Below are 142,445 nucleotides of genomic sequence, written 5' to 3'. Positions count from 1 at the left end.
AAGGTCTTCTGCCGGGCTTCCATCTCTTCCACTTTCTGCTTCACGGGGAGACCGGTCACCAGCCTCTCCCACAGCTTGTCCAATGGGAAGTCCAAACCTGCCACCCGCTGCAGTGCCTCAAGCTGGTGGGGATGCTGAGATGCCCCATTTTCTTCTAGCGTCCCACCAAGCGTTGGCTGATAGTGAAGGCTCACCTGCAACACAGTCCCATCCTGGAGTAAGGGGGTGTTTCTGTCTAGCTCCTGGCAGCATTAGCACCACAGGGCATTCATGCTCAGGCACTGCCAGGGGTTAAGAAAGAGGGTATTGTCTTACAATGGAGTGGCACTCTTGTGCCATTCTCTTGCAGAACTTTTGCATCTTCCAGGGACCCCCTCACAGGGGAGGTGTGAGACCAGGAGGGGTGGAAGGAAAAGGGACAGGGTTAACTATGAGCAAAGGTTCTGGGAAGCTGAATTTGTGGTTGCCTCTGCAGAACAGCCATGAAATATACAGCCTTCTGCACCATAATTCTGTGGATTTGTAAACAGTTTGGTGTAGTGGTTAAGTGTGCAGACTCTTAACTGGGAGAACTGGGTTTGATTCCCCGCTCCTCCAACTGCAGCTGCTGGAATGGCCTTGGGTCAGCCATAGCTCTGGCAGAGTTGTCCTTGAAAGGGCAGCTGCTGTGAGAGCTGTCTCAGTCCCACCCACCTCACAGGGTGTCTGTTGTGAGAGAGGAAGGTAAAGGAGATAGTAAGCCACTCTGAGACTCTGATGAGATTCAGAGTGAAGGTTGGGGTATAAATCCAATAACACCATTTTCTTCTTCTAATACCTTGGCCCAAGCCTGTTTGGAAGCCAAGGAGGGCTGACTAGTCCATAGAAGAAAAATCACCAAGGAAGACTGTGCAGAGGGTGGCAATGGCAAATCACCTCTGCTTCTCATTTGCCTTGAAAGCTGGGGGCACCAGAAGTCGGCTGCAACTTGATGGCACTTTAGACAGACATACAAGCTCTTCCTTGGAACCCACCTTGTCAAATTGGTTGAAAGGCTGCATTCTGTTCTCCTTCAGACATTCAGGAGTGGATAGTGGCATGTTACTGCAGCTGCAAGTCAGAGGGAAAAAAGAACAGATTGACCATTAGAGACACTGGGGGGTTTTTTTCCCGGGAGGGGGGGATGAATAAGAATGGTCCTGGTTAGCCGGATCTCAGATCTTGGAAGCTAAGCAGAGTTGGCCTGGGTTGGCATCAGAGGCAAGTAATGGCAAACCACCTCTGTTCATCTCTTGCCTTGAAATCCCTTTAGGACAGTGGTCCCCAACCTTTTTGGCACCAGGGACCAGATTTGTGGAAGACATTTTTTCCGTAGACTGGGGGAAGGGGTGATGGTTTTGGGATGATACAATTGTACACTTTATTTCTATTATTATATTATAATATATAATGAAATCATTATACAGCTCATGGACCAGTACTGGTCCATGGCCTGGGGGTTTGGGACCCCTGCTTTAAGACTTGCCATAAAGTCAGCTGAGACTTGATGGCACTTTACACACACACAATTAACAAACCTATTGCATATCCTCTGTAAAATTGAAAGCCAACTCTTGGTGGTGATGTTTGATGAACAAATGATGAGGGCGTTATAGTAATTGGTATAGTGTTGCAATAATGTGCAAGGTATTGCACATTATTGCAACACTCAGGACCATGGAACCCCCAGGGCTTAACAGAGATATTGGGTTCTTCTCTCACTAACACATGCTAATTCACTTAGTTCTGCTTATACCCAGAATTAAACTTTGTTGGTCTTAGAAGTGCCACTGGACTCAAACTTAGTTCTCACATCTGCTTGTTAACTCTTTTATTTGTATGCAAATTTGCTGCTGTTCACAGGATTTACCAACTGCTTCAATCCAGTCTTAAGCTACACTTATTGCTAAATTACTTATACATCTTGATAACTATACATCTGGCAACTAACCCCACCCCACATCTATACGTAATGCCTGAGGAAGTCTGTTTCAATGTATCTGAACAAGTTTGCATGCACACAAAAGCTTATAATACCCAGAATTAAACTTTGTTGATCTTAATGTTGCCACTGGACTCAAACTTTGTTCAAAGTGGCAAGTAATACTGTTTAATACTGGAAGCACCGAGTGGCTGTAATGGGGCTGCATCCCCTTCTTTAGTGGATTGGACCTGGCCAGGGAAGGGGGTTGTTCCGGGAGATGTATATAATCGGGGACCTGGCCCCACCATGTTGTCTTTGTGATGTACTCGTCAATAAATAGGGTTGCCAATCCCCAGGTGGGGCCAGGGGATCCCCCGGTTTGGAGGCCCTGCCCCTGCTTCAGGGTCATCAGAAAGCAGGGGGAGGGGAGGGAAATGTCTTCTGGGAACTCTGTTATTCCCTGTGGAGATTTATTCCCCTAGAAAATCATGGAGAATTGATCCGCAGGTATCTGGGGCTCTGGGGGGGCTGTTTTTTGGGGTAGAGGCACCGAATTTTCAGTATAGCATCTAGTGCCTCTCCCCAAAATACCCCCCCAAGTTTCAAAAAGATTGGACCAGGGGGTCCAATTCTGTGGGCCCCAAAAGAAGGTGCTCCTATCCATTATTTCGTATGGAAGGAAGGCATTGAAAAGGTGTGCCGTCCCTTTAAATGTGATGGCCAGAACTCCCTTTGGAGTTCAATTATGCTTGCCACAGCCTTGATCTTGGCTCCACCCCAAAGTCTCCTGGCTCCACCCCCAAAGTCCCCAGATATTTCTTGAATTGGACTTGGCAACCCTACCAATAAAGCATGTTGCCTTCTAAACGTCTTGGAACTCAGTACATTAGACTTTCTCAGTTCCCCATTGTTAAAATGAGAAGACCTTCCCTCACAAGTATTGATTTGAATGGGGGAAAAATGCATGGTCCACCAGATGTGCTTATGTAAAAGCAACTGCCTCTGCACTTCCTCTTGTTCACTGGTGCCCTCCCCTTTAGGGTTGCCAAGTCACAATTCAGAACATCCCCTCTCTTCTGTGCAACTGTTTGAGGGTTGCCAGCTCCAAGGTTATCTGACAGCAATGCTGATTCTGTGGATTTAGGCAGATCATGGGAAGAAGGGCAGGAAGGGTTGCATCGTGATCCTTCTTATACATCGAGGGAAATGCTGATGGCCACTTTGGAAGCAATTTTTCTCAGGCCAATTTGGCCAGGGATCCTGGAGAATTCTTTGCCATCTTCTGGCATGGAACAGGGGTCATTGGGGGTGTGTAGGAAGGGGGTATTTGTGAATTGTTATGCTTGTTTTTATGATACTATTTTAACTCTGTCTGATTTTACTGTTGTAAGCTGCCCTGAGCCCTCTCGCGGGATATGGTGGGATATAAATCCAAAATTTAAATTAAATTAAATTTCCTGAATTGTGCAGGGGGTTGGACTAGATGACCCTGGAGATCCCTTCCAACTCTATGGATTTGTGATTCTCTATATTGGAAAATTCCTGGGAATTTGAGGATAGAGCCCAGAATGTGTGGTTTTTAGGGAGAGGAGGAAGCACAGCAAAGATATCCATCCTCTGAAGCTGCTGTTTTCTCCAGGGGAACTGACCTCTGCCATCTGATGATCAGTTGTCAGTCTGGGAGAATTCCAGGAGGTTGGTAACCCCAGAAACACCAGCCCCTGTCTGCATCTCTAGACCCAAAGACTCCTGTCTTGCACACAAACCCTAGCTTTCTAAAAAAAAAAACCCTTTTCCCACTTTCTGACCCCTCAAGCATGAAAGTTCCTGGCTCAGCCCTCTTTTCTTCTTTCTTGCCCCTGCTGTTTCCTCAGATCCCTTTCAGTCCTTGGCTTCACCATATACACCTTGACTCCCCTTTGCCATCCTGCCTGGGCCAGCCACCACCACTCCTGGTGACTCTGCCTCCCCCCAACTGGTGTATAGCCCCTTTTGGTCTTAGACTATGTTAAATTTAGGGTTTGTAGAATCTTTCGGGATCAAGTGCCGTGTTCTACTGGAGAAAGTTTTCCTTCCAGAAAATTGTTAAATATGTTCAATTTCTTTAGCACTCCTCTTCTAATTAACCTTTTTTTTCTGTCTCAGTTCTCACCTCTGCCCTTTTCCTTAAGCCTTCTTTTCCCTCAGGCTTCCATTTTTCAAGTCATTAAATCCTTTCTTCAGCCTGCCACCTTGTTTCTAAGCACTGTAACTATTAGCTTTCATACTCCCTAGGACCTCTCTCCAGTCTTCATTTTACCCCATAATGCTACCCTTGTCCCTGCGGCCACCATGACACTTAAATCCCAAGCAAACGGGCAACTTCACCTTACAGATTCTCCCCTCCCCCGTTTACTATCTCCCTCATGGGGACCCAAAGCGACTTACATAGTTGTCCTCTCTTCCACTGAACAAGGAAGGTGCACGTAATCTCATGGCCTATTTTTAAATCCCAGTTTCAATTTTTAATCTACATCACACCAAAATGTTCTATATTTAAGGTTTATCCGTAATAACACCCAGGTAACGGGCTCCAAAGTCGTGAATTGGCAAATTATCCTTGCTCAGCTATAAATAATTACGCTATAAGAGGCTTAGGTAACTAGCAAATCCTCAAAGTTAGAAATAAAAATGCAAGTCTTGTGCTTCTTCACAATTTTGCTTCAGAGAAATTTAAAGTGAGCAATCACAAATAAATGCATTTTGCTTTCTAAATGCCCAACAATATAGCTGCTAAAGACACTTTCCCGGCTTAGTTCCCTGGGCAACTGGAATGCTATGAACATTCTAGAATCTAGATCTATACCATCACGCCTGGTACAGTACAGTTGCTCTGTTAAAAATCATTCAGAAAAACATTCCAGACACCACCCCCTAGTGATGTTTTGGGGATTTTCAACCTGGGATCCCCCTTCTTGTAGTTCCTCCCTTGGCTCAAAGCCTGTTAGGTTTTCCTCAACATTTCCTTTAAACAATGAGACACCAGCCTTTTCCTCTCCAGACACGGAACACATTCATTCCACTCACTTTATCACCAGATGACACTGATAGATTACACGGGGACATTTTTGTGCTGTCAAACAGATACTGAAAGAGAGAGAGATTCCCCAGGGGAAGCCCATTTCTTAGATGGGGAGGAGAGAACAGATGTGTGACTGGTTGGTTATTTGACAGCAATAGTAAAGGTGAAGGGAAGATGTGGCAGGCAAAAGGATTTTCAGTGAAGCTACTGGGAGACGGTCTAGACATCCCTAATTCATTATATGTTTCAAGTCTGCTGTGCATGCAGATGATCCCTGACCATCTGCACATTAAAAGAATCCCATGGGAAAGACAGTTCTCAGCTTAAGACGCTGGAAGGCAGCTACCTGTGAGAATGGTCAATAGAGCTACATGACTCAGCTGGTGTAGGTTTCATACATTTATTACCTCAGGATTACCTAGCTCTCTGACCAGATCACTGTCTGTCTACATACTGAGTAGCATTTCTTATTTAAAAAGTTCTATATACGGACCTAAATGCTTTTTTTCCTTTCACGTTAACAGCAGTTTTATTACACTCTGGAAATGGTAAAGAAGAAGAAGAGGAAGAAGAGGAAGAAGATGAAGATGATGATGATGATGATGATGTTGGATTTATATCCCACCCTCCACTCCGAAGAGTCTCAGAGCGGCTCACAATAGCAAGTAGTAATGTGGTGCCAGTTGAGTTTGGTGGACCTTTCAGTATGCCTTTTGTGAGGTCTCAGAACTTCAGTCATTCGGGGCTTGGGCCTTCCTTATCACAAGGGTGGCAGGGAATATCAGGCATGTTTCCATTATCTCCAACTGGCACTAGATGTACGTACGGCATAGCCTTATTGATCATGGCACTGTACTTAGTGTAGGAGCTGACAAGGGGCATTGCCAAAGCTAGAATGCCAATGGCGAAAGAGACTACAATAACAGGTTCCTTGGCCCAGGCATTCTTCAGGTATGCACCGATTTTGCTAAAGGCGGACATTTTCCACTGGTCCCGACCTAAGTGCTTTTAAGCGATGACTGACTCACAGCAACCCCAGCATGGGTCTTTCAAGGCAAGTGAGAAGCAGAAACGGTTTGCCATTGCCTTCCTCTGCAGAGTCTTCCTCAGCAGTGCCCTTTCTAAGCACTGACCCTTCCTAGCTCCCAAGATCTGATGAGACTGGGCAATGCCATGTCACCTTCTCTCCATAAGCAATTCTAGTTTGGCATTAAACAGGCAATAATCCCTTGCTTTTTTATTTTTTAAAAAACCATTATTTAAATGGTGCTGATAACCTGTAGTATGAGGAGTAAACAAAATATAATCTTTTTTGAGGGGAGGAGTTGATTTCATCTTGAATATAATCCAAAGTGGGCCTTTGAATTTAGCTGTGAATCTCCCTTTCCTCAGTGGAAATCTTTTCCATTCACTCTATTAAAATTTGGGGTGATGCCTTGGCTTTCTTGTTTTCAGTGTGATCCATGGCCCAACGGCATTTCTTTACTAACCCCCATTTTTCACTTAGCCTGCTTCATACAGAACTTTGTATGCAGGTTTGACTTCCGGGGAGGAAAATGGCGAGCTGAGTTGTCTCTCGTAACGGGAGCAAGCTGAAGGTCTTGTTCGGGGTAGTGGAGGGCAAACCAAAGCCCACTGCCTACCTTTCTCAGTGAGAGAAAGGTCCAAGACTTGCACTAAAAACTTTAGAAGAGATTTACCTTGGCTGAAAAGGAGCTTTGGAGAAGGGTCCTTTGAGGCTTTGAGGAGTCTCAGAAGTTTGCAAAATTATCGTCTGCAAGATCTCTCAGAGCCATGGATTTGGCATAAGCTCGTCACGATCCTAACCTTCTGGGACATTTTTAAACAACTAAAGTCTTGGAAGACCAGTGGAACTTGGATAAACAGAGGAAAAAAGGTACAGAAACTCTTCTTTCACTCCGGAGCTATTTACAGACTAAAGAGACGTTTTAAAGGTGGAAATAAGGGGAAAATATAAAACTTGCAAGTAGAAGAAGGGAAGGGTGAAGTTTGGACTATTTTGACATAAAAGACAGTGTTAAAAACTGCTAAAAATTGAAGAGAAATCATTGTTGTGTCTACTTACGATTTGTGGAATGTAAACAACCATACTGCGCAGGAATATACTGGAACAGTCCTCTAACTCTACTGAGCAAGACAGGAAGTGCGTCAAGCAATCTATAAGGTTGAAGGTGACAGAGACAGGAAGCAGTAAAGAAAAAAGCCTACTCTACATCATAGAGAAACATCGGCAGCCATTGCTGGGAGGTCCAATTTAAAACATCGTTTTAAAAAGATTTGGGACTTTAAAAAGTGACAGAAACGACAGGGAAAAGGGTAAGAAGATAAGAACTATTGACTACATTATTGGTGGGCTCCTGGGGTGATTTTAAAAGGGGAAAAAAAATCTTTAAAAGGAGAAAAAATCGCGGCCGCCATTTTGGATTTTTTAAAGACTTTTTTGTTAAATATCTTTGCTTTGGGGGCTCAGAAACCAGCGAAATTGGGCTTGCTGGAAAGGGCAAGCCCTGCTCTATTGAACCTGACTGTCAGATTTTAAATTGGTGAGGTCAAAAATTTCGTCATTTTTTTAAAGGGGAAAAATTCTTCAAAAATTTATATCTGGGCCTGGGAAGCTCAGAAGAAAACAGAACAAAGTTTAATTGAGAGAGAAAATTTAGACCTTCTGAACTTGGTAGTCAAACTTGCAAATTGTGCGACGGAAATTTTTGGTATTTTAATTGCATCCCCCTTGCTCTTTGCTTAAATGTCAGAGCCCAGGCAGCTCCGAACAAGAGCCCTTTCATTAGAAAAAATGCAAGACCAAATGGAGGCTATGGAAGCCAGGATTATGAAAGGAGTTAAGAAAATGATGGAAGAGTTGAAGGAAGAACTTACTACAGTGATTAAAAAAGAAGTGGATGACCTCAAAAACCAAATTGGGAAATAGACAAGAAAGTACAGGAGGTGGAGGAGAAAGTTAAAACACATGATACCACCTTGCTGAAAGTACAAGAAAAAGTGACGATTCACGACTGCAAATTAATGGAAAATCAGCTACGTTTGAGAGGAGTACCTGAGGAAGAGAATGATGATTTGAAAGGATATATAACAAACATAATCGCAGAATTCTTAGAAGAAGACCCTGATAAGACTAAAAGCATGTATGATCACATGTATAGAGTCAACTCGTTATATGCCAAAAAAAATAACTTACCAAGAGATGTGGTTGTAAGATTCATGACAAAGGAAATGGTGGGAAGGATTATGAAGAGAAACTTTGAACAATCATTGATAGTAAGAGGTAGCAGAGTGAGAATTATGAAGGAGCTACCGAAAGAAGTGATAAATGACAGGAGAACATATAAAAAGTTGACAGAAAAATTGAAAGACAATGGCACAAGGTATAGATGGATAATCCCCGAGGGTGTGAGCTTTGAACTTCAGGGGAAGAGAGTCACGATCACAAATGCCCGAGAACTGAGGAGATTTTTTGAAGAAAATAAAGAATTTGCACCATGATGGATTACAAACTATTGTCTTGGAATGTTAATGGACTAAATTCACCACAAAAAAGAAGGGCAACTTTTCATTGGATTAAAAAGCAAAATTGTAATATAATTTGTTTGCAAGAAGTCCACATTAAACAAAAGGATTATAAATTTTTATGGAACAAACAATTGGGAAGGGAATTTTTTTCGTTAGCTGACCAGAAAAAAAGGGGAGTAGTTTTTTATATTAAACAAGACCTGGAGCCAAAATTGGTATTTAAAGATAAGGATGGAAGATTTGTAGCAGTGGAAATAACATCAAATGGGAAAAAAACGCTGTTATTGGGACTATATGCACCTAATGGTGCAAAAGATGTTTTTTTTAAAGACATTACACAACAACTAGATGAGTTGACCTACGATCAAATACTCTTAATGGGAGATTTTAATGGAACAGTTGAGAACTCATTGGATAGATCCGGAGGGAAAAAAAATAGTGGAAAAGAAGGAAAATTGCCAAAGTCTTTTTTTGAATTAGTAAAACAGGAAAATTTGGAGGACATATGGAGAAAGTTTAACCCTGAAGTGCGGGACTATACTTTTTTTTCTGCAAGACATAAGACATTTTCTAGAATTGACATGCTATGGGGAACCAGAGATTTAGGCCTCATAACAAGAAAGATAGAGATTTTGCCTAAAATTGGCACTGACCATAACCCAATAATGTGGATTACAAAACTGTCCAAAAGATTGAGAAGATGGAGATTGAATGAAGACTTGCTACAGAACAAAGAAACAGTGACTTTCCTAGGAAAAGAAACTAAAGAATTTTTCCAAGTGAATGATAAAGAAGATATCGATTTTCAGACGGTCTGGGATGCTTATAAAGCAGTAATGAGAGGGTTGCTGATTACTTTGAACAATAAAGATAAAAGGGAAAAAGAAAAACAACTACTGGATATTCAAAATGAAATAAAGAAAAAAGAAAGAGAGCTGAGGAAAAGACCAGGGAAAAAGAAAATTCTAAGGGAAATTTCAATATTGCAAACTCAACTAAGACATTTATTAAACAAAGAAGTAGAATGGAATTTGAAAAGGCTCCAGCAAAAATCGTTTGAAGGAGCAAATAAGACGGGGAAATACTTGGCGTGGCAGCTGAAAAAAAAGAGGGAAAATAAAATAATTAATAGAATTGTGATAGATGAAAGAGACGTAGTTACTCAAGAGGGAATAAAAAGAGAATTTTTTAAGTATTATGCCAAGCTGTTTAAAGGTGCTGAAGTAAAGAGAAAAAAGATAGATGAATATCTACAGAAAATAAAAATTGAGCCATTAACTGAGAATATGAGAAAAATTTTGAATGACCCAATTGAAAAAATAGAAATTGAGGCAGCAATCAACGTGATGAAAAATGATAAAGCTCCCGGGCCAGACGGTTATACAGCCAAGTATTTTAAAATGTTTAAAGATGAATTAATACCAAAATTACAGAAGCTGATGAATGCAATAAGAGTCAAAGGGAAGGTACCAAATACATGGAAAGAAGCTGTTATTTCTTTGATACCTAAAGAAGAAAGAGATGTTACAAATGTGAAAAATTACAGACCAATTTCACTTTTGAACAATGATTATAAAATATTTACAAGAATTCTGGCAGAACGTCTTAAGCAATATTTGATAAATTTTATAAAAGAGGACCAAGCCGGTTTTCTTCCCAAAAGACAAATAAGAGACAATATTAGAACTTTGTATGCAGGCTTGCCAACTGCCTGAGGGGGGAGGGAGTCCCAGCTTTTTAATAAATGCTTGATAGGATGTTATTTATCTCCATTTGAAAAAGCTGCAGCTACCTGTTTCTGCGCATTCAGCCTCTATAAAAGAGGTAGCACATTTTTCTCCAGGCCTACTGGCAACCCTATTTATACATCTGTCAAGCTGTCAATGCATTTCCTCCTTTTCTTCTTTCAGGATCCTCCTTCTGCCCCCACAATTTTGCTCAGGACTCCTCCTGGTCTAATCCCAAATCCCTGTTTCAGTTCCTGTGACGAATGAAATAACAATAGGGAATTATTTTCCTTCTTGAGCAAGTGTTGATTGTTCCCCTGTAACTACTACAGCTAGCCTCCTCCAACCTGCATATCCTGGATTAGGCAAAAGGGCTTTCGAGCAGAGTTGCCAACAGGCTTATGGGGGGAGGGGAATTTCCCGCTCCTTTAATAGAAGCTTAATGTGTGGAAAGCCTTTCAAGGCATGGAGGTGAATAATATCCAACTACGCCTCTTTTAAAGGTACAGGGCATTTTTCTCCAGTCCAGTTGGCAACTTTGTTTCCAGGGTAGAATTGAACTGGCAGTTTCTCATTTTGGAAATTAAGCATGAAATCAACATCATCACACTACTTCATTTTTCTCTACAGGTTAACAGATGCCAGCCTCCAAATGAGGCCTGGGGATTCCCCAGAATTACAGCTCATAGCCAGAGAAAAGAGATCGGTCCCTCTTGAGAAAATGGATGCTTTGGAGGGTGGACTCTATGGCATTGTACACACACACACACACACACACACACACACACACGAGGTCCACATTCTTCCCAGACTCCTCCCTCAAATCTCCAGGAGTTTTCCAACCTGGAGCTGCCAATTCTACCCATCTCCTGCCACTGCCAGTGGACAGGGGGGACCTGGCACCACCCTAATGACAACATTTTACAGCACACATATCCTAGGACCTATGTGGACATTTGCTGGATCATATCAAAGGTCCAGCTGATCCGGTATCCCACAGCTAAATATCTTCAAGGAGCCACAAACAAGGTACAAAGGAAGTAGCATCTCACCATCTGATATTCAGAGGTACACTGCCTCTGATTGTGGAAGTTCCATTTAGGCATCATGACATAGCTCAGACTTCTATGATCCACCCCCCCTCCGCAGTCCTCTTTTAAAGCAGTGGTCCCCAACTTTTTTGGCATCAGGGACCAGTTTTGTGGAAGACAATTTTTCCACAGACTCTGTGTGTGTGGGGGGGCGGGGGGGGGCTATGGTTTCGGGATGATACAATTGTGCACTTTATTTCTATTAGTTTAGTGTGGTGGTTAAGTGTGCAGACTCTTATCCAGGGGAACCGGGTTTGGTTTCCTACTCCTCCTACTGGAATGGTCTTGGGTTAGTCATAGCTCTCATAGAGCTGTCCTTGAAAGGGAGGCTTCTGGGGAGAGTTCTCTCAGCCCCACCCACCTCACAGGGTGTCTGTTGCGGGGGAAGAAAGTAAAGGCGAATGTGAGCCGCTCTGAGACTCTGAAATTCGGAGTGGAGGGCAGGATATAAATCCAATGTCATCGTCTTCTTCTTATGACTACATTGTAATATATAATGAAATAATTATACAACTCATGGCCCAGTTGCTAATAGGCCACGGACCGGTACCGGTCCATGGACCTGGGGTTGGGGACCCCTGTTTTAAAGCCATCAATGCTAATGGGTCATCACTATTTCTTGGGGCAGCAGCACATTTCAGGAGTTTATACAATCTTTACTTGGGGCCCTGTCTCAATAAAGTGGAGCCATTTTACTGCACGCTTCTTGGCATGTGGCTGAGAATAATGACATTGGGTATTCTTAGGTCATTTTCACATAAGAGTCATAGACTGCCCTAGAGCACATTTTATGTGCTATTTAGATAAATGTTTAATTTATCCAGTACATTTTATCACCACCCTTCCTCAAGAATTTAATAACCAAAATTCAGCAGTGCACATGGTTCTCCCCTCGACCTTTTTATTCTTTCAACCACTCAACAAGAGCCATTCAGATGGGCAGCCAGGTTGGTCTGAAGAAATAGAACATATTTTGAGTCCAGTGATACCTTTAAGACCAAGCTCATATCTTGGATAAACTTTTGTTGGTCTTAAAGGTGCCACTTGACTCAAAATTTGTTCCACAAGAGCCAGTGTGGTTTCAAGGTTAGAGTACTACTGAACTAGTACCTGGGAGACCAGGGTTAGAACGTCCTCTCTAACATGGAAGCTCACTGCGCAACCTTGGGCCAATCATACACTCTCACCCTCCCCTCCCTCCATAGGGTTGCTATGAGGATAAAATGGAGAACTGGAGAATGGCGTAAAGCAGGGCTTTTTTTGTAGCAGGAACTCCTTTGCATATTAAGCCACACACCCCTGATGTAGCCAATCCTTCTGGAGCTTACAGTAGGCCCTCTAATAAGAGATCTGTAAGCTTCAGGAGGATTGGCTACATCAGGGGTGCATGGCCTAATATGTAAAGGAATTCCTGCTACAAAAAAGCCCTGGGAGTAAGGCACGTTGGATCCCCGCTGGGGTAAAAGTGGGGTATAAATGTAGTAAGTAAATACATGATGGAGGTAGACAGAGAGAGAATGACTGGCCCCAGCTCACCCAGACTGGGGATTCAAACCTGGGTCTCCTGGATCTTAGTGCTTAATGCTTCAATAGGGTTGCCAAGTCCAATTAAAGAAAAATCTGGGGACTTTGGGGGTGGAGTCAGGAACAAGGGTGTGACAAGCATAATTGAACTCCAAGGGAGTTCTGGCCATCACATTTAAAGGGACAGCACACCTTTTTAAATGCCTTTCTTCCATAGGAAATAATTAAGGATAGGGGCACCATCTTTTGGGGCTCATAGAATTGGACCCTCTCGTCCAATCGTTTTGAAACTTGGGGGGTATTTTGGGGAGAGGCATTAGATGCTATACTAAAAATTTGGTGCATCTACTTCAAAAAATAGCCCCCCCAGAGCCCTCAATACCCACAGATCAATTCCCTATTGTTCCCTATGGGAATCGTTCTCCATAGAGAATAATAGAGTGCCCAGTAGACATTTCCCTCCCCCCACACTTTCTAAAGGGGGGAGGGCCTCCAAACCAGGGAATCCCCTGCCCCCTCCCTCTCTCACACACACAAATAGTTACTAGATCTTCCTGCAGAACTCTACTTGCTGTGAAAAGGAAAGCAAAAGAAAGGGAGGGGCCGTTCTCCATGGAAACTATTACTGACCCTTTCCAATGAAGCCCTTCCTGTTTCCTGTGCAAACGGATCAGGAGCTCTACAACTACATGATGCTTACACGCATGTTCTCTCTCCCACCCCTGCTTCCGGATTTTTGGAGAGCGGGGAAGAGGCTGCAAATTTGGGGTGTCCCCCACCAGGGCGGGGGGGGGGCGGGTTGGGAAGCCTATGCTTTAACCACTCTGCAATGCTGGCTGTCAAGTATGTTGTCTGTGCAGAAAAGAAGCATGGGAGAGCTATTTATAATGTGAATAAACATTCTGGCTAATATAATAATAATACATTTTAACGAGGGATTGTGTGGCAAGAATGATCTCCAGCCTCATGGGTGAAAATAACCTTCAACCACTGTCTGTGTCACTCATTCCAATCCTCCTACCCACGCCATGTGCGGTTTCTAAAGCAGAGAGAAAGAGATGAGAAGGCTCCAATCTGATTTCAAAGTCATATCCTCTAACCAAGGGCCAGAGCAGTGCCCATGAATTTGATTGGTTCTCTGGCTCACTGATAAAGTTGCCAACTAGTGGGGGGGGGGGGGGGTCCTGTCCATTTAGCAGTTATTTAACGAGTAGAAGTGGGCATCCAATACTTTTCAGGGCGTGAAGTTAAATAACATAACCAGCTTACAGATCAAACTGAAGTTAAAGAGACAGCTGGCTTGACTAGTTTGAAAGCAGAGAGAAATGGTTTCAAGAAAAAGGTCTCAAGCAGTGTTCCCTTTAAGCTAAGTTAGTGAGAGCTAGCTCACAGTTTTTTAGCCTCTGGCTCACACATTTTTACCTTAGCTCAGGAAAAATGGCCCGCAAACAAACGAATGTATGCAGTAGCTCACAACGTTAATGCCAGTAGCTCCTGAAGTAGAATTTTTGCTCCACAGCTGAGAAAGAGTATTGATCCCAAGCACGCCAAAACAATATTATAATCCAATGTCCTTCTATTATAAATAATATTATAATATTGTTTTTGAGTGCAATATTGTAATTGTAATATTAATTATAATAGAGGGACATTGGATTATAATATTGTTTTGGAGTGCTTGGAACTTATTTCTTGAGACCATTTCTTTCTACCTGTGGGATGGTGAGGTGTTGCTGCATTATGTAATATTCCTATGTGTAGGCATTAAGTGTTCATTATATATGTTGTAATTGTTAACATTTCTTCTACTTTATAAACGTTGCATTGCTTCTAGAGGAGTAGTCTTTTTGTCACAGTCTGGTTTCCAACTGGCTTTGTGCTGCACAGGCTGTGTTCCCTGCTATTGGTGTGCTTTGCTTTCAAAGCAGGCAGTCCTACTCATTGGACAGAGCAAGAGACAAAAGGACTCTGCACATGCTCAGATGCCCTCTATAATAACTTCATACAGCCAAGTTTGGGCTGCACCACTGAAAACAGGGTTTGGGACCTCAGCCCTCCCTAGTCAGCCCTGCCTTTTGTCTTCCAAACCACCCCCCTCCTCCATATCCCTCCATCTGCCTTCCCTACAACACAGGCTCCCACCCTTTCACCTCCCCGCCGCTAACATACCTCATTGTTGCTCAGCTTCTTTAACTGCCCAGCATGCGGACCTCTTTCCTAAAGCTTTATGAGCTTCTCCATGTGAAAGTGGCACTAATATTTTCCTCTCTGCTGATATGCTCAGTCAGGTTTAGGGTGTGTGAGACAGGCTATTGGTTGGCTGTGAAGGTGGCTGGGTGGGGGAATCCCTGAGCTGAAGAGGAAGCCAGTGAAGGTAAGCGCCCAGATCAGAAATGAAAGGAAAACTTTGGTCAAATATAACTTTTGTCCAAGAGCATTGAGTGCACTTGTTGTTCAGTCACACAGTCGAGTCCGACTCTTTGCGACCCCATGGACAAAGTCACGCCAAGCCCTCCTGTCTTCCACCGTCCTCTGAAGTCAGCTCAAATTCATGTTAGTTAGTTAGTTAGTTAGCCGCCCTGAGCCTGCTTTAGCGGGGAGGGCGGGGTATAAATAAAAAAATTATTATTATTATTATCAGTAACGCAGTCCAGCCATCTCATCTTTTGCTGTCCCCTTCTTCTTTTGCCTTCTGTTTTTCTCAGCATCAGAATCTGCTCCAGTGAGTGCTCCCTTCTCATTTGGTGGCTCTTTACATATTGTGTGGCTCTTGAAGCCCCCACTGCTGGCTAGGAGAAGGCATTTCTCTGCTTATATACCTTCTCCAAGCCAAGCCAGCTGGCATTTAAAGTTAAAGTTGCTTTCTTTCCACATCTTTCTTCTTTCCTTCCTTCCTTCCTTCTCTTATGACTCTCAAACATCTGACGTTCCTGTCTTGCAGCTCTCAAACATCTGATCTTTATTCTGTGTGGCTCTTACATTAAGCAAGTTTGGCCACCCCTGGTCTGAACTATTCTGAAAGAACTATTGATAGCTATTGCAGATAACAGGCAGGATTCATCAACCTCCAGGTGGGGCCTAGAGTTCTCCTGGTCTTACAAAGTACTCCAGGCTACAGAGATCAGATCCCCTGAAGAAAATGAGAGTTTTGGAGGGCAGACAGCATGGTATACTATAGGTTCCAGGTGAAATCCCTTCCCAAATCCCCTGCCTCTACAGGCACTGCACACAGGGTTGACAGGTCTCCCTTGGCCACTAGTGGGGGATAGTGGGGTAGGGTTGCCAAATCCAGGTTGGGCAAATTCCTGGAGGTTTGGGGCTAGGAGGACATGAACCTCAGTGGGGTACAATGACACAGAGTCCACTTTCCAAAACACTTCTTTTCTCTAGGGGAATTGATCTCCATAGGCTATAATTCCAGGGGATCCCCAGGTCCAATCTGGAGTAGGGTTGCCAGCCTCCAGGTGGGACCTGGAGATCTCCTGCTTTTACATCATCTCCAGCTGGCAGAGATTAGCTCATCTGGAGAAAATGGTTGCTTTGGAGGGTAGATTCTATGGCATTGACCCTTCCCCTCCCCAAACACCACCCTCTTCTGGCTCCACCACCAAAGTCTCCAGGTATTTTCCAACACAGACCTGACAACCCTAATCTGAAGGCTGCAAACAAATCTCCAGGAATTTTCCAGACAAGAGTTGGTAGGCGAGAATTGGTTGGTCAGCTTTTAAACTGGGCCCTATAACTGTGCTTTTAATACCACCACCCACAGGTGTCAAAGGCTGATTTTCATGTTACAGAAAGCACCACTTTCTAACTTGTGACTATCAAGCAGCCCTTGAAACCACAACAGGAAGTCAAGCTAGCTTCTTCCTCATCCTTTGACAGCATGACTGGAGTTTCCTCCACCCTCCCCACACCTTCCAAGGTGGCAACCTGGATAAAAATATGCATTAAACACCTGAAGGACCGTTTTGTGTGTGTTTTCAAGCTTGAGGTTGGAAAAGCAGATTGAGGAAGTCACGGTGGTAAATTTCAGAAGCTGTCTCATTTTCTGCTGCCGTACTGTGATGTCATCTAAACCAGCGGGACTCCCCAAACTGGCTAACTGCAAATTTCCAGTCATTACTAAAAACTTGTGTGTTTTCTGACAAACTGTGGAGGTGCTCTTGACTACACGGTGGTGGTGGGCATTTCAACTCTGTAGTCACAGCTCACTGGAGCATCAGAGTTATTTGTCCCACTTTCAAATTATGGATTTCAGATTATGCTTCATATTGCAGAACTGAACTCATAATAGTTCCTATGTGCAGTGGCAGGTATTCCCAGGGTCTCTCAGAGGTTTAGAGAGGCCTGGGCCACTTCCATTTTTTAGATTCCCTTTTTTTTTTTTTTTTTTAAAAACCCCACTAAATGAGAATATTTTTCGTTATAAACAATTTTATAACATATGGTAGCAGAGCTATATCTACAACTTATAAAAGCTTAAAGTAAAAGTAAGATCTTTCTACCCCATATCTTACTTTCCCCCCACCCCTCCCTCCGTTACTTGACCCCCACCAGTGTTATTTTCTTTAAAAAAGCAAATATTAAAGGTACCCTTAACTATTAAGAAAAAACAAAAAAACCCCCCAAAAGTTATATTCTTATTTTAAAAATCTTAATCATCATCAAAGATTGTCCAATGTCCTTTTATTTTCCACTCTTTTTCTACATATCTTCTAAATTTCTTCCACTCCAACTTAAAAAGTTCCAAATCATAGTCTCTTAGTTTTCTTGTTAATTTGTCCATTTCACTCCATGTCATAACTTTTGTAATCCAATCCCATTTCTCTGGTATTTTTTCTTGCTTCCACAGCTGCGCATACAATGTCCTAGCAGCTGAGAGCAAGTACCATATTAAAGTTCTATCTTCTTTTGGAAATTTTTCCATTTGTAATCCCAGCAGAAAAGTCTCTGCCACTTTGTTGAATTCATATCCCGAAATCTTAGAAATCTCTTGCTGAATCATCTGCCAAAACATTTTAGCCCTTTCACAAGTCCACCACATATGGTAGAAAGAGCCTTCATGCTTTTTACATTTCCAACACCTATCTGGCATCTTGTTGTTCATCTTTGCTAATTTTTTTGGAGTCATATACCATCTATACATCATCTTAAAACAGTTTTCTTTAATACTATGACATGTTGCGAGTTTCATAGAATTCTTCCACAGATATTCCCAAGATTCCATCTTTATTTCTTTGTTTACATTAATTGCCCATTTTATCATTTGAGATTTCACTACTTCATCTTCTGTAGACCATTGTAAAAGTAATTTATATACTTTTGAAATTAATTTCTCATTATCTCCAAGCAGAACTCTTTCCATTTCTGTTTGCTCTTTCCTTATTCCTTCAGTTTTAATATCATTCTCCACCAAACTTTTTATTTGTTGCATTTGAAACCAATCATATTTATAACTCAGTTCTTCTGCAGTTTTCAGTTCTATTTTCCCACTTTGTATTTTTAGTAACTGGTTGTATGATAGCCGTTTTTCTTTGGCTGTTTTAGCCGTTATCTTTATCACTTCAGCTGGCACTATCCACAAAGGTCTCCTCTCATTACCATATTTCTTATACTTTATCCATACATTTAGTAGATTACTTCTTATATAATGGTGAGAGAAAAGGCCATCCATCTTCTTTTTTCCGTAATACAAGTATGCATGCCAGCCGAATTTTTTTCCATGGCCTTCCAGCACTAAAAGTTTTTTATTTAACGTTATCCATTCTTTCATCCATACTAAACAAACTGCTTCATGATACAGTTTCAAATCTGGTAATTGGAATCCACCTCTCTCTTTTGCATCTGTCAAAATTTTCATTTTAATTCTTGGTTTCTTCCCGGCCCACACAAATTCTGAAATTTTCCTTCGCCATTTATCAAACTGTTTAGCATCTTTCACAGTAGGAATAGTTTGAAACAGATACATAATCCTTGGTAGAATATTCATTTTTATTGCAGCTATTCTGCCCAACAATGACAAATTGAGCTTGTTCCACTTTAGCATATCTTCCTCTATTCTACGCCATAGCTTCTCATAAATATTCTTGAACAAATCAATATTTTTCATTATCTCTATCCCTAGGTATTTTACCTTAGAGGTAACTTCACAACCTGTTAGTCTTTGTAATTATTGTTGTCTATTTACCTGCATATTCTTGCACAAAATTTTTGATTTTTCTTTATTTATATAAAGTTCCGCCAACTCCCCAAACTCTTGTATTCTCATTAATAACAAAGGTGTAACTTGTATGGGATTTTCATTTATAAACATATCATCAGCAAATGCTCTGTACTTATAGGTATATCCTTTTATTTGTAACCCTTCTAAATCTTTTTCTTCTTGGATCTGCATCAATAAAATTTCAAGAGTCATTATGAACAACAATGGTGAAAGCTGGCAACCTTGTCTAGTACCTTTGCTGATTTTCATTTCATCTGTAAGATCTGCATTAACACACAACCTTGCCCTTTGTTCAGAATATATTGCCTTTATCATTCTTATAAAACTTTCTCCAAGCTCCATTTTTTCCATCACTGCAAACATAAAGTCCCAGTTTAAATTGTCAAATGCTTTCTCCGCATCCGCAAAGAATAATGCTACTTCTTTTTCTGGATGTCTTTCATAATATTTTACAATATTTACAACAGTTCTAATATTGTCTCTTATTTGTCTTTTGGGAAGAAAACCAGCTTGATTTTCCTTTATAAAATTTATCAAATGTTGCTTAAGTCGTTCTGCCAGAATTCTTGTAAATATTTTATAAACATTATTCAAAAGCGAAATTGGTCTGTAATTTGTGGCATCTCTATCTTCTTTAGGTATCGAAGAAATAACGGCTTCTTTCCATGTATTTGGTACATTCCCTTTGGTTCTTATTACATTCATCAGCTTCTGCAATTTTGGTATTAATTCATCCTTAAAAGTTTTAAGGTATTTAGCTGTATATCCGTCTGGCCCGGGAGCTTTGTCATTTTTCATCACGTTGATTGCTGCTTCAATTTCTATTTTTTCAATTGGATCATTCAAAACTTTTCTCATATTTTCAGTTAGGGGCTCAATTTTTTATTTTTTGTAGATATTCATCTATCTTTTCTCTCTTTACTTCAGCACCTTTAAACAGCTTGGCATAGTACTTAAAAAATTCTCTTTTTATTCCCTCTTGAGTAACTACTTCTCTTCCATTTATCACAATTCTACTAATTATTTTGTTTTCTCTCTTTTTCTTCAATTGCCACGCCAAATACTTCCCCGTCTTATTTGCCCCTTCAAACGATTTCTGCTGAAGCCTTTTCAGGTTCCATTCCACTTCTTTGTTTAACAGATGTCTTAATTGAGTTTGTAATATTTAAATTTCCCTTAGAATTTTCTTTTTCCCTGGTCTTTTCCTCAGCTCCCCTTCTTTTTTCTTTATTTCATTTTGAATGTCCGATAATTGTTTTTCTTTTTTCCTTTTGTCTTTATTGTTCAGAGTAATCAACAACCCTCTCATTACTGCTTTATAAGCATCCCAGACCATCTGAAAGTCAATATCTTCTTTGTCATTCCCTTGGAAAAGTTCCTTAGTTTCTTTTCCTAGAAATGTCACTGTTTCTTTGCTCTGTAGCAAATCTTCATTCAGTCTCCATCTTCTCAATCTTTTGGACAATTTTGTAATCCACATTATTGGGTTATGATCAGCCCCAATTTTAGGTAGAATCTCTATCTTCCTTGTTATGAGGCCTAAGTCTCTAGTTCCCCACAGCATGTCAATTCTGGAAAAAGTCTTATGTCTTGCAGAAAAAAAAGTATAGTCCCGCACTTCAGGATTGAACTTCCTCCATATATCTTCTAAATTTTCTTGTTTAACTAATTCAAAGAAAGACTTTGGCAGTTTCCCTTCTTTCCCATCATTTTTTTCCCCTCCAGATCTATCCAATGAGTTCTCGACTGTTCCATTAAAATCTCCCATTAAGAGTATTTGATCGTAAGTCAACTCATCTAATTGTTGTATAATGTCTTTAAAAAAAGCATCCTTTGCACCATTAGGTGCATATAGTCCCAATAACAAATTTTTTCCCACTTAATATTATCTCAACTGCTACAAATCTTCCATCTTTATCTTTAAATACTAACTTTGGCTCCAATTCTTGTTTAATATAGAAAATTACTCCCCTTTTCTTCTGTTCAGCTAATGAAAAAAATTCCATTCCCAATTGTTTGTTCCATAGAAATTTATAATCCTTTTGTTTAATGTGTACTTCTTGCAAACAAATTATGTTACAATTTTGCTTCTTGATCCAATGAAATGTTGCCCTTTTTTGTGGTGAATTTAGACCATTAACGTTCCAAGACAGTAATTTGTAATCCATCATGGTGCAAATTCTTTATTTTCTTCAAAAAATCTACTCAACTCCCGAGCATTTGTAATTGTAACTCTCTTCCCCTGAAGTTCAAAGCTCAAACCTTCGGGTATTATCCATCTGAACCTTGTGCCATTGTCTTTCAGTTTTTCTGTCAACTTTTTGTAAGTTCTCCTGTCGTTTATCATTTGTCTTGGCAGCTCCTTCATGATTCTCACTTTACTGCCTCCTTCTGTCAGTGACTTTTCAAAATTTTTGTTCATGATCCTTCCTACCATTTCCTTTGTCATATATCTTATAACAACATCTCTTGGTAAATTGTTTTTCTTGGCATAGAGTGAATTAACCCTATACATGTAATCATACATGTTTTTGGTCTCATCAGGGTCTTCATCTAAAAATTCTGCAATTATTTTTATTATATATCCTTTCAAATCTCCCTTCTCTGTCCACTAAATGAGAATATTAATTCACAGTGGCCCAGTAATGGGACATGAGTTTAAACTTGTACAATGCATGTTGTCTGCTTTTGATCCTGTCAGTGTTACCTCTGCAAGTTGCAACTCTTACGCATAGCGTTATTTGGAGATAAAGTCAAAAGTCAGAACAGTTAGATTCAAGTCCAGTAGCATTATAGTAGAAAGCTCCCTTTGTCAGACCTGACAAAGAGAAATTGAACTCTCAAAAGCTCACGCCCCTCAAAATCTTGTGGGTCAGATCTTAAGAATGGGAGCTGTGACTCTCAAAAGCTCATTACGCCACCCCCCACCCCAAGTTGTTGGTCTCCTCCACCGTACTAGTGGACTTGAATCTACTGTTGAATGACATGGCTATTCCACCCCCCGCCCCCAAACCATCAAAGATCTAAATTGGAGGCCCTTGTGAATGTGAGGCCTGGGCCAAATGGCTCTCACAGCCTCTCTGCTGATTGGCCCTGGGTATTCCAAAAATCTGTTTTAAGGTTGCCAATCCTCAGTTGCGGACAGGGGATCCCCCAGTTTGGAAGCCCTCACCCACTTTAGGGTTATCAGAAAGTGGAGGGAGAGGAAGAGAGAGATAAATGTCTTCTGGGCACTCCATTATTCCCATAGGGTATAATGGAGAATTGATCTGTGGGTATCTGGGGCTCTGGGTTGGCTGTTTTTTGAGGCAGAGGCACCAAATTTTTAGCATATTATTCAGTGCCTCTTCTCAACCCCCCTCCCAAGTTTCAAAAAGCTTGGACCAGGGAGTCCAATTCTATGAGCCCCAAAAGAAGATGCCCCTATCCTTCATTATTTCCAAATGGAGGGAATGTATTTAAAAGGAGCGTGGGTCCTTTAAATGTGATAGCCAGAACTCCCTTTGGAGTTCATGTTTGTCACACTTTTGCTTCTGGCTCCACCTCCAAAGTCCCCAGATGTTTCTTGAGTCGGACCTGGCGACCTAAGCTGTCTCTACCTGCCAGTCAGAGCAGACAATGCTGTCCTAGATGGACCAGTGGCAGTTTCATATGTTCCTGCAAGGAAAAAATATACATTCATCAGTAAGGTTGCCAAGTCCAATTTAAGAAATATCTGGGGACTTTGGGGGTGGAGCCAGGAGACATTAGGGGTGGAGCCAAGATCAAGGCTGTGACAAGCATAATTGAACTCCAAAGGGAGTTCTGGCCGTCACATTTAAAGGGACAGCGCACCTTTTCAATGCCTTCCTTCCATAGGAAATAATGAAGGATAGGGGCACCTTCTTTTGGGGCTCATAGAATTTGACCCCCTGGTCCAATCTTTTTGAAACTTGGGAGGTATTTTGGAGAGAGGCACTAGATGCTATACTGAAAATTTAGTGCATCTACCTCAAAAAACAGCCCCCCCAGAGCCCCAGATACCCGCAGATCAATTCTCTATTATTTTCTATGGGAATAAATCTCCCTAGGGAATAAAAGAACCCCAGCAGACATTTCCCTCCCCTCCCCCTGCTTTCTGACGACCCTGAACTGGGGGGAGGGTCTCCAAACCGGGGGATCCCCTGCCCCCACCTGGGGACTGGCAGCCCTACTCATCAGGCATGACCACCGACACGCTTCCTCTTTCCCCAGCTCAATGCTATACAATGCTGTGGTTTCCCCATTTCCTGTAATTTGTCACAGTTCCTCTTAAAGAACAAACGGAATTTACCTTAACCAGGAAAGACACAGAAAGAAGCAATCCCACCTTTGTTCTATCCCGTACTACTGGATCCTCAACTTCCTTTCCCCTCACAAGTCCTTTTCTTTCTTAATTCTGGCTGCAAGAGCAGATTCTCAAGAACTTAAGCAGTAAACCCTTTTCAGAAATGGGCATTTCCTGTTTCATAGAAAATCTGTGAGATGGAATAATTTGGTCAATTCATTGCAAGAGCTTATTTAAGTCAGAAGTAGGGTTGGCAATTAAAAACATCTGGACCTGGTGACCAGTGTTCCATCTAAACTGTTAGTGTGGGCTAGCTCAGTTTTTTAGCCTCTGGCTCACACATTTTTGTCTTAGCTCAGGAAGGATGGCCCCAGAGCAAACTAATTTATGCTGCAGCTCACAACTTTATTGGCAGTAGCTCACAAAGTAGAATTTTTGCTCACAAGACTCCACATCTTAGAGGGAACATTAGGTGACCTGTTCTTTCAAAGGCGCCTTAATGTGCACATGATGTTTATCTCTGTGCTGTGAAAAAGCTAGTAACCATTTTCTTCAGGGGAACTGTCATAGCAGAAGACATCCAGGTGCTAGCTGGAGGTTGGCAACCTTATAAAAGACATTGAATTGGCTCTTATCTTGCCTCCAGAAGATGCTCAGGTTTTGAAAGCACACACACGCCTATACAAACTTCAAAACTGCAACCAAGAACACCTCTTAACATTATTTATTTAACTCAAGCTATATAGACATATGAGCAAATATACTTGATTGACTTTTGTGAGGACAGGATTGGGGAAAGGCCAAGGATCAATGGCAGAACATTGGCTTTGTGTGTGGAAGGTCTTAGGTTTGATCTCTGACTCTCCAGTTTAAAATAATCCAATAGCAGGTAAGGCTGCCAGCTCTGGAGGATGGGAATTACAATGGAGATTTTGGGGGTGGAGCCTGGGGAGGGTGAAGTAAATAAACAAACAAATACTTTTTAAAAAATGTGGGTAAATTGTTCTAAAGAAATATAACACACGTTGTTGCATTTCTTGTCCGTTGTGAATTGGGAAGCCAGCCTCCAGGTGGGATCTGGGGACCCTGAAATTACAGCTCATCTCCAACCAGACTACAGAGGTAGTTCCCTTGGAGAAAATGGCTGCTTTGAAGGGTGGACTCTGTGGCATTGTACCCTGCTGAGGCCCCTCCCCTCCTCAGTCTCAATCCCCAAATCTCCAGGAGCTTCCCAACCCGGATCTGGCAACTCTACCCTCCCAACCCCCATGGCCAGGTGGGACCCGGGGACCCTAGCCACACACTTTTATTTATTTATTTATTTATTTTATTTAGAATTTATATCCCGCCCTTCCCACGAATGGCTCAGGGCGGGATATAAATCCTTCCCACTTGTTTTGACACACAGAAGTGATGAAATGCTGACTGGCTCTGAGTGACCAAATTGGAATGACTTCCCAAGAACTTTCTTGTGGCAACATGAAGCTCTTTTGAGCTGCAGGAAGTGTTCTTACTGCTGAATTTAGGAAGGACTGAGAGGAAACTGTTAGGCTCATACAATTGGCCGCTGCCCATACATTTCCTGTACTTCTCCTTTAGAAAAAGCTGGTGTACTGTCTGGGACTTTTCAGTCTCAGTTAGTGACAGGTATACCATGAGTGAGTAAAAAGGAAGTGACTGGGTCCAGCTGAAAGGGTTGCCAACCTCCAGGTGGCTACTGGAGATCTCCTGCTATTACAGGCTCCGCCCCATAATCACCAGATATTCCCAACCTAAACTGTTTTCGCACACAGCTCACCTCGCAGTCACAATCCTGTTCCCTCCGCAGCGTCTGGTCGGATTTTCCACCATCTGCGCCGAAGTTACAGGAAGTGCCGCAGCTTTTGCGTAGCAAACGTAAACCACTAAAACCCAGTTGACATTTGCTACGCAAAAGCCGCGGCACTTCCTGTAACTCTGGCGCAGATGGTGGGAAATCCGACAGATGCTGCGGAGGGAACAGGATTGTGACTGCGAGGTAAACTGTGTGCGAAAACGGTCCTAGTATGGGTAACCCTACCTATTAGCAGGACTTTTTTTGAGCAGGAAAGCACAGGAATGCAGTTCTGGCTGGCTTGGCATCAGGGGATGTGGCCTAATATGCAAATTAGTTCCTGATGGGCTTTCCTTACAAATTAGCTCCATGTGAAACAATTGTGACACCAGGGGTGTGGCCTAATATGCAAATGAGTTCCTGCTGGGTTGGGGTTTTTTTTTTGCCAGAGAAGGCAAGCAAGGAAAGGAGGTCCAAAAGGAAATGGACGCATCAAAAGTTCAGAAGAATGCAAAATATAGAATCAACATTTGTGAGGCACAGAATTTTTATATGCTCCACAACAACTCTGTTCAGGTCAGCAGGGGCCTCTGCTGGTGCCAACCTGCAAATGGACAAAATTGATGACTGCCCATCCATGTGGCCACCTTGTGACATGGCCTGCCTGAGGAGCTGAGGAAGGCTCCCAGTCTCCTGGCTTTCTGCAAAGTATGCAAAACTGAACTAAGCCGCCCTGAGCCACTTGTGGGAAGGGCGGGATACAAATCCCAAATAAATAAAAAATAAATAAATATGCAAGAGGGCTCTTCTGCACAGGCAATAAGGTAGCACTGTACAATATTTTTCACAAACTTACTTGGATAAGTGATTAAGGACTGTGTTCTATGTTGCTGTGTACAGCTTCTTGTAAGTAGGATTCTCTTATTTATTTATTTATTTATTTATTTATTTTAGTATATTTCTATTCTGCCCATTCCCCGTAGGGCTCAGGGTGGAGTACAACATATGATAAAACAATACAATACAATAAAAACATTTTATAAACGAACAACTCAACAGCACTCAGAAAATGTTCCATATCATCACATATTGCCCAGCCTGGCTGTCTCACATCGTGATAAGATGTTAACCCATGGAGATGGCAAATATTATTCCATTTTATAGCGCAGATGACAGTGCCGCAGGAGAGGCCAACCAGATCAAGAATAGATGCCTGCAGCCTCAACTAAAAGTCTGGCAGAACAGCTCAGTTTTACAGGCCCTCTCTCTCTCTCGGCTTGGCTTCGCGTACGAAGATTTAAGAAGGGTGCAATAGTCCATGGAAGGCTAATAAGCCAGGTAGGGCCTGGATCTCTGTAGGGAGCTGATTCCACCAGGTCGGGGCCAGGACTGAAAAAGGCCTGGCCCTAATTGAGACAAGGTGGTCATCTCTTGGGCAGGGGACGGCTAACAGATGTTGGGAGGCCGAACATAGCAACCTCCCAGGCATATATGGGAGGAGACGGTCCTGCAGGTACAGTATGTTGGTCCCAGGCTGCATAAACTAAAACCTTGAAGCGGATCCGGTACTCAATGGGCAGTCAGTGCAGACTGTGGAGCACCAGCCAAATGCCCACCCATAGAGGTGGTGCAGTCAGCAGGGGAACCGCCGCATTCTGCACCTGCTGCAGTTTCCGGATCAGTCTCAAGGGCAAGTCAGCATACAGTGAGTTACAGTAGTCTAGTCTGGAAGTGACCATTGCATGGATCACTGTAGCCACGTCCTGGGGGGATAGATATGGTGCTAGCTGCCTGATCTGCTGAAGATAACAAAAGGCAGACCTGGCAACCATTGTGATCTGGGCCTCCATGGAAAGGGAGGCATCCAAGGTCACTCCCAAGCTCCTCACATGTCAGGCTGGCACCAATGTGGCACTGTCCAAAGCTGGGAGATGGATGCTTATACCCACCCCACCCCGACCCAGGTACAGGACCTCCATCTTAGCTGGATTCAGCTTCAGCCAGCTCTGTTGTAACCACCTAGCCATGGTTCCCAGTGCCTCAGACAGCTGGTCAGGGGTGGCGACTGGCCAGCCGCTCATCAACAGATAGAGCTGGGTGTCATCAGCATACTGATGGCATCCCAGCCCAAAACTTCAGACAATCTGGGGAAGGGGGTGCATATAGATGTTAAATAATATTGGCAAGAGAATAGCTCCCTGCGGCACTCCATATATGTGAATGCCACAAGGAAGCCTGCTCGCCAAGCACCACCCTCCCCCCCATCCATGGAGAAAGTAGGAAAATCATTGTAAGGCCCCCCCCCCCCCCCCCGCCCAAACTCCGGTGACAGTGAGGCGGTGGGTTATAAGGTCGTAATCAACCGTGTCAAATGCTGCCAACAGATTGAGAAGTATCGGCAGTGTTTACCCACCTTGATCCAGATGCCATCTTAGGTCAACTGTGAGAGCGACTAGGACAGTCTCTGTTCATAAGAACATAAGAGAAGCCATGTTGGATCAGGCCAACGGCCCATCAAGTCCAACACTCTGTGTCACACAGTGGCAAAAAATGTTATATACACACATACACTGTGGCTAATAGCCACTGATGGACCTGTGCTCCATATTTTTATCTAAACCCCTCTTGAAGGTGGCTATACTTGTGGCCGCCACCACCTCCTGTGGCAGTGAATTCCACATGTTAATCACCCTTTGGGTGAAGAAGTACTTCCTTTTATCCGTTTTAACCTGTCTGCTCAGCAATTTCATCGAATGCCCACGAGTTCTTGTATTGTGAGAAAGGGACTGTTCCATGCTCCAGCTGAAAGCCGGATTGGAATGAGTCCAAGGCAGATGTTTCATCCAGGAAAAACTGTAACTGCTCCATCACCACTTTCTCAACTACCTGACCCAGAAACGGTAAATTCGAAACTGGGCGGAAGTTGCCAAGACCCCAGGATCTAATGATGGTTTTTTCAGAAGTGGATGAACCACTGCCTCCTTCAGTTTCTCTGGGAAGGTCCCTGTTGAAAGGGACAAGTTGACAATATCACCCAGAGAGTCCCTGATACCATCCTGGCAGGCTTTCACCAGCCAGGATGGACAGGAATCCAGTGGGCAAGAGGTAGGTTTCACTACAGCCAGGATCCTGTCCACATCCTCCAGCAAGAGCCTGCTGAAGCAGTCCAATATAGGACCAGAAGATGGCCAAGGAGCTTCCAGTTCTCGTACTGTATCAATTGTGGTGGGTGGGTCCTGGCGAAGAGTCAAGATTTTATCTGCAAAATATGTCACAAGGGCCTCAGAACCACTATCCAGTTCCCTACCATTTGGATTGCCTGATGGCAAAACTGTTAATGACTGAATTGCTCTAAATAATTAGGCTGGGCGTGACTTCGCAGACTCTATGGAGGCTGCATAGAACTCTTTCTTAGCGGACTTCATAGCCCCTTCATAGACCTTCATAAACGTTCTATAAAAGGTTCTTGACTCTTTGTCACGAGCATGTCTCCACACTCGTTCTAACCATCTAAGTTGCTGTTTCATCTTCAGCAGCTCCACAGTATACCAAGGGGCTGCTTTGGTACGGCAATGAAGAGGGCACCAGGGAGCGATGTCATTGATGGCAGTGGAGAACTGAGAGTACCAGTCCTCCACTAACTCATTCAATGACCTGCCAGGGGGCATCAGATCCTGCAGAGCCTCCTGAAGCCACTCTGGGTCCATGGGCAAGCATAAATCAGCTCAACGCCTAAACAGGAGGGAAGTTTCAGGCCTAACAGAGCTTTCAGGTCATAATGATCTGACCATGGAACTGGCTCTGCAGTTACCAGATCTTGTAATATACCTTGCCCCAGAGATCAAGTCCAGTGTATGACCGGCTTGATGTGTGAGGGCCAATATAAATTGACTGAGTCTAGTGCCTCCATGGACGACATCAGGTCCTGTGCCTGCTGAGATGCTGCATCATCAATATGGACATTGAAATTCCCCTGAACTAACAGCCTGGGGAATTCCAATGCCCAGGTGAACACACCCTCCAGCAGGGCAGGCAGGCTTTCTGGTGGTGCAATAGGCAGACAGTACACCACCCAGATTGCCAAACTCTCCTCGGCTTCTCACACTAGGCCGACACACTCAATGCCAGATATTTGGGACAGGAAGCACCTGAACGAAAAAGAATCCCGGACAAACACAGCAACTCCCCACCCCCGCCCATTTGTCCAAGACTGGTGGAGGACAGAGAACCTGGGTGGGGTAAGTTGGTTCAAGGCAACAGTGTTGCCTTCCCGCACCCAGGTCTCCGTCATACATGCCAGGTCCATCTGCTGCTCCACGGGAAAATCTCGTAGATTAGCGATCTTATTATTGATGGACCTGGCATTAATCAACACCAGTGGTGGAGATGGAATCTTCCTAGCCCCACAACCAACATGCCTCAGGTTGGGACATAGGTGGGAAAGGGTCCGAGTATTTCCATATCTCCAGCCCTTTCCTTGTCTTTGCACTCTATGCCCACCACCATACCTTCCTTGCCCCTCAATGACCAATATCCCCGATGCTAACATGGCCTCCCCAGCATTCAGTTATCGGGCCAGGCAATGACCCTGCTAGCATTTGCTGGTGGGCCAAAATGTGGGCCTCCAATATCCCAGCCTATTTCTCTCCTGTACCCACTCCCCACTGACCCCCTAACAGTCACAGTTTACCCTCCTCATTCTCCCAACAAATTCACTGCACGAGCTAGCAAAAACCACTTTAGGATCTATACCTAGAAATCCTAATGTGATCCCATCAATAATATATACAATAATTAATTAATTAATCAATTTCCACAGCCAAATTTCCCTAATTGTAATCTATTTTATCAATTAACTAACTAACCACTAAAATCTCAATTTAGTCAATTAATAATGATAAATTCTAGAACAATCAATGAATAATCACAATCTGTAGAACTAACAAAAACTTACAGTAATGGCCACAATAAAAATACATTTCATTAGCATAGATAAAACTAACACCTTACATAGCTTAGCAGCAGTAAATTTGTTCCTATATGGCTATAGCAGCAAGTTTGAGGTAGATAGTTATGAAGTACTAGTTATCAAGCACTAGATATTAAGTGCTAAGTCTAAAGTGCTGTATGCTGGTGAGATTTAATAATTCACTTAAATTAAAGGTGGTCATAACAGTCCCAGGAACATAAAAGGCTTCTTCATTGGTCATAAAAACAGTTCACAGCAAGAATCTCCCAAACCGATCTCATCTTCTCTTCTTTGATGGTTAAAGTTGTGATGTTAGCTCCCTTCCAAAACAGACCAACAGACCCTGAATTCTCTTGGAGGAGTGACCAAATATATGTAATTTTTGTTCCACTTAATGTGTCATGTTAATATTTATGATAGGCCTCCGTTTCTTTCTGGTAATTCCAGATTTCTACAATCCTAATGCATTGGTTATTGGATGTCCCCTTTTGCTGACTGTACTGACTCATTATGTGTAATCCACCTTGAGTCCCTATTTATTAATTTATATTTAGTTAGTAAATTTATATTTCACCCTTTCCCGTGAACAGGCTCAGGGCAGAGTACAACATATAAAACCATTACAACAATTCAACAATAAATAATTAAAACCATTAGAACTATAAATCAGTCAACAGAGGCACTTAAATTCCAATGGGAGGTGACCCAGTAGTAGGCCAGACAGATGTCATAACAACTCTACAGCAGCACACAGCAAGGGAGGCCAGTTTAGATTTATCATGATACCTGCTGCCTCAACCAAAGGGCTGGTGGAACAGCTCTGTCTTACAGGCCCTACGAAAAGATAACAATTTGGGTAGGGCCTGAATCTCTACTGGGAGCTGATACCTCCAGGCCAGGAACAGGGCAGAAAAGGTTCTGGCCCTGGTCAAGGTGAGACAGATGTCCTTTGGGCCAGGGGCGGTCAATGGATGTTGTGAAGTTGAACATAAAGCTGTTTGGGGCTCATATGGGGAGAGGTGGTCCTGTAGGTAAGTCAGTCCCAGGCCACAAAGCGTTTTTAACATCAGTACCAAAACCTTGAAGAAAAGTGGTCTATAGGTAAAGGTAGTCCCCTGTGCAAGCACCAGTCATTTCAGAATCTGGGGTAACGTCGCATCATGATGTTTTCATGGCAGACTTTTTATGGGGTGGTTTCCCATTGGCTTCCCCAGTCATCTACACTTTCCCCCCAGCAAGCTGGGTACTCATTTTACTGACCTCGGAAGGATGGAAGGTTGAGTCACCCTTGAGCCGGCTACCTGAACCCAGCTTCTGCTGGGATCAAACTCAGGTCATGAGCACAGAGTTTGGACTGCAATACTGCAGCTTTATCACTCTGTGCCATGGGACTATAAATAACGTTAATATAAATAATGTTAATAAATATGAAGTAACATATGCATAATCAAAATACTACCAAAACAAAAACCACATAAATAATAAGGAACAACAAAACCCAAGCTATGGATACTTTGGATTTATTATAATATTGTGTCTACATTTTCCTCAGTACTCATGGCACGTTATAGCATAAGGGGAGGGAGGAGAGAAATAAAAGAAAGAGCCACAGGAGAGATGGATATGGATAATGCTACTAAAACATGCCCAGGCCTAGTTGTGGTTCAGGATGTGGACTTAAGGGGTGCCTTCGAGGAAGGCAAGATGAAGGTCAGACAGAGACAACATGAGGACTTATTATTTCACAATGTCTGTAGATAGTACAGTTGAAGAAGCTGAAGGGACAGGTCAACTAGAGAAGCATGGTGTGTGTGTGTGATGAAAGCAGGAACAGAAGATTTCATCAGTGAATTGAGAAATGCTTGCTGGATCTTTGCGCCTAGGTGGGAGACAGAAGCCGCATCAGACAACTGCTGCATAAATGGTGGTGCTGTCTGGAGTGCTCATGGAGAGGGATTTTCCTGGAGGAAGCTGCAGCTGAGCATAATGAAGGGATGCAGTTGTCTAGAAGAAGAAGGCAACATGAATGGGGTTAAAAACACACATACACACACAAAGGAGATTCTCCTTCACATTTGCCATGATCTTTCTCACCCCGGGAATGATTCACTCTCTCTTTACCTCCTCCAAACTCTCCCTTTCTGGTAGCTTCTCAATCTGTTGCAGGAGAACTCCAGCCGGATTTCTCAGGGAAGCATGATCTTGGGGTCACAGGATCGTGATGTGTGGAAATTAAAAACAGCAAGTTAAAAGACGGTATGGTGATCTAGGAACAAAGTGACATGGCAGGCAGCGGTACGGAATTTCAAAAACACTGAGAGACGGTAGGGTAGTGGGACTGCTCTGAAAGCATCCTCAGCATGGTCAGTGCCAAATTAATCTTCTCTTTTGCAAGATCAAGCTCTGAACTATCTAGATCTGCAGCAAACTTGAGGATGTTGATTGGCTAGTACCAGTAACGTCACCAAGACACCCTGCTCCTTCAAATCCTGAAACAGTTTTGCAGCAACATTAAAAAAAAAAAATTAAGGTTTGAAAGGATGAAAGATCAGCCTATAAACATCCCCGTAGTCCTTACCAATAAAATAAAATAAAATAAAAAGCAGGCAACATGCCTGAAACTTGGGGGTGAGAGTGTAGGCCTCTATTTGCCTTGATAAAATATATGCATGACAAGTTGTCAAAGAAATGCTTTCTGTAGGGTCAATCAAAATTATACAAAACCAGGGCTTTTTTGTAGCAGGAACTCCTTTGCATATTAGGCCACACACCCTTAATGTAGCTAATCCTTCTGGAGGTTACAGTAGGCCCTGTACTAAGACCCCTATAAGCTCTTGGAAGATTGGTTACATAAGAGGGGTGTGTGGCCTAATATGAAAAGGTGTTCCTGCTACAAAAAAAGCCCTGCACAAAACACTGTGCAAGCATTTGAACTCATAAGAGCTCTTCATCATGCAAGATGCTACAAACCTTAAGAAATTAAAGAGGGGGGGAAAGCAGATTTTCCAGGTCAAGATCTTCAGACGCAGTCTTGCCAGCCTTTGGGGCATAGAGATATCTGATCTCAATGTCAGATTATAGGCAGGGGACAGGAAGGACATGTACTGGCTTCACACCAATCACTCCTGTCACTTTCAATAAAAACTTTTGAGACACAGTTGGAACTTCCTGCCACATGACTTTCAAAAGAGATATGAGTTCTGTGGTGCCATGAAGCCTTAGTGAAAGGGCAACAAGGAGATGTTTTCATTCATTCATTCCTTACCTGTTTCCTTCTTTCTTCTATTGTTTTTCCTACAAAGACATTGCAATATTGTCTTAGGGTGGAACTATAAATTTCCATTGACTACACTCTATATTAAATTATCCCTATCTCTCCCATGTATTGTGATCATTGTGATGCATATTTCCCTACCCCCTAGTGGCAACCAGTGATGTAAGGCAAGAAAAAGCACATGATGACATCATGACATGGGCACCATTTTCAGTGTAGCAGTGCCAGGGATCCCACTTAGGTAAGGAAGGAAATGTCTGCTGGGCACTCCATTATTCCCTATGGAGACCAATTCCCATTGCTTGATCCAAGTAAGTGAAGAATTGATCCATGGGTATCCGGGGCTCTGAGGGGACTACGTTTTGAGGTAGAGGTACCAAATTTTCAGCATAGCATCCAGTGCCTCTCCTCAAAACACCCTCCAAGTTTCAAAAAGATTGGACTGAGGGGTCCAATTCTATGAGCCCCAAAAGAAGGTGCCCCTATCCTTCATTATTTCCAATTGAGTGAAGGCATTTAAAAGGTATGCTGTCCCTTTAAATGTGATGGCCAGAACTCCCTTTGGAGTTCAATTATGCTTGTCACAACCTTGCTCCTGGCTCCACCCCCAATGTCTCCTGGCTCCACTCCCAAAGTCCCCAGATATTTCTTGAGTTGGATTTGGCAACCCTACCAATGTGCCTGCTTTTTCAAAAGCTTTTGGAAATGTTCTTCCTTTCCACCCAGGTCAGATATCAAAAGTGATCATGGCAGGAAGAAAGAGACTTAAGTCAACCAAGTAAAGCAAGAAAAAAAAGAAGAGCAGGATTTTGCTCTCCTCATCCGTATCCTTTCTTTTCTCTCAAAAATTAGAACCTGCAGTCCCTGTTTCAAATGCAAATGTGCAGACTCATGCATCCCTCCTGTTTTGTCTAATATGGCTTTCAGTTCTATATGAATGATAAAAAGGTAAAGGTAGTCCCCTGGGCAAGCACCAGTCGATTTCGACTCTGGGGTGACGTTGCTTCCACAAAGTTTTCACAGCAGACTTTTTATGGGGTGGTTTGCCATTGCCTTCCCCAGTCATCTACACTTCCCCCCCAGCAAGCTGGGTACTCTTTTTACCGACTTCGGAAGGATGGAAGGCTGAGTCAGCCTGGAGCTGGCTACTGGAACCAGCTTCCTCTGGGATTGAACTCAGGTCGTGAGCAGAGGGCTCTGACTGCATTACTGCAGCTTTACCACTCTGCATCATGGGGCTGTTATATTAATGATAGGAGACAGTAATAAAGGAGAAAGGCCTTTGAACGTGTGCAGAGAGCATTTCCTTCATATACATCACAGCCAGGGTGATGCAGTGGTTAACATCTTGGGCTGGGATCTGGGAGACCCAGGTCGAAATCCCCACTCTGCCACTAGAAGTTGCTGGCTGACCTTGGCTCAGTCACCCCGCCCCCCTCCTTAGCATAACCTACCTCACAGGGTTGTTGTTTTGAGGATATAAGGGAGGTGAGGAGAAAGGTATATGTCTCCCTGGGACCCCACTGGGGAGAATGGCAGGATAGATGAAGAAAATGAATAAATATTGCCTCACAGGGCTTTTTGTGTAGAAAAAGCCCAGCAGGAACTCATTTGCATATTAGACCACACCCCTGATGTCACAATTGCCTCACCAGATAACATCTGGGTGGCAAATAGGTCACTAGCTAAAATGACCTGATGGAAAAAAAATGTTGTTATGAGGTAGAGGGGCTGTGTGGCTCATGGTTAGAGCATCTCTTTGGTATACAGAAGCTCTCATGTTCAATCCCTGGCATCTCCAGTAAGGATCAAGTCATAGGTGATGTGAAAGTCCTCTGCCTAACACCCTGGAGGACCACCGGCAGCCTGAGTAGGTAATACTGACTTTGATGCACCAGTGGTCTGATTCAGTATTAGGAAGCTTCATGAGCTCCCCCCTCTTTCACTCTCCCTGAATCCCACCACTGAAACCACCTTGACTCACCTGCCTGCTAACTTTCTCTTCCAGAAGCACACAACTATCCCAAGGACGGGTAGCAGAGCCAGCCCAGCCAAGAGTGTTGCCCACATCCAGACTTCAGTCCCTTTCACTGCAGACTCTCCAGGTGCAGCTGCTGGAGTCCAAGGGGTGGAAAGAGGGAACCACCAGAGAGAGGCTAAAGGGGTAGAATTAGCAGAGACAAATCTTCATGAAGGATTTGGAAGCTGCCTTGGAAACTAGAAATACATAGGGTTTCACTATCCAGTGCCCCTCTGGGCAAGGAAACCTAAAAATCCTGTAAGCAATGGTGGTATTGTGGTTGTTGTCACCACCACCACCACCACCACCATCGTAGTATAGCCAGGAGATCCTAAGATTGTCTGGCAGGTGAAAGATCTAGCTCTTTTAGGGTTATGCACCAGTAGGTGGCGAGCTATACTTGTTTTTTGGGTCGAGAGCTCTGAGAGAGCTGTGACTGACCCAAGGTTGCCCAGCAGGCAGGAAGAGTGTGGAATCATACTCAGTTCTCTTGATCACAGTCTGCTGTTCTTAACCTCTACACTCTTGGCATGGTGGTGAGAGTGCCAGACTAGGTTCTGGGTGATCCGGTTTTGAATGCCCACTCTGCCATGGAAACTCACTGGGTGACCTTGGGCCAGTCACTCTCTCTTGGCCTCACTTCCCACACAGGGTGGTTCTGGGAGGATAAAATGGAAGAGAGGAGAATGATGTAAGCCACTTCTCCTCCCCAGTGGAGAAAGGAGGTGTATAAATGAAGTAAAATAAGCAATTAAATCTGTATCTTCCCATCCAGAAAATGGTGAAACCTGCTTTGAGGACAGTTCTCCCAGAAAGATTGTACATACCAAAGTAGGTATACGGCAGAACTCTATGAGGGAGGGCCCCTCCTGCAGGGGGGAACCTGGAAGGTGGAGGATTGCATGAGGAAGTTGTGTGGAAGCTAAAGAAAAAAACAAACTTCACTGTACTTTGGGGGGAATGTGGAGCTAAAGATTCATGTGGAAGCCAGCATGGTTATTTTGTTGGTCACCAGTGGCTTGCAAGCCTCTGTTTTGTTCCACTCTTTATTACTCACTTGTTTGCCTTGCCATGAACTCTCTCTTCAGCTCTGGAGTTCTTTAGTATTAATCCCACAGAGTCAAATACCAACCCTGAAGTACACCTTGGAGCTTAAATTTCATAGCATGGGATACTCCAATGAACTCCATCTTCATTTATTAATGTTCAGGCCCAAGAGCTGTGCCCCAGATACAGTTCCGCCTGGCAAATCTTCTCCTATCATTTACATACCGGGTGGGGAAAAGTTATTACTATTTGCTGCCAAATCACAGCTAATTTATGATGACCCCATTTGGTTTTCACTGCAAGAGACATCCAGAGGTGGTTTGCTATTGCCGACCTCCAGGGCTTTTTTTTTGTAGCAGGAACTCCTTTGCATATTAGGCCACACCCCCCTAATATAGCCAATCTTCTAAGAGCTTACAGGGCTCTTAGTACAGGGCCTACTGTAAACTCCAGAAGGATTGGCTACATCAGGGGTGTGTGGCCTAATATGCAAAGGAGTTCTTGCTACAAAAAAAGCCCTGCATATGAATGGGGCTGTGGCTCAGTGGTAGAGCATCTGCTTGGGAAGCAGAGGGTCCCAGGTTCAATCCCTGGCATCTCCAAAAAAGGGTCCAGGCAAATAGGCGTGAAAAAAAGCCCTGCATGGCCTCCATGTCCACAACCCTGGTATTCCTTGGGAGTAGGGTTGCCAAGTCCAATTTAAGAACTATCTGGGAACTTTGGGGGTGGAGCCAGGAGACATTAGGGGTGGAGCCAAGATCAAGGCTGTGACAAGCATAATTGAACTCCAAAGGGAATTCTGGCCATCACATTTAAAGGGCCATCAATGCCTTTTCAATGCCTTCCTTCCATAGGAAATAATGGACGGGGCACCTTCTTTTGGGGCTCATAGAATTGGACCCCCTGATCCAATCGTTTTGAAACTTGGGGCTATTTTGGGGAGATGTACTGTACTGAAAATTTGGTGCCTCTACCTCAACAAACAGCCCCCCCAGAGCCCCAGATACCTGTGGATCAATTATCCATTATTTTCTATGGGAATAAATCTCCATAGGGAATAATAGAGTTCCCAGCAGACATTTCCCTCCCCTCCCCCTGCTTTCTGACGACCCTGAAGCAGGGGGAGGGCCTCCAAACCGGAGGATCCCCTGCCCCCACCTGGAGATTGGCAACCCTACTTGGAAGTCTCCCATCCAGCTACTAAGCCAGAGCTGAGCTTAGCTTAGTTTAGCTACGAAGCTTAGCTTCCAAGATCAGATGAGACTGGGCTAGCCTTGGCCATCCAGGTACAGGTAGGAAAAGGCAGACCTTCCACAATCTTCTGTGCAACTTTTAAAAATACAGGAATCTGATCTACAGTTACCGGCATCTTGCATTGTGTGTTGCTTCAAGCAAATTTCAGAGACCCAGGTGGGATTGTCAATGGAACGGCACTCCCATTGTCCCCAAATGACTGGTCGGATGGGATTCAAAGTGACGTAAGAGCCGGAGTGACTCTTCTGAGCCCAGCGTCGCCTGCCCAGTCGCTCCGAGTTCAGTGTCCAATAAAAGCGACCCACCACCTTCGCTGACTGGCAGGGATGGCAGCTGAGTCGTAAAGAGGACTGGTTGAGCCACTGTGAGGAAACAGTGAGATTGTTGTGGCATCCTGAAGAGTGAAGGAGAAAGGGGATTGTTAATAGGACTGCTTGGCTGTGAGAGTAGTTTTGTCAGAAACAGCAGTTTCCTCCTTGTCTTGGCCTGCATCATCTAATGCTGTTTGTGAGAAACCTGTAATGCAATGTCAGCCATATGGGTAGACCATTGGGTTAGGATCTGGGAGACCTCAGTCTGAGCCCCACCCCACAAAGGAATCTTGCTGGGTAACCTTGATCAAATTAATTAATTATCATATGGCATTGTGTGCAGCATAGCCAGGAGATCCTAAGATTGTCTTGCAGACAGAAGTTCTAGCACTTTTAGTGTTATCTACCACTAGATGGCGAGCTAGACTAGTTTTCAAGGCACGAGACGATTCAGATGTGATGTGCTATAGCCTGCCTCTGTGTCACACAACCCTAGTATTCCTTGGAAGTTGCTCTTCCAAATACTAGCCAAGGCTGACCCTGTTAAGCTTTCAAACTCTGATGAGATTAGGGCAGCCAAGCTCCTGGGCAGGGCAGGGGTTCTCTCGCTTTTGAGGTCCCTAACCCTCTGGCCCACAATGGGCTGATGGGGAGACCTCCCTCCTGATGTTACTGGTGCAATAATATCACTTGCTGCTCTAGGAGCTTCCAGGGAAACTCTGGTTTTCCTGGACGCTCTAGTAATTTGGGAGGAAAACTATGGTACCATAGAATTTCCCTCCCAAATTTCCAGAGTGTCCGGGAAACCATAGAGTTTTCCTGGAAGCTCCTAGAGTGGCCGGCGCACGATGTCGCTGGTGCTATGGCATCACTTTTGAGTGATGTCATCACGCTGCACGTGTATTACGCACATGCGAAAAAATCCCCCGCCAGAGGCTGCAGGGGACTTGTCAACCCTAGATGAGATTGGGCTAGCCTGGGCTACCCAGGTCAGCGCACAACCTTGGCCAGTCTCTCTCAGACTAATCAATCTCACAGGGTTGTCATTGTGAAGATAAAATGGAGGAGAATTGTGTTGGCAAGATGTTTTGGGTCCCCACTGCGGATAGAAGTAGGGCATAAATATCTAAAATAATTATAACTATCTCTTATACATACCTGTTGTCACCTCCAGGATGATGCGAGTTTCTGAGCCATTGGGGAGACGACAGACATAGGTGCCCTCATCACTCATGACCAGATTCCTGAGGAGCAATGAGCCTGGAGACTGGTATATCAGGCGCTGGTTGAAACGAATAGGAGTCACATTGGATTTGGTAGGGCCCCAGGTTATTTCCACACTCCCCCCACTGATGTTGGCACATCTGGAAGTCAGAGGGAACCAAAACCAACGTGTATAAGGGCTGTCTTTCCCACAGGGAAGTAGGACTTTCTCCCCAGAAGCACGAATTATCCTCTGTTGATGGGCAGCTGATGGAGAAGAGAAACAAAAATTAATAGGTCCTTAACCCAACCTCTGTTGAGCCCTGCTAACTTAGTGCTCTATCATGACCAATTCTTCCTGAGAGCCATCATTTTTGATGCCTCATATGACACAAGGCCTTGTTTTCACCTTACTTAGCACTGGATTCTTCCAGGCTAATAACCTTCAACTTCCTCAGGTCCAGCGCTGTATTTATCTTCAATCTCTAGCATGAGACCCATTTTAAGTATATTTATTTGTGTCTCTCTACTCTCACATCTTTCTCAAAGAAACAGAACAAAATAAAACCAAACCAAACCCAAGTTCACACACAGAAAAAGAACATAGTGACAGTTGGAGCGTTGGTTGGTCTGCTCCACTTAATGGCTTCTCATCCATGAAGCGAAATTCAGAGTTCTGGGTCCACTAACATTTTCTTGATCTCTCAGCCCCCAATCATTCCAGTTTTTCATCTCCTCCGCCTGAGTTCATAAAGAGCATTACCAGCATATGCTTTCTTCAGGGCAAATAAGTCTATCAGAATGCCAAGCAGACAAAGCTCCATATTGCTTCACTTCCTTATGGTTCCTCAGTGTTCATTTTTCAAGAAATGACACTGCTCCTAGAAGAGCCACATTTTGAACATTGAGCCAGAATGATTCATGAGGAAATTTCTTGTTACAATTTTTAAAGTCTCTCCCACAGAGTTTTTTTTTTTTTAAAAAGGAAAGAGCAGTTTCTAATCACTTCTCACCAGACAGAGAGGAATGGGATGTGGGATGTCAGGGGAAGACGCAGAGCTGGCTCACAGACCACAGGATTATTTTTGTCTACAGACTCCCTCACTTTTAGGGACTATTAGAAAACAATGCTCCCTTCCCCATGTATTCAAGGGAGGACCAGGAAAGGACTCTTGCCGAAAACTTCAACACAGGTTTAAAATTTGTGTCCAATCTGAAGGTGCCTGTCACAACAGCTACAGAATAACCTCCTCCCCAATAAACTATAAGGTTTACAGGTCTTTGGCTCCAAGTCAGGTTTTGGGGCTCATTCTCAATTTTACAGGTTGAAATCTCAGTTGCCATAAAGCTAATTTTTGAGCAGGGAACCAACTTCATGCACATTTCAAAGATAAACTGAGGGTAGGGTTGCAGACCTCCCTCCCACTGAAAGTGGGGGATCTTCTGCTACCTAGCCCCAATGCTCTGCTGATCAGATGGCTGGTGGAGGGGACTTACCCCCCCAAAAAAGTGAGACCCAGCTTTCATTGCAACGATGTGGCTACATCCCAACATGCTCTGGAAGAGACATCATCACACTGGTGCTGTCAGAGAGAAACTCTGGTACTTGGGCAAAAACTCTACGATGGAAGCCAAATTTACCATAGAATTTTTGCCCAAATACCAGTGCTGCCCTGACATTGCTGCATGATGACATCACTTCTGGGTCACATTGAAAGTGACATAGACAAATTGCTGGGCCTCCCTCTTGCTCCGGTACATCCTCTCCCATCCCCTGCTGATTGCCAGGAAGGGCCGAACTACAGGTTACAAATTATACGTTCCCCATGAGGCCTTGTATAGCTGCAAGTTCCATCTGGCAAATTTAAATATAACCAGCACAGGAGACCAATTTTGATCAGGACTGTGGTGCAGATGAAGGAGAGCCAGTTTGGTGTGGAGAGCCAGTTTGGTGTAGTGGTTAAGTGTGCAGACTCTTATCTGGGAGAACCGGGTTTGATTCCCCACTCCTCCACTGCACCTGCTGGAATGGCCTTGGGTCAGCCATAGCTCTGGCAGAGGTTGTCCTTGAAAGGGCAGCAGCTGTGAGAGCCCTCTCCAGCCCCACCCACCTCACAGGGTGTTTGTTGTGGGGGAGGAAGGTAAAGGAGATTGTGAGCCGCTCTGAGACTCTTAGGAGTGGAGGGCGGGATATAAATCCAATATCTTCTTCTTCTTCTTCTTCTTCTTCTACTCACCTGTGGTGCCCTTTTGGGCTTAGAAAAACAAGGTAGGGGGGAGGCAGGAGCCCCTCCTTCTCTGCTGTGGGTCTCTGCAGAGCTTCTAAATGGAGTAGCCACCAGGAAATTGACGCTACAGAACAGGTGAGAGGGCTTGCAAGAAGAAGGAATGTACAGGCAGGTGGGAGCATGTAGGTGTAAGAGAGGAAGGGAGGCGCCCCCCCTCCCAAAAAACCTGGGCCTGGCTGGCAGAATGGGTCAGCAGACAGTAGTGCTGCACTCACTGTTAAAGAACACTACTCCAAACTTGGGAGAAGTCAGTAACTACGGTTCAGTCTTAAATGCTTCATTTTTGAGCAAGGTGATTGAGTGCTCAGGGTGATGAGAACCAGGGAGGATTGTGAGGCACTCCAAAGGGATCTGTTGAGGCTGGGTGAGTAGGCGTCAGCGTGGCAGATGAGGTTCAATGTGGCCAAGTGCAAAGTAATGCACATTGGGGCCAAGAATCCCAGCTACAAATACAAGTTGATGGGTTGTGAACTGGCAGAGACTGACCAAGAGAGAGATCTTGGGGTCATGGTAGATAACTCACTGAAAATGTCCAGACAGTGTGCGATTGCAATAAAAAAGGCCAATGTCATGCTGGGAATTATTAGGAAGGGAATTGAAAACAAATCAGCCAGTATCATAATGCCCCTGTATAAATCGATGGTGCAATCTCATTTGGAATACTGTGTACAATTCTGGTCACCGCACCTCAAAAAAGGATATTATAGCATTGGAAAAAGTCCAGAAAAGGGCAATTAGAATGATTAAAGGTTTGGAACACTTTCCCTATGAAGAAAGGTTAAAACGCTTGGGGGTGTTTAGCTTGGAGAAACATCAACTGCGGGGTGACATAATAGAGGTTTACAAGATTATGCATGGGATGGAGAGAGTAGAGAGAGAAGTACTTTTCTCCCTTTCTCGCAATACAAGAACTCGTGCGCATTCAATGAAATTGCTGAGCAGTCAGGTTAAAACAGATAAAAGGAAGTACTTCTTCACCCAAAGGGTGATTAACATGTGGAATTCACTGCCACAGGAGGTGGCGACGGCTACAAGCATAGCCAGCTTCAAGAGGGGATTGGATAAAAATATGGAGCAGAGGTCCATCAGTGGCTATTAGCCACAGTGTGTGTGTGTGTGTGTGTATGTATATGTATATACACACACACACACACACACACATATATATATATATATATATAAAATTTTTTTTGGGCCGCTGTGTGACACAGAGTGTTGGACTTGATGGGCCATTGGCCTGATCCAACATGGCTTCTCTTATGTTCTTTGAATCTGTTCCAATCTGCTTTCAGGCCTGGTCATAAGACTGAAATGGCTTTGGTCACCCCTGTGGATGACTGTGGAGGAGTGTAACCCTGTTAATTCTCCTGGACTTCTTGGCAGTTTTTGATACCAGCCAGCATGGTATCCTTCTGGACCACCTTTTGGGGATTGGATTGGGAGGCACTGTGCTGCGGCAGTTTCAGGTAGGTTTCAGATTGTGGTGCTGGAGAACTGCTGTTCCAACCCTTAGCCTCTGACCCATGGAGTCACACTTTTTAACATTTCCATAAAAGTCACTGGGAGAGGTCATCCAAAACTTTGAACCAAGTTGCCACCAATATGCAGATTAAACACAGCTCTATGTTGACTACAGGGGGTCATTGCTCCAGTTTTGTTCCATCTTCTACACTAATTCCCAATTTGCTTCTGGGCTCAATTAAAAATACTGTTACTATAATATTGAGGGGAAAAAAAATACTGGTATTGACCTTTAAAACCCTTCATGGCTTGGGGCCAGCATACCTTGAGGGCTGCCTTCTTCCATATAAACTTACCTGTTCCCTCAGGTCATCTTCAGAGACCTTGTGTCTGGTACCCCTGACATCTGGGGCTAGATAGGTTGTAAGCGTAGAAATGGCCTTCTAAATCATGGTGCCAAAACTTTGGAATTCCCTCCCAAGAGAGATTGGTCTGTCTCCCTCTAGCATTGTCTTCTGCCAGTGGGTGAAGACTTTGGTTTAGCAAACCCTCACTAACTCCCATTGGCCCTTTTCATTGTTGTGGTGTTATACGTGTTCATGTTTCCATACTTAGTTATATAGCTTGTGATGCTTTAATGTTCGCTACCACCTCGGACACCATATTTCGGTGGAAAGGTAGCATAGAAATGTTTTAGATAGTCCAGAGTAGAGGTGTCAAATGTCCAGTCCATGGGGCAGAACTCGCCTGCCCAGGACTTTAATCAGGTGCTGAAGTGCCTGGCTCCTTCTACCTTGTCTTTGCTGGCTTCATCAGGAAGCTCTTCTGGGCTTGCGAAGAAAATGCAGAATGAACTTTCCATTAAAGTCTCTGTGCTCCGATAGACAGTCTATCTGGGACCTGAGACCTTAATGGAAAATACATTCCACATTTTCCTTGCAACTTTGTGCTGCAATGTTTCAGTGAAGTGGAGCTCAGTTTCATCTTCCAGTATTCCTATGGCCAGCTGAAGCTGTTGCTTCCTGGGAACCCACAGCCAAAGCGATATTTTACTGGAAAACCATTGCCAATCTGAGTAGACTTTGGGGTGGGGGGAGAGAAGCTTGCAGTGCCAGCTATGTCATGTTTTCCCTTGACTCAGAGCATTTTATATTTTAGTTTCTGCTGTGATCCCTGTGCTTTTTCTTGATGTTTTATTTTTAAAACTGTGTTGCCAAACCCCACTATTCCCAACCTTTCCATCGTACACAAAATATCAGAAGAGTTTTAAGCATGTTTGTATTTTAAGTGAAAAATATTATCTTTGTATTTGCCTGTGTCCTTTATAACGTTTATAGCTCTTCTACCTGGCATTACATTTTATGACATGCTCCACAAAATCCCATATATGTCAGATCCGGCCCTCATAACAAATGACTTTGACACCCCGGGTCCAAAGCATTCTAATTTGGACCAGGGAATTTCCCATCATAAATCCCATGTGAGGTAACCAGAGTGACTCCCAGCTTCTCGTTTGCAAGCATTCCCAAGTCCACTCCCACCTGCAGCCAATGAGGAAGCAACATTGTAAAATCATGTGATTGCGTGCTTGCTCCTAGTGGGAAGCCTGGATGGAAAGTTTAGAACTCAAGCCTATGGCCCTGTAGTGGAAGTTAGACTCTGTCCCCACAGCCTGCTTCTGATCAGCTTTAACTCACCCGTATTTGTGCAGCAGCCTGACCCTTGAGCTACTGCAATTTTTCAGGGCTCATACCCTGTATTATTGGATATATCTGCTTGGATTATTGGCCTATCCAGAGAACCAGCATGGTGTAGTGGTTATGAGTGGTGGATTCTGGGTATGATTCTCCATTCCTTCACATATACCTGCTGATGTGACCTTGAGTCAGCCACAAGTTCTCTCAAGGCTGTTCTGCTCAAGAGCAGTTATGGGAGAGTGGTCTCACGCCCACATACCTCACAGGCTATCTGTTGTGGGGAGGAGAAAGGAAAGATTTGTAAGCTGCTCCGAGACTCAAGTATTGAAGGGTGGGGTATAAATCCAATCTCTTCTTCTTCACATGAAGCCAACTGGGCCAGTTAGTTTTCTCAGAACTCTCTCAGTTCCACCTGCCTTACAGGGTGCTTGTTGTGGGGAGAGAAAGTGAAGGCAACTGTAAGCTGTTCCGAGACAACTTCACGTTGAGAAAAGTGGGGTATAATAACAAACTCTCCTTCTGCCCAGGCTTCCCTTTTTGAGTGATAAACATTACAGTGTGGGGGGGCAGTTGAATTTTTTTTTTAAATAAACACTTTTGTTCTGAAGCAGGGCTTTTTTTGAGCAGGAACACACAGGAATGCAATTCCAGCTGGCGAAGTCAGGGGTGTGAAACAATGGTGCCATCACTGGGTGTGGCCTAATATGCAAATGAGCTCCTGCTGGGCTTTTATTACAAAAAAGCCCTGTTCTGAAGCATTTATAGTTCTTTCTGATCACACCGCTTATTGTTTGTTCACAATATAAGCAGGAAGGGAAAAGGGAAAATGATCTGAGAGAGAATTAAAAGGCTTTTCATTATCTCTAAAGCTTTCCCAGGAACACTTAATGGTGCTCAGTTTTAATGCTAAGATGGATTTCATTGTGTACGTGTCTGTTTTATTGCATGTTTAATTGATTTCATGGCTTTTGCCATAAAAATTGCCTTGCCAGGTCAGATGAAAGCTTGTCCATTGCTCAGTTTCCACAGGCAGACAGTCAAGTGCCTCTAGGACAGAGGTAGCCAAACTGTGGCTTGGGAGCCACATGTGGCTCTTTCACACATATTGTGTGGCTCTCAAAGCACCACTGTCCTGTTGGCCAGCCTGGAGAAGGCATTTGTCTCTTTAAATCTCCAAGCCAAGCCAGCTGGCAGCTTGGAGAATACACATAAAGTTAAAAGTTGCTTTCTTTTCACCTCTCCCTCCATTTCCTTCCTTCTGGCTCTCAAACATCTGACGCTTAGTCTAGGTGCCTCTTACATTAAGCAAGTTTGGCCCTCAGAGACTCAGAAACTGAACATGAAGGCTGCTAAACTGCAGGATATTATATATATATATATATATAAACAGGAACGCAGATGAATTTCCCCCCAGCACCCATTTTCCTTAACTTTCCCGCCCCTCACCTGTTATAGCCAGCCTTAAGTGCTTTTCTCTTAGCTCCCTGCTTATTTTGTCCATCTCTCTTCAGTCACCCACTGTCATGGGCTTTCTCCTCATCTGGATTTCTTAGGAGACAATGTGGCTGAAGACAGATATAGTCACATGTAACATCTGGCCTTTTCTCTCAGAAGCAGCATTTTGCCAATTCCCTTTGCCATAAGCAGCAAGAATTTTATTTTTAAAAATTTTATTCAATTTTTAGCCCACCCTTCCCGTCGAACAGGATCAGGGTGGATTACATCATAAAAACAATCAACAGGTAAAAAACCCAATTTGAAATATATAAAATCTTTAGTTACAGAGAACAATAAGTACTAAAATGGCAAATTCTGCCTCACAGACATGGCCTATTGTCCAGGTTCAGCAGGTTTTATAGCACTGGGATGGAATGAAGGGGGAAGGCTGAAAACAAGTGATGTCCACTGCCTCAACTAACAGCCTGGTGAAAGAGCTGTTTTACCAGGCCCTGTGGCATTGAAGCAGATCCTGCAGGGCCCGGATCTCCAGGGAGAGCTCATTCCACCAGGCAGGAGCCAGGGCCGAATGTTTCGGAATATTCCAAGATAACCTGACCCCAGGATCTGTTCATAAGGAATGTTTACTCATACTGTCCACTTAAAGACAAATTCCAAATCTGCAGATCCCTAACAGAACCACCCACCTGCCCGATGTCATCTCCTTTCAAATGTTATCAGAGGGCAGCTTAAAAAGCACGTGACACTCTGAAAGTATAAAAAATACCATCTTTTATTTGGAACCCCCTACAATTATGGGGGAGGGGCTCCTGGGATTAGAGGATAAATATTACAGGGGAGAGGATGCAGATTTACAGCGTGCAGCTGGGAGTGGAAGAGGTGACAGTCGGACATACAATCACACACACGCAAGGAAAGCAAATTCACTAGCCAGAAGGAAAGACGTCAATGCCAATACAGAAAGTCATGAGTGCAGCAGGGAGGGGGGGGGCAGTAATGCTATAAATGCCACGGGAGGTGAAAGTCTTGGGGAGGAAGTGGAGCGCAGTGGGTTGCTTCAAAGTTCTGGAGGTGCTTCCGGGCCTGTGGGTATAAGAGGGGAGAGGGAATGAAAATGCCCTTATTTCACAACAGTGATTAAAGGAAGTGTGTGTGGGGGGGAGAGAAAGTTGAATCGATGGGGAGAAACGGTTAATTTAAAAGAGGACAGACCACCACCAGTGCGCCCAAACCCACACAAGCAGTCAGCGGGTGAACCCAAAGCTGCTCTTGCTCCATGGGAAGACTGCAGCTTCAGCACGCATGAAAACGGCTTTTCAGCTAATGTTTTCTTCTGGTGGGAAGGTGACACTCACTACACAGTGGGCAAGAAGCACATGAGGCCTACTCTGACCTATCCTCCTACAAGGTCTCCTCCCAGGAAGGAGACGAGCTACATGTTATCAGATCAAAAGAATCATCTAGTCCAGAATATCATGTCAAATAGGGGCCAACCAGGAAAAGGCAATGCTAAGAAGCAACAACAGGGGAAGGCCTGGACTTCAATGCCCTGTTTGTTAGCCTTCCAGGGCAACTCACTGGCCACAGGATGTTGGAACTAGATAGAGCCCTGATCTGATCCAGTTGGGTGCCTCTTACGTTCACAAGAAGCAGAGACCGAAGACTACTTTTGTTGTTACTTGGCCCCTCCGTCCAGAAACTTAGAAGATAACATGGATGTTATTTCTAGTCATATATAATGCCCACGGATAGGCACGTCTTCCATGAATTAGAAAAACTCTTTTAAAGCAACCTAAACAACAGATCCCCCCCCCTTATGAATAGCATTAGATGAGACATGGAAACTCTATATGTGGCGTCTTGTTCACAAATGTAAATCACCTCAGGGTTTGCTGAGAGGGGGAGGGTAATGTGATGGTGTGAATGTGACCTATTGAGCATTTACATGGCACAGAGTGGTAAGATGCAGTACTGTAGTCCAAACTCTCAGCTCACAACCTGAGTTCGATCCTGGCAGATGCTGGGCTCAGATAGCTGGCTTGAGGTTGACTCAGCCTTCCATCCTTCCGAGGTCAGTCAAATGAGTCCCCAGCTTGCTGGGGGGAAAGTGTAGATGATTGGGGAAGGCAATGGCAAAGCACCGTGTAAAAAGTCTGCCGTGAAAACGTCATGATGCGACGTCACCCCAGAGTCAGAAACGACTGGTGCTTGCAAAGGGGACCACCTTTACCTTTTTAGTTTTAATTATGGTAGACTCTAAGCTTCTAAATGGCTTGGAAAAGAGCAGAATATATCCCTTTCCTTTGGGATGTTTCCAGTATTCCTGGATTGAATGCGGGATTGTGTGGGATCTACTGTCTTGGTGGGATTTTATTTAGTAGGCTTATATTCCCCCTTTTCCCGTAAACGGGCTCAAGGCGGATGGAACAGTAGGATTAACCCATGGTGTGTATGAAAAATTTAACGCCATAATCTCTAGACCCTTGGTTGCTTTAACAGGGAATGGGGTGGCTGTACAATCTGGAACTAGAGAGATGTGGAAAAATGTATGTGTTCCCTGTCAAAGAGCACTCACCAGGAATAGTGCAAGCTGCCGTCTCCCTTCTGCAGTCATGTCATCCCCTGGTTTGGAGAAGAGCAAGGGGTGGGGTTAAAGGGTTGAAGACATAAGGAAAGTGAAGCCGTAGGACCCATTCCCTAAGATAGTCTCCTTTGCCCTCTCTATAGTGTTTGGTAAAGAGTTGTATGTATCTCTTCAACTTGTTACTTGATTTTTATGTGACGCATCCCCTTTATTCTGAGACATTACCCTGTCTGTTCTTCACAGGCTGTTTAAGGCACTTCAATACCGCTTTCTGATCCTACTTCCTTCTCAATTCCGGGATTATGCTTTTAGTTAAGATCTCCCAGTCCTTCCCTCTCAGACCTTAAAAACTCACTGGCCCACTGCTCTCTCTTCAGGACCCTCTGGACAGTCAAACCCACGCATGCCCAGTGTTCTAACTTCCAAGAGGCCAATTCGTGTTCTATCACCCTCAGTCACTGGAAGGTACTGGCCACTCAACCTCTTCTATATCAGTTAGCTCCTATCCAGCAGAGGGTTCTAACCCATAGTAGTAATAATTACTATTATTAGTCAAGGAATCCTCTGGCTTCACTGGTCAGTGATGGGAATGGAATTTAGAATGGACCAACCAATGGGAAAAAAATTAGGATGGTAGGATAATTTCCTCAACGATAACTGAACTAGCAGGGCTTTTTTAGGTAGCAGGAACTCCTTTGCATATTAGGCCACAACCCCTGATGCAGCCAATCCTCCAAGAGCTTACAGTAGGCCCTGTAATAAGAACCCTGTAAACTCTTGAAGGATTAGCTACATAAAAGGGATGAGGCCTAATATGCAAAAGAGTTCCTGCTACAAAAAAGCCCTGTGAACTAGAATGATATCCCCCCCCCATCTTATAGCTGTAGCAACCAATGTTTCTCTGAAGTTTCTACCAGCCAGAGCCTGCTCTGCCATTCACGCTTCCGCAACCCATTTCCATCCCTCACGACTCCCTCCTGTTTGCTCCTCTTCCTCTGATGTGGGGCTCACCGACAGTCCAGGGAAAGGAACCGCCATGCTCGGCCTCGTAGGACGTCAACACGGACAGGCACCAGTCATCTTCCACCTCATAGTGGCTGTAAATGGAGGCTGTGGAGACAGGGGAAGGAGTTGACTACGCAGTTGTGCCTTTTGAGAGCTGACTGGCTTGAATGCCAGTGGTGGTGGGGATGGCCTTCATAGCCCTACAGGTGAATTACCTCAATCACAAGGCACCACGTTAGTGCATTTGGGGGAAATCAAAGATTATCTGAGTTGACATGGTTAAGTGGTGAGAAGCAGAAAGCTTTCTCGTAGCCGCTGCCAGTTGTGGTTCAGCAGCCCCCTCTTTTCCCCATTTAGAGCAATCCACTGAGCAATGCCCAGGCCTGGATGGCCCAGGCTAGCCTGATCTTGTCAGATCTCGGAAGCTAAGCAGAGTCAGTCCTGGTTTACTACTTTGATGGGAGACCACCAAGGAAGTCCAGGGCTGGTACACGAAAGCAGGCAGTGGCAAATCACCTCTGAATGTTTCTTGTCTTGAAAACTCTCTGGGATCACCATAAGTTGGCTACAACTTGACGGCACTTTCCACCACCCACCCTCAAACTCAGAATTAAGGAGTAGGATTTCTTTCTTGGGAGCTGGTCAAGATCCTTTGCAAGCCTGAAGTCTAGAGCAGGGCTGGCCAAGCTTGCTTAATGTAAGAGCCACACAGCATAAATGTCAGATGCTTGAAAGCTGCAAGATGGATGGAAGGAAGGAAAATAGATGGGTGAAATGGAAAGAAAGCAACTTTAATTTTAAATGCATTCTCCAAGCCACCAGCTGACTTGGCTTGGTGAAGTGATTTAAAGAGACAAATGCCTTCTCCAAGCCAGCTCATAGGGCGGTTGGGGCTTCAAGAGCAGCACAATATGTATGAAAGAGCCACAAGTGGCTCCCGAGCCACAGTTTGGCCACCCCTAGTCTAAAGCAACTTGCTTAACATAAGAGCTACATAGAAAAAATGTCAGATTTTGAGAGCCAGAAGGAAGAAAGGAAAATACATGGGGGAGGGAGAAGTGGAAAGAAAGCAGCTTTAAATGCATTCTCCAAATTGCTGGCTGGTTTGATGAAGTGATTTAAAGAGAAATGCTTTCTTCAAGTTGGCTGAAGGGACAGTGGAGACTTTGAGAAGCCACACAATATGTGTGATTCAGCCGCATGTGGTTCCTGAGCCACAGTTTGGCCTACCTTGCTCTAGACCCTGTTATGTAAAACAAGCCTTGCTCTACTTCCCTGGGCAGCCTTTTGAGAACAGTCTCATTTAAAGCTTATAGAGATACCCCTGTTAAGTTAATGCTGGTATGCCGTACTTGGGCGTATAATTCAGTATCACCACGGAGAGGAATATCTGTAGGTGTTACCTTCCTCCATGGGGGTGGAAGCTTCCAGCCACTCCCGAACAACTCTCACCCCTTCCTCAGCCATGACTTTGGGATACCTGGGGAAAGGAAAATTCACTGAAACAGTTGCCCGTCAAGTATTCCTTTATCTCCAGTCAAGTCAAGTCTGGGATGCTCTAACATTATTGCTGGCCTCTTGAATTAACCTGGTACAAACTGGCAGCAAAGCAACTGAACTATGAATCATAACGTCCTTGGTTCAAAACCTTGCCTCTTCTGTTAGCTCACTAGGTAAGAACATACAAGACACTTTCCCAGTGGCCCCCTTTATCTACCAGGTGGATACATAATACTGATCTACCTTATGGGTTAAAAATTATTACTAGATAATGGTTTGGCTCCTGGTTAATTTTTATTTGGGCAAGTAATTCTGCTTGTGAAGGCCAATTTCCCTGCTTCTCTCCTCCGGCAGCAGCCCCAAAAGCTCACTCCCCCAATAATTCCCTCTACGAGCAAAACATCTATTTTGTGAGTTACTGGCATTAAAGTTGTGAGTAAATTAGTTTGCTCTGGGGACATTTTTCCTGAGCTGACAAAAATGTGTGAGCCGGAGACTAAAAAACTGCGAGCTAGCTCACACTAACTCAGCTTAGAGGGAACACTGATTTCTTGTTGACCTATCCCTTCAGGAACAGGATTCCAGAAGGCATTGCAGGCTGCTGTGGAAGAAGCGGGGGTTGGATCATGATCTGCAAGTGAAAGTCGTTGGGCCCCTAGAAATGCTAGTCAGGATCTAACCTGATATACGTGAAGCATTCTGGATGCTTGGAGGAAGGACATAAACACTGAGGTGGCTGTTCTTAACCTAGCCTTTCTTTGAGATACCAAGCCATCTTCCAAAACGGCCTCTCTGTACTGAATTCTAGAAAAAAATCTTCAGGAGATACAATGCAAGGGCCATCGTAGATACAGCAGCTGTAAATTGGAGCATTAGGACTGGATTGTCACCAACAGCTCTATAAAGTGGAAAAAAGCACAATATGACTTTATACAAGGGGAAGCTGAATCCTGTAGTCCCTTTGAGCTTCTAGAGTTGGAAGAAGCCATCTATGTCACCTCCAGCAAAGAGGAGCTCACCGCCTCCCAAGGCAGCCAATTCCACTGCTGAGCTACCCTTACTGTAATTTTTTTCTTAATAGCCAGCTGCAATGTTCCCTTTAAACTGTGGGCAAAAATTCTACTTTTTGAGCTATTGCAGGGGTGGCCAACGGTAGCTCTCCCGATTTTTTTTGCCTACAACTCCCATCAGCCCTAGCCAGCATGGCCAATGGCTGGGGCTGATGGGAGCTGTAGGCAAAAAAAAATCTGGAGAGCTACCGTTGGCCACCCCTGAGCTATTGGCATTTAAGCTGCGAGTTATTGGCATTAAAGTTGTGAGCTAGTGCATAAATCAGTTTGCTCTAGGGCCATTTTTCCTGAGCTGAGACAAAAATGTGTGAGCTGGAGGCTAAAAAATTGTAAGCTAGCTCACACTAACTCAGCTTAGAGCGAACTCTGGCCAGCTGGTACCTTTCTGCCTGTAATTCATACCCATTATTGTGAGCCCTATCCTCTGCTGACAAAGAACAGCTCCCTGTCTGCCTCTAAGTGTATCCCCCCCCCCCTCGACCTCCCCAGTTTGGTGTAGTGGTTAAGTGTGTGGACTCCTATCTGGGAGAACTGGGTTTGATTCCCCACTCCTCCACATGCAGCTGCTGGAATGGCCTTGGGTCAGCCATAGCTCTTACAGAACTGTCCTTGAATGGGTAGCTTCTGTGAGAGCTCTCTCAGCCTCACCCACCTCACAGGTCTGTTGTAGGGTGTGTGTAAAGGAGATAGTAAGCTGCTCTGAGACTCTGAGATACAGAATGGGATATAAATCCAATACCACCACCACCATCATCATCATCACCCCCGCCACCCCCTCCTCCTGACTTCTCTATCAACAAACCCATTTTTCATTCTTACAGAGGTTATTTGACTGGAAGCAAGCCATGCCAAGAGATGCTTAATAAACACAAAACATGGTTCCCGCTCCAGTTTGTCCCTATCACTGTATCTTCCCTTTGTCCTACTGCCCTGTAAGGGCATGACCTGGGCTGAATCAAGTCAAGTCACATTTCAGGTTCATCCTACCATTGCATCACACATTTACCTGAACTGTAGTAACTTCAGAAGCAAGTCATTCCCTCTGTTGGACATTATATCTTCAGGACCCCTGAAAATCCAAGAGAGGGCAGAATTATGCATAGTTAAGTGCAGAAGGAGAAGACATGGAAGTAGTGACAGACTTCACATTCTTGGGTTCCAAGATCATTGCAGACAGTGACTGCAGCCATGAAATTAAAAGATGCCTGCTCCTTGGGAGGACAGCTAATGCAAACCTAGGCAGTATAATAAAAAGTAGAGACATCACACTGCCAACTAAAGTTAGTATAGCCAAAGTGATGGTATTCCCAGTAGTGATGTATGGATGTGAGAGTTGGACCATAAGAAAGGTCGGGCACTGAAGAATAGATGCTTTCAAACTGTGGTGCTGGAGAAGACTCTTGAAAGTCCCTTGGATGACAAGGAGATCAAATCAGTCAATCCTAAAGGAAATCAACCCTGACTGTTCTCTGGAAGGTCAGATGCTAAAGCTCAAATACTTTGGCCACCAAATGAGAAGGGAACACTCACTGGAGAAGACCCTGATGCTGGGAAAGACTGAAGGTAAAAGAAGAAGGGGACGGCAACAGATGGGATGGTTAGACAGTGTTATCAATGCAATGAACATGAATTGGAGCGAACTTAGGAGGACAGTGGAAGACAGAAGGGCCTAGCGTGATGTGGATGCAGAGAGCTGGACTCAACTGCATGACTGAACAACAACAAAAGGTGTAAGGTACCAAATGCGTAGGGGTTAGTGGACCTGGATCCAAATCCTCCCTCTGCAATAAGCTCACTGGGTGACCTCAGGCCAGTTACTCTGTTTAGTCTACCTCCCAGGATTCTTGTGAGGACAGAAAGGGAGGAAGGAGAGAGAAAGAGAATCACATAAGCTTCCATGGGAGAAAGGTGGGGCCAAAATATACAGATCTATTACTATCAGACAAATTTTACCTGGGTCATCCATGCTGGCCCTCATCTAAAAGTAACCCTCCTACATTAATATTTTTATTGTTTCTACTTGGGCAGATTCAGCTTAACAATGTTTTCTGGGTATTCTTTTCTCTGCGCATAAACAATTTTATTAGCAACATATGGTAGTAGAACTATATCTACAACTTATAAAAGGCTTAAGATAAAAAAAACCATCATTCTACCCCACATCTTACTTTTCTCCCACCCCTCCCCCCAATACTTGACCCCCGCCAGTGTTATTTTTTTTTGAAAAAAACAGATATTAAAGGTACCTTTAACTATCAAGAAAAAACAAAAATTGATAAAGAAAAAGATCCCCCCTTCAAAAGTTATATTCTTGTCTTAAATGTCTTAATCATCAAAAATTGTCCAATGTCCTTTTATTTTCCACTCTTTTTCTACATATCTTCTGAATTTCTTCCACTCCCGATTAAAAAGTTCTAAATCGCAGTCTCTTAGTTTTCTTGTTAATTTGTCCATTTCACTCCATGACATAACTTTTATAGTCCAATTCTCAACTGACATTTTACTCACGTTGTGGTAATGATCTCATCTTTGGTTCTGCGCACCAGTAACACAGGCCCCTGGTACCTGAAGAGGAGACCATGATAAGATTCATGCTTGGTTCTGAAGGCGCTCCTTAGCTTTACATGCTCAAAACTACTTTAGCAGTAAGCTGCCTGAATAGAAAACCTGGGCTGGGAATCAGGTATAATTTGCTCTGAGCCCTTTGGCAGAAGTGCATGACATCAGGAAATCCAATATGTTAAGTAGATAGCTCAAGTTTGTTTGCTCACTGGTTACCTCCAGGGGGGCTTGGGCCTGATTCCCAAGAAAGGCTGAGAACTGTGTCGTGTTTTGCAGTTACACTGGGGCAAGTTGCCAAATTTTAAATGCAAATAGTCTGGAAACTCTCTCAGAAAGCTTAACTTCAAAGAGGACCAATTTCTAGCCCTAGAGGCGCCAAAGTAAAGTGTAAATATCTATGAAAGAACTGTAAGCTAAACACTGGTTTTGTGCAATGGAAGCCAGGAAGAGTTTCCAGGAGGGACTTCAATCCATGAGGCAATCTGGTTACAGGTTGTGCCTAGCGCACCATGAGAACCATCTAAATTATTTGTTTCACCATGTAGTGGAGAAGTCATTTCCCTTTGCAGCGCTTGCCTTGACTCAAAATTACCTCACCTTCAACTGCTGGTCACTGGGAAAATGTTCCCAACTTGCCATTAAGTCAAAATTTGTAGCAAATCTCCTCTCACTCTCTTCCTCCCTCTATTCCTCAACGATCAAAATATAACTGGAGCAATTAAGAGATTATTTTGAAAGACCCTGATCAGGTGCTGGCCTCTCAGTTGATTTTTTGCTAATGTGCATTGAAAACATTCTATCTGCTATGTACAGAAGTATTACTTTGTGCTGTTCTCTTCTTAACTTTGCCCCATGAAATCCGGCAACTTCTATTCTACCCCTGGGCCCACCCTTACAGGCCAATGTTTTCCTCTACAAGCATCCCCTTGAGGTTTTTTTTGCTTACTTGCAAAGCTGTTCTCCATTGTTAAGGTTCAAATACAGTCTCACTGTCCTGGTAACCAAACCCCCTGTGAAGGGAAAGCAGATTCTATCAGCCAGCGTGTCGATAAGTCAAGTCCGCCTCACAGCTGTCGAAATAATCCCCTTCTAGAGCCTCAGACAACATCCTGCTTCATTGCTCCTGAAGTACCTCTGGTGCAGCAGAGGCCTGGGAGCTGATGACAGCCAGTAGGTACTAATGGGCAGTCGGCAGAGATTGGCTGGCCAATCAGCCACCTTGAACATGCTTCTGTTCAACACCCATAACAAGTGAGCCAGGGTGGGTGCTGAGGAGGTACTCGAGGTTTATTCAGGCCTGTAGCTATGGTGGGGCCTGGCCCCCAGCTTACTGCCAAGGGCCCCCCAGCTTCCCATTTTTATTTTTAGCACCTTTCTCTCTCATTGCCCACAAGCCCTGTGCCCCCTTCCATTCCCACGTTGTGCCCAGTACCTCATGACCTCGCTGGCCAGCAGCATCCCCTTCCTGGCTTCCACCCTTCTGTTGCCAATTCCTTCCTGCCCGTCTTCCTTCCAGGGAGGTGCTGCCGCAACAGCAGCCACACTGGTTTCAGTTCAGTGGCTCCAGACAAAAAGCCAAGCCAAGCATGCAGCGGGGGGCAGTGCACCATTTGAAAGGCTTGCCAGTACCAGTGGTGGAATGGGCAGCTGGGGGATAGGGCTCCAGCTCTTCACCACCCCACCCTGTTTAAAGTCGAGCCAGGTGCAGAGTGAAGCAACCAACAAGTTGAGTAAGTGGAGTCCCAGCAAAGCTCTTTTATTCTATGCCCCACAGGTGAATGGGGGGCAGAATGGGACTGCCAACTAGCTCGTGAAGCTTGGGCAGGGGCCAGCCAGCATGTGCGAGTTTATTTTTAAAATTTTGTGGTGCCAGTTCACTTGATCTCCAGAGCAGGGACACATTTGGGGCTTTGGGGGGGCTTTTTTTGAGGGAGGGGGGGTCCACCACTTTCCTCAGTGTCCCCCCCCCCCCCCAAAAAAATTTCCTTACTAAGGGCCTGGGATCAGTCTGTCTACATTGGACAGGTGTGGACATTATGACAAAAATGCAACCAAATCCTAACAATTATAACCTGGCAGTAAAGGAACCACAGGGACCACTGTTCTAGTGCAGAATACAGGATCTGAACCCAGGTACGCCTTGGTTCACTTTCTGGCACCTGTTTATGGGCAGTAACTAGAGTCATAGCTTTTTTGCTGGTGGCCTCCTATCCTTTGGAATGCCCTTCAAACCTCCCAGATCCGACTCCAGCCCTCTAGCCCTGCACCACACTGGCTTTTCTCTCTCAGCTTTTTCAGCTGGCTTGGCCTCTTTTTATTGATCAGTGTTTAATGTACTTGCTCTGCTGGCTTGGCTTGTTTTATTTGGAGATTTGTTTTAATGTCTTATTGCTATGGTCTTGATTAGTTCTATTGTGTTTCAGTTGCGAGCCACATTGAGTATGTTGCCTAGATGGGTCAACATGCAAATTTCCTAAATAAATAAACCTCCATTTACAGGATGGCAGGCAGGAACACCTGGGAAAGATGTTTGCCTAAAGCCAGGGAATCTCCAACTCAGGTAGTACCAGCATCTAAGGAGAGAGGGGACTGGGAAATGTCTCACATCAGCACCATTTTCCAGATGCTACAATAAGCCAGAGCCTGCATGAGAGCTGAAGGACAAGAACCAAAGGGCTCTGGAACTCAGCTGGTGCCCTTTCACTAGTGTTGCCCCGGGCTTTGAAAGCGCTTTTCAATTTAGGAAGGTATCCAGGATCACCACTGTTACAGCCAGTATATTGAGCTATCTTGGGGAAATAGATACAAAATGTATTTGGGGAGTCTGTCTGTTAATCAAGGAACTCTGTTTGCTGCTTTGGCTGCTACTGACCTCCTTACCCGATTACCTGTCTCATGAATATACCCAGCAGTCTCATGCTAGTCACTGACTGTATCACTGAAAGGCAACTTTTCGAGGGACAACGTGAAAGCGTTGGGTTGAGTGCTTTGGGAAAAAGCACAACATAAAGCATCAATTGTCCTGCACATTGCAACCTTTGGACAGAACTTTTTTGTTTTAAAAGGCTCTCAAGAATTGACCCTACAAAAGAGAATGCATTTTTTTCTTCCCCTTACTCCAGCTTTCCGGCATGACCTTGAGGGCAAGAGGAACGAGGTCGTCAAAGGAGGCATCCAAAATAAGGGCACTGACATCTTGGTATGACATGGCTGCCCAAGTGGCTGTTGGGTTAAAGGTAAAAAAAAGAGAGAGGCAAAATTACTACATGATGTCATATATTTAAGAGATAATTACTATTTAGAAGACTATCTGAAGCGGCTCATCCACCTCTTCTTACAGAAAAGCCTTTCTGAACACCTGTGACCCAAGAATTCATTCATGATTTGGAGTTGGGAGTAAGCAGTGAAGTGGCTAAGTTTGCAGATGATACTAAATTGTTCAGGGTGGTGAGAACCAGGGAGGATTGTAAGGAACTGCAAGGGGATCTCTTGAGGCTGGGTGAGTGGGTGTCAGTGTGACAAATGAGGTTTAATGGGGCTGTGCAAAGTAATGCACGTTGGGACAAAAATTCCTAACTATAAATACACAATGATAGGGTCCTAACTGGTGGAGAATGACCAAGAGAGAGATCTTGGAGTCCTGGTAGATAGCTCACTGAAAATGTCGACACAGTGTGCGACTGTAACAAAAAAGGCCAACACTATGCTGGGGATTATTAGGAAGGGAACTGAAAACAAATCAGCCAGTATCACAATGCCCTTGTATAAATGGATGGTGTGGCCTCATTTGGAGTACTGTGTAAAATTCTCGTTACCACACCTCAACAAAAATATTATAGTATTGAAAAAAGTGCATAAAAGGGCAACTAGAATGATTAAAGGGTTGGGACACTTTCCTTATGAAGAAAGGTTAAAATGCTTGGGGCTCTTTAGGTCGGAGAAACATCAACTGCGGGGTGACATGATAGAGGTTTACAAGATTATGCATGAGATAGAGAAGGTAGAAAAAGAAGTACTTTTCTCCCTTTCTCACAATACAAGAACTCGTAGGCATTCAATGAAATTGCTGAGCAGTCGGGTTAGAATGGATAAAAGGAAGTACTTCTTCACCCAAAGGGTGATTAACATGTGGAATTCACTGCCACAGGAAGTGGCGGTGGCTATAAGCATAGACAGCTTAAAGAGGGGAATGGATAAGCTTATGGAGTAGAGGTCCACCAGTGGCTATTAGCCACAGTTTATTGTTAGAACTCTGTCTGGGGCAGTGATGCTCTGTATTCTTGGTGCTGGGAGGGGCAACAGTGGGAGGGCTTCTAATGTCCTAGCCCCACTAGTGGACCTCCTGATGGTATCTGGTTGGTTTTTTTGGCCACGGTGTGACAGAGTGTTGGATTGAATGGGCCTGATCCAATATGGCTTCTCTTATGTTTGACTGCATTACAAAAACAGCCCTGGGTAATTGTCATCCTTGGGAAAAGTGGGCCTTTTGTTTCTGTCTGGTGGAACCCAGTGACTGGCAGGATATTAAATAGGAAAGGCTGAGAAAAACTGAATTAGAGGGCACAGCAGTGTTTAGTGGCTTCCCTCTTGGTGGGCTCCAAACTTCCCATGGCCATCCCTACTTCCAGATTAGCAATTCCAAAGAGGCAGGTCTGCTTTCCCCCCATATGATCCTGCCCCATTCTGTACATCCCCAAATATAAAAATGAGATTTTTCTCACATTCCAAGCCACATCACTCCTACCTACTCCCTGCGCCTGAGTTGCCCACAGGTTTGGAGAGAGGTGTCCTTACCCTTTAATAGGGGCTTAAAATATGGGCAGCTGAAGCTTTTCGAGGCACACAGGTAAATGGCATCCTATTAAGCCTCTATGGAAGGGACAGGTCTTTTATTCCCCTCTAGAGAGCTGGCCTCCCTACCCCACACCCTCCAACCCCGCCAGCCCCAATCTTTAAAAAACAGCTTAATTTTGGTACCTGTAAAGCCCCCGATGGACCAGGCATAGAGGATGATATCTTCTGGGAGGAAACCCAGGTTGTGGAGGGCATACTGCATCACCACGTCCATAGCATTGGCCTCATTCTGCGGTAGCGGCGCTCCCTGAGACAGAATGGGAAAGCAGTCAGGGCAAGGAGAGCCTAGAAGCAGAGACGCTTGGGAAAGAAAGGAGGCTCTATATCAAAAGATCCTTGTCTTCCTCTGCTTCCCTTAGAGCAGGGGTGTCAAACTCATTTGTTATGAGGGCCAGAGCTGACATAAATGAGCCCTTACTGGGCCATATGTGTAATAAAGTGTAATGCCAGGCAGCAGAGATACAAAACTTTATAAAGGAAACAAACACGCAGATTTTTAAAAACTTAAAATAAAACATTCTTTCTTTGTATCTCTCCTGTGCAATTCAGGCTCTCTCAATTGCAAAGCACAGCTACTGAGCCAAGCCTCTCTTCCTTCTATTGGCTGAGGCTCCTCCCCATCCTGGTCCCCTGGGGAAGGAAGGAATGAGGCAGAGCTTCCTTTGAGCAAGCTCTCCCTCCCCCTTCCTCCCCAAGAGAGGCCTCAGCCAATGAAGAAAATAGAGGCTTTGCTCTGTAGCTCCTACGCAACTGAGCAAACCTGGCAAAGCAAGCTGTGATGCAGAAGGAAGCGAGAGAAGGAAGCAGATGACAGCCAGTTGCTCAGGGGCCTGATACAGCCCCCGGGCTTCATGTTTCACACCCCTGCCTTAAAGAGTCTCTTCCCAAACAAACATTTTCATGGGGGGGGGGGGGCACAGCTCAGTGGAACAGAACTTGCCTTGCCTGTAGCTCAATTCCTGGCATCTGCAGATTAAAGGGCGAGGTACTAGGTGATGTGGAAAAATCATCTGCCAGAGATCCTGGGGAGCCACTACCAGCCACTACAGACAAGTCTGACCTTTGACCTTAATATAGACCAATGGACGGACTCAGCTGAAGGCAGCTTCATAGGCCTAGCATCTTATGTGCCTCTTGAGAGCGGGTCCTGCATCTAACCTGTCACTTCTGCCCTAGCAACCATTCAGCAAACTGAGCTTAAGTTACAAGCACTTTAGGCTCCCTTTCCAGGAGGGAGGCAAGGTTAGCAGACAACAGCTGTGAGGAAAACACTGACACTTGACATAGTACATGTAGACAGCAGCCATTTGATCATCTTTCCTGGGGGAGAGGAATCCTTGTAACCAATTCTCCCTCTAAGCTGTGGAGTCTCGTGAGCAAAAATGCTGCTTTGTGAGCTACTGGCATTAAAGTTGTAAACGAGCAATTTGGCTACTGCATAAAATTAGTTTGCTCTGGGGCCATCCTTCTTGAGCCAAGACAAAAATGTGCAAGTCAGAGGCTAAAAAATGGTGAGCTAGCTCACACTAACTCAGCTTAGAGGGAACACTGTTTGTGACATGTGGTGAGACCATGCACAACATGCTACAGGGACCCCTCAGCAAACACAAGTCTCTCCCTGCTCCTTCCCACAGAAATGTACGTTAGTACTGTTTATTCTCCTCCCCCCACACCATACACACACAGTGCTTTATTATTATGATTAACTCCAACATGCCAGAACCCAACTACAACTGTTCTGCCGCCTGTGCATGCCTCGATAAATCATGATGCTGCCTGCTTTGCCAAACCGCTCACAAATAAAGATTTTTGAACATTCAGGTGCTGAAGAAAGCAAGATGTCTCACACACATAAACTCTGGAAAGTCGGCATAAAAATTTCCAATATATACATATATATATTCCTCAGGGCTACTCCCACCCTTGGGAGCAGTACCAGGAGGAACACAAAGTACCTCAGGAAAGGGGCTGTAAAATCGCGTAGAACATGATGGCCACAGGAATAAACAGCTATAAAAGGGGGTTAGATAGATTCGTGAAGGAGAGGTCCATCAGTGGCTGCTAGCCATGGTGACTGAGGGGAACCTCCACATTCAGAGGCATGAAGCCTCTGAACCCCAGAGCTAGGAGGAAACATCAGGAGAAGGCCTCAGCCTCTCTGTCCTGTTGCTGACCATCCAGAAGAACTGATTGAGTGTGAGACAGCATGCTGGACTAGATAGACACTGGTCTGATCCTGCAGGGCTCTTCTTATGATTTTAACAGTTGAGGGTGGGGGATACGTTCACAGAACTTAAAGCATTCCAGGCAACCCTGAGTAAACCTCTAGCATGCAGAGCGGATGAAACATATGTGGGTTCAACCTCTGCTCAGCATCAAACCCAGCTAAGGTGTCTTGCAGAGCAAAACCAAAGAGAGCTAAGCTCACTTCTTCAGCATTCCTGGTTTCAGTGGCACAGACTCTCTTAGCAGCTTTGTGTCAGATCTGAGGTTTAAACTATAATATGAATTAATGTGCTTATTAGTAATCCTTGACTTGGCTTGATTGGCTTTTAGTATTTTTGCCTGCCAAAGACTTTTAAGGTCTGTAGCATGCCCCCTATAAGCTCCCGGCAAATCCCCAGAAAGCCGTTATTCCTGGAATTATATGAGCACATATCAAGGATTTAGTGTGCTCAGATGGTTATAAAAATCTGTACCGCATGGGGAGCAAGAGACAGCCGCAGCAATTGGAAAAAAAAAAATCCAGCTGACGTGTTTGCCCCAGGACTGGAGCAAAAAACGGTTAGGTAAAAATACCAAACTCCATTCCAGAAAGGAGAACTGGAAAACATGCTGGAAATGGTAACCAAGATGACAGCACACCTTCCTTATCATGAAAGGGCTAATGAGTTGGATAGGTTCACAGACAAAGTCAATAGTGGGGGTGGTCACAGGATTTTTATAAAATTGTATATGGGGGAGGAGAAGCTTTTTCTCACTCTCCCAATTATTTGAACTCTGAGGTACCCTATACCTTTTATTCATTATTTTTATTTTATTGTATTAAATTTATATCGCACCCTCCCCACAAGTGGGCTTTAGATCCAAGATAGAGAGAGAAGTAGTTATTTTATTTAGATGTGCATACTCTTATTTTCTCCCCATGGGGATCCAAAGTGACTTACGACACCATTCCCCCATCCTCCATTTTATCCTTACAGCAACCACCTGGTGAAGTCGTTTAAGGCCGAGAGAGAACGAACGGCCCAAGGTCACACAGCAAATATCCATGGCGGTGGGGTGTCTGAACATGGGTCTCTCGAATCTTAGTGTAACGCCCAAACCATTATTTACTTGTGGAAGAGAGAGAGAAGGAATGTAGCCAAGAAAGTGGACCACTCACCGTGCTGCCTGCAAAACCCGGATGGTTCCATCCCAGCACAGAATATCCAGCTATGAGACAGAGACGAGAGAGCCGTGATTAACCACAAGGTATCTCATTTTCAGAAACGCTTTGTGCCTCATCCTCACTAAGATTTCCGAGAAAGCAGCAGTTCGGCACATAAGCAGGTCATGTTGCTTCCTTCCTATCTAAGGCCAGAAGAACCCTTTCTGAGGAAAAAGGAGCTTGGAAAAACTAAAGATGCATACCCTGTATCATCTCTGGTACTGAGGATCAATGGAGAGAGACTGACTGAGACCTGCAGCAGGATTGGATACATTTGATATCCCGCTCTTTCTTTCATGGAACTGGGGAAAGCAACCTTGGTCTCCCATCCACTCCCATCACAGCTCAACACTGAGGAATTTCTGAATCAGTGAAAGCAGGGCTTTTTTTGTAGCAGGAACTCCTTTGCATATTAGGCCACACACCCCTGATGTATCCAATCCTCCAAGAGCTTACAGAAGGCCCTGTAAGAAGAGCCCTGTAAACTCTTGAAGGATTGGCGACATAAGAGGGGTGTGGCCTAATATGCAAAGGAATTTCTGCTAAAAAAAAAAAAGCCCTGAGTGAAAGAGATCCTCTTAGCGAGGCCTGAGTGCAAAGTCTGTTTCAGAGCAAGTCACCACCACCAGCTTGTTTACTTCCCACTTAGGAATCTTGCTTGGACCCCTAGCTTTAGAAAAATAAGAGTTTTAAATAAATGCCAGTTAGGAACTTGGACTCTGAAGACAAAGATGCACTCTGGCAGCCTTCAGTTCCTGGCATCATCACATTTAGTCATTAGGGACCAGTTAAAATTAGCTTCCTTTCCAGGATTAAGAAGAGCCTTGTTTCTTAGAGCTTACCATAGCCTGTATGTGTCTACAAAATGACTACGGTTGCTAGAAACTTGATCACTAACACAGCCACCTGTTATGCTAGCCATGGGGCAACCAGTGAAAAACAAAACTCCACAATCAGTTCCCCTCAAGCCCTTCAGGTAACATCTAGGCACAGTTACCCATGCTGCCTTGTGGGTCTGAACCTGAAAGTCATTTTCCGCCACTGGTGTCACTTCTGCCAACAGCCTGCAATTTCCTGCCTTCTCCCCTCCTGATGAAGTCCACCAAACTCCCACGAATGCTGCTCCTCAGAGGGGCACAAGGGACCAGCATGAGCAACATAGCAGGGAAGTGAACAATGTTGGAGTCCATTGGCGCCTTTAAGACCAATCAAGTTTAATTCTGGGTATAAGCTTTCGAGGGTAGTGATGCTTCTTCCGATACGCTGAAAGAGGCTTCCTTACATTTAGGTAGAGAGAGAGTGGGGTGGGGGTGAGTTGCCAGGAAGGGCTAGTTAAGAGTCCAGATGCACAGATAATTGAGAGGTAAGTATAGCTACGATTGGATCAAACTATTCAGTCTTAGCTATACTTACTGTTCAGTTACTTAAACATCTTGACTCTAACTAGCCCTTCCTGGCAAGTAACCCCTTCACACCTACACTGGTACATTTCTGAGCTCCCTGAAAGGGCAGGACGAATGACCTCGCTATAGACATTTTGAGAGCCGCTGTTTCAGCACCACTGCAGAACACAAGCCATTTCCTCCCAAGCCCAGCTGCAAAATGTGCCTCCAGTGGGGCAGTAAAAAAAATTAACCCTTTCACCCCTCAGAATAGTACAATGGAATGTTCCAGAATGTGTCAGGCCGCACAGAATACCGTAAATGTCAGATGTTTGAGAGCCAGAAGACATGAACATCAGACTTTTGATAGCCAGGAAGGGAGAGAAGGAGGAAAAAAATAGATGGGGGGCGGAGGTGGAAAGACAGCTACTTTTACTTTAAATACATTCTCCAAGTCGCCAGCTGGCTTGGAGAAGTGATTGAAGGAGACTTTAAATGCCTTCTCCAAGCTGGCTGACAGGGCAGTAGGGGCTTCAAGAGCCACACAATATGTGTTAAAGAGCTACATGTGGTTCCCTAGCCACAGTTTGGTCACCCCTGGTCTTAAAGGTGCCACTAGACTCAAACTTTGTTCTATTGCTTCAGGCCAACATTGCTACCCATCTGAATCTATAGCAGGGAAGGGAAACTGAAAAAAAAAACCCTCTGCTCGAAGATTGTGACCTTTGGATTCAGTCCACTGCATTTCTCCTAAAGGTGGCTGTCAATGAGATTGGAAGGGGAACCAGGCAGTTCTTGAACATGCCATCCCAACCCAACCAGCACACCTGAAAGTGACAGGGATGGTGTGCATGGAGGGAGGGAAAGAACTCAACAGAAGGCTGCTTTTTTTAGCAGCAGCCCTGTGCCAATTGTTACGGTGCAGTGAAGCATGAGAGGAAATGCAGTGGATTAAAACCTAATCCTCAGCACCTCAGTTACAGCGAGACAAGTGCCAAGGACCCCAGAGGGCATTCAAGCCCTTTGAAGTTTGGAGCTGCAGTTGACCCCATGAGGCCTGCACAAGGGAGGCAAACCAGGACAGCCGACGCTTGGCCCGGCATCTACTGCTGCCCTGCAGGCCTGTCTCTGCCTCTCTGGTTGAGAGAGGATTTCTTCTGGTAGCCCATCCTTGTGGTGCTGTTTCTAAGGTACACCAGTGAGAAAACACCAACGGCCAAACATCAAAGAGTGACAAGTTTTATCTTTTAAGAGGCAAGTCTGAGATAAGAACAGATGGGGAAGGGGGAAACTTCCTCCACTCCTGAGCATTTTAAGATGAAACCAATAGTAATTATTTTTCGGTATCCCTGGAGGAAGATGAGGTAACACTAGTGAGGAAAAGTGCCCTACACTGGTACATTTCTGAGCTCCCTGCAAGGGCAGGAGGAATGACCTCGCTATAGTCCAAAACAGACATTTTGAGAGCCCCTGATTCAGTACAACTGCAGAACGCAAGCCATTTCCTCCCAAGCCCAGTTGCAAAATGGGCTTTCAGTGGGGCAGTAAAACAAAAACAAAACTTTCACCCCTCAGAATAGTACAATGGAATGTTCCAGAAGAACCATTATGGCCAGAAGAAGTATTGAGTCATGCAGCTAAGATGGACCATACCGTCCAACGGGGTGGACAGGCAGCCAACTTCATAGAATCCTGCATTGCCTTCACAGCAAATCACCTACAGAGACAAAAGCAAGGGAGTATTTCAGGAGGGACAGCTTGTCATTCAAAGGTGCAGGGGGTTAACTGCAAGAATCCCCCCTCCCCCCTGGTTCTCAAAAGAACACGGGCCTTGAACTGTGAAGCCTCGGTCACTATTTGGATACGACACCACCAAGGAATATGAGAGTTACTACGCAGAGGCAGGGAACAACAAATCACCCCTAAACATCTCTTGCCTTGGAAACCTGCCTGGGGCTGCCATAAATTGGCTGTGACTGAAGGGGGGTGGGGGGGGAGACAATCAAAAGGTGGCTTCATGTGAGCTGAATTTTTTGTTCAAGCTCTGACCATCTCACAGCTTTTAAATGCTACTTGAATAGTACTTGAAACAGAATAGGACATATATATTAACAGGCTGCTTTCCTCCACAATGGGGACCCAAAACGGCTTGCACTGTTCTCCTCACCTCCATTTTCTCCTCACATCAGGGATGGAATTCTAGCAGGAGCTCCTATGCGTATTAGGCCACACTCCCCTGATGTAGCCAACCCTCCAAGAGCTTACAAGGCTCTTTATTGTAAGCTCTATGAGGACTGGCTACATCAGGGGTGTGTGGCCTAATATGCAAAGGAGCTCCTGCTAGAATTCCACCCGTCTCACACCATCTGTGTGAGAAGTAAAGCTGAGACATGGCAGAGCAGAGACTTGACGCCCTAACCTTTCCAGAGCACTGGTTCACCAAACTCCACTGTACTATTTTGCCAAATGGGCTCCAACAGTCTTGCACATGGTGGGAAATGACAATTCCTGACAAATAATGTCACTTTCCAAGCAGTTATGACTGTGAAAGTCAAAAATTTCAGTTCTAGGGAGATGGAAAAAAGAACTGGGAAGAGACCTAGAAAGGTGGACGGGAAAAGCCATGACTGTGCCTCCCTCGAAGACTCCCAAGTCTGGGCATCTTTTGATAGAAAAACTCACTCCCTCCACCAATGCTATATCTTCCTCTGCCAAAAGAATCTGGAGTACAAGAGCCTCTCCTGGAAGAGTGAAATGTCCATAGTCATTCCTCAAGCTTTATAATGCTATTAATTTTTAATCCCACTCTCTTCCACCACCAAAGAACTTAACTGGAACCATAAAGGTGGATCAATACGATTGCATGTTATCCTCAAAACCAGGTGTTTTTTTGTAGCAGAAACTCCTTTGCATATTAGGCCACACACCCCTGAAGTAGCCAATCCTCCAAGAGCTTACAGGGCTCTCAGTACAGGGCCTACTGTAAGCTCCAGGAGGATTGGCTACGTCAGGGGTGTGTGGCCTAATATGCAAAGGAGTTCCTGCTGCAAAAAAAGCCCTGCTCACAACAATCCTGGGAGGCAGGTTAAGCCAAGAAAAGTGCTCACCCAATCCCACCCAGGAACCTTCAGAGGATTTAAACCCCTGTTCCACAGACACAGCAGCACCTAATAACCACCTGACAAGCATTAGGCCCCTGAAACAAAGCAATGAGGCAGGGGATGGAGGATTCTTGGAGGCAGCCAAGACAGAACCAGCTTCCACATAAATCAGCCTTAGCAAAGCAACCCAAGCTGCTCTGGTGACAAGGGTTTGGAATTAAAATTCTCCTTCAGGGTCAACTCACCAGCTTTTTGCCTTGGGGCTCCGAAGTATCCCTCCGGTCCATGAACATGGTGTCGATTTCATTGCCATCGCAAGCGGCGAGCTTGGCTCGTTTCCCCTGGTACTGCAAGCACAGAGAGGGAAAGCCATCAGGATTCTGGCTCTCCGGATCCCCACCTTCTCTGGGTGCAGTGGAGAGGACATAAGCAGGCTGGAAGAGGAGGGTGTCTGGGGGTTGGGGACTCTCCGTTGCCATTACTCACTTCCTCCACCAGTCGGGCCTGTCCTTGAACCAACATGGGCATAAGGGCTTTCTGCAGCAGATACACGGAGCCTGGATACAGCATGCGCCGACCAATGGTGTGAGCCACTATGTAGCTATGGAGAGAGAAGGGGACCGTGACAAAAGGGACTGGCATTTTAGCAGTACAGAACCCACCCTGCCTAAATCTGAACTAGAGATACCAACACCATGAATGGACCAAAAAAAAATAGTGAATAGAAAGTTGGCATGGATCTCAGCCCCACGGCCATTCAGCCATCAAGGCGGTGAAGCCAAACCCCTCTTCTCCTGCCACAGCCAATGAGGAACCATCACCTCAACTCTTCTCCAAACCCACCACTTCTCACTGACCAACCAGCAGCCTTCATTTCAAGCACTCTAGCCAACCAGCAGCCTCCCCTTCCCAACATTCCAAGTTTTGCAGGCCAATTGCCAGATAGGCACTTGCCTCTTCCTAACAATCCAAAAAATTCTTTCCCCACCACACATGTGCTTATGAAAATTCTGTCCTCTTGCCTCCCACCAGCCAAGCAAAACCTAGGATCTGTAGCTTAATATACTGAAAGGGGACTCCTGCTATCCCAAGTGGTCCTGACACGGACACCCCCAATAAATTCCCTTGATCTGTCGTCAAATATCCAACATTAAAGAGCAATGCTTAACCAATCATCGCCTTAAGATTTTACCCCATGTGCATATTCATCAGTTGCTGGCCAATGAGCACCTCTGGGGCCTAAGAGGCTGAGTCCCTTGCTTCCTCAACCAGATGTCCAGCATTCTTCCTTTTTAACAATCCTCTTTTCCCTGGACCTTTCAACAGTTGAGTTTGAGGGTTCAGGAAAGAAAGTCTTTAAATTGTGCTGCAAGGGAGCCAGCCTTTAGGTTCCATTAAGGGAGAGGGACAGGATGGGAACAGATGTGCACAGACCATCAGCACACAAAATAATTTGCTAAAGCCCAGCCTGCATCAACTTTTTGGTCATCCCAGTGACATGTATTACCCTTTATCACAAAGGGATGTGTGTGTATATGCATACACACACGCACGATGAAGCTATACCTGGCAATCTGGCAAGGTAACTTCTTGATTGTATGCAGGAAACTGTTGACTGCACTTCGGTGCTTTGGTTCTGCCCGCAATAGGGGAACGTTGCGGGAATCTGACCTGTAGGGGTTATAGAACACAAGAGTTGGAAGAAGCCCTCACACTAACTTATCTTCAAGGGCAGAATGGTATTAACATGTCAGTCCAAGAGGAATGGAGAGTGTGCATAAAAATCAGCCACTGTGGCATACCTCCCCACCCATCTTGGTCCCACGGATGAACAAGGAGTTATATACACTGACTGTACAGCACATCTGATTCCCAAGCCATAAGAATGTAAGAGAAGCCACGCTGGATCAGGCCAACGGCCCATTCGATCCAACATTGTGGCCACACACAGTGGCCAAAAACCAGGTGCCGCCAGCAGGGCCGGAACTCCAGAAGCCCTTAATCATATTGGAGGATGCAAGGATTATATACACAGAGCAGTGGAATGAACAACATATGGGAAAACACATGCACAATGACTGGAGAACATGTGAAATTACCCCGCTGGTGGGTCAAATGTTCAGCATCTTCCCTGACACAATTTCCAAAATGACACACGCTAACTGGACAATATACAAAATCTCTGCTGGGTGCTGCTAATACACAGAGGGAGTAGCCATGGCTAAATGGTGAAGCATCTGCTTGGCATGCAGAAGGTCCCAGGTTCAATCCCTGGAACCTCCACTGAAAAGGTAGTAAACGATGTGACAGACCTTTGCCTGAAACCTCGGAAAGCTGCTGCCAGTCTGAGTAGACAAAACAGACACTGCTGATAGACCAAGGGTCTTTATACGGCAGCTTCAAGCGTTCTTAAGATCCACTATTATGTACACATGGAAGCTGCTTTGTACCGAATCAACCCATCAGTCCATCAAAGTCATACTCAGACTGGCAGCAGCTCTCCAGGGTCTCAGGGTGGAATTTTTCACATTGCCTACTGCTAGATCCTTTGATTGGAGATGCCAAGGACTGAACCTGAGACCTTCTGCATGCCAAGCAGATGCTCTGTCCCTGAGCCACAACCCTTTCTCAAAAAAACGCACAGTCCCTTTTTGGTATGTGTATTCGCCACTCAGCTCCCATTGACAGCAACATAATGCAGTGAAAGGGAACCTGGACCTCAGCCTCTCCCTAGCTCTACTACTCCCTAGCTTAACAAGGAGAGCCATTTTAGTGTAGTGGTTAAGTGTGCCGACTCTTATCTGGAAGAACCGGGTTTGATTCCCCACTCCTCCACTTACTGAAACCCCGCTGGGGGGGGCACTGACAATTATGGGCTAGAAGCAAGAATTGGCTTACTCAATCTACAGCAACTTTGTATGTCTATTAGAGGGAGGTTCCAGGAGAAAGGTGAGAGGGAGAGAAGAAACTTCTAGATGTGTCTTTGTTTCTTCCTACCTACCGGCTTGTAGCCTCGTCCCACCGGAAGTCCACGGGCCAACTTCTGAAGTCAAAATTGTAACTGCAAAGCTTCTTCTGCAGAGCACAGAAAGGAACAGAAAAGGATGAGAAAGCATGAAGCAGCCACTGAATCAGCATTTCAGTACAACATCCTTTCCTTTCAGCTAGGATGTGATATAAAAATCTCCTCTTGCACCTTCCCTACAAAAATGCAGAAAACAGTTAAAACAGCAATCTCCAACATGGTGCCCCCGGGTGCCTGGCCAGTGTGTTTCCTAGCACCCTCTTTCTTTCTCCCCCAAAGCAAAAGAGCCAATATTGGCTTTCCTCCATCTCATTTAAAAGACAAAATGCTTCAGAAGAACCCAGGGGACGTTGTGTGTCTGAAGGAGGACCAGTTAGAAACAACTGGCTTCACCACAGGAGGATGTTTGGCTTGTGGTCTCCTGATATTGTGTGACTGGCTCCATGGCAGTCATTTTGTAGTGGTGCCAAAGAGCATTCCAAAAAGTGCCCACAGGCTTCAGAAGGCTAGACCCTTAAATTAAACCTACTCTTCTTTTATCAACTAAGCCCTACAGAGGGCAAGGGATAAATATAAATAGGTGAGTAATAGGGTTTGTGGTGAGGAAAAAGTGCTGAAATGGGCAGCAGTGTCCTTCATGAAATCATCTCACACACAGGAAGACAAAGAGGACCAATATTCCCTCTAAGCTGTGGAGTGTTGTGATTAAAATTTTTACTTCATGAGCCAAAAGAGCTACCATCATTAAAGCTGTGAGCATGCCTACATCTGATTATGAGACTAAACTCATTTGGATCAAGAGAAGCTATGATCAACAGCTCCTTGAGCTCACCTGTCAATCCCACTATTTTCCCGTATCACCACAGTGCTATCTTATGAGAAAAAAATAGCTCAGTAAATCAGACTGATCCATTTTTCATGCTAGTTGCAGCAACTTAACCACAGAACAGTGACAATATCAACTGCCTAGCCTTCCATGGTGGAAGACCTGGCCTCCAGAGAACAGATCTAACCGCTGTTGTCTTCATTGCCCTGTGCTGAGGCAAACAAATCTGTGTGCTAAGGGAACACTGGAAGGAACTTATTTTTATGAAACAAAATAATCCACTTAGCCTAACCGTGTCAGTCCCAGTAAGCCTCATGCCTCCCAGAGATCCTTCCAAGTCCAGCTACCTAAGACCTTTTAACTGCAGAGGGTGTTAAGTTGGCCACTGAACTTCATACATGGAAAGCATTTTTTTTCTTGCCATTGAGCTCCAGCCCCTTTGAATGATTAAAGTCTAGCCATCAGAAGCCTAACCTCAACACTCCCAATTTAGGTACCTCAAACACACTGCTAAAGACTGTCCGAAGAGTCACAGCTCCCCTTACCTTGTTTTCAGGTTTGCCATATCGGTGTGCGTCCTCAAGAATAGAGATGAACTGAATGTACTGAGGATTAGTCCAGCGACCAATGCCTGAGAGGAAAAGTCGACATTTTCAGTCATGAAAACAATCCAAAGTTCCTGGCACTTTGCTGTCTCCTTCCACCTAGGACATGCTCCAGGAATACCTACATGGATGCCACCTCTTCTTTGCTTAATCTGGTTATCCCCAAGTTGTGCTTGAGGATGCCATAGCGCCTGTCCATGTGCTTCCTGCCACCCACTTCCTCCTTTCCCAAAGCGAATAACCAATCCTGCCTTTCCTCCGCCTCACTAGAAAGAGGAAGCCCTTCAGAAGGGCCTAGAAAGCATTCTTTTTGTGTCCACAGAGAAGCCGGGTGAAAACAGCTGCTTCTGTCACAGGAGTTTGTTTGGCTTGGAACACCCTACCATTTTCTGTAATTGTGACTGGTTCCTACCCGTATAGTAACTGGGGTGATTTTATTTTTTAGTTGTTTAGTCCAAGCCTGTGGCCGGTATCTTTTAGGCCCTGATGGGGAAGACAGACAGTGTTTAGTTTCTTGAAGAAGCCCAGTCTTTAGCTTACATTCCTGAGTTTGATAAGGCTGCCTGGAGATCATTACGGTCTGTGGCTCAGAATGCCCTTTCAAGGACTTTGAATAGCTTTTTTTTTTCACAAACAATTTTATTTTATTATAAAGGATGAAAAGAATATTATGTTTACAATCATAAATTTTGTTAACATACCAAAAGATAGTTTATATGAGAGTACCATTGTTATTTATAAATAACATAGACCCACAATTCAATAAAAAATAAAATAACATAAAATAGGGGGAATCAAAAGGCACTTGGTAATCCTTTGTCAAGAAAGAATAATTTTCTTATTAATAGCACACTGGCTGATTGAGGAAGAAAGTGTAGGGGCAACATCAATTTTGTCTAATATGGGATACCACTTGGCAATGAAATTCTGAACTGCTTTTATGGGATTGATAATGTCTATATCAACTGTGATTTTATCCATTGTAATAAAGTCCCATATTTTAATAAGCCAACTGTCGATGGTTAAATTATGTGGAGATTTCCAGTTCTGGGCTATAATGGTTTTGGCCACTATTATGAGGGAAATAAGCAAAGATACTTTGAAGGAAGACGCATGAACAACTTGCCAATTGTTAAGAAGAATGACATCTATTTGCCTTGGGAATGTAATACCAGAGATAATTTCTACTTGAGATATAACCTTTTGCCAAAAAAGATTTGACTATGGGGCATTCCCACAAACAGTGAATAGGGGAAGCTACTGAGCCACATTGCTGCCAACAGTTGGGAGAGTATTGAGGATCAATATGGGCAAAATGTTGAGGAGTGCGATACCACCTTGACATTATTTGGTAATTCTGTTGAAATGTATTGATGGAATTGGTACGGTAAGCTTCACTTTCCCAGATGGCATCCCACTGAATTGGTGTTAAAAGGATCTTTCCTTCTTGGTGCCATCTATTACAAAAAGGTAAAGTAGCACAATGTTGCAGTAAAAGAAAATGATATATTCTGGAAATAAGACCTTTAAACAAGAATGAGAGATTAAATGTTCAAAGTCAGTTTGAGGTCGTGAACAGTCTCATGAAAAAGAAATGTAAGAGAGAACGAAGAATCCCTCAACTAAAGACTATACCTTTTATTCATCGGCGCATAGGCCCTGGTCAAGGATTGATATGTGTTGGCTATCGGCCGACTTAATGTTGTCTCTCCAGCAGGCAGATATCCTACCAAGAACTTATGCGGATCATAATCCTATACAAATAAATTTGGTAGAAACCTTAAAAAAGCCTCGTTGGACCCTTAATCTGCAGATCTTGAAAGAAGATAAATTTTTGGAAACAGCTAAGAAGGAAATTAAAGAATTCTTTCAGTATAACTTAGTGAAAGACACCAGCATGCACGTTATTTGGGATGCATTCAAAGCTTTTTTTCGTGGAATTGCAATAAGATATGCAGTGGGAAGGAAAAAAGAACGATTGAAGTCCTATAATGAATTGGTTCTTAAATTAGGTGTGCAAGAGAAGCAACTAAAGAAAAGAAATACAGAAGAGATAAGACTAAAGATTTCGGCTATTCAACATCAGATTAACTTACTATTAATGGAGGAGGTAGAAAAGAAGCTGAAATGGATGAAACAAACTCATTTTGAAAGTGCCAATAAAATTAGTAGGTGGCTGGCATATAAACTTAAGAAAGAAAGGAATAAAAAAATCATAAAATCACTCAAGGATGAAGAAGGAAATGAATTTACACAAACCAATCAGATGAAAAAGATAATTCAAAAATTTTACCAAGAATTATATAAAGACCAAAATTTGGATAACCAGCGGCAAGATGACTACATAGCAACGACGAAGCTGAGACAACTATCAAAAGAGCAAAAAGGAAAATTGGAAGCGTCAATTACTATGCAAGAGATTGTGGAAGCGATAAGTCAGCAGAAAGTGAATAAAGCGCCAGGACCTGATGGGTTACCAATTGAACTTTATAAAGTATGTGGAGAAGAATTGCTTATTCCGTATAAAAGCGTCATTGAAGACATGCAAAAGTACCACAGGGTCCCAGTATCTTGGAAGGAGGCGCTGATCTCGCTAATACACAAGGAAGGTACAGATCCAACAGAAGTGAAAAACTATAGACCTATTTCCTTGTTGAATGCCGACTACAAGATCTTTGCTACAGTGTTGGCAAATAGACTGAAAAAGGTTATCGGTACAATTATCCATGAAGATCAAACAGGTTTCATTCCAGGCAGACAAATGAGGCAAAATTTAAGATTTTTACTAAATGCTATTGAATTTTACAAAGAGCATCCAGAGAAGCAGGCGGCGTTTATATTTGTCGATGCAGAGAAAGCCTTCGACAATGTGAATTGGAATTTTATTCTGAAATCATTGAAAGCAGTGGGCTGTGGAGAAAACTTTTGGAACATGGTGAAAACTATATATACGGAACAAAATGCCAAGGTCAACTTTAATAACACTAACTCGGACCTGATTGATATAGCACAAGGCACAAGACAGGGATGTCCCCTGTCTCCCCTCTTGTTTGTTTTAACTTTAGAACCCTTGTTGCAAAGAATCAGAGACGAAGGAAAAATAAGAGGTATTAAAATTAAGGGAGAGGAGTTGAAGGTCCAAGCTTTTGCAGACGACCTATTGTGTGTCTTGGAGGATCCTAACTTATCTATTGTTCATTTGAAGGAAATGTTTAAACAATATGGACAAGTAGCGGGGCTTAAGATTAATGTCCAGAAGACGAAATTTTTTACTAAAAATATGAACGAACAACAAGTCACTCAATTTGGAACTCAGTCGGAATTTGTATATGGGAAAAAAATAAGATACCTAGGAATTCAAATGACAAATGATTTGAAAGATCTATATCGAAACAATTATGAGAAATTAGTAAAAGACATTCAACAAGATCTAATTAGGTGGAAAGATTTGCAGATCTCCCTTCTGGGCAGAATCGCAACCATAAAAATGAATGTATTACCAAGAATATTATTTTTCTTTCAAATGATCCCTACCTTGCTCCCCAAACTTTTCTTCCAACAGATTAATAAAATAACGTCATCATTCATTTGGCAGAATAAAAAGCCTAGAATCAGGCTTAAGGTACTCCAGGATAGCAAACTTAGAGGCGGCCTCACCCTACCAGAATGGAAGTTGTATCATACGGCTTGTCGAATAGTTTGGTTAACAGATTGGTTCACATTAAAAAATAAAAAAACTTTGGTGATAGAGGGAGCGGGTTTAGAGAGAGGATTGCATGGGTATCTTTGGTACCAAAATCCCCCCAAAAATAGTTCCTTCTGGAGACATGAGATAAGACGGTCCCTTTATAGAGCTTGGATGGAGATTAAGAAGTTTTACTTATATACGCCAAGGTGGTTGTCGCCGGTAGAGGCCCACTCTCATCCGAATCTCTATATGTGGACTAATTTAAGTTACCAAAACTTGTTAGATAGACAAAATAATTTGCGATTAGAAGAAATGGACCAAATGGATTGGTGGCTGAAGTGCCAAATAAAATCTATTCACCAAAAAGATAAAGAATTTGGCTTCTTGAAACAATTAAATGAGATTGACCAAATTATTCAGACGGACCAGAAATTAATTTCTAAAATCTATGAGTGGTTACTTAAGGAGAAAATGCAAGGAGAAGTGGTAAAAGAAACTTGGGTTAAATGGTTGAGAGACTTTGGCTATACTATCCCCTTAGAAGAATGGGAGAAGTTGTGGAAAAGGAATGTAAAATTAATAAAGCCAGCTCAGTATAAAGAAAATCTCTATAAAATGATTTATCGCTGGTATTTAACACCAGACCGACTGGCTAAAGCCCATTCTAGTTATTCCGATAAATGCTGGAAGTGTAAAAAGATAAAAGGGTCAATATTTCACGTTTGGTGGAACTGTGAACACGCCAAAAAGTACTGGGCATTAATTAGTACCTGGATTCAGAAAATTTTGAAAATTACACCACATCATTCCCCAGAACTTTTCCTTCTAAATGTTTGTCGAGAGACCTTTCCGTCTAATACAATCAAGCTGTTAATGTATATTGTTACTGTGGCAAGAGTATTATATGCTAAATACTGGAAGTCACCAAATATACCTTCCAGGGAAGAATTTATTGTAAAACTTATAGAAGCTGCGGAACTTGATTTACTGACTATAAGGTTACGGGATGGCAATATACAAAAATGTGAAGAGACCTGGGAACCGATATTTTGTTGGGTTAAAAGCAAAGGTTTAGTAATGGATTAGCAGAAACATATAAAACTATTCTCTGTCTACTCCCGGGATGCAAGGGAGGAAGTTTGTGAGGTGGGGGGAGATTGAATCTGAAGATGTGAATGTGATATATGTATTGTATATGTATTATATGTTTAATTGTTACTACTTGTCTTTCACTTGGGTGCAATAAAGTATTTATTCACATTAAAAAAAAAAATGTAAGAAATGACAGATTTCTAAGTACTCAAACCAGGGGAGTTTGGCAGATATTTTATCCACTAGTTGGGCTTTTGTCAAAATTTTGTTTCTAGAAAAAAGTTGAAAAAGAAAAACCACGGATGCTGTTCTCCAAATAGGAGAGGAGGAAGAATGAAGGTCTGGAGGAAACCATGGTTGACCCATGAAAGAGGAAAGGATGGACAAATCTGGAGCCAGAACCGAGTGGACCTAATCCCAAATGGTAAGTGTGGCTTGTAAAAATGGGTTAATTATAAGACAGTGAGGGCGTTCTTTTTTAGCCATAAGAATTCATAATACTTAAAAGGAGCAATGCTGATAGTTGAGGTGGGCGGGGTTCTCAACAGCAGGCCTCAGCATGTGAATGTCAGTCAATTCAGCTCCTATTTCCATCTGTCAAGATCCTTATTTACATAAGTCAAACTCTCCAATTAGCTAATTGGGATCAGGGGAATCTGTTTGTTGGGATTAAGTGACAATCAGTGCCCAGGGGAGAGGTTGGCCAGGAATGGTTAAAAGACGAGAAAGTCTCCCTTTCTGTTGTCTATCCCATCACAGAAATGCTATAGGGTGCTGTTGTATTTGGAGGAAACCCTGAAATTCTGCTGGATGGACAGGGATTCTGATCTAGTTTGAGCTGCTGTAAGCTGACTGTCCTTATTGGAAACCAGCTGTGCTTCCTGACTGTGTCTGATGTCTGGTATTACCAAGGTACTTTAATTAAAGAACATTAAATGTCTTTTTTATTTTCTGTACACATAGTATTTTGGTAAGTCTTCGCACCTTAAATAAACTTGTATTAAGTATTTCTTTTGAATACTGTGTTTATCTGTGGTTTGTAGAAGCTTTCTAGTGTCTTTTGGCCCTACTAAACAGTGAGTGTGCCCAGGGAAAATTTTCAGAAGATAAAAGCCTGTAGTCCCGGTTAATGTCCTAGAGCAGGGGTGTCAAACATGTGGCCCAAGGGCTGAATCAGGCTCCCAGAGGGCTCCTATCAGGCCCCTGAGCAACTGGCTCTTGTCCGCTCTCTTCTCCCTCTCTCTTGCTTCTTCTGCATCACAGCTTGCTTTGCAAGGCTTCCTCAATCCCACAGGAGCTACAGAGTAAAGCTTCTATTTTCTCCATTGGCTGTTCCTTCCTTGTAGAGGAAGAGGGGGAGAGAAAGCTTGCTCTGCCAGGCTCTCTCAATCTCACTGCTGAGCCAAGCCTCTCTTCCTTCTATTGGCTGAGGTTCCTCCTCCTAGTCCCTTGGGGAAGGAAGGAAAGAGCCAGAGCTTCCTTTGTTCAGTTCCCTGGATCACATGGAAGAGATACAAAGAACGCATCTCTAAGACCAAGTGCTAATGTTTTAAGCATGCTTTATGGTAAGGTTTTGTTTTTTTAAATTTGTCCTTTATAAAGTTTATATCTCTGCTACCGAGCATTACATTTTATGACACAAATGGCCTGACCCCAACAAGGTCTCCTCCCATCAGGATTTTCAGACCAGCCTCCACCGGGGAGCTGGGGGAAGGCTGGAGGTCTAACTATGGGCAGATGCACTGCAACCTCTCCCCCTAGTACCAGCTATTTTGTTGTGTGGCCAACTCCCTGTTCCTAGAATTCCACACATGCCTACAAGTTTGCCAGAGTTATGTACCTGTTCTAATCATTCCTTAAAACAAACAAAAAATGTATGCCTGTTTTCCAGAAGCTTTGGGGCCCAACTATTACAGAAACTAAGCACAGATATCTTCTGGGCATGGAGCAAGTGTCACTGTGTGTGGGGGGATATTTATGAATGTTGTGCATTGTGCAGGGGGTTGGACTAGATGACCATGGAGGCCCATCTAACTTTATGACTCTATATGCATAACCAAAGTCAAACATAGTTCTGCCTCTTAACTTTCCTCCTCCCTGTTGCCTCTTCTGATAGAATTTAGACTGGAAGCTCCCCAAGGCCAGGACAAAAGTTGATGTTCCCCTGTAGAGCTCTGTACGCCGATGCCACTTCATCACCTGCACCCCAAACTCAAGGGACTCGTGGCTTCCCAGTCCCACCGCTGAACATCAACATCCATTTCTCCTCTGGAACCCCAAAGTGCTCACCTCTAAGACAGGCAATCCCAGCCAATAACAACAGCATAGTCCCGGCGTAGTGAGAGATTGCGACAACCTTCGACATTGTTAAATAACCTAGCAAGAGAGATAAAAGGGGAGAGGCACTCAGAGCAGAGGAGCTAAAAGGCTGCTTCGCCCAGGGCACTGCCCTCCACCCCCAAACCTCAGCATATGAAAAATAAAATACAGGCTCGGGACACTTATATTTGCATGGCAAAGGTAGCTGACATGCTAGCTGCTCAACACCTGTCCCAGTTGCAAGAAGGCAGCCTAGCCAGTGGCCACCAGTTCGGTATAGTGTTTAAGTGTGTGGACTCTTATCTGGGAGAACCGGGTTTGATTCCTCCACTTGCAGCTGCTGGAATGGCCTTAGTTCAGCCATAGCCCTCACAGAACTGTCCTTGAAAGGGCAGCTTCTTGCAAGAGCTCTCTCAGTCCCAGCTACCTCACAGGGTGTCTCTCTGTGAGAGTTCTCTCAGTCCCACCTACCTCACAGGGTGTCTGTTGTGGGGAAGGAAAGTAAAGGAGACTGTAAACTACTCTGAGATTCAGAGTGAAGGGTGGGATATAAATCCAATACCATCATCATCACCTTGTAAGAACACTCACTGCCAGCGGCTGAAGGAGGGGCCAAAATGACCCACTCAGGATTCTGCAGGTGTAATGTTGTAATCTGTCATTAAGACTGCTACAGAGTTTAGGTAGTGCATGTCACAATCCTTTTGTTCTGTTGTCCTGAATGCTGTGTGCAATTTCAGCTGGGTGAGCCACCTAAAGCCTGTCAGTAGATACAGGGGCCTTTCCACATTTCTTTACTTCATTTATGCCCCACCATCCTTCCCCCCCAGCTGGGACCTAAAGAGGTTGACGTAGCTGTTTCCTTCTCCTATCCTTAGAACAATCCTGTGAGGTACGTTAGACTGAAAGGCCACCCAGCAAGCTTTCGCAGCAGAGTGGGAATTTGAACCTGGGTCTCCCAGATCCTAGCCTGACATTCTAACCACTACCCTGTGCAAGCTCTGTGCTGTGCTAATATTCATCATCCTCCCACCCCAGGCAGAACAGGAGTAAAAACATTATGTGGCCCTGAGTTGCCACATGACAGATGAACACTAAGATTAATACTTAAATATCCCAGAAATCTCAAACGGGGGTGTGCTTTGACCAGGGCCTTCTCTGTCCTGGCCCCAGCCTGGTGGAACTCTCTGCAGAGTGACATCCATGTCCTGTCTGATCTATTAAAGTTTTGCAGGGCATGTATGGCAGAGATGTTTGCCAGGCCTTTGGTTGAGGCCAGTGATGGTCTTTTACATCTGCCTGGCACCCTTGCCCCACTTGTGACTGAAGGCTACCCAAGCCATCTTGTTTTGAAATGTTTAAATGTTTCTGAATGGTTTAAATATTGTATTTTTATGGTTTTAACTTGTTTTTATACTGTATTGAGCTAAATTGTTGTGAATTGCCCTGAGCCCCAAACAAGGGAGGAATGGCTGTCAAAAAGTCTAATGAACAAACAAACAGTGTGACCGATTTCCCACTCACCTTACGCCGCTCTCACGTTCCTCATCTCAGCGGGGCTTCCTTCCGATTTAACACTATCTGCCTTGGAGCTGCAAGTAGCATCGGCTTTTTCACGCAGCAAACAGAAACTGATTTTAGAGGTCTCTGTTTGCTGTGCGAAAATGCCAATGCTACTTGCAGCCTCGGGGTAGATATTGTGAAATCGGAAGGAAGCCCCGCCGAGAAAAGGAACGTGAGAGTGGCATAGGGTGAGTGGGAATTTGATCAGAGTTTTTCCAGGGTTTATTGTGATCTTTCCTAAAACTTGGGAGAAAAGCCAGCAGGAGAAAAATCAGAGAAAAAACAGGGAAATTCCCAGAGGGGAAAACAGCCCCTTCTCCAACATAACACAGATAACCTGTGTGGAAAACATCAAGGATGATGCCATTTTGCTTGGTCAAAGTAGCAAAGGGTGCCACACCGTGGAGGGCACCATGTTGGGGATCACAGCTCTAGATAAAAGCCAAGCATATTACAAAGCACATACAAGTAACGAACGAAGGCTAGATTAAAGTCAAAACTGTCTTGCTCTTGGCTGGCTCTTGGATTCTGTGAACAATGAGAGTTCTGAGTGCTAAGAGAGTACACAGGCCAAGAACTGAGCATTCCAATTAAAATTCACACTTGCCTTTCCCCTGAAAATTGAACCCCATTGTGAATTTGACGCATTCTTTATGCATTCCTAACAAGGGATCTTTTGTCAGGGGTGAGATGCAGCTGCTTCATTAGATGGGGAAAGAATACCCTTCTTCACTAAACACCCTCCTTAAAGGGAGAGTCAGTCTCTGAATGGCTCCCAAATACTTGATATGATGCAGGGTTAGAGTATCAAACTAGGGCCAGAGAGACCTGAGTTCTAATCTCCTCCCCTTGGCCATGAAGCTGTGACCTTTAATCATTCATTCTCTCAGCCTCAAAATAACCTTGTAATAAGATTGAGGTGTGCAGAGCAATGCACTTTACCCTGAACTCAGGGAGGAAAAAGGATCTGAAAATCTACTAGGTCTGATAGCTAAGGCTAATTCCTCTGAATTTATATTAGAGGCACATTTCCCTTAATACAAGACTTTTATTTTAGAATATGAGAGAATAGCAACCAAAATTTCTTAAGCCTCTGTATTTGCCCTCTTGAACAGGACCTCAGAAAGGAAAGCTTGGGTAGTAATTCTGCTGTCTCTTTTATTGGGAGTGACTAAAGCCAATCTCACCCAACACAACGAACACGAAATCATGCAGCGATGCAGCAGGCAGCCTCCTTTGTGAACGGGAACTAGTTTGGGGCTCACTGGAGAATAACACAGTAAAGCAGCAGGTCTCTTATGGCACCAAGTGAGCTCCACCACACTCTCAATCTCTCTGTGACAATCACCAAAATGTCAGAACCTCTCAGAGCCTATAATGGAACCAGAACATTTTACTCAGGGTTTCACCAGGTAGCAGCCCATACCTTTTCTGTATAGGTAAAATGCAGCAAACGGGGAGGAGTAATAGGAAATGGACCACAGTACAGAAGCCTGCAAGGACAGAAAAAGGAAGGGTGTCACTAACACAGAGAACTTCTGCTTCCAGGACTCCTTGGGGCTGCAGATTGGGTTCAGCAGCAGCAGGAGAGAACCAAGGTACCAGACAAGAGTTTACTGGTTAGGACAAACAAGGGAAAACAACAGTGAGAAGTGCCACCTGCCTTGGAGAGGTTGTGCCCATGACGACTGGCTAAAACCACAGGGGATGGTGCTGTATGTAAACATGCTTTCCGGTGCTTGCAATGAGCCCTCGCTGCCTCCTAGAAACAGGAGGTGGAAGTGACATTGCAAGTGAGCTAAAGAGACCTGATTCTCTTGGGAGGGAATTTAAGAGCTCTCCTAATGATGTGGTAGCATTCTGAACTTTATCACTTCAGAATTTAGGTGGGAGTCAGGGGGGCATGGGAGACAACACCATCCCCTACCTGGTCAAGCCCAGCATCCACCGGGCTCACTGGCATTACAGATACACCTTATAAAGACAGCTTTATGTCAGACAGCTAATCAACGGCAGCTGTCCGTTTAAGAGTCAGGTACTCACTGAAAGCGGGCCCTTTGACTGCCAGCTGTCTTGACAGTCAGTTGGGGTGCTCCACCCATGGGGCGGGGAAAGGGAATGAAAGAGCAGAAATTCCTCAGAAGGCACTACTGATCTCTCAGAGGCTTGGCCCCCCATAAGGTAAAGGGAGGCCCTAGGCATGCCCAAAGTCTGGTCCAAGCCCTCAGACTTGAGGGAGGAGGCCAGTGAGGATAAATCTGCCTTGGCTCCAAGTTCAAAAGAGATTACAGCTAGAGAAGGTACCCAACCCCTGCCCCTCCATGTCTGAGGCCAAGGGAAGGCATTTCAGCCAAATTAGGCCCTGGTACATGATGGCTGAGGTCTGGGCTCCTACAGATGGAATGCCATCTTGAAATAAACATGCCTAGAGAGAAATGTTCAGTGGAGCCCTCTCTCTGAGGACCTACTGCACGCAGGGAATGAGGGAGGGGGGTTTTATTAGGGGAGAAGTATTCAGTCACACAACCTACCTCCCATGTACCATTTGAAAGACAAGGGTCACGTCATTCTGTGAAACTTGTACCTGGTCTATACTTAAAACCAAATGGAAGGTAGAACGAGCTGCACCCCACTTCAGGCTACCATGGAAGGCAATTTAGAAACTTCCACTAGTGCAGAATGCAGCTACCTGAAACTAGTTACAGTTGCCACATTGCCACAAAGTTAAAAATGTATCGGCTGCCTCTTTGTTTCTGAATTCAACTCAAGGTACTGGGTAGTTCCCATGCAGCCCTTCTGGGCGGCACAGGACAAGACTGTTTGAAGCAGGGTTCCCAATGTGGTACCCATGGGCACCACCATGTCTGCCAATACTTTTCTGGTGCCTGACAAGTGTTTTTAAAAGTGGGCAGGGCCACGTGTGTTTGCTCCCAAGGCTCCTGACTGGTCACTGGAGGTGTGACTGGCTGGCTAGATTTCTCAAAACATTGGCTTGGAAACAGCTGCCGCCATAGCACAAGGAACTTCACTGTGTGACTGAAGGTAACTTGTGGCAGCCATTTTATGGCTGGCTCCACCTCCTGCAGTAGCTGTTTTGTGGCAGTCATTCTGTGTCAGAGTCTGCCACACTGTTGTCAAATGTCTAAAGGCTGGGGACTCAATAATAAAATATTTCCACCCCAACCTAAAGACCAACTAGCGACCACCTCTCCCTGTACAGTCTTGAGCAACAACTTCACTCCTCTGATCAAGGCCTACTTATTTACAGCTCCATCATACGAGCAGGTCAGAAGAGTTTCTGCCCATTCCAGAGCTCTTTATGTGGCAGTTGCCCTTTATGGAAAGGCCTTCCCAAGTAGGTCAGGCAGCCAGGCCCCTCCTTTATTAGCATTCCAGAAATTGTGCAGAGCTGACCGGTTCTGAAGGACTTTCTCTCAGGAGGAATTTGAGAGGCCGGAGGCTGATTGTCTCGTGAACGGGGGCTCCAGGCTTCCTGATGTTTTGTGGACATTTATTATAGCATCAAATTGCTATTTTGGGGATTGATTTTATTATTGAGTCCATTTTGGGGGGTAGGGCGGGGTACAAAATTGAATAAATGAAATTAATTGTCTGGTTTTTTAAAAAGATGGACTAAAATATGAATACACCAAATAAAGCTGAGCAGCAAGAAAAAGACTAGCCTTTCTCCAACAGGTCAGCTGACTACTTTTTGCTTTGTTTTTACTCATGCGAACTTTCCCATGTGGGACCCTACTGAAGAACGGCACCTCTTGCCTACAGCCAAAACTGTACAGTTCATTCTACCACTTCAGAATTCTACAACTGCAGATTTTAAGAGCAAAGAGGGTGGCAGAGACACTCACCAGTGCAAGGATGCTGTCGGCATGTTTTTCAAGAGTCCGGGGCTGGTAATATGACTCCTGTGGAAAGAAATGGGGACATTTGCACAGTCTGAATTAATCTTTTTAGGTTAAGAGAAAAGCTAAGAGGACCACTGGTGTTATAAGAGTGTGGAGAACCCTGGTTTCAAGAAGGTATTTCTTCCTGCTTCAGCCACAGTTTCTTAAAGAGACAAGCACCTGTCAATTCAATTCCAGGTATTATTTGGTTACTGCAAGAACAACTGTAGTAAATACCGTTTGCTGAGCTAGAAGAGGGGGAAAGACATTGCATTTATTGAAGAATGCATGAAAAAAGAAATCCACCGTTTAAACTTATTGTAGCTTAGTTTTAAATACATATTTTTTTTAAAAAAAAAAATTATTTTGCTGCTGTCACAGCCGACTCTGTAGCGTTTTCCAGGTGAGAGATGGTCAGAGGTGGTTTGCCATAGCCTGCCTCTGTGTAGCAACCTTGGACTACTGTAGTGGTCTTCCATCCAAAAAAAGGCCTAGGCTAGCCTGAGCTAATCAAAGAGCACAACGTGTGTGTGTAAGTTTGTATGTATTATACATCCATCTATCCACGGCTTTTTTTGTAGCAGGAACTCCTTTGCACTTTAGGCCACACACCCCTGATGTAGCCAATCCTCCAAGAGCTTTCATGGCTCTTAGTATAGGGCTTACTATAAGCTCCAGAAAGATTGGCTACATCAGGGGTGTGTGGCCTAAAGTGCAAAGGAGTTTCTACTACAAAAAAGCCATCCATCCATCGCCTGTAAGGCAGAGATGTTCTGCCATGCATTTGGTTGAGGACAGCGACAGCTCCATCTGTTTGCCACTTCAACCCCCTGCCTTCCCCTGTGAGGCAGTGGCACAATTGGAAGTTTTTTAGCATTGTCTACCAGGTTGACTGCTATGTATTTATTGTATTTTAACTGTATTAACTATGTATTTATTACATGAATGTATTCCACTGAGCCCTGTCTTTATAGCGAAGGGTGGTTTAAAAATCCAAGCAAACAAACAAATTAATATTTGCCTTCCTGCACCAGCCACCATCCTGGTGACTTGCCAGAAAGGAGACAAAAAATTCAGACCTCTGCTCAAGCAGGACATATGACAGGAAAAATCCCCTTCTTGAAGCACCTGTTAGGATATGCATTATACAACCTGAAAGTCCTACCTCTAGCTGGAGGTTTGCGACGGTGGGTTAGGTGTACTCTGTGCTTAAAGAGACCAGTTAACGTACTGAAGCTTGGTGAAGCAAGCAATTCCCAGGGCTGACTCTCGGTGAAACCCTAGCTCAAGTTAAGCCTCGAGGTTGCGAAGTTCATCCATCCATCCTTCCCTAAGTTGGAAGACTGACAGCCATTTTCAAAGGTACCATTTCAAAAGCTGTCTAGGCACTGTTGCCAAATGCAATGCCTTCTGAATGGGCGATGAAGGCATGGCACAATAGCCATCAGGGCACGTGAGCAAGCTGTTTTTGCAGCATCTGCTGGCAGACTTCCAAGATTTTGCAACGCATTCTCAAGGATAAAGGCAGGCGTACTACCTTGGCCTGCTGAAAAGGGCAGGATAGAGAGGTTAATAAACAAAACGTACACTTCCAGTTGAAACCCCTTTTTCACATGCTGAAGCTTGGTGAAGCAAGCAGTTCCCAGGGCTGACTCTCCGTGAAACCCTAGCTCTGATTTCACTCCCATGCCATGCCCTGTTCGTGCAAGACTGAATTTCAAGATTCAGAAAGTATAGCTCTGCCTGCATATTACTTACTTATTTTCAGAGGTTTGTGCCCAGCTTTTCAGTACAATGTGGACCCAAAGGGGCTTATAACCAGGGGCAGCCCATCCAGTAAGCTTTCATGGCAGAGTGGTGATTTGAATCTGGGTTTCTGAGATCATAGCCTAATACTTTTACCCACTACAACACACCAGTTCTCTATAACAGCAACTTTTCTGCAACACTGAATGAGAGGGGTGTTCACCAAGATTAACAAGCAAAGCTATGTCACTGTGGATGCAGCAAAACTGCAGGCAGAACCGAAGACACAGTTCTCACATACTGAGATTCTACTGGCATCATCCCTCATTTCGCACACGGTAAGAACGACAAAGGAAATAACTGCAAAAGCATATGGAAGATGCAATGCTGTTTTATCCTGGGCCACACACACACAATGTTGCCTAATATTGAATCAAACCATCTGTCCATCAAAAACAATATTGTCTTATACAGATTGGCAGAGGATCTCCAGATTCTTGGGCTCTCTCTTTCACATCACCTACTGCCAGATCCTTTGACCTGGGGAGATGCTGGAGATCGAACCCAGGACCTTCTGCATACAAAGCAGAGGCTCTTCCTCTGACCTACAGGCCTTCCCTCACTGGGTCAACCCAGCTGGCCCCTTCAAGGCTGCACAGCTGGCAATGATCTTTACTCAAGACCATGAGAAACCGTTAACAATCAGAACGGACAATATTAGACCCAGGAAGGGACCTTTGCTGGTCATACTACCCAAGATTTCTTATCTGGAGATGCCAGGGATTGAATTTGAGACTGCATACTAAGCATGTCCTCTAGCACCAAGCTGTGCTGTAACAGGAGATGCATTAACATCCTCATTATCAATTCTCCCATGAACCCAGGTTGCCATTTCAGATACTGAGAAAAAGAGTTTCTAGCAGAATGCGCCTGCCAGGATGAATATAGAAAGTGCAGGGGAGAGTTACCTTGAAAAAACAAACATGGTTATACTGCTCTACCATGTCTCTAATACATACACACATTAAGAGATGCCACTAACAGAAAGAGAACACCCTGATCTTTCCATGTCTCATGTTGCAAGTCATGTGTGCCAATACATGATACCATGTTGTTCTCATAACAATTTTGCCTAGGATGATATCTGATATGAACCATGAAATTCAAACTGCGTCCCAGTAAATCCCTAGGAGTCTTTGTAAGTTTAGCAGGGGTCCCTCAGGGAGATAATCACTCACAGCAGACAGACTTGCCCTTCACTGTTGGTCTTTCCCAACAATAACACTAGAAGCCACCTGGCTTCATAAAGGAACAAATTCCACATGATCTTCTCACTGTTCTCAGGTCGACAGTATTCATTTCTGCACGACAACAGCACTGCTGAAGTGATGCCTTATGTGAACCAAGGCACACGCCTTAGAAAATGCCTTAGAATCCAACCGCAGAGTTTTGTGGCACATGTTTGGAGCTTTTTTTTTTTTTTTGCAAGCAAAGCAGACTTGGAAAGCATTCCCTGAAGGTTAAAACAAATAACGATGAAAAACTGCTCTGCTCAGAGGCAGGGAAACAGGACTGCTGGCTTTTATCCTCCAGGCCACTGACAAACAACACAGGCAGGCTTCCCTGTGGTTGCACTGTCATGCTGAAGGAAAAAGCAGACTCAAGTAGCACCTTTCTCTACATTTAGGACTGCTTGCCATTCCATCCTACTGTCTGATGAAGAGTGCTTAGAGCACACGAAAGCTTACATTCTGAATAAAACTTTGTCAGTCTTAAAGGTGCTACTTGGCTCTGCTTTGTCCTACTACTGCTTCAGACCAACACGAGTGCGCACCTGGATCTATGCTGAAGGAAAGCTACACCTGTTGAAACTTTGCCTTCCGTCCTGTCGTTAGATGCACGGAACCTGTAAGGCAGAAGGTAGCGACGCTATGCGAAGGGGAGGAGAGAAAAAGAAAGGAAACTGGGCAGAACAGAAAAAGAAACCAAGAGCTGTAACATCCCAGTTGCTGGTTCCGAAATAAATGTTTCTTTCCCCATCTCAATGCTCCCTTCCTTAAGTCAGATATCTCCACCTTCCACAGCTTGTCTCTCCAAATGCATCAATAACTCCACTACACTGTATCCGAGAGAAATGGTTCAAAGACCCAACAATGGCATTGTCCGGAGTGGGTGTGTTCTACGTTAGATAAAGGAAGGAGCTCGCATTTTCTGATTTCTTTCTTTCTTTCCCTCCTTTAATCTTAATGGTATCAGTCCACAGAGTCAATCAATATCCAAGTTTCTAGGATAATTGCACGCTGTCCGGCAGGACTCTATCCCCCCCCCCCTACTCTAATGGAACCACCCCAAGTCCCTATAAAGATAAAGGAAAATGTAGACGATACCAACTCTACGATGGGGAAGGAGAGGCAAAAATGACGGACTTACCCAAGAAGGTTCAAGAGCGCCTTGGGAAGACGCGATGGCCTCCGGCCTGGAACGACGCGATCCTCGCTCCCGATAAACCCGATAGAGCCGCGGGCCCAAAATGCAGCTCAGCAGCTTCGCCATTTTGGGACCGAACTAAAGCCGGGCATCGCCGGCAGGAGGTGGGGAAACGGGGAGGAGCAACACTTCCGGGGTTTGTACAGGCGGCCGAAGGGGACAAAACCCTTCTGGTTTGCTAGAGCGCGGCGCTTGTGCCGCCCTTTCTCCGCCCCGTCCCTTCAGGCAGATTGTATAAAACGCGATACAAGACCAGCAGCATCTCGCAAGCCAGCGTCGTCTCTAGAATGAGCTGTTCGGATAGAAGCGCTGCCCTTTTTTTACTTGGGAGTAAAGATGTTTTTTGTTGGCAAGGTGCGGTTTTTGCTCATAAAGAACTGTGCTATGAGGCCTGCCCACCCAGTTTAAAGAGGTCAAGGCATTTCAGCAGGAAGAAGCAAGCCTGAAAACTTCATTCTGGGGACAAACAAGGAAAGAACATTTAGCAGATTTTTTTTTAAGGTGGCTGTTATGTCTGTCTGACTAGCTTTGTCATTCACTGCCCCCTGTAGGTGATTCTTTTTTGTGTGTACTTGGGTTTGTATATTCCAGCTGCGTCAATTCAACTGGGGCTGGCTCTAGCTGATAGGCTAAAATATATGTTTCTCTCGACTCAATGCATGACCAGTGCATGTCCTTCTGATAAGCCAAAGTTGGGACATGCCGGATGGAGATAGATCTTGCTTACTGCATTCTTTCCTTCCTGACTCATTGAAATCCCCCCCTTTCTTTTAAAAAATGAACGTGAACATAGCCTAATAAACCATGCACAATTCTCTCGCCTCCAAAATGTGTGGTGTTCTTCGAAGCTTCATGACTACCATTTGCGCTCTGGCCATCCTTTCCCTGTTGTTGCAACTTTGCGTGGCAAAAAGTAAGGACTAAACGATACCTTTTGGGTTCTTGATTGAGCGGGGGATGGATAAAATACAAATCTATAAAGGGAAGATTATGGAGTTTCGCCCATGATACCTAATTTGTAATGATGCACTTATGATTGCACAAGGTGAGGGAGACAAAGGGTTGCCAACTCCAGGTTTGGAAATCCCTGGAGATTTTGGGGTGGAGCCTGAGGAGGGTGGAGTTTGGGGGAGGGAATGACCCCAGCTGGGTGAAATGTCATACAGTGCACTCTCCAAAGCTGCCGTTTTCTCCAGGGGAACTAACCTCTGCTGTCTGGAGATAATTGTAATTGCAGGAGACCTCCAGGCTAGGGTTGCCAGGTCCTGCACTGTCGCCGGTAAGGGACTTTGGGGGTTGTTCCTGGAGGGGGGGCAGGGACACACCAATGTGATGATGTCACAAAGAAGTGACATCATCCCATTAGGGATGTAGCCCCATGGAAGGCGCCATCAACTTGCAAGAGCCATTTAAATGCTTTTTTGCAAGCAGGTGAGCTGGTGCCCTGCACTCCTGAACACCAAGGAGTGAATTCGCCACTTGGAATTCAGGCACATGCAGCCCCTGTTTGCAAAAGCATTTAAAAGCCACCATGTGCTCCTGTTGATTAGCAGGTGAACCCTTTTAATCTCCCGGGAGGGGAGGGAGAGGGTGGCCACCAGTGGCTCACAAGTCTCTGCAGCTTAGAGCAAGTGGTTGCTCTAAGCTGCAGAGACTTGTGAGCAAAAATTCTACTTTGTGAGCTACTGGCATTAAAGTTGTGAGCTGTTGCATAAATTATTGTGCTCTGAGGCCATTTTTCCTGAGCTAAGACAAAAATGTGTGAGCTGGAGGCTGAAAATCTGTGAGCTAGACTCATGCTAACTCAGCTTAGAGAGAACAGTGGTGGCCACCAGTGGTTGCTCTTGGGGGTGGGACTTGGGGGTGGGGCTTCTCCCACAGGTCAGCTGGCCAGCAAAGAACAAGAGCCCGTGAAATCGGGGGATCCCCTGTTCCACCTGGGGACTGGCATCCCTAGGGGTTCCCAGGTCTCAGCTGGAGGTTGGCAAACCTAGAGAGACTTTATATTTCTAGAGTGGCCAGATACCCCACAGTGGCACAGACTGACCTTATATCTTTAGCATTCTTTACAGCAGGAAATGGAGCTATTGTACCTTCCCACTTTTCCCTTCTGAGGTTCCATTATAGTGTCCTTCTTTGCCTGTTAAAACTACCATTGTCCCAGCTATGCTGTACAGGAGGCAGAGCTGGAGGAACAGAATAAAATAAGAGATAAACAGAGAAGTCACACCTGCATTGGGGAACTTTCAAAGTACAGCACCATTCTCTGGCTTGGAACTTGGCAACCCTAAATATTCCCTTAACACCATATAGAGTTGCCAAATCCCTCCCCCACCCTCCACCCCGGCCTCTGGCAGTGGTGGTGGGTGGGAGGGCAGGGTTGCCAGCTTCAGGTTGGGGAGCTCCTGGAGACCTGGGGATGGAGCTTGGGGAGGACAGGGACCACAGTGGAGTACAATACCACAGAGTCCACAACTCTAAAGCATCCATTTTCTCCAGGGGAACTGATCTCTGTCATCTGGAGATGAGATTCCAAGGGATCCCCAGGTCCCACCTGGAGGCTGGCACCCTAAGTCTGTTATTCATAAGCAAAGCACAAATTCCTGTACCTTTAAAAACTGGTTTCTTTAATTACTGGAGAAACATTCTACCTGCTGAAATTTCTGTTTCAATTTTACAAAGGTAGCCATTTGGTGGAGGGGATGGGAGGAGTTTTTAATTGAGGTTTTAACAGGCAGAAATAGCCTGTTGAAGCTTTTGGTGGCATGGAAGGAAATTATATCCCTTGGTGTTTGCTGCCAAGCAAGCTGATATTAATGGGACCCATTTATAAGTTGGCAACCACCCTCGGCATGTTGCTGTTAACAGCATCCTTCTCTCCTGTGTATGGCTGCCACACTGTTACATGGGGCAGGGAGGGGGTGGAAGGTGTCTTAGTCTCCGTGAGAAGTGAAGGGCTAGCTTTAGGTAGGACTGCCAACTTTTTAACTGGCTCAGCTCTTGTACCCCTTGGCATGCAGAAATGTCCTCCCAAATCTGTTGATTACACATAAATCTTTAATGTCAACAAAATTTATTTCAGCATAATTTTTTTGCGAGTCAAAGCTAGGGTTGCCAGCAGGGCAGGCCTAGAACAAAAATATCCTGTCCTTTTAACAGAGGCTTAATGGGTTCAGATGAGCTGAAGGTAAATAACATCAGCTGGTAAATAACATCCCCTTAAGCCTCTCTTAAAGGGAAAGGATATTTTGTTTCCCAGCTTGGCAACTAGGGTTGCCAAGTCCAATTCAAGAAATATCTGGGGACTTTGGGGGTGGAGCCAGGAGACATTGGGGCAGAGCCAGGAACAAGGGTGTGACAAGCATAATTGAACTCCAAGGGAGTTCTGGCCATCACATTTAAAGGGACAGCACACCTTTATAAATGTCTTCCTTCCATAGGAAATAATGAAGGATAGGGGCACCTTCTTTTGGGGCTCATAGAATTGGACCTCCTGGTCCAATCGTTTTGAAACTTGGGGGTACTTTGGGGAGAGGCACTAGATACTATACTGAAAATTTGGTGCCTCTACCTCAAAAAAACAGCTCCCCCAGAGCCCCCGAAACCTCCAGATCAATTCCCCATTATACCCTATGAGAATCTATCTCTACATAGGGAATAATGAAGTGCTCAGCGGACGTTTCCCTCCCCCCCCCAACTGTTTCTGGCAACTCTGAAGCGATGGATTGGCGTCTCTACTCACGAGTTGCTGCCAACTTCTTCAAAGTAACACAGACACACCATCCCAAGAGGAAGCCTTTCAATCAAAGACTGAAGCCTCCAAAGGCACATGGTCCTCTGGGGGCGGGGCTTCTCCCGTCGGCCAGCTGACTGAGGGTGGGAAGGAGCCTGGAAAAGTGGAAGAACCCCAGCTGGGACCTTGGGATTGGCAAGCCTATTGGCAACCCTACATCAGAGCTTCCTCACTTGCTCATATATCTATGACAAGAAAAGCTTCATTTTTTAAATTTTTCAGTCTGCTATCAAAGGCACAGGAACATGGCCAGTAAAAAGGGTTATGTTCACTTTTGCAGGCAGCTGGAAGGAAATGCAGCTGCGGAGGAAAGTCACTTTGGTGGGTTTGTTGGAGCAAGTGGCAGGCCAGGAAAACTCTAAGTATCTGAGGGGAACTTCCACATTCAGAGGCACTAATCCTCTGAATCACAGAGCTAGGAGGCAGCATCAGGGGAAGGCCTCAGTCTCTATTCCCTGTTTTTGGCCATCCAGAGGAACTGGTTTGCCACTGTGTGAGACAGGATGCTGGACTAGATGGACCATTACTCTGATCCAGCAGGATTCTTACTTACGTACCCTTCTTGAGCCTGCTAATCTTGTTCTACAAATTCTATGTCTTTGATTCAGTAAAGGCAGGGTTGAATACCTGTGTTAATGATTGCAGCTTTAGGATTTTTTCAGATTTATTTATTTAGAAATAAATGTATATGCTGTAGGATTGCCAGTCCCCCGGTGGTGGTAGGGGTCTCCCACTGTCAGGCCCCACCACCCAGTCACCAGTCAGCTGGCCGGTGGGGGGGAACTTACTCCGAAAAAGATGGAGGCTCTGACAATGTGCAGGAAGTGATATCATGACATCATGGAAGTTGGGGCAACGCTCTGGTATTTTAGCAAAAACTGAATGGTAGAAGCCAAATTTACCATAGAGATTTTACCCAAATACCAGAGTTGTCCTGACATGTTGACATCACTTCCAGGTCATGGGGGCAGTGATGTAGGCATGTCGCTGCATGTGGGCAGAACCTCTCTCCTGCATCCACTAAGTCCCTCCTCCCCCGTCAGTTGCCATGAGAGACCTGACAAACCTATATGCTACCTATCCAGAGACCTAAGGCAGGCTTTGGGTAAATCTGTCTGTAAGGCAAATATAAAACCTGTATTCTAGCCTGTGTTAATACCCATTTGCGGTGGAAGGCAGAAAGTTGCCCTAGGCTGCACGATAAACTTTTGCACGCAAACACCTTGTTACATGACAATATAAATACAGCCCTCACATAAATGTTCAAACAGCTTCCATCTGACAATTGTTAATGTGTGAACTAGTCCTTCCGGTTATGGTGGATGCGGTCCTGAGGTCACCTCATGTAAACAGCTAAAAGTAATCCAGCATCCTGTTTCACAGCATCTCAAAGGTGTGTGTGTGTGCGTGAGATGCAATCATCTGCGTACAATGTGGCTTCTCTAGCCATGTAGTGGGTTGCTTGTGGCTTTTAATAATACACTGTTGTGACCTTCAGCATATGTAACTCTGGCAATACCAGATAATATCAGGCTGAGGGCCAATTCCAAGTGTGTTCCCAAGCAGGGCTGCTGGCTCTGACTTGAGAAATACCTGGAGATTTTGGGAGTGGAGCTTGAGGAGGGCAAAGTTTGGGAAGGTCAGGGTTACTTCAATGGAGTGTAATGCTATAGATCCCACCTTCCAAAGTGGTGATTTTCTCCAGATGAATTATCTCTGTCACTTGGAGACCAGTAGTAAACTCAAGCAATCTTCAGCCACTGCCTGGATATTGGCAACCCTAGTCCTAAACCATGCCCTTAGGCTTTGAACCAGTTGCCTGTTTTATTTTCATTCACTAAATGTATTGTTGGCCTTTCTTATTGAGACTAAACATAGACTACAGAATTAGTGATGCAATACAGACCAGCATAATATACCCAATGAAAATGCAATGTGATTGGATCACCCAATAAGAGAACACTGAAATAAAATGTTAAAAGTTATGCAAAAACAGTCGTGATTTTTATGGTCCAGGATCTCAGTACTTCAGTGCCATTTTCATTTATTTGAGCCTTTGAAATCTAGTTGTCTGTGGCAACTGAATCAACGCTGTATCTGTAGACTTTGATTTAGAATATTTGGATTTCTTTCATGCATATTCTAACTAAATCTAACTCTACAGAGTCCTTGTAGCCTGCACAAAGTCCTGGTGGCTTCAGCTAAGGCTGCCAATGGGAGACCTCTGGAGGGCAGCTCTAGCTGTCCTGCCTCTGCTCAGCAGGCCAGTGGGGGACCAGCATCATGACATCGCTTCCAGTGCAACCATAGAGTTTTGGGTAAATGCATCAGCATCACCCCAATGTGATGACACCACTTCTGGGCCATGTTGGAAGGGATGCTATTGCAGCAGTGGTGTACCAAACCCCCCTCAGTCTCTCACCAGTTGCCAACCAACCCTAGCTTCAGCGTTCCCACCATCTCATTTTCACATTCTTTGAGCTAGGCTCTTCCTTTCTCACTCTCCTGGATGAATGGGCTTTATCTGATGAGACTGCACACTAGGGCTGGTTTCTTGCTGAAATAGTGCTGCTTAGTTGTTGAAAAAGAACATTGTGTTACTTATTTTGTTAAGCTTTTAGGTAACATCACATGGTGACATTACTCTTTGAAGGTGGGATTTCCCCTGCCAGCTAATTGGCTGCTGGTGGGCAGATGCCTCCCAAAACAGGGGATTTTCTCCCTACCTAGGAAATGGAAACCCTACTTTTAGGTCATAGCTGCAGGACTTTTTTCGAACAAGAATGCACAAGAACGCAGTTCTGGCTGGCTTAGTGTCAGGGGGTGTAGCTTGATATGCAAATGAGTTCCTGCTGGGCTTTTTCTACAAAAAAGCCCTGCATAGCTGACTTAGGACATCTCAAGGCAAGAATTATATAATAATAATAATATATTATTATATGTTTAGAGGTTTTTTGTTATTGGTTGCCTCTGCATTGCAACCTGGAACTTGCTTGGTGGTCTCCCATCCGAATACTAACCAGCTTCCAAGATCTCATGAAATCAGGCTAGCTTGGGCTATCCAAATCTGGGCATTGTTTAATACCCGTTGATATATCATAGTCCATTTTGTTATCTTGCCCAGGATTTGCTCTTTGATGCTCTTCTACACCCTGTTAGAATACCAACTGAGCTATAGTTGCAGTTGTTTTCATCAGTTAGCTTCTCATGCCCCGTCATAAGAAGATAAGAAGAAGATATTGGATTTATATCCCGCCCTCCACTCTGAAGAGTCTCAGAGCGGCTCACAATCTCCTTTACCTTCCTCCCCCACAACAGACACCCTGTGAGGTGGGTGGGGCTGGAGAGGGCTCTCACAGCAGCTGCCCTTTCAAGGACAACTTCTGCCAGAGCTATGGCTGACCCAAGGCCATGCTAGCAGGTGCAAGTGGAGGAGTGGGGAATCAAACCCGGTTCTCCCAGATAAGAGTCCGCACACTTAACCACTACACCACACTGGCTCTCCAGTGCAACTCCCTTTGTATAAGAGCAACTCCCTTTGTATTTTCCCGGCCTGACATTCATGAAGACCTCTCTCTCCTTTTTTGCCCAAAGCTGTGTATGCAGAGAAAGGCTCTTCCGTGGAGCTGCCGTGTCCCTGTCCACAGTGCGCTGAGCAACGCAGAGAAATGAACTGGTACTTTGACCAGAAAGGCACTGCGATCCTTCTCTTCCGCAAAGTGCAGCGTGACAGTGTGGAGCGTCAGCTGGCTGCCTGGGCTCGCCTTGAGATGCTTCCGAATTATTCCCTTCACTTTAGCAACGTGATGGACAGTGACACGGGTAGATACTGGTGCGAGGCACACAATTATTATGATCTGGTGGTTGTCACAGGTGAGTTAGTGAACATCTGAAATAGATCTACAATGAAGTTGTCATGCTGGACTCTCTTAGTATTTGCCCCAAACGCTATAATTTACCAGGCAGAATCCTTCCCCTCTATATTCTTGTGCCATGACCATCCACATGTAAAGTCAGGCCTCATTTTGGGCAGGAGCTCAAAGGAGGGGAGCTCCGGAACCTTTAAATTGTATTGTGTTCTTTCTTTCTTTCTTTCTTTCTTTCTTTCTTTCTTTCTTTCTTTCTTTCTTTCTTTCTTTCTTTCTTTCTTTCTTTCTTTCTTTCTTTCTTTCTTTCTTTCTTTCTTTCTTTCTTTCTTTCTTTCTTTCTTTCTTTCTTTCTCTCTCCCTACTCCCCCCCCCCCAATACTTGCTTCTGGGCTGCATTGTTCAACCCTCCTGTGGGAATTTTGATGAACTATAAGATTTGACAGACTTTCTAATATTTTCCCCCACCAAAAATGGGGAAATAACCAGAACATATAAAGCAGACAAATGGAAATCTTTATCATGCCACTGTGGTCACATAGGAGAAATTAATGTAAAAAGTATGATGGAAGTAAGGTTTTATTAGGACAATTATAATTCAAGAAGCATTTTAAGGTAGATGCTGAACTGATATAATTTAGTACACCTTCTGGTGATGTCAGGGGTGTGTGGTTTATGCAAATGAGTTATGCAAATGAGGTGTGCTAATAAGCTCCGACACCTCTTTTTCTATGAAATGACCCCTGTGTAAAGTGATCAGGTTTGCTGTATCTACATAAGAACATAAGAGAAGCCATGTTGGAACAGGCCAATGACCCATCCAGTCCAACACTCTGTGTCACACAGTGGCAAAAAAAAAAAAGGAGGTTCACAAGTGGGGCTAGAAGCCCTTCCACTTTGCCCTCCCCCAAGCACCAAGAATATAGAGCATCACTGCCCGAGACAGTTCCAATAATATGCTGTGACTAATAGCCACTGATGGACTTCTGCTCCATATTTTTATCAAAACCCCTCTTGAAGCTGGCTATACTTGTAGCTGCCACCATCTCCTGTGGCAGTGAATTCCACATGTTAATCACCCTTTGAGTGAAGAAGTACTTCCTTTTATCTGTTCTAACCCAACTGCTCAGCAATTTCATTGAACACTCACGAGTTCTTGTATTGTGAGAAAGGGAGAAAAGTACTTCTTTCTCTGCTTTCTCCATCCCAAGCATAATCTTGTAAACCTCTATCATGTCACCCCGCCGCTATCATTCTGACCCTTCAAGCTGGTGGCTCAAACAACGTCTTCTGGCAGTGAATTCCCTTCGGTGAAAAAGAATTTTATTTCAAGTTTTTCAAGTCATGGCATTGCTGCCATACTCTGAAGTATCTTTCAAATCTCTATGGGGAAAAAACCACATACATGTGACATTGTGGCATCACAGCAACATCTCTTTTTGCCACATTTTTCTCCTGGTGGAGCACAGGGACAAGAGATCTCCTGCTATAGTGGGAGGCCTGGCCACCTTAGGCCATTGATCATTGGGTGCCCTTTGAGTTGCTGCAGAAACCCAAAATGCCACCTGAATTTTCTCATATCTGGCATGGCTTCCAGAGAGCACTGGTATAACCAATACCAGGAAACTACATTGAGGTACTGTTGTTAACTTGCAAGTGGAACTTTTTCTCTGAATGCGACAATGCTGTGGGAGTTTAGTTTAGGCAACAGTAGCCCCCACTCCATTACCCCTCTTTTGCTTCAGTCCTTGTCCTACTAGCTGTAATTGAACATATGTGCCAGCAGGTGGAGTAGGAGAGCCAGTTGAGCATAAGATTTTCCTAATTTCAAGATTTCCCTAATTTGGTAGCAGACCTCATCAGAGTACGTAAATCTCTAGTTTGTAACTTGGAAACCGCAGATGTCTGGCTTCGTTTCTTTTTCACACCAATGAAACTTCAAGGACAGAAGCTCCTCTCCTCCCCTGTCCTTTGAATTCGAGACATGGAAACCTTTAGCTTCCATCCAAGTCTGTAACGTTCTCATGACTGCTTTGATGATCCTTTAAAATGGGGCCAGACTTTGTCGTTGTTTAATGCTGTTTCTACTGCTATTGTTTTGTTGTTTGGTATACTGCGTTCAGTGTTACATGCTGTCCTCAGTACTTTTTGAAAGAGGCCAGGATAAGAAATACAGTAAACAAACCTAGAATCAGGTGAGTAGCCATGTTGATTCGAGGCAGTGAAGTGAGAAGTGTGCATGCACACAAAAGCTTATGACCACTACAAAAATTGAATCTAGCCTGCCTTTTTGTCTCCTCTCCAAGTTCAAGCATTTTGCTCCCTCTTTGCTCCCCAATGGGGACCTAAAGCAGCTTACAAAATACCAAAATGCACTTTAAATAAGCAGACGGTGGGGAAAAAAATTGCAATATGCCACACCCAAGGCTAATCGTGGACCTGCTAACCTGACCCACTTAGTGTCTCAGGCAAAGAGCCATTGGTGAGATGCTGTTTGAGTTTTGCCCATCAAGTTGTGCCTTTGCTGCATGTAGTCGAAATACCTGAGACGCAGAAGGAACTGAAACTGGGCCCAAATCTCATTCAGCAGGCAAAAAGATATTTCCACCTTTCTTCCTCCTCTGGGCAGTTCCTCTTTCTCACTTCAGCAGTCAGCTTCCAACTTCTTCCCATGCCCCGCTCTTCCTGAGCCCCCTGAGCTGCCCCTATACGTTTGTTCTACATGTGAGAAGCTTTGCTTGCCATAGGGTTGAGACACAGAAAAAGCTTCCTCAGGAGATCCCCCTGAGCAGGGGTCATTTTGTAGAAAAAGAGGTGCCGGAGTTCATTAGCACCACTCATTTGCATTTGCCACACACCCCTGACATCACCAGAAAGTATACTAAATTGTATCAGCTCAGAATCTTCCTTAAAATGCTTCTTGAATTATAATGGTCATAATAAAACCTTACTCTCGTCAAACTTTTAAAATTACTTTCTCCTATGTGGCCACAGTGGCATGAGGAAGATTTCCATCTGTCTGCTTTAATATGCTTTGGTTGTTTCCCCATCTTATGTGGGGAAAAATATTGGAAAGTTTGTCAAATCTTAGAGTTCTGCAAAATTCTCACAGGGGGTTTAAACAATGGAGCCCAGAAGCAAGTGTTGTGGGGGGGGGGGGGAGAGAAAGCACAATAAAATTTAGAGGTTCCAGAGGTCTGCTTCTGTGAGCTCCTGCCCAAAATGAGGCCAGCCCCTGAGGAATCTCAATGCAAAAAGCATAGAGGTTACTAACACGTTAGAATATAACTTTCTTCCCATTGCACCATTGAACACACATGAATCTGCCTTATACTGAATCAGACCTGTGTTCCATCAAGGTGAGTATTGTTCTCTTCAGACTGGCAGTGGCTTTCCAGGGTCCCAGGCAGAGAGAGGTCTTTCACATCAACTACTGCCAGGTCCTTTTAAACTGAAGATGGTGGGGATTGAACCTGGGACCTTCTTCATGCCAAGCAGATACTCTACCTCTAAGCCATGGCATCACTTTTTTTTTTGTCTTTTTGCTCCAGTTGTTATGGACCTTGGTTTGCTTCCTGTCGTTGGGTTGCCAGCCCGAGTCTGGTAACTGATGGGAGGGCTGGGAGCAGCAACATATTGTGTGTGTGTGTGTGATGTTGGTAATGTTTCCTATGTTGCTCTATGATTTCTGGGTAATACCTGGAAAGGACAAAGGGTAGCTCTGGGAATTGCTTGAAACTCAATGATGAAACCATAGATGCATTGAGCTGTGAGTCTGTGCCATCAAGGGCATGACAAAGGTATGGCCTCAATGGTGTCAAGACCAAAGTAAAAGGGCAGACCAAGAAAGATGGGGCCAGGTAATGCAAACAGAGACTAGGACGTGCATTGTAATGAGGAAGAAGCAAACAGAGACTAGGAGGTGTATTGTAATGAGGAAGAAGCCATGCTTCACAGCTGCATGGTAATCCTCTCCAGTGCTGAGTTCCATATTCTCACCATTTTACTAATCCTCTCAGTGTGTGTGTGTAAAGAGAAGCTTGAATGGAGGATTTGTTCTCTGTGCAACTGTACTAGCAGTAGGTACTTTCAAAAACGGCAGCTCTGGAAGAGCTTTTGTTAGAAGAACAGACTGACGATGTCTCTTGCTCAGTCTCCAAGACTCCAAAGAACATAGAGCAAGCAAGCTAGCTAGGTTCATATCAGTCTTTTCCTGTCTACTCTGCTACCATTCACACTCTCTAGCCAATAGAATTTAACTCAGGGAACTTCCTTCTTCCTGTTCCCATTCCTCCTTTTCCTCTTTTCCTGCATGCATCAGGAGGAACTGTAAGGTGTCTCTTCTCCTGAACTGAACTAAACAGATGGCATATTACAATCCAAAGCCATCCAGTTAGCTAGAATAGTTTAGACATTCTTTCTCTTCACTATATGTTATACTTTCTTTTAAATAAATCCACTAGTATTGGTTTCTTAACTTAAAGCAAAGGCTCTCTGTGCAGTTTGTGAGACAGTGTGGTAACCATTAGACTAGGCCACACTGCTGCGCTGAAGCTCAGAAGGAGCACTCTGCTAAGTGAAGTTAAGGATGGCTGCCTGATCAGTCCAGCCATCCTAAACCAGACCCAACAGCTTTCACCCAGTAAGTAGGACTCCATAATCCACATGAGGAGTCTCAGCCAATATCTGGGCAGAAGATCAGTGACCCAAGAGAGGCCTCTTTAACCAGTTAATTGGCCAGACCAGTTCTGCTATAATACATCCCCTTTCCACTCTACAAGCTGGTCCTGAACCACTGACGACAACCTGTTCCCACGAGAGGCCCAAAAATACATTCCTAGGTCTTGGTTGCTTCTTGAATTCATGATGGCAGTGGTACAGCAGGGATATTTCTCTCTTCTCCAGGAACAAAGCAGACAGTGGAGAGCAGGAGAGCGGATAGTGTGTGCTACATCCTGAGTTGTTCCGTCTCAGTCGAAAACATACAGCACTCTGTGGTCAAATGGTGGGAAGGCAAAAAGGAGCTTCAGGATGAAGAGAAGGGAGGAACCAGCATTTTCAAAGGAAAAAGGACCTCACAACTCCACATTTGTGTGAGAAAGGAGACAGCTGGAGACTGGGAAGGACCAAGGACCAAGAAAAGGAAAGTGAAGTGTTCTTTTGCTGACCACTTGGGGATCACCTTCAATTTGACTGGTAATATCCGGGAGGCTGGATTTTTGTAGGGCTTTGCTGTCCTTTCTTCCAGGTTGGGGGTGGCAAGGTATTTGGTAGGGCTTTGTTTCTGGGGGAACGTGGTGGAATGGAATTCTGGAACCTCTTTGTGGAAATAAAATTCTCAAAAAAAAAACGTTTAAAGGTTCATGAGGAACACCCATGTGTTTCTCCTTCATTTCTCTCTTGAGAGTTCTGGCACCTCTTTTTCCAGAAAAAAGCCCGGGTTTATACTATGAGTCAACATAGATTTATTTTATAACAAATGAATTCTGCGGCATGTTTGAAGAGTAACCCTCTTGTCCCCGCCTCATTTCCCCTGTCTAGTGTTGTTTCAAGCCCCACTTATCCCTTGTTTTATTTTAAAGCCTCTGATGGTTGTCAGGAAGAAAACTGTAGTGACCGAGGGATTCATCGAGTGAGTGGAATTGCTGCACTCTTGAGGTCGACAGCCGATTGGCGGAAGGTGCTGACAAGCAATGTTCCCTCTAAGTTGTGGAGTCTTGTGAGCAAAAATTCTACTTTATGAGCTACAGGCATTGAAGTTGTGAGCTAGTGATTTGGCTTCTGCATAAATTAGTTTACTCTGGGGCCATCCTTCCAAAGCTAAGACAAAAATGTGTGAGCTGGAGGCTAAAAAACTAGCTCACACCAGCTCAGCGTAGAGGGAACATTGCTGACAAGTTGTATCTGACTTATGGAGAGCCCTGGTGGAGTTTTCAAGGCTGGAGATGAACCATTGCCTGCCCCTTTGCAGCAACCCTGCACCCAGGACCGAATCTACATGTTTTTGAGGGGTGGGGGGAATTTAAAAATGATGCCCCTTATGGGCCCATTCTGTCTTATGGGCCCATAGAATAGAATGGACTCCCTACCCAATTTGGCACTTCCTCCTTTGGTGGCGCCTGGGGCAAGTGCCCCCTTTTCTCCCCCGTAGATCCAGCCCTGCCAGGGCCAATCCTGTTTAGCTATATTTATTTATTTGATTTGTATCCCGCCCTTCCTGCCGAAGCAGGCTCAGGGTGGCTTACACTTGGAGGCCTAGGCGTCCCAATCCCCAGGTCCCAGAGGGGGATTGCCCGGTTTAACAGGCTTCCCCCCTCCCCCAGCCAGCTGGCCGGCGGGGAAAGTAGGGTTGCCAAGTCCAATTGAAGAAATACCTGGGAACTTTGGGGGTGGAGCCAGGAGACTTTGGGGGTGGAGCCAGGAGATGTTAGGGGTGGAGCCAAGATCAAGGCTGTGACAAGCGCCGCAGGTTCCCGCCCTGGGTGAAGCAGGGCGGGCGCGGGCATGGAGAGCGGCGCTGCGTTTCCATGTCAGCTCTAGGCTGGCTGTAGGTCAAGGTTGCTCTCTCTTCCCATGCAGCAGTCGGTGACGTTTGCAGGGCGTGCGCGGCTGGCTCTGGCTGGGCTTCTCCCAGTCTCTCTCCCGCTTTCTCCCCGGGATTTCTCCTCCAGGCACCTGAACTGCCCTTCACCGTTACGCGCGGCCCCTTTAAAAGCATCGCGCCCTGGCCCCGCTGCAGTCCTTTGAGCCGCCCTTGGCACGCCTCCCATTGGCCACCCGGCTTCGCATCCCTCCGCCTCCCCGGACCAATCGCCGCCGCCACTTTTTGTAATCATAATTCGGAATGTACCACCAGCCAGCGAGGCCCTCGGCCGACAGCTCCTCCGCCGCCGCCGCCTCCTCCTGCTGCTGGGCGCCGGCGGGCCCGCTGCCTACGGCCTCACTGGGCGGGAAGGGGGCGGCAGCGGCGCGGCCTCGCATGCTCCGGGACGGGGCGGCTTGCCATTTCCCCCCTCTCCCCCCGCTGCCATTTTTGGGGGGAGCGGGGGAAGAGGGGGGAAATCCTGGGGTCCCCCGCCAGGGCGGGAGGGTTGGGACCCCTAGGGGAAAGCCCTGCCCCCAGAGCCATGCACCTCCATGAACGATTCCCATAGGGAATGATGGGGTATCCGTGGGTATCGGGGCTCTGGGGGAGCTGTTTTTTGAGATAGAGGCACCAAATTTTCAGTATAGCATCTAGTGCCTATCCCCAAAATACCTCCCAAGTTTCAAAAAGATTGGACCAGGGGGTCCAATTCTATGAGCCCCAAAAGAAGGTGCCCCTATCCTTCATTATTTCCTATGGAAGAAAGGCATTTAAAAGGTGTTCAGTCCCTTGAAATGTGATGGCCAGAACTCCCTTGGAGTTCAATTGTGCTTGTCACACCCTTGTTACTGGCTCCGTCCCCAATGTCTCCTGGCTCCACCCCCAAAGTCCCCAGATATTTCTTGAATTGGACTTGGCAACCCTATGGAGGTCATGCCAGCATTGAAACAAGATGAAACGTAAGTGCATCATAATAAAACAAAACAGTTACATAAAATAGTAATAGGTGCTATTGATCTCATATTAAAATATAATGGTGTGTTAAAGATGGCGGATACTGCCAACCATGTTGATATTAAAATTTTTTTTTATTCAATTACTTCTGCTGGATGTCCTGTGAAAGGAGGTCCCCAGTCACACTGATGTTTGAGGTGGGCTAGTGGATTTGTTCTGCTGTCTTGTTGTTATAGATTTTGATTCGAAAATGCCTGGTGGAAGAGTGCCGTTTTACAGGCCCTGCGAAACTGTGTGAGCTCTCACAGGGCCCTAACCTCCTCCGGCAGCTCATTCCACCAGGCAGGAGTCGCAGCAGAAAAGGCCCTGGCTCTGGTCACCTTGAGCCTGGCCTCTTTGATGCTGGGGATCGAGAGCAGATTCTGCGGCCCCGACTGAAGTGCTCTCTGGGGTACATGCGGGGAAAGGCAGTCCCTAAGGTATGCAGGTCCCTGGCCATATAGGGCTTGGCCATCCAGGTCAGGACAAAACAATTGGGAAAAAGCAAACCAGCCTGTCTCTTCCCTCCCCCCAACTCTCTGGGCCAGATAACAGAAGCTTTTGTAAAAAATATTTAGAAATCTGGCAGCATTTTAGCATACGTTCTTCAGTAGCACGAGTGCTGAATGCTGGACCCCGGAACAGTAACTTTACATGCTGTTGTGTCTGACTGATAACATCTGCATGCGCTACCTCCCTAGAGCTGTGTCCCTCTCTTCCCTCACTAGGTTCTTTTGAGCTAAGGGAAAGCCAGAAGAAGAAGGAATAGGTGGTGTCAGAGTAACGTGACATTGTGGCGGTGGCAGCGCTAGGGTCTCCAAGCCATTGTGCGGATCCTCTGACCCATGATGCAGCCTAAGGACATAAATAAATAATAAATAAAATGCCTAAGGCAAACTTAGAGAGAACAGACCCAGAAAAGAACAGAGGGCTCTTGCAACTTAAAAGGTAGTGCCTTGTGCAAGTCGTTGCCGACCCATGGGGTGACATCACATCATGGCATTTTCTTGGCAGACTTTTTATGGGGTGGTTTGCCACTGCCTTCCCCAGTCATCTACACTTTGCTCCCAGCAAGCTGGATACTCATTTTACCGACCTTGGAAGGGTGGAAGGCTGAGTCAACCTTGAGCCAGCTACCTGAACCCAGCTTTTGCTGGGATTGAACTCAGGTTGTGAGCAGGGCTTGGACTGCAGTACTGCAGCTTACCATTCTGCACCACGAGGCTCCTGTCTTGCGATTTTGTCATCCTAATTTGCCCTAGTCGACAGCTATAGTTGCATCTGCTGGGGAGAGGCAGAGACCTGCATTTCAAGGATTTGTTCTCCTCTGGTGTCTTTCCCTTGATTCACAGGAGCAGCCAAAGATTGTGTATTAGCGTGCCCTAACACAACTCGGTGCCTGGAAAATGGAGGGCATGGGGGCACCTGGATCCCACTGGTGGCATGCGTCACACTGCAGTTAGTAATCATCCTTGCTTTGGGGGTGGCATTGTGGAGAAGGAGCCATTGGTAAGTCCAGTTTCCTATGAATGGGGGCTAGAGGAGGCTCAGTACTTATTAATCTTATGAATGGCATGGGGTGGGGTGAAGAAGATATCAGTGTAGCACCTTTAGGAGCTGTTGGCAATGCAAGGACATAATACTGAGCTTGAATGACCATTGATCTCACTTAGAGTGACAATAGGTATCCCTTTTTTCAGGGTGGTAGAGCAGAAGGTGCCTATTGGCTAGAATCTGTAATGCCGCCAACATAGATTCACAAAAGTCTTTGTGGGTTTAGGATGGGGGATTAAGGAGAAAACTGGATTTATAAACAAATTATATTTACTTTCTTTTTAAAAATATGAAAGTGCATGAGGTTTGCCTAAAGTACAGGTGTACCAGGAATGGAGGAGATATAAGACTGAAAGTGTATCCAATTTAAAAGATGCATATAAACCAGGAAAATCAGGAAGCCAAGTTCCTACTGTGGGGGAAGAATGATTGGCTATTGCTGCCTGTCCTAACTCTGAGAATGTGCAGAACTGTTGTTTATTAACGTAGAGATAATGCTGAGCTAGACAGACCACTGAATTCACACAGGGTTGCCAACTCTGGTTTAGGAAATTCCTGGAGATTTTGAGGGTGAAACCTGGGGAAGGGCAGACTATTCAGAAGTCAAGGAGCTCAGAGGGAATGTGATTTCCTAAAGTCTGCCCTCCAAAACAGCCATTTCCTCCAAGGGAATGTATCTCTGTAATCTGCGGAATGCTGAGGGAACTCCAGGCGCTTCAAGTGCCTTTCAATGTTGTATTTATTTATTTATTTATTTTATTCGATTTATATCCCGCCCTATAATGGAATGGCGTTGTTTTGCCCAGGGTATGAAAATGTTGTAAAAAGCTCAAAGAAGCCTGTGCAAAACAAGGGTTCCAGTACGACCTTGTTCTTTTCAACCTTTTGGATTGAGAGACACTGATCAATTTCACAACTGTTTCACCAGGATTCCTTGGAATGAACTGAGCATTGATTGCTATAAAGACTGGATTGATTCTTGGTGAACACGTTCCCTATTTTGCTAAGGACTAATTGTATGGTCTGTCATGAACTAATATATGCTTTTGTAATTGTTGAATTGTTTGGTGAGTTTGTCGGTTGTACTGAGGCTGGTTTTCACGGAAAGCCTTGCGCTTTGGATTTCTCTGCCTACCTGGAGGCTGGCAACACTAGTAACTTATGATACTTGTAATACAATACATCCTAATTTTTTTTTCTTGAAATCCTGGCTTCAGTTGAGCAATGCAGCTAGCAGGACCTCATGCCATCTAGCATCATCTTCACATTTTGGACCTTGATGCTTGTACATTTATTTGTCACATTTTCATACTCTTATTTTCTGAGGAGCTGACAGTAGCATGTGGGCATTGCTTTCTTGGCCAGCAGAGGGCAGCAGAGCCAATGGTTTGCTTGTATTTTAAATTGACTTTTGACTTTCTTTCCCAGCAGGAAAAAACATGAATATCTTAAAAAGGGTGGCAGAGGTAGGTCCTCCAGGATTCATTGGTTTATGCACCTGCATTTGATACTGATGTGGGTGGGATGTGCTCTAATGGGGTCTGGGACTCCTCAGTTCCTTAGGAAGAAAGCTGTACATGGTGGTTTACAGATCATGGTGCAATGACAGGGAGTTCTGATTCGGGATAGGCACAAACTGAATTTCATGAGGAACTGGGCTAGTTCATTGGATCGCGAGCAACGAATTGTGTAATAGCATTGTTTGCGAACTGCCCACCAACCACCATGTTTGTTTTGCAGCAGTTTGTTCAGTTCACAAAAGGGTTCGTGGGCAGATGTGAAGAAGCTAGAAGGCATTTAAATGCTTTCTGAGTTCACTTGTAAGAGCCCCCACCTCCCTGTGGCTTCCATGGGAGGAAGCAAAAGGCATTGCTGAAATGTTCAGCCCCCTGGGGAAGCAAAAGTGATTGCTGAAATGGTTCACATCTAATAGATGTGAGCGGGGTGAAATTCTAGCAGGAGCTCCTTTGCATATAAGGCCACACACCCCTGATGTAGCCAATCCTCCAAGAGCTTACAAGGCTCTTTTTTGTAAGCTTTTGGAGGACTGGCTACATCAGGGGTGTGTGGCCTTATATGCAAAGGAGCTCCTGCTAGAATTCAACCCCTGGATGCGAGCCAGTTCAGCCACGCCTTTTGCTCCCCCTCCCTAGAAGAAATGCCCTTTCCAAGCAATGTGGTTTACCAAAAACAGTTAAAGGGAACATTCCCTTTAAATGGGTTTTGCTAGCAGGCACCACACAGAAGTGGAATTCAAGCCGTGGATTTACCACTTCCTGGTGAGTTCACCACTTGAACGCCACTCCTACACACCCACTTTGAAAACCCATTTAAATGGAACATTCCCTTTTAAATGGGTTTTGCTAGTGGGTGTCACATGGGAGTACAGTTCAAGCAGTGGATATACCACTTCCAGCTGAATTTTCCACTTGAACTCCACCCCAGTGTGGCAGCAGCTGTGAAAACACAGTTAAAAGGAACATTCCCTTTAAATGGTTTTTACTAACCCCACGAACCCGAAGCAGTTTGCAAACTGGGGAAGGTTTATCCTGGTTCATGGTTTGTTTGACCTCATAAACCAGGACAAACCTCCATTTCCCGTGTTCATGTCCATTCCTAGTTCTGATTGACCTCTCTGGGAGAAGGATCTGGCCACTTTTAAAGCAGATGAGGACAAAACTCAGGGTCAGATGGGGCTGGGGGATTCCCTGGAATTACAGCTCATCTCCAGACTATAGAGATCAATTTGTCTGGAGAAAATGGATACTTTGGAGGGTGGACTCTATGGCAGTGCACCCCACTGAGGTTCCAGTCCTTACCTTCTTCAGGCTCCAACCCCAAAATCTCTGGATATGTTCCAAACCAGAGATGGCAGATTTCTCCAGGCCTGGAGAAAAATGTGCTGTCCCTTTGGTGATGGAAAGTGCCATCAAGTCACAGCTGACTTATGGTGGCCCTGTAGGGTTTCAAGGCAAGAGACATTCAGAGGTGGTTTGCCATTGCCTGCCTCTGTGCAGCAACCCTGGACTTCCTTGATGGTCTCCCTCCCAAATAGTAACCAGGGCTGACCCTGTTTAGCTTCCAAGATCTAACAAGATCAGGCACTCCAGGTCAGGATTCTTTCTCTTTAGAAAAGGCTTATTGGTATGTAGGGATGCCAGCCTCCAGGTGGAAAGAGTCTGTTTGGTGTAGGGCTTAAGAGTGTTGGACTCTAATCTGGAGAACCAGGTTTGATTCCCTACTTCTCTACATGAGGCCTGCTGGGTGACCTTGGGCCAGTCATATGAACATATGAAGCTGCGTTATACTGAATCAGACCTTTGGTCCATCAAAGTCAGTATTGTCTACTCAGATTGGCAGCAGCTCTCCAGGTCTCGAGCCGAGGTTTTTTATGCCTATTTGCCTGGATCATTTTTAGTTGGAGATGCCAGGGACTGAACCTGGGACCTCCTGCTTACCAAGCAAATGCTCTGCCACTGAGCCACCGTCCCTCCCCTAGTCACAGTTCTCTCAGAACTCCCTCGTAAGAACATAAGAGAAGCCATGTTGGATCAGGCCAGTGGCCCATCCTGTCCAACACTGTGTCACACACAGTGGCCAAAAAACCCAGGTGCCATCAGGAGGTCCATCAGTGGGGCCAGGATACTAGAAGCCCTCCCACTGTTGGCCCTTCCCAAGCACCGAGAATACAGAGCATCACTTGTCCCAGACAGAGAATCCCAACAATACGCTGTGGCTAATAGCCACTGATGGACCTCTGCTCCATATGTTTATCCAATCTCCTCTCAGCCCCACCTACCACACAAGGTGACTGTTGTGGGGAGAGAAAGGGGACACGATTGTAAGCCAGTGAGATTCCTTGAGTTATAGAAAGGTGGTGTGTAAAATCATGCTCTTTTTTTCACCTCTACCCCCTCACCTCCCTACTGGTGACCCGGGGATATCTGGCAACCCTAACGGGACTGACATACCAAGTGATGTTATTCGCCTCCTTACCACTGAAGCTTCAAAGGCCCAATGTTAAAAGGACAGCACATTTTTCTTGAGGGCTGTAGGCAACTCTAGTGCAGAGTTTTGTCGAGCTGGCAGAGAATTTTGATTTCATAGTCTGTGGTGTTCACACCGGGAAAGGCAGCCTTACTCATGCAGCTGCTGTTGTATATTCCAGATGCTTCCAAGCCAAAACACAGACCTCAGCTGTATGAGAATGTCCGGACTCGATCTGAGATGGCACAGCGAGGGGAAAATGTCACTTCCCACTGACTCCGTTCATCCTGGACCAGATCCCGCAGTAATGGAATTTCATGATCTTTTTCAAACAGTTTTTTTCCCAGCGAAGAGTTCCCATCCTGCCAAACTTTTCCTAAACCTCTGCATACCATTGACTAATACTCTCAGACAGAAAGTAATACTTCTGGCATGAAACTAAACAGATAATTTCTTCTTTGGTTAGGTGTTATTTCCCCCACTTTCATTACACTTTTATCTTTACCTCATGAGGGAGAGTCTAGAAACTCTGACTTCTCTCATCCATTGTTATGTGTAACAACCTAACCTGCTCCAGTCCCTTTCAGGGAGAATCCGTTTTGCTTTATGACACTAGGTCTCTCTCTTTGCCCCCAACTGCCCTCCCCTTCCCTATTTCTGTAATTTTCATGAGAAACAGGAAAGATACGATTGTCTCTTCATTGTGCCTGAGGAAGTGAGCTCTGACTCATGGAAGCTCATGCTGGAATAAATGTTGTTAATCTTTAAATTCCCCCTGGAGTCTTGTTTTTTTTTTTTAAAAACTAAACTATCTGCCTTATTTTCTATTTGGAGGACTCATTTGAATTTTCCAGGTGGCACTGCAGCAACTAATATTTACCTGAAAGGAAAATGACCCTAAATGTAAGATGATCTTCTAAAAAAAAAAAGGGTTACATGCAAAAGATTTTTGATTATTGTACATAACATTTTGAGGTTATTAATTCACAGGATTGCCATAAGCTGAAAGTGACTTAGCACATACACACACAGCTTTCATTTGTATGTGAATTAGGTTTGCCAGCTCCAGTTTAGGGGTGGAGTCTAAAGAGGGTGGGGTTTGGGGAGGGGAGGGACTTCAGTGGGAGTAGAATGCTGTAGAGCCCATCTTCCAAAGTGACCACTTTCTCCAGGAGAACTGATCTATGTCACCTGGAGATCAGTTGCAATCACAGAACATCTCCAGCCACCACCTGGAGTTGGCCACTGTAAGCAGGGGTGGAATTCTAGCAGGAGCTCCTTTGCATATTAGGCCACACACCCCTGACATAGCCAGTCTTCCAAGAGCTTACAAAAAAGAGCCTTGTAAGCTCTTGGGAGATTGGCTACATCAGAGGTGTGTGGTCTAATATGCAAAGGAGTGCCTGCTAGAATTCCACCGCTGACTTTAAGACAAATTTAAGATGACTCTCTCTTGTTCTGGAAAAGGGAAATGTAGGGGAAAAGATTCATTTTTCTTTCAAGTAAATAGATATTGCTTTAAAATTCCAATGGAATAGAGTGGCCATATTTTCTGTAGCAGAGATCCTGCCCCCTTAACAGTTATGGTTATCACCTGACCTCAAAAGAACCAGACCTGGCTTGCCCTTATGCTTTTAACAGCAGCTAGATTATTAGGTGAAGATTTTTTAGGTTATGAAGATAAGCATTATTACATGCCAATTACCTGCAAACAAACTGCTGTTAAAGACTTAGGTTCAGGGGTCAATGATAGATAGGCAACCTTAACAATACTTATACAGAAGAAGGAATATCCCAGGTGCCATCTGGCATGGAAGAAGGTGGTAGGAGTTTGCCGTGTACCCAGTTATTCAAGGTACTGGAGCTTTGAGACCAAGTTAGATGTGGTTTTATTAAAAATGAATTGTGTCTGGGTTCCTCCAGCTTGGCTTTTGTTGTCCTTAGTCAGATGACAGCTGCTGAGAAGTAGTTTCCCAACTGCCACAGTGGCTCAGTTTGAATGGAGACTCTGGAGTGGAGGAGAGAAGGGGTTTTGGCCTCCCTCCTACCCCAAACAATCTTGAGGGTATTATTTGGTTTGATGGGGACTGCAATACCCTGAGAAACAGTGAGGGCTGAGGCTGAAGTCTCTTCTCTCATCCTATGGTCCCGATCCAAATTGAACAGGATTCTCGTGCCCCAGATCTCACACTGTTGCACTCTGTGGATATATAATCTCCTAAATGTTTATTCCCTCATGGGCTTTCGAATGGAAGGGACCAAATCATGAAATGCTGCTTGCCTGTAGATTGTTCACTACATTGTAGACAGGAAATGTGACCACAATCCAGCAGCATCACTCCCCCATGCAGAGATGCCAGTGCTCTCCCAGAGTTTTGTGTGCACGCAGGATGTAACGGATAGGATAGGCACTGCAGACTAGGACCCTGGGAGACCCAGGTTCGAATCCCTTCTTCTACCATGGAAGTTCGCTGTGTTACCTTGCTTCCATCACAAGGCTCTCACCCTGGCCTGTTGAGAGAAGATGAAAGAGGCGAGGACAAAATTCTAAACTGGTTTGAGTCCCAATTGGGAAGCAAAGTAGGATATAAATACATGACTGCATGCATGTAAATACAAATTGTACCTCTCTTGTTCCATTCCATGAATTCAAGAATGAGTGCAGTGGAGGTTTTTTGCTCTGTGCTCATTATTGTTTTGGCCAATTCTAAACATTTTGGGGCATGGACGTGCCTCGGATTCAGCAAGAGCTCACAGGAGCACAGCTCCTGAATCTTTCTGAGGGTTCGCCCTCCTCCTCCTTACCTTGCCCATTGAATAGTAGGTGCAGCTGCATAAGAATCCCTGAATGAGCTCCACCACCTATTTTTCTACAAAACGACCCCTGGGCATGGATAATCTTCAATGATTGTCCTGATCAGGAGAATGGGGGGAGAAGGGAAGGCTGCAATGAAGGAGCCTAAGAGTACAACAGGAGTGTAACAAGAAACTCTCAGACACTTTGATATTTAACAATATTTCTTTGTATTTTATGTATTTTTCTTATCTTGTTCTTGATGTTGGTAGCTTAGAATGGTCCTTTTGTTATGTTTGCTTTTGCTTCGTTTGTAGAACAATGGTTACTCCTGTTTTCTTTTTCTCTTTTTTGTATCCTGTTTAATAACATTTATTTTTTAAAATAAACTTTCAGACACTCAACAAGCACACTAAAAAAAAAATCAACCTTTATTTGGCACCATGAAAACTTTTTGGACTTCATTCATCAATAACAGAACAGCAAACAGGAGGCCTGCTGGTTTATGAGATGCCAGCAAAGCGAAGCAACATGTCCCGCAAACCCATCTTTCATTTGCCTAGTTTAAATAGCAAGCAGGGATTTGGTATATTTACTGCAAAATCATAAACAGAGCTACACCCGTCTAAGTTCAGTGAAGTCAGGGGAGGAAAAAAACCTCAGACATGTGGACTTGTGTTTATTTTCTGACAGATGAAGGTGCAATTTTGAGCCACCCCCTAATTCAGATTTTGAAATATGAGTTCAGGATGTGTTTGAATCTTAAAAGTCAAATTGAATGCTCAGGTTTTGGGGCTGCCATACATATTTTCCTTTTGAGGTTTGATCTCTTCCCATCTCCAAAGCAGACTCTGAAAATTTTAGCATCCAATTCCTGAACTTTTGCATAGCAAATATTTATTGAACAATAATTTGAACTCTTCAGATGAGGATAATAGGAACAGATTAATGATCTGGGGTTAATGATTGGGGCATTCACCTGATGACAGGTGAACAGGAATTCTGGAAGGAAAAATATTAATTCTTCCAAACATTTGTGGATTTGTTTGTGGAATCCATGGTGTAGGCCCAGTTTCAAATCTTGTTTCAGTGTATGCAGTAGAAGTAAAACATATTACTTATGTTTCCACAGTGAAGGTATTTGCAGATATCAGTCTCAAATCTGTACCTGTTTGGCTAGTGCAAGAGGCATCTCTTGTCAACAAAACTACAATTTTTGAGAAGCAAAAGGCAAACAAATGTTACGTTTTCATCTGGCCCAGCATCCCAATTTTATTAAGCTCCCAGGAAAGATAAGAAGGCCATAAGGAGGACTGAAATGAAGAGTCCGGCATTGATTGCACAGTCTCTTTGAAATGCCCGGCACTGCTAACATCTGGAGACAGAGGCTGACAATGGACTCTGAGCTGTCCAGAACATACACACAGACTCACTTGCAACTGCTAGTGGCAATCACTGCCTGGCAGTGGGAGACAAGCTCAGTTCTGCCTTCCAAATGTGCCTGCATGGCTAGATATTTGCAGAACTAGCAGTGTGGAGCACAAGACTTAACACATTCTTCTGTCCAACCATTTGCTTTAGGTCCAGATGAGGAATGTGCTGCCATATATATATATATATATATATATATATATATATATATATATATATATATATATATATATATATATATATATATATCAATATCAGAAAATGTCTGCTCAGCTGATAATTTGATCTCTGCATATGATCACTGGCCCTTGCTGAAAGGCCTTAAGATAGCAGTTGTTTTGCACTAACTATATTCTAGAATCCTCCTCCATTTGGCCTTTCTCCCTCATTGACACACCCTAGCCATCAGGAGAAGGCAAAGAGGGGTAAGACCTGACAAAAATCCAAAATGCTTAAACAAGAATGGAGTGGTTACTCTAGTTTGGATGAGTCATATGGGCGCAGACTGACATGAGAGCAATGCTGTGTTACTTGAGGGAGGGGATGGTTGGTGGTTACAGATGAGAGGAGGAGGAGGAAGAGGAGAAGAGATTGGATTTATACCTTGTCCTTCAAAGGTAGGTGGGGCTGAGAGAGCTCTTGAGAGAGCAGCTGTGAGAGAACTGTCACTGACCAAGGTCACATCAGAAGCTGAATGTGGAGGAGTGGGGAATCAGATTAGAGTCCATGCTCTTAATTGTAATACCAAACTGGCTCTCTCAGAGCTCAGAAACACATGACTAGTAAAAAGAAGAGTGAGCAAGACAAAAAAAGGGACAATCAAAAAGTTAAGAAAGAAAGAACAAAGGCACAAATGAATACAAGAAAGAAAGGAAAAACAGAAAGGATTCAGGGAACAACAAAGAAGGTGAAAAGGAAAGATAGACAATAAAGGATAGACGATAAAGCTTTTTATGGTTATCAAGGTAGCCCAGAGTGACAGAATGTTCCAGAATTCCATGCAATAGGATAGAATGGGGCACCAGGACATTTTCTCAGTCACCATGTTGAGGATTGCTATACAGTATCCATGCCAGCCACTTGACATATCAAATGCCTGTGCCTGTAGAGGTGACCAAACTAGGCCCAGGGTGGGCTCTCTCAACTCATGGTTGCTTGGTCACCTATATCATCCTGCCAATCTGCCAGGAGGCTTCTATCACACCTCAGGGCCTCATATGAGGTAAACTGTCAATGTAAGATGGTTCTAGTCACGTTCCTAGCAAAAGTTGAGGAGAATTTTGGCACTTATCGGTGCAGATGTGTGATAAAAATTTATGCTCAAATGAGGGTCTTGTATTCACTCAGAATAAAATAACAGACAGGGACAAAAGGGGGCATCAAAAGAAAAGGGAAGGGACTTCCTTCTTCCAACCAGTTCCCCTTAATTTATTCCACCAATACTTGATTTATATGACTCAAGAGTACAGTAGTAATCAGAGCAACACCCTTCTAAGTCCTTTAATGGACTGAGGAGAGTGTAACTTTGTCCAGCATTGAACTATTGCAGATGGAGAAAAATACAATTCTTTCATTAAACAAGGAGTAGCTACTCAAGGAGCATTTAGTAAGTTTAACTTTTCTTGTTCTCCTGGGGAAGCTGCTCCCTCTTGCTGATGGCAGGTGGGCATTTAGAGCAGCTGAGTAAACCAGAAGCCCAGCATGGCCAGTGCCATGGATAAGGAAAGGTGAGCGGAGGACAGCGTGGTGGCTGAGTTGCATGCATCTCCCTCACAGCATTTATAAGTGGTGGTGTATTTGACGCCTAGGTATGTGTCAGTGGAGTTTGTGCCGCAGTTTTCCTTGGAGACGCAATCCTTCCTCTTGATTACGGTTTTGCCAACTACAGGGGAAGAAATAAGGGAGGAAATTATTGAAGGAGATGCATTGGCAGTAGTCACATGTGCACACACATGAAGCTCCCTTATACTGAATCACACCCAATGGTCCATCAAGGTCTGTATTGTCTAAGAGTGGCAGAAACTTTCTAGGATCTCAGGCAGAGGTCTTTCGCATCATCTATGATCTATGATCTCAACCTTAACTGGAGTTAGCGTGAGCTAGCTCACAGATTTTTAGCCTCCAGTTCACACATTTTTGTCTTAGCTCAGGAAGGATGACCCCAGAGCACAATAATTTATGAAGTAGCTCACAACTAATGCCGGTAGCTCACAACTTTAATGCCAGTAGTTCACAAAGTAGAATTTTCGCTCACAAGATTCTGGACCTTAGAGAAAACATTGCTGGAGATACTGGAGATAGAACCTGAGATTCTCTGCCAAGCAGATGCTTTACCACTGAGCCACAGAACCTCCCCCTAAATCCCATGACCCCATATTTACCTCCCTTACAGCCCTGCTGTAAAATGGAGGAAAGGAAGGGGAATTCTTGAGGACATCTGTGCCTGCTAAGAAGAATCTGGGCTAAGCACGTCTGCTTTTCTGAGCTTTCCTCTTATGTCCACCTTGGGTGCTGACATGGTCAGGAGAAAGGCAGGCATAGAAATATCGCAGGGCTTTTTTTGTAGCAGGAACTCCTTTGTATATTAGGTTACACCCCCCCCCCCTGTTGTAGCCTATCCTCCAAGAGCTTACAGGGCTCTTCTTACAGGCCTACTGTAAGTTCTTAAAGGATTGGCTATATCAAGGGGGTGTAGCCTAATATGCAAAGAAGTTCCTGCTACAAGAAAAGCCCTGGAAATATGTGAAATATAGAAAAACAAATCCCCTACCTAGGCACAGGCAGCAGCTGAGCAAAGCAAGGGGGATTATTGGGAACATCTCTGCCAACTCACAACATCTGAGTTGAGTTTCTTTCAGATAATTTTGGCTTGGGTGTGTCCAAAGGCTTCTGTTGCTTAGCCTATAGGCCTGAGTCAGCTGGTCTTGTGGATCTGGGATAAACCCAGGATGTAATCTATGCTAATTTATTATTCATATTGCCATTATTGGACTTTTATTTCTTTTTTCCACTTTTCCCTTGTTTATGTAAATTGAATTATTGGTAAGTTGCTCTGGCTTCTCATTACCTAAAATACGTAGATAATTTTGATCAAGGAAAGAAAAGGAGGTGAATGAAAACTCCAGAGCCTTCTTGTGAGGAGGAAGAAGGGGTTTGCAACTTTCTTTTTAAAAGACCAGGGCTTTTTATTGTGCAGGAACACACAGGAACACAGTTCTGGTTGGCTTAGTGTCAGGGGGTGTGGCCCAATATTCAATTAAGTTCCTGCTGGGCTTTTTCTACAAAAAAGCCCTGTGTTAAACAATGGTGACATCAGGGGATATGGCCTAATATGCAAATAAGTTCTTGCTGGCTTTTTCTACTAAACCCACCCCCTGTAAAAGACTATGCTAATGATGCCAATGAGCATTCCTAGAATGTCACCTGAAAGCAAACACATGAAGCTACCCTGTACAGAATCAGCCTCTTGGTCCATCAAAGTCAGCACTGTCTACTTAGACTGACAATTAGGGCTGCCAATTCCCTAGTCCAGGTGGGGAATTTCCTGCCTGGGAGGTTTTCAACCCACCAGCCCTCTGCGTTGCTGGCGTAATGACGTCACCCGGAAGTGATGTCATCAAAATGGTGGCGCCCATGAGGGGCCGCTCTAGGTGTTTCCGGGAAAACTCTGTGGTTTTCCCAGGCACCCTAGCCATTTGGGAGGTAAACTCTATGGTACAATAGGTACCATAGAGTTTTAACCTCCTAAATGGCTAGAGCGTCCAGGAAAACCATAGACTTTCCCCAGAAACACCTAGAGCGGCCCTGCATGGGCATTGCCATTTTGATGACATCATATCCGGGTGATGTCATTTTGGCACATGGCGCACGCATGACTTTCCCCCACTGGGGGATGAAGAGGACTTGGCAACCCTACTGACAACAGCTCTCCAAGGTCTCAGGCAGAGGTCTTTCAAATCACCTACTGCTAGATGTTTTTAACTTGAGATGCTGGGGATTGGACCAGAGACCTTCTGCATGCCAAGCAGATGATTCACCACTGAGCCACAGCCCTTCCCCTCAAAGCAATGCCATATCTTTCAGCAACACCATCCTCCCTGGGCACTGCTTCCCAAATCTTCTGGCATTTATTGGTATAGGGCAGGGATGGCCAATGGTAGCTCTCCAGATGTTTTTTGCCTACAAATCCCATCAGCCCCAGCCAGCATGGCCAATGGCTGAGGCTGATGAGAGTTGTAGGCAAAAAACATCTGGAGAGCTACCGTTGGCCACCCCTGGTATAGGGCTGAGAACTCTACACACTTGGGAGACCTGAGATCATTACATCATAGAAATCCCAGACTTCATTTTTCATCCCATCCCATCCATAATGCCAGAATCTAGCTGGCTTTTGTGGATGTTCTCCACCACAAAAATCTGTGTTGCTAACAGACATAAAGGAAACAAACACAAAATCATTAGAATACCTTAACAAAACCATGGTGGGTTCACAGTTAGAATTTTGAAATTGAGTGTAATTTCTTAAACCTACATTAGGCCACAGGATTGCCTCAAAGTCTTCTCGCAGAGGAATACTCTTGTGTTGGAAGAAAGGAGGGCAGAGAGCAAAATCAGGAGAAAGGGAGGGGAATGGCACTCTTACCTGCTGATCCTTTGATGGTTGCACAAACTTCCCCAGCTTTGCAGGTAACATTTGAGGTTATGCAGGGGAGGTTGAACAAGGTGAATGTGCATTGATAGCAGTGCAAAGCTGACCCTGCAGCACAGAGAAAGGGAGAGAAAAAAACGGGAAAATAAAATTATTTGAGGCTTCTTTGGATCAGTGCGGAGACAGCCTTTGTGGAATATAGAAGACAGTGACAGAATCCAATTTTTCACCCCGATGGCTCTAAACTCTTGTAATAAAACAAAATTGTTTATGGAACTGGCATTCTGCAATGGAGTAACAAGAAATCTGTTTGGACTATGTACAATTTTTTTTTAGTTAACACTCTTATCCAGTGATCTCCAGTGAGGTTGGACTAGATGACCCTAGATCACTTGATCTAGTGGGGGTTGGACTAGATGACCCTAGAGGTCCCTTCCAACTCTTATGATTCTGTGAGGTGCTTGTGGGTACCATGGAACCCATCAATGGGTTTCTTGGGACCCATGTGCTTCTTTGACAAAGTATCTCTTACCCCAAGCAAAGAGCCAGTCTTGGATTTCCTCTGCCTCATTGGAGCAGGAAGTCTTTCAGAAGAGCCTATCAAGCACCACCTTTATGTCTACAGGGAGCCTTATTCAGAAATGAAGATGATGATGAAGAAGAAGATATTGGATTCATATCTCACCCTCCACTCCGAAGAGTCTCAGAGCGGCTCACAATCTCCTTTACCTTCCTCCCCCACAACAGACACCCTGTGAGGTGGGTGGGGCTGGAGAGGGCTCTCACAGCAGCTGCCCTTTCAAGGACAACCTCTGCCAGAGCTATGGCTGACCCAAGGCCATGCTAGCAGGTGCAAGTGGAGGAGTGGGGAATCAAACCCGGTTCTCCCAGATAAGAGTCCACTCACTTAACCACTACACCAAACTGGCTCAAATAGGAAGAGACTTGGTTTGAAGAGGGTATAATGGGTGTCATGCTATAGCAGGGGTATTAAACACATGGCTTGTAGGCTGGAACTGGCCCATCAAGTGCTCTTATCTGACCCACAAGCAACCGATTATCTTTACTGCCAGATGACAGAGGCGGAGAATTTTGCCCCTGGATACTGTCCCAGTGCTGATGCTTAACAGGTGGAAGTGAGAGGGTGGGCATCAGGGAGATACTAAAAGGCAGGGCTTTTTTTTGAGCAGGGATGCACAAGAATGCAGTTCCGGCTAGCTTGGCACAAGGGGGTGTGGACTAATATGCAAATGAGTTCCTGCTAGGCCTTTTCCACACAAAAGCCCTGTGTGGAGCAATGGTGATGTCAGGGAGTGTGGCCTAATATGCAGAGGAGTTCCTGCTGGGCTGCAAATAAGTTCCTGCTGGGCTTTTTCTACAAAAAAAGCCCTGCTATAAGGAAATACTACAACAGCATTAATGTTATAAGCATGTTTATATTTTGAGTAAAAAAATAGGGTTGCTGGGTCCATTTGAGATGCTTGCAGGGGGATGTCGCTGAAAGTGATGTAGTGTGCTGTGCCTATATTACCCAGAAGTGACACAGTCACATTGAGGGCAACACTGGTTTTTGATATGGTAAAATCACCCTCAAACCATAGAGCTTTGCCCCCAAACCAGTGTCACCCCCAGCATGCCCACATCACTTCTGGGTGACATAGGCATGTTGTGTGACATTGCTGTTGGTAGCGGATTTTCTCCTGCTGGTCAATTGGCTGGCAGTGAGCAGGAGCCCACAAAACCAGGGAACCCCCTGTCCCCAACTGGAGAATAGTTAGTAAAAAATAATATCATTAACTTGGTTTGCCTGTGACCTTTTTAAAGTTTATAGCTCCAATACCTGGCATTATGTTTTATGGACCAGCCCAACAAAGTGACATTTATGTCAGATCTGGCCCTCGTAACAAATGAGTTTGACACCTCTGCATGGCATAAAAGCCTCCCTCCAAAGCATCCATTTTTTCCCCAGGGAAGCTGATCTCTGTAGTCTGAAGATCTGTTGTAATTCCTGGCAGGGCCAGTGCTAGGGTTTTTGGTGCCCTAGGCGAGTTGCCCACTAGCGTCCCCCCCAAAAAAAATTGAAAAAACAGAATTGTAGGAGAAATGAAGAAACTTGAAATTATTTGCATTTTTAATTTACAGTTCTTTATTTTAAATTTTATTTTTTTAAGTGAGATTAAGCAATAAAAAATTTGGGAATACTACTTGATCCTTTTAGCTGGAGGTGCCAGGGACAAGACCTTCACATGGCCATTTCTACTTGATCCTTTTAGTTAGAGATGCCAGTGACAAGACCTGGTGCATGTGAGAAAGATTCTCTACCACTGAGCTATGGCTCCCACCCCATGGCTCTGTTTCAGTAGAGTAGGAAGGATGAGTGGCAGCACACAACTTCAACAGGAACCAATTTTTAGAAACTGTAATTGGCTCTTCTTCAGCTTTTACAATTGGTTCACTTATCCCTGTCGGGCTCTGAGGACCGCACTGCACAGGCGCCATCCACTTTTGTGTTTCCCAGGTCTGTTACAGGCGCGAAACCAGCTGGGCAGCATCTGCGCTCCATGGAGCCTGCTCTCCATTGTGTGTGGGGATAGGGGGCACCCTAGGCGGCTGCCTACTTGGCCTACTCCCACACACCGGCCATAATTCCTGGAAATCTCTAGGCCCCACCTGGGGACTGGCAACGTTATTTATTTCCTAAAAAGGATAAACCTCCTTACTCTGCCAAGCCTCTTGCAGTTTGGCAAGCCACTCATGACAAATCCCCAAACTTTTAGAAGATTCCTTCTGGCTTCTGCCACTGTTTCTCCTTAAGTGCTACCAGGGCCATTAAAATGGTGGCATGAGCATATCATCTCATTGTGGCATTCGTTTCGGTGGAATGAGTTTCCGAGCTGCTGCTGCAGCGTTTTTCTCCACACTAGTTTAGATTTGGTCTCTACAAGCGTTTCAAACTTGTATTGTAGAAGTTTTCATGCGTTTTAAAAGACTCCTCCAAAAGGCACCACAAGGTGCAGTGATTTGCATGAGAACTGACACCACTTGAAATTCTTACATATCATTGCTTGCCTCATCTAGTAATTTGAATTTGTATTGTTTTTGCAGTGTTGACACAATTTCCAAGCAATCATATACATTTAACTAAGCACTGGTATTCCGGCTGCCCTCTGATCAGAGACACACACCCCATCCCAAATTGAAACGCTTAAATGTAAAAGGAAAATAATTAAAGCGGAACAGTGGCAGACGATTTGAAGACTCTAAAACTCTGAATCAAACTGAATGTAAAAACACCCATAAACAGGTAAATCATCATAAAGGCCTTTAAAAATAATTGCTTCAGAGGTCTGGACTTGTCTGACATTTGGGGTTGCGGTTGTCAGAAGTCATAAATAGTTATGCTTACAGACAAACATTATGTTACAACATGTTGCCAGCAGGCAGACTTATTTATTTTCTTTCTTGATAAAAATGGGATAGCGCATAGGGATGCCAGCCTCTGGGTGGGACCTGGGGATCCCTTAGAATTACAGTTTATCTCCAGACAACAGAGATCAATTCCCCTTGATAAAATGGATGCTTTGGAAGGTAGACTCTACTGCCAGGGCTTTTTTGTAGCAGGAACTCCTTTGCATAAGGCCATACACCTCTGATGCAGCCAATCCTCCTGGAGCTTACAGTAGGCCCTGTACTAAGAGCTTTGTAAGCTCTTGGAGGATTGGCTACATCAGGGGTGTGTGGCCTAATATGCAAATGAGTTTCTGTTACAACCCCCCCCCCCGTCTATGGCATTGTATCCCACTGAGGTCCCTGTCCTCCCCAGGCTTTATCTCCAATTCTCCAGGAGTTTCCCAAACTGGATCTGGCACCCCAGCAGTGACCAAGGGGAACCTGGCCACCTTAGATAGTGGTGATGGTGGTGGAGAAACGGTCTTGAGTAGGTACAGCCAGAGGAAGGGCTGCCCTGAGGAATATAAGTTGCACGTGTCTACTATTTCAGCTCTTAAAGAGGTTTAAAAAAAATGGCAGAGAAACTGTAGAGACATTTTTGCAAAGCTATTTTAACAATTTAAACATTTTAACTGTAACTCCCCTCTAAAAGTACATGAATAAGGAAGCAAAAAAGAAACACAAAAAATGTACTCAAACACGACAGGAAATAGTAACACCAGAGTGTTGAAAAAAAAGCTCTGCACACAAATGTGCATTTCTGCAGAGAAAAAAGAGGGGGCAACAGTTCTGTATCTGGAATGTCTGGCTCACACCCGAGTGGAAAGTGGCTAGAGATTTTGCAATAACAAATCTGGAAAACAGGAACAAACTGGATGCCCAGCCTGGAAAAAACCTTTCTGCTCCAAGCCACAGCCCTTCATTAAAAAATATAGAAGAACCTTTCCCAGGGCCTCAGAAGACATGTTTTTCTTGCTTGCTGGTGCAGTCTATTTTAGGGATGGGCATGAGCGTAAAATGTTTGGTCTGGTTCAGGGTTTGGGGTGGCCCTGAAATGAACCATGAACAGAACCCAGCCCAAAGTGCCCCAAACTGAACCCCATGAGGGATTGCCCAGGAAGGGTTTAATGGCTGGTAGCCATTTAACCCATCCATTTCTCTTCCCTCTGCTTTGAAGTTGGGGAAGGGAGGCTGACGGATTTAATGGCTCACAGCCATGTAAACCTAACAGCTGATGGGTGGACCTGTGCTGCTGTTAGATGGCTGGCAGTCATTTCAACAGTCCGTTTTGCTTCCTTCCCATTTCCAAACTGAAGCAGGGGGAAGCCATCCTATATGTGAAGAGATGTACAGGAAACACAGGCAGAGAAGTAGACATGGGACGGACAACAGAAAATATTTCTTTACTCAGCTAGTGATTAAAATGTAGAATTCACTACTAGAGGATGTAGTGAAGGCCACAGGGCTAGGGTTGCCAGTCTCTAGGTGGCAGCTGGAGATCTCCCATAGTTACAACTGGTCTCCAGGTAAAAGAAGTCAGTTCTCGACTTCCGGGATCCGTCATCTTGGCGTCAGAGTTGCCTGCAGATCTTCTCCCTGCAGCAACTCTGAATCTGGCCGTTGGAGGGGTGTCACAGAAGTTATGCCCCCATAGGAAAAGCCTGGAGGGCTTTTTCTTCGGCATGGGAACTTCACGGGGGGGGAGGGGTCAGCAGCAACTGCCCTCTGTGCTCGTCGTGCGTCCTGAAGCTCCGCGGCCATGAAAGCTGGCATATCAGCAGAAAAAGAACTTCTGACCACTTTTATGCTTTCACTTTCCCCAGTACATCTTTAAAGCAACATTTTTCCACTTCTAAAGCAATGACTCTACTTAACAAGTAGGTGTTTTTTCTAACTCTACCCCCCCTCCCCGATGGGTCACTCTGCATAACAACAAAAGACTAACTCAAAGATCAGCTCAAAAGGCCTCAAAACGCTATGAGCAGTCTTAACTATTTAAACTGGATTGAATATAATTATTAAAATAGACCCGGACTTTAATTGGATATATATCAAAGAGATTACCAAGAATTTGCAATACGATCTGAACACAAAGGAGATATACAGTAAAGAGCTCTGTCCCTGTTACCTGACTGTAACTGAAAGAATGCCTTCTAAAACTTCAGTTGAAGCTGTTGTAAAACGGAGACTAACAGGAGAGAAGCGAAAGTACAATCTGACCTAAGACACTGAGCTTTGAATGTGTAATCTGATCTAAGAGACTGAGTTTTGATATGGCATCATTTAATGAAATGGCACATGGAAAATATTTGCGCAAATCTCAGATCTTTGAAGGAAGATTTTATCTCATTTACGCAGCTTCTTAAAGATTATTTTATGCTGACAGCTAATGATTTGAGGAAAGAAGATTCGACAGCTAATGAAATGGTAAATCTACAGGGGTCCAGTACTAAAGAGAGTGAATTGATGGCAGTGAAAGAACATAAGAACTTAAGAGAAGCCATGTTGGATCAGGCCAACGGCCCATCCAGTCCAACACTATGTGTCACACAGTGGCCAAAAAATTTTATATATACACACACACTGTGGCTAATAGCCACTGATGGACCTGGGCTCCATATTTTTATCTAAACCCCTCTTGAAGGTGTCTATACGTGTGGCCGCCACCACCTCCTGTGGCAGTGAATTCCACATGTTAATCACCCTTTGGGTGAAGAAATACTTCCTTTTATCCGTTTTAACCTGTCTGCTCAGCAATTTCATTGAATGCCCACGAGTTCTTGTATTGTGAGAAAGGGAGAAAAGTACTTCTTTCTCTACTATCTCCATCCCATGCATTATCTTGTAAACCTCTATCATGTCACCCTGCAGTCGACGTTTCTCCAAGCTAAAGAGTCCCAAACGTTTCAACCTTTCTTCATAGGGAAAGTGCTCCAGCCCTTTAATCATTCTAGTTGCCCTTCTCTGGACTTTCTCCAATGCTATAATATCCTTTTTGAGGTGCGGCGACCAGAACTGCACACAGTACTCCAAATGAGACCGCACCATCGATTTATACAGGGGCATTATGATACTGGCTGATTTGTTTTCAATTCCCTTCCTAATAATTCCCAGCATGGAGTTGGCCTTTTTTATTGCAAACGCACACTGTCTTGACATTTTCAGTGAGTTATCTACCATGAACCCAAGATCTCTCTCTTGGTCAGTCTCTGGCAGTTACACCCCATCAACTTGTATTTGTAGCTGGGATTCTTGGCCCCAATATGCATTACTTTGCACTTGGCCACATTGAACCGCATCTGCCACGTTGACGCCCACTCACCCAGCCTCAACAGATCCCTTTGGAGTTCCTCACAATCCTCTCTGGTTCTCACCACCCTGAACAATTTAGTGTCATCCGCAAACTTGGCCACTTCACTGCTCACTCCCAACTCTAAAACATTTATGAACAAGTTAAAGAGAATGGGACCCAGTACTGAGCCCTGCAGCACCCCACTGCTTACCATCCTCCACTGCGAAGACTGCCCATTTATACTCACTCTCTGCTTCCTATTACCCAGCCAGTTTTTGATCCACAAGAGGACCTGTCCTTTTACTCCATGACTCTCAAGCTTTCTAAGGAGCCTTTTATGAGGAACTTTATCAAAAGCTTTCTGGAAGTCAAGGTAAACAACATCTATCGGGTCTCCTTTGTTCACATGTTTGTTCACCCCCTCAAAGAAATGTAACAGGTTAGTGAGGCAAGATCTTCCCTTGCAGAACCCATGCTGAGTCTTCCACAATAACCCGTGTTCATCAATGTGCCTACTCATTCTGTCCTTGATAATGGTTTCTACCAACTTTCCCGGTATTGAAGTCAGACTGACTGGCCTGTAATTTCCCGGATCTCCTCTGGAACCCTTTTTAAAGATGGGGGTGACATTTGCTACCTTCCAGTCCTCAGGAACGGAGGCAGATTTCAATGAAAGATTACAGATTTTTGTTAGAAGATCCACAAGTTCAACTTTGAGTTCTTTCAGAACTCTCGGAAGTATGCCATCCGGACCCGGTGACTTAATAGTTTTTAATTTGTCTATCAGTTGAAGGACCTCCTCTTTTGTCACCTCAATCTGACTCAGGTCTTTCAACACCCCTTCCAAAATTAGTGGTTCTGGGGCGGGCAAAATGTTCTCGTCTTCCACAGTGAAGACGGAGGCAAAAAATTCATTTAGCTTCTCAACCATTTCCCTATCCTCCTTCAGTAATCCTTTTACCCCATGGTCAGTAGAAGGGAAAAATGTTACTTTGTGAAACAAAGGCAAAATAAGATGGTCTCTTCTGATGCACTTTCAAAACTAACCCGGAAGTTAAGCTGCAGTAAAATCAAGTGGAGAAGGAAAAATGGCGATGAATTCTTCCCCCTGTGGTTGAGGGGGCAGGCCATATTGAGAAGAGAAAAGCTGCAGTTCAATCAACAAATTTGGATTTGGAAGGCCATTCAGAAAAAGGATTTTGGATTTTTTGTTTCTGCTTTGGTGAATGGCTGAACAAGGAATTCTGACTAAGAAGTGACAGGTGATACCAAAAGATAAACTGTGGATAAATGGGCTGCCTCGGATACAATTTGGGTGCAGAAATCAAAAGAACTTAAAAGTTTTTAATATTTGGGAAGAAGGACTCTGGAATCTGGGTTCTTTTTTTTATTTTCCTGGTGAATAAGTAAACATGTAACCATTAATAATGAACAGATGTTAAACTTTAAAAGAATAAGAGAGATCTTGAAGAAGTGATGTTAATGAGTGTAGTTAACATAATTCTCTATATAGTAGATGTATTGACAGTTTGCCTATTTAGTGAGACTGCTTCTAATGATGTAAGAATAGGATCAAGGGTGAAAAGGCAGATAGCATAACTCCTGTGGAATTTGGTAGACTTGGTAATTTGGCAGACTTGCTTTTAATATGTTAGCAAGATAAATGGTTTAGACGGAGATAGACAAAGCATTCAGTTGTATTTGATGTATCTCATGTAATTTGCTATGAACAAAGAAATTATTTTCATGTGCTTCTTTTAATAAGGATTTTGCTAAATCAACAACTTAATTTGTGCTTATTATAGGCGTAAGTTAAATTAGATAAACGATGTTGAGACAGTCTTGAAAGAAAAAATCTTTTTTATTAACTGGTTATATTTAATTTGTGTTTAAGAAGAACTGTTTAGATTTATCAAAGAAAGAGCCCGAAAGATTCTACAACCCTAATGTTTAGATTTACATTGCTTCATTAGTTTATTAAAATAATTATTGTTTTTTTTATTCTGGTAAAAGAAGAAAGGAAGGTAATATTTAAGGAGATTTTTATACTTGTAGGTAGAAAGATTTGAGCATTTTATTGGGAAGGGAAATTATAATTGATATATTTGTACTGGTTTCTGTTTTTTCCACTCTGTAAAGGCCCCTTTTCCCTCTTCCCCCCTCTTTTTATGTATCTTCTGCAGTGCTTCTTTTTTGTAGTTTAAATCAATAAAACTTTTAAAAATCAATCTCGGAGGAGCAGCCACGGCGAGCAGAGAAGAGGCGGCAGCGGCGGCCTCGCCCGCTCCGCCTCTGGGCTGGAAGCGGAGGGGGGGCTGGAGGTGGGCCGGGGGCGTGGCGAGCCGCAAGTCCGGGTGGCTCAGCCTGGGCCCATCTTGGAGGAGCAACTGCGGTGGGCGGGGAGGGGGCGGCAGCGGTGCGGCACAGCGGCCTCGCCCGCTCCCCGGCTCCGTTTCCCCCCTTTCCCCCCGCTTCCATTTTTTTGGGGAGCGGGGGAAGAGGGTGGAAATCCTGGGGTCCCCCGCCAGGGCGGGAGGGTTGGGAAGCCTAAAAAAGAAGTCAGTTCTCTGGAGAAAATGTCTGCTCTGGAAGTTGGACTTTATGGCATTATCTTCCACTGAGGTCTGTCCCCTTCCCAAGTCCTGCCTCTCCAGGGTCCACCACCAAAATCTCCTAGAAATTCATAGTCCAGAGCAGGCCTATAGTTACAGTGGGGCCTCTCGGGGCCTGACCCCCTGACTTACTGACAAGGCCCTACCCATCCCAACCCCTCAACTTCCATTTTTTAAAAAATGTTAATTTTATTTATTATGTTCATTTTGCTGTTGCCAGCAAGCCTGCCACCCTCTCTCACTAGCTGCCCATCACTGCCGCCAGCAAGTCCCACACCACCCTCTCATTAGCTGCTCTCTAACACCTGACTCTTGCCAGTCGCATCCCCTCAAGCTCCATGCTGCTCTCCAACTCCATGCTGTGGATTTGCCCAGCATGGTGACCTCGCTGGCCAGCCCCACCCTTGTCTTCCATTCCCATGCTGCTCATCTGCCCAGTAGGCTGAAGTTTACTCACTCTCTTTGTTTTGCATCAAGAGAGAATGTGTGTGCCATTTAATCTCCGTGTGGCCACAGGGATCCATTGCATGGCTATTGGAGAGGCTTGTTTGCTGGCTGGACCTTGGCAAACTGGGGGGGGGGGGGGGGTGAGACAGCTTGGGGGTGCATGAGGGGGTGCCCCCAGATTATTTAAATGTCCCAGCTGATAAGTGGCAGATTCAGGCCCCTAAAAGCAGGAAAACCCCAGCTGGGACCTGAGCTAGTGACCCTATTTGGAGGGTGAACTCTCTTTCTCCTCCTCAAACCCTGCCCTCCCCAAGCTCTACCCCAAAATCTTCAGGTATTTCTGCACCCAGAGCTGGCAACAGTAAATAGGGCCCTGCAGTCCCTCCCCCTTTCCCTACTCTCAATTGCAGATCAGGCCTATTTAAACAAATGGGAAAGGGCTGTCAGACTATAGTTCCATGTTTGCATGAGCACAGCCTAAGAAACACCCCACTGCCTGGATCACGCTACAGGTTCATCTTGGGTGGCCTTTTCTTGCCAGTCAAATGTGTCTGAGAGAAGCTTATAGGCAAATAATGAGAAGGTTGTAAAGGGGTAGCCAAAATAGTCTTTCATAGCAAGAGAAAACAAAAATCCAGTCCCCGAAGGGTTGCCAGGCTTCTGGGTGTTTAGAGGGTTTGGGCATGGGGACACAGAATGGCATGTGATGCGGTGACATCACTTCTGTCTGAAAACCTGGAAGGGATATCACTGTGTTGAATGAAACTCTAGGAATGACTCCCAACGGTAAAGAGATGGGGGGGGGGGGATTCTTATAGTCATTCAACAGTGACATCACTTCCAGGCGCTTTGGTTGCCAGCTCTGTGTTGGGAAATTCCTGGAAATTTTGAGGGTGGAGCTGGAGGAGGGTGGTGTTGGGAAGGGGAGGGGCCTCAGCAGGGTAGAATGCCATAGACTGCACCCTCCAAAACAGCCATTTTCTCCAGAGAAATTGATTTGGATCATCTGGAGATCAAATGTAAAAGCAGGTGATCTCCAGATGCTCCCTGGAGGTTGGCAACCCTAGTTAAGGTTGCCAGATTTCCCCCTCTGGAGGGTCCCCCAGCACCAGGCCCCTGCTGCCAATCAGCTGGGCAACTTTGGAAAGAAGCCAGTTTTAAAACAGAGTTTTTGCTTAAATGCCAGAGCATTGTCTGGAAGTCGTTAGCATGATGATGTCACTTACTGTATGATGCTGACAATGTGGCCTGGGCCTTTCTTTTTCTCCTGGTAAGTTGTCCCCCCCATCCCTGCCTGTTGCCAAGAGGGACCTCACAACCCTATTTCTACTTCTTTTCTCCCACTGTCCAATTAGTAAACTGGGGGGGGGGGAGAATGGATGGGGGCAGGATGTAGGGTTGCCATGCTCTGATTGGCTGCCACCACGAACATTGGGGAATTTAGGACTCATCATCATGCTTCATACTCAGAAGTGAAGTAGTGGCATTGAATGGCACTCTAGGAATCCTTCAAATCTCTATAGTTTTTACAATCGAGTTTGGGGAAAATCCTAGAGCATCACACAGTTCCACCTCTGGGTATGAACCCATTTAAGACAGGTGGGAGTTTGCCTCTCAAAGATGGGAATATTGTAAGGCTAAGAGGAACCTTAAATACTAACAAGATGTATTTCAAGATGAGCCTTCATGATTCACAAAGTTCATATTGAAATAAATGCTACTTTTTCAAGCATGAAAGGAGCAGCCCTCCTTAGTTGTTTCTCTCCAGCCCTTACTATCAACAATCCTTTAAAATGAACATGCCAGGGAGTCACCCTGAGAACCTTCTATCAGAAATCTGTGCATGCTGTCTCTGAACAACAGACCCTCCCTCACTGCTAATAATACTGTTTACTTATCTTCTGGAAAAAATAAGTTTACTTAACTGATGTTTGCATGGTAAGCTTACAGCTGCAAGCTGATGTTTGCATGGTAAGCTAACTGATGTTTGCATGGTAAGTTACAGTGCCAGGTTAAAAAGCTGAAGACCCAGTGCTTCCCAAGCATATTGTACAGACTTAAGCTTGATCAACTGAAAACGGCCTTGAAGAAGCCCTGAGTACTCTCTCATATATCTTTATCCTGACCTTCATCCAAGGAGCTCAGGGGCAGCATACATGGCTTTTTCTAGGGTTGTCAGGTCCCCCTGCAAGGGATGGGGGATAGGGTTGTCTGATACAAGTTGGGATACTCCTGGATATTTCTTGTGTGTGTGTGGGGGGGGGTGAGGTGGCATGGAAAGGACAAGGACCTTAGTGAGGTACAATGCCATAGAGTCTGCCCTCCCAAGCATCCATCCCACCCCCCCAGAGGATGTACTGAATACTTAAAGGATCAGCTGCCAAAGTCCCCACATAATATGAATGGATGGCCCAGGCTACCCTGACTTCATCAGATCTTGGAAGCCAAAGAGGGTCAACCTTGGTTATAACTTTGATGCGAGACCCTTTGATGGGGCCAGGGTTGCTACACAGACCCAGAAAATGGCAGACCACCTCTACTCATCTCTTGCCTTGAAAACTCTATGAGGTAGCCATAAGTTAGCTACAACTCAATAGCAACTTTCAATGACCACAATGTATACGTAAACCTGCTCTTTAGAACACTCACACATTGCATAATGGCCTAAGAGAAGGCAAAAGGGCATTTTTAGCGTCACACACACATGTGCGCGCACATACACACAGTGTTTGGGTGATGTGTGTATGTTAAATACAGCTCTCAGACATCATTGGTGGAAACTGTGGTGATGAAACTAGTTAAAAACCATTACTTCCCTGATAGGAATCTTCTTATATTTTAAGCCTCCAGGCCAGGGCTATGTCTACTTAATTGCGCTCAGTCTTTCTTGTAGGATATTACTATATTATTAAGCAATTAAATGACAGGTTTGAATTTATCACCTACCCTGCCTTGATGACCCTAGAGAGTAGATGTTTAGAGCAGAATATAAACAATCCCATTACAATTCATTAAAATTAAATTAAAAAGCATAATCACTGAGATTACTGAAGCCTGAGTACTGCTCTTGCCCACTAAGTTGAGGTGGGGAGGGGCTTTTCTGTGGGGAGAGGCTTTTCTGTGTTGGCACCATGGCTGCAAAATAGCCCCTAATGTGAGAGGTGGCTGGTTTATCTGTGCAATCATTTCACTATCAATTGGGTTGTCAGCCTCCGGGTGGGGCCTGGTGATCTCCCACAATTACAGCTGATCTTTAGACAACAGAGATCAGGATGTGGGGATGGCAACCATGATCCTTTCTTCAAGTCACCTCTAATTCTGTGACGAAAGTAGCTGTAAGCAACAAGTAACAGTAAATATAATCAATAGAGGCGTGAAGTGTTTATAATAAACAAACAATGCCACCTTACTAGGACCAAAAAAGTTGTAGAACAAATACTTCATGTTATGATAGTGTTTTGGGAAAGCAGGTGGGTGGCGGTTTCCCAGCAACATGAGGTTGGGGTGAAGTCATTTGCCTTGGGCACCATAAATCCTTCAGCTGGCCCTAATGGTTATATCACTGTCAATGTTCCCTCTAAGCTGTGGTGTCTTGTGAGTAAAAATTCTGTTTCATGAGCTATTGTCATTAAAGTTGTGGGCTACTGCATAAATTAGTTTGCTCTGTGGCCATCCTTCTTGAGCTGAGACAAAAACATGTGAGCCAGAGGCTAAAAAAGGTGAGCTAGCTTTAGGGTTGCCAATCCCCAGGTGGGGGCAGGGGATCCCCCGGTTTGGAGGAAAGTGGGGGGAGGGGAGGGAAATGTCTGCAGGGAACTCTATTATTCCCTATGGAGATTTATTTCCATAGAAAATAATGGATAATTGATCTGCAGGTATCTGGGGCTCCAATTCTACGAGCCCCCAAAGAAGGTGCCCCTATCTTTCATTATTTCCTATGGAAGGAAGGCATTGAAAAGGTGTGCCGTCCCTTTAAATGTGATGGCCAGAACTCCCTTTGGAGTTCAATTATGCTTGTCACAGCCTTGATCTTGGCTCCACTCCCAAAGCCCCCAGACATTTCTTAAATTGGACTTGGCAACCCTAGCTAGCTTACACTAACTCAGCTTAGAGGGAACACTGATCCCTGTATAGCTTCCTTCAAAGATTGCTGGAATTATCCTTTTGTGAGAAAGGAGATAATCCTGTTCGGTCCCCCCCTCCCCAAATAGGGCTAGACCTCACAGCATTCCCAGGAATGCCTGTTAAACCTGTTTGGGTCTGTAATGTGGCAACACCCTGTCTCTTTTTGTGTTGTGTTTGTAAGGCCATTGTTTCATGTTATTTTTTTCCTGAAGAATGCCAGCTTTTCATATTTCATCCCCATTTATCTCTGATGGAAGGGGGGGGGGATCTTCCCCCCACCAAATTACACATTGATCAATGTATATTGAGGAGTGTCAGGCAGAAGGTAGCAATGAAACCTATTAAGTGTGAGCAGGGGTCGTTTTGTAGAAAAAGGGGTGGTGGAGCTCATTAGTATAATTCATTATTAGTATAACTCATGGTGGAATCAGCTCCCTTTGGAGGCCCGGGCCCTCCTGGATCTGTTACCATTCTGGAGGGCCTGTAAAACGGAACTGTTCCGCCAGGCCTTTGACTGAAGCAGGCGGGCGTCCTTATCTAGCTATATTATCTAACTGGCCTCCCAACTAGGGTTGTCATTGTCAAGTCCAATTCAAGAAATACCTGGGGACTTTGGGGTGGAGCCAGGAGACATTGGGGCAGAGCCAGGAGCAAGGGTGTGACAAGCCTAATTGAACTTCAAGGGAGTTCTGGCCATCACATTTAAAGGGACCACACATCTTTTAAATCCCTTCACTCCATAGGAAATAATGAAGGATAGGGGCACCTTCTTTTGGGGCTTATAGAATTGGATCCCCTGGTCCAATCTTTTTGAAACTTGGGGGGTATTTTGGGGAGAGGTACTGGATGCTATGCTGCAAATTTGGTGCCTCAACCTCAAAAAACAGCCCCCCCCCAGAGCCCCAGATACCCGCAGATCAATTTTCCATTATTTCCTATGAGAATAAGTCTCCATAGGGAATAATAGAGTTCCCTCCCCTCCCCCTGTTTTCTCTCTCTCACTCACACACACACACGCTTAACTGTCTCTGGTGCAAGTGGGCAGCCTGTTGGTCTGAAGCAGTAGAACAAAGCAGGAGTCTCTGGTGCCTCCACAACGACACTGCTCTTTTACACACACACTCACTTGTCCGAAAGGAAAGCAAAACAAACAGAGGGGCTGCACTCTCAGGAGGTCTGCTGTTGCTAACCCTTCCTCATGAAGTACCTCCTGCTCCAATTTAAAGGCGCACATACATTTTAAAACTGGACCCATTTGCAGGTCCTGCCCAAGATCTAGAGGTAAAGGGTGGCTGTGGGGGAGGAGCTTCCCCCACCGGCCAGCTGACTGGGGGCGGGGGGAAGCCTGTAAAACCAGGGAATCCCCCGCTGGGACCTGGGGATTGGGAAGCCTGCTCCCAACACTGACTGACTACCATCTGGACTGGAGGAAATTGGGCCGATATAGTTGGCATCTTTCGGACACCTAAATTAAGTGTCTACTTCATCCACGCTGCCTTAAGTTAAATCAGAGCTATCTGCTCAACTGTCTTAAATTTTTAATGTTTTAATTGCTTAACTGTTTTACTGTTTATTGTTGGTTTTTAACTGTTTATTATGCTGGAATCTGCCCAGAGCTCTTAGAGGAAAGGGTGGAATATAAATTCACAGAAATAAATAAAATTAGCATATGCCCCCTTTGCAGCCAAAAGCAACCTGGCGCAAGAAAGGAGAGCTCTGGGTGAGTGAGGCCTGCTTGGGCTGGCTAGAGATCCAGTCAGCCCAAGCAGGCCTCGCCCACCTGGGCTCTCCTTGGCCACCCCCCCCCCCAGTCAAAAGGCCAGCAAGCCATCCACCACCCAAAATCAATAAGAAGTGGAGAAAGGGTGGCGCGGGCTTCGCCAGGGGTTAATGAGGGCTGCTGGAGGTGTGGCAAAACTCCTGGTGGCTGGCTGGCTGCCCACTCTCCTAATCCAGGGATTGTTATGCAGCTGCACCTACTACTCAATGGACAAGTTAGGTGGGGAGGAGGAGGAGGAGGGGGGCCATCAGAAAAGTTCAGGAGCTGTGCTCCTGTGAATTCCCGCTGAATTCAAGGGGTGAGTGTGAGACGGAAAATTCCACTCAAGAGAGATTCCACAGAAGGGGTGAGGGTTCCATGTAGATGAGTCATCATCATTCAAAGACACCACCCTGCCCAAGTCTCTCAATTGAAAATCACTAGGATAGTCACAGTTTGAGGAGAAAATTTCCTGTTCTTGCCACAACAATGACATCTTATCAGCAGTTGGTTTTTGGCAGAGCATATTGAAAAGTTTTGGTCCATGGAAACAATGTAGAAAGTTGGTTGGAACATCTCTGGGTTGTAAAACGGACAGGCAAAAGGGAATTGCAAGGTTATGAGGAGAAAAAGTCATAAGTTATGAAACTGTTCTCGAAAGGTGTGTGTAAGAGTCGTTTTGGAATTTATGTCTCAAGATGTCAGTGACTAAATATAGAACATAGAGAAAAGCTGACCACAAAGACGATAAAGAGAGAAGAGGAGATATTTGGGGGGATAAGTTTGTGGAAAATTTTCTTTTACTTTTTTGTGGTGGCAGGAAAGAAAAGGTGAGGGCACAGGAACCCCCACCCTTTCCACAGGTGAACTGTAGAACAGTACAGCAACTCTGTGAGGTAGGCTAGGCTGATGATATGTGAAACTGGTTCAAGTTTGGACACCGTTTTCCTTTGGGGAGAAGACAGAAGCAAAGCAGAAGTTGAGCAGCTGCAACTTTGTCACTCTCTAATATTTCACCACCCTCACTGATGTGTGGGCTTCCAGTTTCCTTCCTTTTCCTTCAAAAATATCTTTAAAAAGCCTTTGTTGTTGCTGTCCTTAGTAGGCTATATAGGCTTTGCTAATTAGAACTTTCCAGTTTCCTCTAGAAAGCAACCTGCCCCGCCCTCCCCCCCATATATTGTTCCTTTTGTTGGTCCTACAGAGGAACTGGTTGGCCACTGTGTGAGACAGGATGCTGGATTACATGGCCCACATGGACTATTGGTCTGATCCAGCAGGGTTCTTATCCATGGCCCTGGCAGATTTTACTGACTGTAAAGATGCAAAAGTAGCCATTAGGCAGAACGGGCATCAGTGCCTGGCTGGCTTTGCCTGAGCACAAAAAAGGGGCATGTAGTGTGACAACCAAGATGGTTGGCTATTGGACAGGTCCCGGGGGGGCCAGGTGAAGCCACCCATCTCTTCCTCTTCTTTCTCTCTCTATTGGAGGAGGGGCAGGGCTACAGGCTTGGGGCAGGTCCCTCAGATGTTAGATAAATGCCAGCACCTCTTGTCAACCTCATATTTCCCCCCTGACAATCTTGGTCCCCTGCTATAGACATCATTACAGCAACATTTTCAAAATATGAACCAGAAGAGTGTGTGATACAGTGGCTAAGAGTGGCTGACTCTGATCTGGAAAACAGGGTTTGATTCCCCACTCCTCCTGCTGGGTGACCTTGGGCAAGTCTCAATTCTCTCAGAGCTCTGTCAGCCCCACCTTCCTCACAAGGTGCCTGTTGTGGGGAGAGGAAGGGAAGGGCCATTATAAACTAAGCCTGAGACTCCTTACAGTAGAGAAATGTGGAGTATAAACACCTTCTATTGGTCTTCATTTTGCTACTTTGACCAACAATGTAGAAATGTTAAAGCAACAAATGTCCTGAGGTTAATATTTTGCAGCCTGGATTTTAAAAACCTCTGAGACTGTAGTTGGGAACAGTGTCAAATGAAACTGGGAAATCATAAAGCCCAGTGACCCAAAGTCATGATGAGACTGTCATTTTAGTTTCTTGCAGCAAACAGCCTTAGAATTTCCTGAAGACACACATTTACAGTGCAATCCTACACAGAAGTTAAACCCTTGTAAGTTCATTGACACTGATGGATTTAGAAGTAATTCTTCTCAAAATTATACTGTTATGATGGCTTGAATATTCAAAGGCAAACCAAAAATGTTCTTGGCTGTAGATGCTCACACCAGAATATGTTCATTACTCTCTGGTGTGGGGGTCTGCAACTTTTAAAAATTAAACAGCCACATTATGTTGAAATTCAGAGTGAGAGATCAAGAGCGAGCCAGTATAAGGAGGCTCATTTGCATAACTGAAAATATACATTACTGACCATTGACACATTGATTAATAATCCATACTGCTTCTGCAGCCCAAATACTGGTTGTTGTGAGTCCTCTGTTAAAAATGGCACATCTGAGGTCTCACAGTGATATAGATGTGTGATTGTGTGAGCACACTGGCACAAATCTGCACACAGATCACACTTGGATTCCTGGCAGCTGATCACCTCTTTCGTTCCCATTTTTGGTAAACCAACCCTATAAAGTCCTTTAATTATAAAAATCTTTCACTTGCTGTTCCTTTTACATATTTTTTTCTAGCTCCCAGCCTACTACTCCAATAGATCTGGATTTGATCTTCTGTTCTTTCTTTTCTTTTTAAAAACATATAGGTTCTGTACTGAGCCATGTTTGGCTCCAGAGCCATACATTGCAGTCTACTATTCTAGTGTGACTCACATGTTTTTGTAATGAAAAAATGTTATATAAGCACTCTCTCCTAGGAAATTATATGTGAGAGTATTTGCATGGTTTGGTTCCCAAACCCCAGACTGGTTTCAATGGAAGCTATCACCTCCTTTTAAAGTTAGGTGACCAATACAGTTGTGTATCTGAAGCAGTGGGCATGTACATAAAAGTTTATACCAAGAATTAAACTTCGTTGGGTCTTAAAGGTGCCACTGGACTGAACATATCTGCATGTTAGAAAAAGAAGACTGTAGTCACAAAGGCTCATATCAGATGAGATAAATCAGGAATAGGATGGGAGACCTTCCTTACCAAACATAAGAAAATGCAAGCATTCTCCATAAGAGACTGATCACACCTATAGCTAGCTAGCTAGCTTCCTTCAAAGTTGCGGCTGGAAGAAGAACATACTGCCCAGTCACAAGGGAGGTTTTGCCATGGGAGTCCTTACAGCCCAGGCTTCCTGCCTTCTCATCCAGATGGTTCACAAGGGTCTGTGGGCAGTGGGAAGGTGTCCTTCCCCTCTCCTTCGCGACCCCTGGCACTGCTGTCCCAGCCCAGGGTCAGTCTTACTGAGGGCGGGCAGCAGGGATGATTAACCATTAGACCAAGTAGGCACTGGGCTATGGGCCCCTACCCCTTTAGGGGCCCCAGGGCGGCATCCCCTTCTTTCCCCACTGCTTGCAGCCTTCCCAGCCTGCATGCACAGACAGCAATTGAGCCACTTTTTGCTCAGTTTGCCTGGTGCGGCTCCTGCTGGCACTGTTGCCAAGTTTGCCTCTCTCTGCCTCTCCCCTGCAGCTTAGTAAAAGGGGCTTTTAAGAAGGTGCTTGCGATCTGCAGCTGGGCAGGCGCTCTGACTCTGAGACCAATTTCGCACTAGACCTTTAATCCTGGTTTAACTCTGTCCCCCAACTGACATTCTACACTACAGTCAGAGAAACCAAATCACTATATGATTTTAGTATAGAATGTCAGTTTGGGGACAGGGCTAAACTAGGATTAAAAGTCTAGTGTGAAATTGGTCTGAGATAATTTGCAAGAGGGCCTCGAGATTTTGACTGCCTAGGGGCCCCCACAGGATTTAATCCGGCACTGGCCGGCAGGCCTCAGTCCTGCCTCTGCTGACCTGGGCTGGCTGTTCAGAACCGCTAATCCCTCTAAATGCCAGGGGAGGGGGGGAAGGGGTGAGCCACGGCAGAGGGCTGGGGGATCAGGGAGACGGGCAGGCAGGCAGGTCGGGTTTCAAAGCTGCCCGCCCCCCCCCCCCCCCCCCGCCCAGCCAGAGCACAACTCCCTCCAGAGGAGGCAGGGGTTCAGGGGCTGACTGCGGGGAAGGAAACTCGAAAGGAGAAGGAGGTCGTCCGCGCTCATGCCTCGTCCAGCCAGAGACCCAGCAGGCCTTGGGCGCCTCATGCAAAATTAGGAGGGAGTTTTCCAGGAGATCATAACGCGTTGGTCAGAGGGAAGCCGGCTGTTCTGCTACGGAACCGCTGGAGGACTCAAAAACCAGCCCCGCTGAGACCTCACCCCCCCCCTCCAGGTTCTGCAGAGAGCCTTCAAGCCGCGGCTCGTGTCGTTCTTTCCTCGCCCCCAAGGTCTGCTCAACTTTCCTCACTCGCTCCTTTCCCCCTCCCGCATGGGAGAAAGCTGATTCCGTGGAGCTGCCTGACTGGCAACTCACCCCCCACCTCCAGCACCTGTTCAAGTGTCAAGCAGATGGGACTGCGCAGTTTGAGTCCAGCAGTAGCTTTAAGGCGAACAAAATTGTATTCCTGATCTAAGCTTTCGTGGTTCCACTGGGCATGTGTCTGCTTGGCTTACAGAAGGTCCCAGGTTCAGCCCCCCACCCGTTCAGTATCTCCTACCTTTTTGGAGACAGCTTCTCTGTATGTGTGAGGGGAGGTCCTTCCCACATAAAATACCCAGGAAGAAAAAAATCCTGGCCATGCCTGCATTGTCGGTGTTCTCCCATGCCATCTGACCATGACCCAACCTCCTTATTTCCCAAACCTTGACAAGCTTAGGCCAAAGCAGCCTAATTCATCTGCTTGCAGCTTTGTAGGGGGACGGAATGTCTGCATGTTTATGGTTGGAGAGATAGAGAGCCCCCCCCCCCATTTCCTCCTACACCGTCCCTCCTGCTTCAAATGACTTCTCCAGGGCTGGCTTTTTGTCCCACTTCGGCAGAAATACATGTTGCTCACACGTTTTCCTCATTGGGACAACAGCCTTTTGGGGGGGGGGGGGAGGGGAGGGGACCCTCAGATTTGGGGAAATGGTGCAGGGGAGTGGGAAGAGTTAATCCTCCCAAGTCATGTAGCGCTGATCCAGTTGGAGTGTGTGTGCAAGGGGAAGGAACGTAGCTCCGTTGCAACAAATAACAGTACACTAGATTTCAAAACCTAGATTTTCCAAGTGGTCTCATCTGGTTTGATCCAAACTGAATATCTTAGCAGGAATGTGCTATGTGTTTGGCTATTGATTTCTTATCTCTCCTCTTAGCCCCAGGGTTGTCCTAGCCCATCCCTGATCAAGATCCCTGCTTGATATTTATTCTTTTTAACAATATCAACAAGCAAACATTCTAACTCTTCAAGATTGTGAAATGTCTTTTTTGTGCTGTCCACATTAGATGTGGCCAGCAATTTATGATTACTCTGTTAACACTGTATCTGTTGGCAGAGTTCCCTTTCTGTGTTCTCTTTAAAGCAAATATACTTGGGGCCTTCAAGATTCCATCATCCAAGCCTCAGATTCAGTGGGAGTTCACAGGAGCAGTTTCACCTCCTCCTTCTGAGAGTTCCACCTACTTGTCCATTGAATAGTAGGTGCATTTGCATAACAATCCCTGGATGAGCTCCACCACCTATTTTTCTACAAAATGATCCCTGCCATCATCTGCTCTTTCCTATCAGCTGCTTCATATTTTTCTTCTATATTTCTTTACTTTTTCCTCTTCTTTCAACACTCAAAAGGTTCCCCCCCCCTCCCCAGTGTTGGATTAGGAAGGCAGCATCATGGCAATAAAAGAGGAATTATTTTTTTGCATAGGCAGAAATTCAGGAGTTGGAAGGATGATCTCAGCAGGAGCTGACTGGCTGCTTGGTTTGGTGCATTTTTAAAACTATCTTTGGGAATGTTCAGGTTGGGTATGCCTTAGAAACAATCAAGCAAACAAAAGGACTTTCTTTGGAAAGTTTAGGAGAGCAGTTCTCCAAACATTCCACTGTGAAAAAAATTAAGATGCAATTGGGGAATGATGGGTTTAGGAAGTGTAGAAAGGTGTAAACATTCTAGGATCCCAAAGGAAAGGGGGATTTATTAGATTACAGGTAGAGTAAAGTGGTGGTGGGATGCAAGAGGTCAAGGTCTTCTGGGGGACATAGTAGTGCACTGAAAAAACAGAAAACTGTTTCCAGAGGGTGATTTGAAGGCACACAACAGAACAGCTTTGCAGAAAGGAATTAAGTCGGGGGTCTCTTGAATACCTGGATGAGATAGGACCTGGGAACCTTGATTGGGTTGCCAGGTTCTCCCTGGCTACTGACAGAGGTAGGGTTGCTAGATCCAGGTTGGGAAATTCCTGGAGACTTGGGGAAGTAGGCTAGGGTGGACAGGGACATTAGTAGAGTGTGGTGCCATAGAGTCCACCCTCCAAAGCGGCCATTTTCTCTAGGGGACTGGATCTCTGTAGTCTGGAGATTAGTTGTAATTCTGGGGGATCCCCAGGTCCCATCTGGAGACTGGCACCCCTAATGGTATCTCTCAGCCTAAACTACCTCACAAGTTTGTTGTAAAGATAAAACTGTTTTGGGGGGTGGGGGGGGGACAGAGCTTAAAGGAACAGCAAATAAAAAATATAATCAATAAATGTGGCATAGTACCAGGCAGGTCACAAATGTAATCAGTAAATAAGTGTAGAATGAGGGTTCATGGGGATGACTTGGAGACGGTTTTAAGACAGCAGTGCAGAACTCCTTTTATTCTACAGTTAGTGGGCTATTTTCCTTCCTCCTCTCATATTCTCTGTACCACATCTTATACAGATTTCTGCTTTCAAGAAAGAGTTCTCTTTCCCAGTTTGGGTGACTACATTTTTTTTTTAACGTTCCCAGATGGAAAGAAACTTTGGCAGGAATACAGCAATGAATATTATACACAAACACAGGGTTGTGTTTTTTTTTTTTTGTTACAGATAAGACATCCAGAAATAAAATTCATTTTAAAAATGCAAAAAGAAAGAAAGGTAAAGCTTTTAAACCAAATGGATGTCTTACCGACACCAGTGCAGGCAAGAATCGCAGCACACAGGAGAAGGACTTTGCCCATTGCGTCGTTGCTGGATTGAAATGTGGGGAATGGTAATTCCAAACAGCAGCAAACCCAGCAGTTGTGAGTCAATGAAGGGGTTTATGTTGCCTGCTTGAGATATATATACACACACCCCACCCATTGCAGACTCGGTTGGCTGGGGGGCGGGTGGGTGTGGCAGGAGTAAATAGCCAGCTTTTGAGTGGCACATAACACTCAGAAGCAGAAGCAAGCAGGTCTGAGTCAGAGAGAAAGAGGAGAAGTCAGGTCAAGAGAGGGGACAACAGGCTCACCAGATACTGACTTTTTCTGACAGTCGTTGCCAAATGATGTGCTATGAAAGTTTTGTGAGAGGAAATAGTTAAACATATACAAAGTCCCAAGAATCTGCTCTCTGAGGAGAATGTCAACAGTGTCTCTGCATGATTCATTGTATCTCTGGCCTTACCTTCCAGTCCACCTGCGTGTCATCATTTTCTGCAAGAAGGTTGTGAGAGGAAATTCTTGGAAGTCTTCTTCAAAGTCCCTGTTCCCTGAGGATGGCATCCACAGTGACTCTGCATGATGATTGTATCTCCAGCCTTATCTTCTTCCAGTCAGCCTGCATTGCATTATTTGGTTCCTCATGAAGCACCTGTCACAGCAGCAGAGGTGACGGTCTGTGGCACAGTGGTGGAAGTGTGCTCTGCATTCAAGAAAACCCCAGGTTCCGACCCTGGTTTTTACAGTTAAAGGATCTCAGCTAAGTATTGAGGAAGACTATCTGAAATTTTGGAATGCCATTTCCAGTGAAGCACTTGTGTTTCCAGATAATACTAAAATCTTCAGATGAGGAAAACCAAAGCAGACTGTGAAGAGCTCAGGAGGATTCAATTTCTCTAAAATAGGTGAAAGAGCAACAATGTGGTAAATGGAGTTCTTTGTAAGTCGGAGTACAGCAATTCGGTATGCTGAGAATTCTGCACTAAACATGTTCACTAGGCAAGCACATCTTCTACCATCAGTTGCCCACAAGCTGAGTCTTGG

The 142,445-nt window shown here is 44.8% G+C and overlaps 5 protein-coding genes and 1 long non-coding RNA gene across 6 annotated transcripts in view; 1 reads left to right on the top strand and 5 right to left on the bottom strand.

The window, feature by feature from the left end:
- The window catches only part of LOC132571435 (TNF receptor-associated factor 1-like), a 22,153-nt gene extending 6,982 nt beyond the window's left edge, over positions 1 to 15,171 (bottom strand). Inside the window, exons 1-3 of the mRNA XM_060238226.1 lie at positions 15,064 to 15,171; positions 1,014 to 1,089; positions 1 to 194 (exon numbers count right to left, since the gene is read on the bottom strand). The exon at positions 1 to 194 is cut by the window's left edge and continues 106 nt beyond it. Coding sequence (XP_060094209.1) covers positions 1 to 194; positions 1,014 to 1,089; positions 15,064 to 15,068 — 275 coding nt within the window. The 5' untranslated portion in view covers positions 15,069 to 15,171. The remainder of the gene's footprint in view (positions 195 to 1,013; positions 1,090 to 15,063) is intronic.
- A 16,566-nt stretch (positions 15,172 to 31,737) lies between these two features.
- LOC132571434 (uncharacterized) lies at positions 31,738 to 32,426 on the bottom strand. The gene is made up of 2 exons (XR_009555388.1): positions 32,330 to 32,426; positions 31,738 to 32,212 (listed from the first exon to the last, which is right to left on the bottom strand). It is a non-coding gene; the product is annotated as an uncharacterized LOC132571434 (long non-coding RNA).
- A 3,039-nt stretch (positions 32,427 to 35,465) lies between these two features.
- LOC132571433 (uncharacterized) lies at positions 35,466 to 40,219 on the bottom strand. The gene is made up of 4 exons (XM_060238225.1): positions 40,081 to 40,219; positions 39,273 to 39,584; positions 37,913 to 38,197; positions 35,466 to 35,691 (listed from the first exon to the last, which is right to left on the bottom strand). Exons 1-4 carry the CDS (start codon positions 40,139 to 40,141, stop codon positions 35,639 to 35,641), a joined length of 711 nt encoding a protein of 236 aa, XP_060094208.1. The 5' UTR covers positions 40,142 to 40,219; the 3' UTR covers positions 35,466 to 35,638.
- Positions 40,220 to 46,969: 6,750 nt separating this feature from the next.
- ABHD16A (abhydrolase domain containing 16A, phospholipase) lies at positions 46,970 to 89,430 on the bottom strand. The gene is made up of 20 exons (XM_060239128.1): positions 88,906 to 89,430; positions 84,694 to 84,750; positions 82,254 to 82,320; positions 79,235 to 79,321; positions 72,106 to 72,191; positions 70,711 to 70,784; positions 69,276 to 69,380; positions 68,196 to 68,310; positions 67,955 to 68,056; positions 66,262 to 66,325; positions 63,182 to 63,231; positions 59,920 to 60,043; positions 58,060 to 58,164; positions 55,889 to 55,952; positions 54,889 to 54,945; positions 53,387 to 53,449; positions 51,214 to 51,290; positions 49,817 to 49,915; positions 48,797 to 48,843; positions 46,970 to 47,304 (listed from the first exon to the last, which is right to left on the bottom strand). Exons 1-20 carry the CDS (start codon positions 89,026 to 89,028, stop codon positions 47,221 to 47,223), a joined length of 1,650 nt encoding a protein of 549 aa, XP_060095111.1. The 5' UTR covers positions 89,029 to 89,430; the 3' UTR covers positions 46,970 to 47,220.
- Positions 89,215 to 110,513, top strand: LY6G6F (lymphocyte antigen 6 family member G6F). Its single transcript, XM_060239129.1, has 6 exons — positions 89,215 to 89,875; positions 96,350 to 96,628; positions 101,527 to 101,817; positions 105,553 to 105,709; positions 107,183 to 107,220; positions 109,923 to 110,513. The coding sequence occupies exons 1-6, from the start codon at positions 89,767 to 89,769 to the stop codon at positions 110,015 to 110,017; spliced, it is 969 nt and encodes a 322-aa protein (XP_060095112.1). The 5' UTR covers positions 89,215 to 89,766; the 3' UTR covers positions 110,018 to 110,513.
- Positions 110,514 to 115,341: 4,828 nt separating this feature from the next.
- LOC132571432 (sperm acrosome membrane-associated protein 4-like) lies at positions 115,342 to 141,616 on the bottom strand. The gene is made up of 3 exons (XM_060238224.1): positions 141,386 to 141,616; positions 118,609 to 118,722; positions 115,342 to 115,848 (listed from the first exon to the last, which is right to left on the bottom strand). The coding sequence occupies exons 1-3, from the start codon at positions 141,435 to 141,437 to the stop codon at positions 115,637 to 115,639; spliced, it is 378 nt and encodes a 125-aa protein (XP_060094207.1). The 5' UTR covers positions 141,438 to 141,616; the 3' UTR covers positions 115,342 to 115,636.
- Positions 141,617 to 142,445: the final 829 nt, after the last annotated feature.

Source organism: Heteronotia binoei, chromosome 5 (assembly GCF_032191835.1).
Source record: "Heteronotia binoei isolate CCM8104 ecotype False Entrance Well chromosome 5, APGP_CSIRO_Hbin_v1, whole genome shotgun sequence".
Taxonomy (NCBI): Eukaryota; Metazoa; Chordata; class Lepidosauria; order Squamata; family Gekkonidae; genus Heteronotia; species Heteronotia binoei.
The sequence above is the reverse complement of the archived record's forward strand: the minus strand, read 5'-3'. Positions and strand labels throughout refer to the sequence as shown.

What these genes read in the sequence shown, in the direction of transcription:
- LY6G6F (XM_060239129.1), top strand. Translation starts at nt 89,767, where the DNA reads ATGCACAATTCTCTCGCCTCCAAAATGTGTGGTGTTCTTCGAAGCTTC. An exon ending in GATCACCTTCAATTTGACTG is followed by an intron (nt 101,818 to 105,552) that starts GTAATATCCGGG and finishes CTTGATTCACAG; the next exon opens with GAGCAGCCAAAGATTGTGTA. An exon ending in TCTTAAAAAGGGTGGCAGAG is followed by an intron (nt 107,221 to 109,922) that starts GTAGGTCCTCCA and finishes TGTATATTCCAG; the next exon opens with ATGCTTCCAAGCCAAAACAC.
- ABHD16A (XM_060239128.1), bottom strand. Translation starts at nt 89,028, where the DNA reads ATGGCGAAGCTGCTGAGCTGCATTTTGGGCCCGCGGCTCTATCGGGTT. An exon ending in CCGACAGCATCCTTGCACTG is followed by an intron (nt 82,321 to 84,693) that starts GTGAGTGTCTCT and finishes CTGTCCTTGCAG; the next exon opens with GCTTCTGTACTGTGGTCCAT. An exon ending in CTGAAGTTACTACAGTTCAG is followed by an intron (nt 51,291 to 53,386) that starts GTAAATGTGTGA and finishes TCCTTTCCCCAG; the next exon opens with GTATCCCAAAGTCATGGCTG.
- LOC132571433 (XM_060238225.1), bottom strand. Translation starts at nt 40,141, where the DNA reads ATGGAGCTTTGTCTGCTTGGCATTCTGATAGACTTATTTGCCCTGAAG. An exon ending in CCTGAAGAAAGCATATGCTG is followed by an intron (nt 39,585 to 40,080) that starts GTAATGCTCTTT and finishes CTTCTCCATCAG; the next exon opens with CTGCCCATCAACAGAGGATA. An exon ending in CATCCTGGAGGTGACAACAG is followed by an intron (nt 38,198 to 39,272) that starts GTATGTATAAGA and finishes TTCACTCTTCAG; the next exon opens with GATGCCACAACAATCTCACT.
- LOC132571432 (XM_060238224.1), bottom strand. Translation starts at nt 141,437, where the DNA reads ATGGGCAAAGTCCTTCTCCTGTGTGCTGCGATTCTTGCCTGCACTGGT. An exon ending in TCTTGCCTGCACTGGTGTCG is followed by an intron (nt 118,723 to 141,385) that starts GTAAGACATCCA and finishes TCTGTGCTGCAG; the next exon opens with GGTCAGCTTTGCACTGCTAT. An exon ending in AACCATCAAAGGATCAGCAG is followed by an intron (nt 115,849 to 118,608) that starts GTAAGAGTGCCA and finishes CTTCCCCTGTAG; the next exon opens with TTGGCAAAACCGTAATCAAG.